General features: G+C 38.3%; 2 protein-coding genes across 4 annotated transcripts in view; both read right to left on the bottom strand.

Moving 5' to 3' along the window:
* Positions 1–5,425, bottom strand: part of LOC149827547 (uncharacterized) — a 9,672-nt gene extending 4,247 nt beyond the window's left edge. The window contains exons 1-4 of one of the 3 annotated variants that reach the window (XM_090019461.1): positions 4,195–5,425; positions 3,750–3,994; positions 2,722–2,825; positions 1,618–2,069 (exon numbers count right to left, since the gene is read on the bottom strand). In XM_090019461.1, coding sequence (XP_089875587.1) covers positions 2,024–2,069; positions 2,722–2,825; positions 3,750–3,994; positions 4,195–4,252 — 453 coding nt within the window. In that variant the 5' untranslated portion in view covers positions 4,253–5,425 and the 3' untranslated portion in view covers positions 1,618–2,023. Of the gene's footprint in view, positions 1–1,617; positions 2,070–2,721; positions 3,077–3,749; positions 3,999–4,194 lie in introns of all 3 variants that reach the window. The other 2 variants (XM_090019459.1, XM_090019460.1) reach the window with 2 other exon arrangements.
* An 8,821-nt stretch (positions 5,426–14,246) lies between these two features.
* LOC149827548 (vacuolar cation/proton exchanger 3-like) lies at positions 14,247–91,597 on the bottom strand. Its single transcript, XM_090019462.1, has 13 exons — positions 91,290–91,597; positions 90,404–90,518; positions 90,019–90,267; positions 83,736–83,803; positions 83,562–83,590; positions 53,216–53,412; positions 52,921–53,133; positions 32,995–33,132; positions 31,812–31,928; positions 31,690–31,743; positions 15,511–15,627; positions 14,950–15,043; positions 14,247–14,498 (listed from the first exon to the last, which is right to left on the bottom strand). Exons 2-13 carry the CDS (start codon positions 90,458–90,460, stop codon positions 14,485–14,487), a joined length of 1,347 nt encoding a protein of 448 aa, XP_089875588.1. The 5' UTR covers positions 90,461–90,518; positions 91,290–91,597; the 3' UTR covers positions 14,247–14,484.
* Positions 91,598–144,179: the final 52,582 nt, after the last annotated feature.

Genomic DNA, 144,179 nt, shown 5'->3' on the forward strand with positions numbered 1-144,179 from the left:
TAATATCTAAACATAAGATAAACTATTTAACATTATCGAGATATGCACGTTGTGACATGACTTGCTTGTTTAGTTCAATATTCTACTCGTTGAATTATGCACGCTTATTGTAGCGTTATACTAATTCCTTATTAGTAATAATTGGTTGTTCGTGCTAGTTAAATGCTTATGATAATAGCATTATGCTAGTTACAATATGACACCTGTGTCATGCTTTACTACTTGGTCGAACTATCATGGCTTGTCAATGTGCTTACAGCTCGTAATCCACGAACTGTTTATAACTAGAGTTAATGGAGTTGCATGTCTTATTAGTTGCTTACAACTTGTGATTAGTATAACTATTGTTGTATGATGGATTACCACGTGCAACTTCTAAACTGCTGGTTGTGCAATTGTTTGCACCTTATGAGTTAGGTAGTTACTTGCCATAAAATTTTGCAAACCTTCATTTGTTTACATATTCAAATGTTCATATTAGAAATGCTTACTTATTTGCATAGTCTATTGCACATGCTAAATGCAACTCATAACTTGTTTTAATTGCTTATTTCAGTTCTATATTGACTCTCTTGTGTACCTACCAGTTTTTCGTGAAACTGACCCATTCATGGGCAAGTGGTGTACAGGTGATACAGCTTGCGATGACACGATGACGTGATTAGATCAAGATGAAGCTCTTTCCCTGACGTTTCACTCCTGAGGACATGTTGGTAAATTTGGTATAAAGTGTCTTTCAAAAATTCTCTTTTAATTAAACCTTGAGTTACTAATGCTGTTATACTAAACTTCTTTTTGGTTTCAATAAATATAATGAGTTGCAAATCTGATGTACAAATTCTCAATTATTGAAACTGCATTATGAAACCATTTGATTTCAATGGTTATGCGAAATTCGACAAAAGAAAGTTTACGCTGTAATGCGCTCAAGGTCCATTGACTTGTTTTAAAAAATATCATTTTCCGCTGAATTACTATTTAAACTCTGATAATCATATGATTTCAAAAGCTTTCTAAATTATTTTAAAAGTTACAAGTCTTGGATTTTTGGGGCGTTACAGGCACCACGCCTTGTCCCTTTAGATACCTGAGCAGCTGAGCCCCAAGCTGAGTTTTGAGAGCTTCAGTCACCAGCAAAACTCCAAAAGCGTTTGGATTTGTTATGTGAAATACTAGCTTACCAAAAAAACTGGTGTTTATGCCTGCCTATATTTTCCTTGCTAAATAGTAATTGGTCAAAATCGACAGCATTTGCTCATTTCATATTTTCTCAGTTTTCTCTGTGTTTTATGCATGTGCATGTGTGTGTGTGTGTGAGTTGGGAAAATAACCAAAATCCTCAGGTCAAAGTAGACAAAAAGTCTTCCAGGAGGAACAATGCATGCTTGATAGGAAAATAGCAAATAACATGATATGCTGGATTCAACAGATGGTTGTTAATGCTTTCTTGGTTCTTTTGATTCTTCATTTTTCCTCCGTGAATAGACAAATATAAACAAAATAAATGCAAGAAGCCATCCATCATCAACTCCACGCCTTTCTGTCACTTCCAAACTAGTAGCAGAATGGTCAAAACTCAAAAGTGCACAACGTGTACACAAAATACATGACTAGTACCTGTTAATTAACGAAAGTGACGGCTACCCCTTGACCGCATCTTCAGTTCTGGGAATTTCAGAGGAACCAGGAGGGTAGCAGGTGATTTTGAATTAAATTTGCACCCCAATTCCAAATAGTATTGTCTCAGAGTTGGCAATGTCATCTTCAAATCCTTTCCAATATCAGATAGATCTGTCTCAAAACTATCCACAAACAGAGTGAGAACCAGGATGTAGCTAATGAGTAGCTGATATTTTTCACTAGACCGCACATCTTTTTTTGCATCTGCAAACACTTTCATGAACTTTATAAGGATTGACGCCTGGTATCTTGGATGTCTCCTCTTTGTCCTTGTGACTACTGTTGGCTAATAGTAACTTCTTAATAGAATGACTAGGTAGATCCATAAACTTTATAAGGTAAGTTATGTATGAGAGCATGCCAGCAAGCTTTTCCCTTTTTTTCTGATCCTGTAATACATAAAAAGAATTATTTTTAAACAACAATAATCATGGATACAGTCTCAATCATTTTTACATGGAGAACTTATTTGCTACTTTGTAAAATTTACGTCCTATATGTAGTTTGATCACTCTCAACAGAGAAATGTGGTAAAAGAAACCACCAAAGACGGGCATATGACAAAAAAGGAAAAAAAGAAAATGGAAAGATAAGCCTGATTATCAATGACATATATCAACTCTATATATCACTGCATTGTTCAGAAACAAGACAAGATGTTTACAATCACAAAAATAAATATGAAAAATGCAAGTGTAGCAAAAGCTTGCAACAAAAAACGATAACCAATGACCTACTTTAGGAATGCAACTATAAGGCCATTCCAAAGCTGCAAGAACTTGGAAGTGGGCAATTTTGAGCTGAAGCATCTAAGTGAGAAGCAAGTTTTCAAACATTAAAATAGAACGTTAGCATTCAACAAGAGAGGAGCTAAACATCTTGGAATACTAGCTATGATGCTCAAAATGGAAGCAGAACTCATAACCGCCTAAACTACAATTGGCAATGTAATACTTCTTACATGCAAGCAGAGAAAGTACTGCCCAAGGAACTAAGCTGACTACTTCTAGATATGTAACCAACCCAAGTGATCCAAAGTACCTGAATCTCGTGCAATTTATGTATCCTGTTCGAACAAAAATTGGATACTCATTTCCGCCAAGAATTTTAGAAGCAGAAGAACCACCATCTCCAGCCTGCACCAGCTGCAAAATGTCATAGAGATGTTCCCATTACAATTTCAGAATGATTTTTCCAGGAGATAAACATCTTCCAGCGTCATGGCATTGAGATCATAGGGCGGAATGTTTCGGACGATGGATGTGTTCGTATTGTCCATTACTTTTCGCTGAGTTATTATATTTCCTTGCTTATTGGCATCGTTAATTAGCCTGTCAGCTGTCTGGTTAGAAGGAAGATTTTCTTCCTTTAGGTGTCTTGACTCCAGCTTGGTAACCTGTGGTAATCATCATAACCATGTAGCAAGGAACACATCAGCTTCAGCTTTAGCTTCAAAAAGATCAAAATTAGGATCCCTCTTAAAGTACATTAGTCTCATGAAATATATGGATGTGAGTAGGGGTAGCTGCCTACCCAGATCAGTGCCTACCGGGCTTCTAAAGGGTTCTTTTCATGTTCTACGTGCTTGATTTATAGGAATGGACTCTTGGATAGTGCGATTCCGACATGTGGGTAGGTTTTTATAAGTTTTGAAAATCTATTTTGTACAATTTTCATAAATATTCAAGCAAAAAAATTTACATTTTTCATAAAAGAACAGATCCAAGTTTTGTTGCTGAAGGCATCTGCGGGGTCAGATTTGCAACGTAGGCTCAAAAAACTTTGGTAGGCACCTACTCCCCACTCTGGATGTTTTTAAGAAGAGCATATAAAGTGAAACATGTCAATCTAGTGAAAATGTTAGCGGTTTCGACCACCAAATTCAACACCAAAAAAAAACCTTAGCCATGCTAGAAACGGATGAAGACAGAAGTAAAAACCGCGACCTCATAGCTTCAATTACAATACCAAGAAATTGTATACAAACAAGTATGAAAAGAACCAAAAGCACACGAATAACCGCGAAACTAATCAATGAAAAAGGAAGGAGTGAACGAATGTAGACGAACCTCGATCTTGGACCGTCGAGTTCCGAAAGACGCCGTAAGAGCTCTCGATTTGTCCAACCTGCTCTTGTTGGTGAGCTGCTTCTGGTCGTCCTTCGTCGGTGTGACGACGAGCTGGAGGCGGGCCCTGTCGGCGTTCCTGAAGGCCCTGACCCGAATGTGGTTGTCGCCGGAGGACGAGGAGGGGTCGAAGTTATTGGTCATACTAGACCTCCGTGGCCATGTTTTACGGAGGGTCTCATCCATCACTGTCTCTAGTGAAAACGCCACGAATAAGCGTAAGAAGTATTGCCAATTTTATCTCAGAGAAAATCGGCAAGTCTTACGCTATCTCAGAGAAAATAGACAAGTCTTACGCTGAGTTATCAGCTACCCAGGAGGGTGTAAATCTCCAACAACTTTATCTCCCTTTACAAAGGGAGATGGCTTACTAAGGACTAGAACGAACCTGTAAAAGCAAATTCCCTTCTAAAGAAGGCTGTATTTATCCTTATCTGATTTTTCATCTGTATGCACAACGATCTCGCTCATTCAGTGGTATCAGAGCCGAGGTTGATGGTGTGTGCAATGCCATCTTCGGATCGCCGTTTGACACTCGAAGCCATGAGTCATCGATCAACCATTACCGAAAAAACGGAAATCAACAAAAAAAAAGTCAGTGTTCTCTATTGATTAGGCATATCAGACAAGTCGCCGGATTCTAGCGACCCCTGTCTCTGTTTAAGAAAAAACATAATAAAAGGGAAACAATGCAGTGAAATCGGGTTTGCCCGATGATTTTTTTTATCTCATCATTTTTTTTTCATTCGAAAAAATCCCTTGCAAGTTTTAAAAAAAAAACTCACCCGATTTTCTTTTAAGATTTTTAATATAAGGATTCAGATCCCATTTGAGATCTGCGATAGATATCAGAGGGTCAAACAAACAAAAAAAAGGAAAAATCAAACAAAAAAGGAGAAGTAGAACAAAGACCCCAAATCGAGGCCTGCATAAGATACCATAGGGTCATCGAAAAAAAAAACAAAAAAAAAATCTTTTCTCTCCTGGCTCAAACAAGTTTTTTTTAGAGGGTTGCGAGTAACCGACGTCCTCTCTTCACCGGATTTTTTTTTTGCAACAGGTCACTGGCATCAGACGAACTCGATAAATAAAAAAAATAAGAAAGAAGAGGAAAACTCCCCTCTAAAAAGAAAAAAAAGGCACAGACCGCGGATCGGGGTCTGCATCCTGTCTCTAAAGAGTCACCTGCAAAGGGAAAACTTTTTTTTCTCTCTGTTTTTTTTTTATCACCTAATAATAATAAAAAAAAAAACAGAATAAAACCCATTTAAAAAAAAACAAAACAAAAGCGAAAAGCACGGTTTTCGTCGACACCTGGTTTCTGAAAAAAAAAAAAAAAGAGTTCAGAAGAGGTAGATTACCCTTTTTTTCGTTCGCTGATCGCCCACCACTGTGTCGCATTCGCAGAAGGGGGAACCCGAAAAAAAAAATCATAGTAGAAAAACGTAGATCTGAGGAAGAAAGTTCCCTTTCTTCTTTTCTCTTTCATTCCTCCACTGCTGAAAAAGTGAGCAAGGTCGCTCCAGCGACCTCTGGGCAGCACCAAAGCCCCTCCGGTAACAGGGCGCCATCAACGTTTTCTTTTTTTTGATGAACGAACCGGCACATCGATTGGCAGTTTCTCGCTGACTGGAAAAAAAAACTTGGAAGAACGCCAGAAGCTTTTTCCCAGAAAGGCTTTTAGAGGTGAAAATACGATTGCGCCCCTGATCTTTTTCAAACATTCTGGTCATATCTCTGTCAGGTAGGGGTGGCAATAGGGTCGGGTTGGCGGGTCAGCATACCTCAACCCGAACCCGACCTGTTTATTAAACGGGTCGGCTGTGGCAAACACGAACCCGACCCGTTTATTAAACGGGTAACCCGACACGACCCGTCAACCCGCTTAATAAACTGGTTGGGTCGGGTTGGCAGGTTAGCGGGTCAGGTTGGCAGGTCGGATTGGCGGACGGGTTGGTGGGTTGGCGGGTTGACCCGCCCGCATAACCCGTTTATTAAACGGGTCAGCCGGGTTGGCGGGTTGGCATACTCCTAACACGAACCCGACCCATTTAATAAACAGGTTAGGCGGGTCGACCCGTTTATTAAACAGGTTCGTTTTTGCCCAACCCGAACCCGCCTAAGAGGCGGGTTGGCGGGTCGTGTCAGGTTTTGCCACCCTTACTGTCAGGTGATATTACAATTTGCCCAAGGTCCTTTTCCCTGATTGGTTAAATTACTTTTTTGACCTTGCTTTTTATTTTATTCTCTGCTCTATCTTTTTATTATAAATTTACTTTGCTGCTCCTGCACTTTATTGCTTTTGACATCTGTATCCCTAGATTATGAAACAGGTTCTTATTTTTTTATAATTTTAGAAAGAGACTTAAACTCTGACATATTATCCAAAACAGGTTTAAGTTTCTGATTTTTGCAGAAAACCCCCTAGATTTTTTTTCAAGTCTTATTTTTTTAGGTAATATTTTTTTTGCAGTACTTTTTTTTTACTTTTTAAAATTACAAAAAAGTGCTTAGAGATTGCAGATTGATTCATTTTCTTTGAAAATCAAGAACTTGACTATAATACATTTTTTTTAGTACTTGCATGAAACAATAAGTTTGATTTCATGAATTTGCTGGTTATAAAAGTTATCATTTATGAGTTTATGACTAATATTATCTTAATTATCTACTTATTGAATGTTGGACTTATATTTATCATGTTTTGCCATCATAAAATACCTAAATTTAGAAAAATGATAAGTAGGGTTTGTGCAACCGAATTAGCCAAAACTGACAAACTTAATGATACCAATTTTCACATTTAGAAGAGGAGGATCTCTCTTGTTTTAACTTTAGAGGGCATCGCTAATGCCCTCACTACTGAAATGAGGCACTCTGGTGCTAAAGCTATCAAAGAGGTCAAATTGACTTTTATAAAATATAAAAGGGACAACATGTTGGCCAGAACCATCATGCTCACTTATATAGATGACATCACCTTATTAGGGTGTTCAAAGATTATCCTACAACTAAGTCAATGTTTGATGTTATTTCTAAGAAATATGATACTTCTTCTGAAACACACATACAATTACTACTTGAATAATATAATTTGTGTTGGATACAAGAAAATGATAATGTTGTTGATCATGTAAATAAAATGCTTGTTATGACAAAGGACCTAACGATAGTTGGGAATATAATCACTAACCGTATGTAGATATCCACCATTTTGCATAGTTTCTCATTTTCATGGAAGATAGTGCAAACTACTCTTAGACTAAATTCAAAAAATCTAACCTTAAAACGTTGATCTGATATAACTGGTCTGATTCTTGCCCGACAACATATGCAACAAGATAGGTAAAGCAAATTATACTTCGCAAAAGATGCTCCAAATCACAGTAATAGCCCTTCTAGATGTCCACATTTTAAGATTTTTTTTTAAAAGTAATGGCAAATTTGATAAGAAGAAAGGTCCAACATTCTGCAAGGCGCAGACAGCCGCCTTCCAGGTCAAGTGCTTCAAGTGTGAAAAACGTGGACACTTCAAGAAAGATTGCTAGGGTTAGACAAACAACAACAATGACAGAAACAACAAAAATGGCCAGCAAAAAGAGAGACGATATATAATTTGCGTGATATCAGAATGCTTTTATGCAAACCAGGCTATTTCTGGATGGTGAGTGAACTCTTAGACGACACATCATATAACAATAAGCAAGGAAGAAATGGTGGACATGGTCGAATATAAGCATGGTGAACATCGGGTGTACATGTGCAACAACACCTACTATGATGTTATGGGTGTTGGGACTTATCGTATTGAAACTTTTAAAAATAATGTATTATTGTTTAATGTCTTGTTTGTGTCATCATAAGAAGTAATTTAGTATTTGTCCCGACCCTGGTTGCCAAAGGTTTTGAAGTTAGATTTCTCTTAGAGAAAATTACTATAAGAAAACATGGTCGAGTCCTTTTTGATGGATTTTTTAATAAACATCATGGATTGTTTAAAATTGATGATTCTGATATGAATAAAATTTCTTCAATTTTTTCTTATATTGATACTATCTATAATATGGATGTAAATGTCTAGCATCAAAGACATGTACACATTAAATTAAAGACGATAAAGAAACTTGTTGAATTAAAACTAATATCTGACTTTAATGAATCTTCATTTCATAGATGTGAACCTTGTATTTATAAAAAAACAACAACAAAACCTTTTCCACATAATGTTATTAGAGCATCTGAATTATTGAAAATCATACACACTGACATTTGTGATCATTTCAAGACTCAAACTTATAAAGGAATGCAATCTTTATATCTTTTATTAATGATTTTTCTAGATGTAGTTATGTATATCTTATAACTTATAAGTATGAAGCATTAGAAAAATTTAAAGAATATCGTGAAGAAGTCAAAAACCAACTTGGTAGAAAGATTAAAGTTTTACGGTTTGATCGAGAATGAGAGTATATCTCAAATAAATTTTTTAAATATTGCAAGACTAATGAGATCAGACCGCAAACTACAACCCCTAGCATACCTCAATAAAATGGTGTGGCTGAAAGATTTAATAGAACTCTCCTCGATATGGTTAGATGCATGTTATCTAATGCTTCATTACCCAAATTATTTTGGGGAGAAGCAATACATATAACAACATATATTTTAAATATGGTTCCTTATAAAGCTATTGTCTCTACACCTTATGAATCATGAAAAAAAAAGAAAACCTAATTTAAGTCACCTTTGAAGATGAGGTTCAATAACTCGTATTAAAGTAATAAAGCAATCTAGAGATAAACTCGATACCAGATCTATAAGATGTATCTTTATTGGATATCCAAAAGGATCCAAATGTTATAGATTTTACCACCCAGATAAGAGTTTAATTGAAAGTAGAGATGTTATCTTCTTGGAAGATCAAAATATAGAAAAAATCATTCATAAAATAAGCAGAGACAATCATCTTGATGTGTATTATGACTCTAATGACACACAAGAACATTTAAGTAATGACGAACCCCCTGCAAACTCTTCATCTTCTTTTAATCAATTTCAGGTTAGCCACAAAAGGTCTAGAGTTCCTCCGTCTTATTTAGATGACTATTATGTCTACCTATCGAAGGAAATGTGTTATACTTTAGATATGGATGACATTGAAGATAACTTATCATATGATGAGGCAATAAACTCATGAGAGTCAACATACTGAGTAAAAGTCATGTAAGAGGAAGTTGACTCCATTGAGAAAAACTAGGTCTGAGAATTAACCGATTCACCTGAGAAAATGAAAGTCATTGGATATAAATAAAATTTTAAAAAAAAATTCAAGTCCGATGATAGTATTGATAAATTTAAAGCAAGAATAGTTGCTAAAGGTTTTTCTCAGAAATAAGGATTAGATTATGTTGACACATATTCTTCAGTTGCAAAATTTGCCTCGATTAGAATAATACTCGCTATTGTAGCCCATTTTGATCTAGATTTGCATCAAATATATGTTAAAACCACCTTTCTTAATGGTGAGCTTAAAAAAACCATATACATGAATCAACTTGAAGGTTATATAATGAAAGACAAAGAAGATAAAGTATGTAGGTTGAAAAAAATCCTATATGGACTCAAGCAATCACCACGTTAGTGGTACTTAAAGTTTTATAAGGCAATTACGTCATTAGGGTTTGTGATAAATAAATTTGACCACTGTGTTTATGTCTAAAAAAGTATGAGTAAATTTGTTATTCTTTCACTATATGTGGATGCCATTCTTTTGACTAGAAATAACAATGATATGGTTGTCAAAACCAAGTCATGGTTAAATTCTCAGTTCGAAATGAAAGACATGGAAAAAACATCCTATGTCCTTCGAATTAAAATCACTTATGATAAAAACTCCAAACTTTTAAGTTTGAGTTAAGAAAGATATCTAAATCATATACTCAAGAAATTTAAAATGAGTGATTGCAAGTTTGTTATAACACATGTGGTAAAAGGTGTCAATTTGAGTAAAAATGATAGTCCTAGTGATGGATAAGAAATGCTAAATGTCTCTTATGTATAAGTTGCTGGAAGCTTGATGTATGCTATGCTATGACCTGATATTAGCTTTGTTGTTGGTTTCATTAGTCGCTACTAAAGTAATCCTGGTTGGCCTCGATATTGGCAAGTAGTAAAAAAAATATTTCAATATTTAAAATGGACTATAAACTTGAAATTATGTTTTCAAGTTGATTCTTTAGAATTAACTGGGTATTCTGATGCTGACTTTGCAGGTAGCAGAGATGATAGTAAATCCATTTCTGGACATGTTTTTCTTCTTAGATGAGGAGCAGTTTCTTAGTCTTGTAAGAAACAAGACTGTATAGCTCAGCATACTCAGAAAGGTGAATATATTGCATGCAATGCAGCTGCTATATTTGCCATTTGGATAAGCTGCTTTATTAATGATTTGAAGCAAGCTATAGCCAACAGGCCAATCCAAATTTATTGTGATAGCCAGGCTGTCATCTCTCTTATAAAAAGTGCAGTATACAATTCTAAAAGCAAACATACAATGGTAAAATACCATTATATTCATGATATAATTAAAAGAAATGAGATCAAAGTCAGCTACTTACCTACATCTGATATGATTGTTGATCCTTCAACAAAGAGCATATCAGAAAAAATGTTCTCAAAACATGTATCGTGTATGAGATTAAAATATGTTTAATAAAGACATATAGCTGGATGAGAAACTAAAGAATATAACTCATTCCAAGAATGTTGATGCAAGTGAAATAATCCAATAGTGAAAGGTAAAATCTTGCATCATGATTAGTTTCACATGGCCAAGTGGGAGATGCTGGTTATACGTGACCTCCGTGGCCATGTTTCAAGGAGGGTCTCACACATTGAGGAGAGAGGTGGGCCCACTCTCTCTCCAACTTGTGAAACCACCCAAAATAAGGCCTTATCCAAAATGAAGCGTGCTTCATTTTAGATAAGCTCAGAGCTGTGAAATAGTTGCCAATTTTCTCTCTTTAAAAAGAAAATCGATAAGTCTCACTTTACGTTGGGTTATCGACTACACAGGAGGATGTAAATCCCCAACAACTTTAAGCTTACTTAGGAACATAATGAACCTGTGGAAGCAAATCCTCTCCTGAAGAAGGTTGTATTCATCCCTATCTGCTTCTTTATTTACATGCACATCGGTCTCGCTCCTTCAAAAGTCGGAGGGGAAGTAGCCGACGAACTACAAGACTCGACCCTCCTCCTCCAGGACAACCTCCATCCTAACTTCCATCCCCGTTTTTCGGCGCTTCTTTCGCCTGATACTGCTGCTGCCGTTGCTTCCCTCCTCCCGCTCTATTCTCTCTCTCAACACTTTAGGAGCAAGTTTGGTTAGGAAGCTAGAAATACATAGAAAAAATGGTGCAAAATGAAAAATCTGTTTCTATCCTTCAAATTTGTTGAGTTTTTATAAAAAGCACCATACCAAACATTTCACATTTATAAATGACGAGTGAAGAAATGTTTTTTGCCAAGATAAAATTTATTTTTATACTCTCCACCATCATCACATCCATCCATATCACCATCACCATCACTCTCTTCCTACTCTCATTTTTCATATTTTTTTACTTTATTTTTCTCATGAACAAGCGAAAAACTTTTTGTTGGAAAATTTCTCATATCAAAAACTCTCATAGGCAAAACTTTCTTTTCCTATGAGAGTTTATCTCTTCCAAACGTGCCCTTTAGCCAGCTGTCTGAGAGTAGTATACTATTTGACTTGAATGAATAAATATCATGGAGGTAAACCGGTCAGACTCCGGTCAGGTTGAAGCATTACTTAGTCCAACTTAATCGGATCTGACCTAATTGGGTTTGACTTTGGATTCAGAGTTGGATGGATTAATCATTCAAACTGAATCCAGACCCGACTAACTTGAAATTGACATTTAGACGTATTTGCAATTGGGTTTTAGTTGAATCTGGATCTTGATCGGATTTGAATGCAAAACACTGTTGAATCCGAATCCAATTATTAAGCGGATTGGGCTTTGTCTGCCTAAACCTACTAACTGGATTCAGATTTGAGTTGGATGTCTGGTTACATCTGACCCATTGACAACCGTAGGCCGAACCCATCCCAATCCTTGCACAGAGGACCGAGCCCTAGTTGGCTTGAAGAGAGAGAGAGAGAGAGAGAGAGAGAGAGAGAGAGAGAGAGAGAGAGAGAGAGAGAGAGGATGCCAATGGATCGGATTTCATCTGATTGAATCTGACTTCATTTAGTTGAATTTGGTAAGCCAAAATGATATCTAATTATAACCAGATGCGGATATGGTTTCAATTTTTGGCTACCGAATCCAACAGATATCAGGATTTGATGGATATTCCAATCTGTTTACGTCTAAACAACTGGTTATGTTATGAGCTGTTTACCATCCGACTCTGAACTTCGAATTCCATTTAGCCAACATCAGATTAGTCAGATCTAATATTGACCACATCCGATCTAAATCTGAACCATTTATGTCCCAGAGAGAGAGAGAGAGAGAGAGAGAGAGAGAGTCACACCTTTGTAGATGAGCTTTCATACTTGAACCTCTTAATATCTACGGTAAAACATAACCTCACGAACCCCACTCTCTCTTCCAACGTAGTGGTCGACAGTTGACAATTTTGATTGTGTGTTCCCTAAAAAAAACTCTTCTCAAAACAGAAAGTGCTTGAACAGAATAAGGATTGAGACATGGGTTGACCTAGATGTGCCAGACCTATATGACCAAGCTGTACCCACGTCCATATCCTACTTAGATGGACATGAGCGTGGGCCTGAATTTTGATCGGGTTATGAGCCCTAGACTTCAATGATCTGGTTAACACAATTTGCTGGGAAGGTGGATTCCAGACTGAAAATGTAAGGCGTTTTTTTTTTTTTGAATTTATAACCTAAAGAAACTGCACCCGGTACAAAGATCTGGTCGCCGTGGCTCAGCGTGTCATACCTACCGTGATCACAGCATAAAACTCAGAGGTTAGAACCCGTGTCCGAGGCTTATACTACGCATTGGCTTGCACAAAGGGGTGATGCCCATGAGAATCGAACCTTGACTGCCCGTCTAGCAGCCAAGGCCACCATCCCACCAAGCCAACTCCCCTTGGCGCAAATGTTAGGCGTTTGAAGTTGTCACATGGACGTGCTGTTCTTGAGCAGTTTCCTATCAAAATACTCACAGGACAGAAAGACACTGTGTTTCTCTTGAAACAAATCTAGAGAAACACAATTATTTATTTTATCTAGCAAGAATCCAATGCACATAGTGCAACCCCCTTTAGCTTGGCCTGATCTACAGTCTGCAACCATCATTGATAGGCAGGCAGGCTTCACCTTCCCAAAGAAAAGCAAATATTTGTAGGCTGGATAAGTGAAATTGAATGATGATGACCACGGTTGCTCATTCCAATCATCAGTAGGGATGTCAAGGGGTCGGATGTAACTCGAATAGGAATTCAATTAATCGGGTTAGGTAACTAAACCTGGATCCTACTAATAATCGGATTCGGGTTCACTATTAAGTTTTGCATTCAAATTCGAACCTGAATCTGACTAAAAACCCAAACTGATTAAATGTAAATATTGGGTTTTAAGCTAGTGGTATGTTTTTATCTTTATTCATTTGACTGAGACAAACCCAATTAGGTCAGACTCGGTAATGCCTAGATCCAACCAGATCCCAAATCATCAAGGACAAAGGACAAATAGAAAAGGTGGCATCTTCTGACAAGGAAAAGGTAGGCCGGTACCAGAAAATTACCTTTTTTATGACATTGGATCATGTCAGAGGAACCTCTGATGGACTTGATGCCATTCATCCATGCGATGGATGACAACCCAAACACCATGTTTGGATAGCTTATTTCACAAATGGGTTCCACAAAATTTTCCAGACCCGTTCATGAGCGGCTGAAAAACAAGCAAAAATGAGGGTGTTTGGGTTGGATGAACAGCATCCCCTTTTTTCCTCACTTTCAAATCCTCTATTCCGGCAGACCCCCTTGAGGGCATTGAAGTATTTTTTGCATTCTGAATAGTTCAAATGATGACCATTTTTTTTTTTTACAGAAACACCTGCTAGTGACCAACGAGGGCTCCGCTCATCTGGTAGTAGCAGTTAGTGCACTTCAACATGTGATGGGATGCAACTAGTTCGAAACCCACTGGTATGTAACCGATTGAATAACCGTTGTAAAAGGAAAAAAAAAAACATCACTAGGGTTTTGGAGTTTGGACTAAATGGTACACATTCAATTTTGCCAGGTCGAGAACGTAATTTGTTGGGTCACTGTTGGTAGAATCTGATTATTTCAAGGCACTCTTCGCCAGCACCATGAATGATGTATTAGAGTAGATTAGTACGGGCGAAGAAAAATTACGTTAGTATTAAATTAAATGAATACACTTGGCTTCATTGACCAGCCAACTAACTGGAGAGAACGGAGAGTATACCCCAGTACATTACATTACCAAAGAAACGTTCCCCTCAATCTCTCGCCATTTTTTTTCAAAAAAATATTCACAGGCCAACTCTTCAAGTACCATTGAGCTTATTATATATACAGTGTAAAGATCCCTGCAACCTCGCTTTGATTAAGTACAAACTCATTGTCACGGTGCACACTGCCGCTAACCATCATCATCTGCAACAATCCATGAAAAAGATTAGAAATAATAAGTTTTACTGTATTTTTCTTGCAAAAGAATAATTAGAATTTTTTTGTAAAATATAAAAGCAAAAAAAAAAAAATGGAAAACATATAATTAAAATACATAAAAAATAATTTTTCTGAAAATCTCAGAAAATGTTGTGATAATATCCTGATATTTTGAAAATATCACAATAATATCGGTTGGCCTTGAAATTCCAATAAATACGCCGAGATCGGTGACTATGAAGGCGACTGTCATCGTAGCTTCATAGACAAGGAATGGAAAAACAAGACTCGTGAAGCCGATAAGATATAATTGGGATAAGGCTTGATGATGATGATACGTGAAACATGATTACCTACTCAGCTAGCTTCTGTGAAAAGAGCCATAACGAATTTCGATCAGTGACTTTAGGTACAAACTATAATTTGATGTACTTACTCATTTTAGGATCAACGTGCACAAAGAAACTTGCAGCAACAATAAGATAACAGAGAATTAGCATCAGCCCTTTGAAGTAGTTTGAAGTACCTTCCTGCAGCACATATAAATGACATAAAACATCCACATTATACAACTCAAACCATTGCATTTCAGCATCAAATAACAGAAACTATTCTGAAAGAAATGCTAGAATCGAGCCAAACATGATCATCCAATCAACTGTTTGATTTTTGGTAGCAACATTCAAATTTTCCTAGGAAGAGAGCTACTTTATGAACTCTTTACTAGGAAAAGGAAAAAGATATATTTTTTTCATGCTTGAACCTCAGAACCTAATGTATCACATTCATACACAGGTTCACACAAGTTTCACAATGTGGGACTTCAAAGGTAACATTCAACTAAAAAACCAGAGAGATCTTTCCATAATTCTGCACCAACGTTGGATGAAAAGCAGCATCAAGTGAAGCAAATGGACACCTAGTTTTTGGTTCCCCATATCTGTAGATGTGGACCAGACATGAATTACTAAACTGTGAAGTGAGTTTTGATACGAACCTGCAGCATAAATGTGACTACTAGAACGGTTATGAAAAGTGTTGCTGTCTCAAATAGTTGAAAATTCAGGTCCATTGGCTTTCCCATCACCCAACCAATAACGACGCAAAAAGGAATCTGTAGTTACACAAAGCATCATATGTAAGAAGCTACAGAAAATCAGTCTGTCACACAGAATTGCATTTGTAGAATTCAAGCAGGCTGAATTTGACCTACAAAGAAGCCATATAAATTTGAATAATCTAACACAGGCATCTCACAAACCTAATAACAAGCCATTTCACAGTACAAATTGTATAAATTTATGATAATTTTATAGCCAGTAAAAGATCTTAAAATTTTACATCAGTTGATCACACGATAGGAAAATAAGCATAACACAAATTAATCACTTGTAATCTACTAAGCATGATTACTGCTAGAACTACCAACACAAATTTCAAAAATCGACTGTCTAAAGTTCTAAACCCTGGACTTGAAAATGCATTGACTAAATCTTTTCTATAGGAGACAAGAGAAGATACAGGCATGACTTAGCTTTCACATAAACATTGGAGTACCTGGTAATGTAGCACATTATTGTGAAAATCTCTATAAAAAGAGATTTTGTGTATGATCACAACACTAAAAACACGAAGTATGCACAAAGGAAAACTCTAACAAGTGCACTAAGGCACGGATACAAATGCATAAGGGCATAAAAAATAACAACTTCAATATATTGGGTTCCAAGAGGGGCTTTACAAAAGCATGAAGAAAAGAGAAGGGAAGCACCTCCATTTATACAATGTTGGAGGAGTGTGTGTGTGTGTGTGTGTGGTGGTGGTGGTGGTGGTGGTGGTGGGGGGGGGGGGGGGGGGGCTCCAACATATACGTTGGAGCCCCTCCAACGGTTATAAATATAACAGTTAGAGGGGGCACCAACGTCTATGTTGAGGGGCCCCCCATGTGACACAAACTACAAAAAAGAAAAACTAAAAAGAAAGCAAAATACAGTCATATTCTCAAATGAGAATATGCACAAAATAAGAAAAGACTAAAATACCCTTTATCGGGTTTTGAAGATATATTAATATATATATATATATATATATATATATATATATATATATATAAAAGGATCATTACATTTTAACACCCCCCCTCAAACTTAGGGTGACATAACCGAAAGTTTGCCAATAAGAAAGTTAAATCTTGGTGAGCACAACGCTTTGGTAAAGAAGTCTGTCAGCTGGTATTCTGATGTAACATATGGGAGGTCTATGGTTCTTCTCAAGTATTTCTCACGAACATAGTAGCAGTCCATATCAGGGTTATCGAAAGCGCTTAAGTAAAAGGGGAAGCACGCTTCCCCGAAGCGCGAAACGTCGCGCTTCCGAAGCGTGCAGAGAAGCACAACTTTTAAATGGGAAGCGCTCTTCCCCTCACTTCCCCCATTTTTTTTTCAATTTTTTTTTGTATTTTTTTATTTTTTATTTTTATTTTTTTCGCTTCCCCCTCGCTTCCTAGGTCGCTTCCGGTTCGCTTCTTAGGTCGCTTCCGAGATGATTTTCGAATCGCTCCTAAGTGGTCCCACGCTTCCCGCTTCCTAAAATTTTGAAAGTGCCTCGCTTCCCGCTCCCGCTTCCTCAACTGACAACCATGGTCCATATCAATATGCTTCGTGCGTTCATGAAATGTGTGATTTTTGGCAATATAGATTGCACTTTTATTATTACAACACAATTTTGTGGGCCCTTGAACTTGAACATTCATATCCTCCAGCAAGCTGCGAATCCAAACGATCTCCATGGTAGTAGATGCCATGGCTCTAAATTCGACTTGTGTGGATGAAAGTGAAACCTTTTGTTATTTCTTGCATCTCCAAAAAATTAAAGATTCCCCTAAAAAGATGCAAAAAACAGTAGTGGAGTGATGATTATTCGGGCCACCTTTCCAATTAGAGTCAGTATAAGCAATTAAATTCAATTCAGAAGAAGAAGATAGAAATACCCTCTTGTTTACAGTACCCTTTATGTATCTGATGATGCGGAGAATGACGCTCATATGAACTGTAGTAGGAGCATGTTGAAAATGACTAGCAACATGTATAGCATGAGAGATATCAAGCATCGTAATGTTGAGATACGCCAAAGATCTAACCAGTTGCCTGTAAGGGGTGAGATCTTTTAGGAGAATCCCATCATCAATCTTCATCTTCGAACCTACTATTTCAGGAGTTTCACAGACTTTATCATCTGTCAAGAATCTCACAAGCAAGCTTAGTTTGAGACAGAAAATAACCTCTGTGATAGTAGGCAACCTCAATTCCCCAAAAATATGTCAGAAATCCCAAGTCTGACATTTCGAATTTGGAAGTCAAGATAGATTTAATACTCTCTTAATTCCTTTGGTATCATCACCTATTATTAACATATCATCAACATATAACAGTAATATAACAATTTCTGTATCAGATTTCTTAACAAACAATGCAGTGTCAGTATAGCATGAATTGAAATCATTTTCAGTCGTTACATTGTTAAACCTATCATGCTAAGCTTTGAGAGCTTGTTTAAAACCATAAAGAGCTTTACGAAGATGAAAAACTTTATTTTTAGGGATTTTCATACCAGGTGAAGCATCCATGTAGACTTCTTCATTAAAATCACCATTTAAGAAGGCATTTTTGATATCCATTTGGTAAATATTCTATTTTTTAATGGAATCAATGGTTATGAGATATCTGACAGTAATCATACGAGCTACTGGAGCAAATGTCTCTTCATAGTCAATTCTGTATTCTTGACAGTACCCTTTAGCTACTAGATGAGCTTTATACCTCTCAAGATATCCATTACTCTTGGTTTTGACTTTAAACACCTATCGACATCCTATAGATTTCTTTCCATTGGGAAGCGTTTGAAATTCCCAAGTGTTGGCTTTCCTAAGCGTTTTTAGTTCACTTTTCATGGCTTCTCTCCATTCAATACAACGTTTAGCATCTTCAAAAATTTTTGGGTTCAAAATATGAGTAATTTAGGGGAAAAAGATTCAAAGGAGACGAATCTAGAGGGAGTTTTTCTAGTTCTTTCGGTTCTCCTAAGATTTGAATCATGTGTGAAGATAGATTCGTTAGGTTCACTATATCGTTCAATAGCACTTCTAAAGGTGCGTCTATCTCTATGAGTATAAGTGATAGGGTCTTTAGATATATTTTCTTCTTGAGAGGTAGTAGGGTTAAAATTATTGTTGATTTCAACTACTTCATTGTCACTATTATATGTTGATTCATCATCACTAGAGATATCATCATCTTTAGATAATAGATCAAAGAGAAAGGAATAGTCGGCATTTTCTAAATGAGGTTTATTCTTTTCAAAACCACTATCATTTTTCAAGAATGTAACATTCCTTGAGACATATAACTTATCATTCTTAACATCATAACATCGAAACCCTTTTTGGGTTTCGGAATAGCCAAGAAAAGCACAAGGAATGACTTTTGGGGAGAGTTTATCATTTTTATCTGTAAGGACAAAGCACTTACAATCAAACATTCTTAATCTATTATAATCGGGTTCTTTTTCATATAGAGCCTTAAACGAAGAAATTTTATCTAAGTTTTTGGATGGAAGGCAATTAATAAGATAAACGAAAGCAAGAGCTGCCTCGGCCCAATTTTTTTTTGGAATACTGTGGGAAATAAGAAGGGTTCTAGTGGTTTTAATGATATGCCTATGTTTCCTTTCGGCCAAACCATTTTGTTGTGGGGTCTATCATTGACGGACAATACCATAGTCTTCAAGATATTTTTTAAATTCGTTAGAGAGATTCTCCTCTGGAATCAGTCTTAAATATCTTTAAATTACTATTAAATTAATTTTTGATCATTATATGAAAAGATTTAAAACATGAAAAAACTTCATGCTTATGTTTGAGAAAATAAATCCAACAATATCGTGAAAAATCATCCACAAAAATCACATAATAGACAAAACCTCTCTTTGATATAACGGGTGCCGGTCCCCAAACATCCGAATGAACAACTTCAAAAGGCTTAGTGGTAAACATAGATCTTTGTTCAAAAGGCATACTTCTCATTTTTCCAAGAATACAATCATTACAAGAGAAAGTATTTTTACAAATATTTTTAGTAAAGTCCAAATAGGACAACTTGGTGATATTGGGATGACCAAGTCTTTTGTGCCAAACATTTATGTCTTTATGTTGGGCCACGTTACAAAAAGGGTTGTTGGGAATTTGAAGAGAATCCACATAGCATAAGTCTCCCTTCCTAAAGCCTTCCCCAATCAACCTCTCAGACCGGTGATCCTGTATTAAACATTTATTAGATAAGAATTGAATGTCACACCCAAGGTTCGAGAGTTGAGAGACGGAAAGTAAGTTCAAATTCAATTTTGGTATAAACTTAATTTTTGGAATAAAAAAGTTGAGTTTGAAAATTTCTAATTCCCTTAATTTCAAGAAAATTGTCGTCCGCGGTTGAAACAAAAGATGGTGACGAACTTTCAACATACTCGGAAACAGAGGAAATGTTTGGAGACATATGAAATGAAGCACCATAATCTAACAGCCAAGAAGTTTTACCTGGAGGAGACGGAGTAGACACAGCGACACCGAAAATGGCCCCCTTAAGAAGAGGTTGAAGAGCTCCCACAATTTGATTTAGAGATAGAGCTCCATTTGTAGATTCCTCTTTTTGTGGTTGAGAAGTGGTGGTCATTGCTAGTAATTTCTTCTACTTAGGACAAACCAGTTTGATATGACTCGGTTCTTTGCAAAAGTGACATACAACTTTGCTATAGTCCCTTCTTTCGCCTTGACCACCTTGATTTTGGCTTTTAAAATGAGGAGGTTTATATGTCCTTAAGTTGTTCCCGGGCCTAGAAACGGCATTCGCTCCATCACACTCATCTTGATTTATAGGCATTGCAAGAACACTTGGATTTTGCTTGCTAATGCCCATACAAGTTTCCTCTCCACTTAATTTAGTAATGACGTCTTCAAGTGTAATAACAGGAAAAAAATTGAATTGATTCAGGCCGGATCTGGACCCGACCCGAGGCCACCGCCTCTCGCTGTCATTAAAAGACAATGAGGCAGACAGGAGGAGGGTTACAAAACCCCCCTCACTGCCTCTCGCTCTCTTGTTCTCTCTCCCCGACAGACTCTCTTCCCTTCTCCCTCCCAACTCTCTCGCCGGTGACGCCTCCGTACCCAACCCCCATACCCTCGTGTCTCTTCGGTTTCGCAGAGGAGCCCTCAACGTCGGAGCTCCCTCTACTCACTGGAGACCCCTGTCAACCTGCTGCCACCTGCGACTTCCCTCTGAAGCTGCCGCCGTCGACGATCTCCAGGTATGCTCCTCTTCTTCTTTCGTCTTTCTTCTTCTTCGTTTCCCCTTCTCCCCTTCTCCTTTTCCTTTCTTTTTGTCGGCAGGAGGCTCCGCCCCCCTGTCGCTTGTTGTGTCGAAAGGGGGCTCCACTCCCCCTGTCCCTCTTGTTTTGCCGGCAGGGAGCGGAGCTCCCTGTGTCGGTCCACTTTTCTGGCAGGGGCTTCCGCCCCCTGCCTCTTCGTGGTTCTTCTGGCAGGGGACAAAACCCCCTGCCTCTTGTGGTTTTCCGGCAGGGGGCGAGGCCCCCCTGCCATTGTTTTGTCTTCGGCAGGGGGGCTTCGCCTCCCCTGCCTTCTTATGTTTCTCGGCAGGGGGCGAGGCCCCCTTGCCTTCATTTCGTTTTTCGGCATGGGGCTTCTGTAATGAAATAAGCGGAAGAAACCAAGAATGCTAAAGCATTCACTATGTCCCACACGGACAAATGCAACAAGCACAAGAGAGAAAATCCACTAAGGGATATACAAAGGGCCTTATAAAAAGGCTACACACATGAAAAATAATATCACTATTATTGAAGAGGAGCTCTCTAGAGCAATACAACATACATGGGGGGTTCCCCCTATTTATAAGAAGAGGAGACCAAAGGGGCTCCCAATAGAGTCGTTGGGAGCCCCCAACGGTCACATATGTGACCGTTGGGGGCCCCAACGACTCCATTGTGGGGCCCCTTTTCGGTATCCAAAAAATACAAAAATAAAAATAAAAATAAAAATAAAAAATAGTGAAATACGAGAAACAAAATAAGTACCCCTATGGGGTACTTTGTGAAATGACCATAATACCCCTATCAGGTATTATGGTATTATTACATATGTTTTAACACCCCCCCTCAAACTTTACGGGGGAATGACCGAAAGTTTGCCAAGGAGGAACAAGAAGCGAGGAGCAGGCAGGGCTTTGGTGAAGAAATCAGCAAGTTGATATTCTGAAGTGACATATGGCAGTGTTACTGTCCCACGAAGATATTCATCACGTACATAATGACAATCCATTTCAATATGTTTCGTCCTCTCATGGAAAGTGTGGTTGCTGGCAATGTAGATAGCACTTTTGTTGTCGCAACAAAGCTTCGAAGCCCCGGTAATTTAGACTCCCATATCTTGAAGAAGACTTCGAAGCCACACCAGCTCCATTGTAGTGGTTGCCATAGCCCTGTATTCTGCTTCAGTAGAAGACAATGAGACTTTCTGCTGTTTCTTGCACCTCCAAGCAATTAGCGAATCTCCTAGGAATACACAAAAGCCAGTAGTTGAGATTCGATCATTTGGGTTTCCTCCCCAGTCAGCATCAGTATAAGCTAGTAAATCTAAGGAAGAGATTGAGGATAGGAATAGCCCTTTAGTCAAAGTATTTTTAATATATCGAATGATCCGGAGCACAGCACTCATATGCACAGATGTAGGAGCATGCTGAAATTGGCTTGCAGAGTGCACAGCATGAGCAATATCGGGCCTGGTGATAGTCAGATAGGTGAGGGAGCCTATGAGTTGCCTGTAGGGCGTAGGATCGTCCAGCAGAACTCCATCCTCCAGTCGTAGTTTAGCATTGATAACCTCGGGAGTCTCCACCTTTTTATCATCTGAAATCCCAGATTTGGAGCATATGTCTGCAACAAGCTTCATCTGTGACAGTATATACCCTCGAGGAGAGTATGCAACTTCTATGCCAAGAAAGTACCTGAGAAAACCCAGATCAGACATATCAAAATTATGTTTTAACATATTTTTAACTTTAAGAATACCGCTTTCATCAACATAATGCAGAAGGATGATGATACTATTACCTGCATTTTTAACAAAAAGAGCAGTGTCAGTATAACATGAGCGAAATCCCAATTGTAACATGATAGCACTAAATCTATCATACCAAGCCTTAGGGGCTTGTTTAAGACCATATAAGGCTTTTAATAACCGAAGGGTTTGACCTTGGTTAACACTGATTCCCGGCGGAGGATCCATATATACTTCTTCATTCAACTGACCATTAAGAAAGGCATTTTTAACATCTAATTGGAATATAGGCCATTTCTTAGATGATGCTACCGCAATTAAAGTTCTAACGCTTGTCATGCGAGCCACGGGAGCAAAAGTCTCCTCATAATCGATGCCATATTCTTGTGAGTATCCCTTAGCAACTAATCTAGCTTTATAGCGCTCTAGGGAACCATCACTTTTTGTTTTGACTTTGTAGACCCATCGACATCCTATAGCTTTCTTATTTGGAGGAAGGTGAACTATTTCCCAAGTTTTAGCTTTATTTAAAGCATCTAGTTCAACTTTCATTGCTTCAACCCAATGAGGTATACTTTTTGCTTGATTATAATGGGAGGGTTCATAGTAAGAATGCAAGGCTATTAGACAAGCTCTATATTTAGGTGAAAGAGTTTCATATGAGACAAACCTATTAGGTGGAATTGATTCTCTAGAAGAACGCCTAAGGGAGGTTTCTTCTAGGGGTTCATTAAGCCGCAAGAATTTTTCTAAAGCACTAATAGGTTGAGCTTCCTCACGCCGAGTGTATACTTGGAGATTGTCACCATTAGTTGGTGATACATCATCATCATGAGAATCATGAGTATTTTCTAAAATTTCCGGATGACTCAAAGAGTCATCATTTGAATCTTCTAAAAGATCATTGATAAACATATAATCAATTTCATTTGATTTTTCCAATATGTCAAATCCATTTTCATCTTCTAAAAAGGTTACATCTTTGGAGACAAATAACTTATTGTTTTTATGATCAAAGCATCTATAGCCTTTTTGATTTTCACCATATCCTAAAAATACACATTCTATTGCTTTAGGTGACAATTTATCTCTTTTATGTAAAAGAACAAAGCATTTACACCAAAAAATCCGAAGACGATTGTAGTCGGGTGTCATATTAAAAAGTTTTTCATAAGGAGAGATATTATTCAATTTTGAAGATGGCATCCTATTGATTAAATAGGTGGAGGTTAACACGGCTTCGGCCCAAAAATTTTTAGGAATATTTTTAGAAATGAGTAAGGATCTAGTGGTTTCCAAAATATGCCTATGTTTTCTTTCCGCTAGACCGTTTTGTTGAGGAGTTCTTGGGCAAGATTTTTGATGACAAATGCCATGTTGTTTTAGATATGCTTGAAAATCATTTGATAAGTATTCTCCACCCGAATCGGATCTAAGAATGGATATTTGACTTTGAAATTGATTTTGAATTTTTGCATGGAATTCTTTAAAGAAGTTAAAAACTTCCGATTTAAAGTTAAGAAAATAAATCCATACATATCTAGTATAATCATCAATAAAAGTAACATAATATGAATAACCACCTTTAGATAGAACCGGAGATGGCCCCCAAACATCGGAATGCACCAATTCAAAAGGTCTTGTTGTCACAAAGGATCTAATAGGAAAAGGAGTAGACTTCATTTTGCCAAAAATGCAATCTTTGCAATTGATATCTTTTTCTTTACAAAACTTGTGTCCAAAAGGAAAAAGATACATTTTAGAGTAACTTGGATGTCCAAGCCTTTTATGCCAAGTTTCAATATTTTTGTCTTGGACATAAGTACAAAATGAGGTATTTGGAAGCATTAAATTATCCATAAAATAAAGGTCTCCCTTCCTATGGCCTTGCCCAATCCGCTTCCCGGACCGGAGATCCTGCACAAAGCACCCTTGGGATGAGAAAGATATTTCACATCCATGGTCGGCTATTTGAGAAACGGAAAAGAGGTTAAGATTTAATTTTGGAACTATTCTAACTTTTGGAACAAGGAAATTTTGAACATTTTTAGAATCAAGAGTTCCAACACCATTTATTTTGAGAAAAGTTCCATCGGCCGTAGAGACACAAGACATTTTTGAATTGGTGTGCACATTGGTTAATGCATTTTCATGAGGGGTCATGTGAAAAGAAGCTCCGAAATCTAAAATCCAAGAGTACGTACCGGGAGGTGATGATGAGGCAATGGCGGCACCGGAGGTGGAAGAAGTGACCTTTAAGATTTGTTGAAGAGCCAAGGAGATTTGTCCAAGAGTGTCTTTGAGATCCCCGTTCTTGCCGTCATCTTCTTTGGTGGTAGATTCTTCAACGGAAGCCACCTTTGGCTTGAATGCCCCATTTAGCTTTGGGCAAACGGGTTTAATATGTCCCGGCTCATAACAATGGTGACATATAATCATTTTTCTTCCACCACTCCCTTGCTTACCAAAATGAGGTGGTTTGTATGTTTTAACATGATTGCCGGGTTTAGATACGGCAAGAACTTCCTCTATGCTTTTACCCATGCTATGCCTAGTCTCTTCTTGAGTAATCTCGGCAATAGCTTCTTCTAAGGGAGGAAACGTGGATCTATGGAGAAGTGAGGATCTCACTTGTTCAAATTCGGGACGAAGCCCAAATAAAAATTGAAACAATCTATCTTGTTCCATTTGTTTTTGTCTTAGAACCACATCCTCCATAGATACCCATTTAGGCTCTAAAAGAGCCAATTCATCCCACAAAGGATTTAGAGCACTATAGTAATCTTGTATGCTCATGTCGCCTTGTTTTGTGGTTCTTACTTTTTCTTGCAAGAAATAAGCTCTTGCAAGATCCTTTTGGGTAAACATACCCTTCATAAAAAACCAAGCTTCATTTGCCCGGCGGAATTTTGCAATATTTGCACATACCTTAAGTTCGACATTATTCATAAACCATGCAAGGATTTTTGCATGGTTGCTCTCCCAATCTTCCATTTGATGATTATAATCTTCAATGGCCTTGAGACGAGCATCGCCTTCAAGTGCTTTCTCTTGATCTCCTTCCATCTTTGTGAGCTTAAGTTGGGGTTCCGGAACGGTTCCCATTACATAACCCCAAAGCTTCTTGCCTTTGAGATTATTCTCCATTACGGATGCCCACATCATGTAATTTTTTCCATTGAGTTTGAATGATAGATCGATCTTGACTTCCATTGCTACACAAGGAAGATGTGAGAAAGAAAGGAAGTAGAGAGAGACAAGATTTTACCTTTAGAAGATCTTATGGCTCTGATACCATGTAATGAAATAAGCGGAAGAAACCAAGAATGCTAAAGCATTCACTATGTCCCACACGGACAAATGCAACAAGCACAAGAGAGAAAATCCACTAAGGGATATACAAAGGGCCTTATAAAAAGGCTACACACATGAAAAATAATATCACTATTATTGAAGAGGAGCTCTCTAGAGCAATACAACATACATGGGGGGTTCCCCCTATTTATAAGAAGAGGAGACCAAAGGGGCTCCCAATAGAGTCGTTGGGAGCCCCCAACGGTCACATATGTGACCGTTGGGGGCCCCAACGACTCCATTGTGGGGCCCCTTTTCGGTATCCAAAAAATACAAAAATAAAAATAAAAAGAAAAATAAAAAATAGTGAAATACGAGAAACAAAATAAGTACCCCTATGGGGTACTTTGTGAAATGACCATAATACCCCTATCGGGTATTATGGTATTATTACATATGTTTTAACAGCTTTGCCCCCCTGCCTTCTTAAGCTCCCCGGCAGGGGCGAAACCCCCTGCCTTCTTCTTGATTCTGGGCAGGGGGCGAAGCCCCCTACATCTCCTTTGTTTTCAGGCAGGGGGCTTCGCCCCCTTGCCTTGATCTAGTGGTCGTTAGGGGCAGCTATCTCGTTTCCAGCAGGGGGCTGCGCCCCTTGTCCTGTTTCCGGTTGAGGCAGGTTCGGCAGGGAGCCTCTGCTGCCTCCCCTGCCTTTTCTATCCTAGCAGGCAGGGAGCATGAGCCCCCTGCCTCTGTGGCTTTTTGTCAGCAAGGGTGAGGCTCTTGCCTCCTTGCAGGCAGGGTGCAATGCCTCTGTATCTCTGGCGTCTGGGAGCGGGTGTCCCTGCCTTTGGCACCCTAGTCAGCAGAGTGCAGAGTTCTTGCCTCTGCAGCCCACAGGCAGGAAGCCTTGTTGCCTTTGTTGCTCTTCTGCATTCTGCAGGGAGTTGAGCTCCCTGCCTACCCTCGTATCGGGGTCTGGTACTGCTGCAGGTCTTATCGGACCCACTTCTCATTTGTATTTTGGCATGCTAACCTTTTTAGCATCACAGGTTGAATGGTGGATCCTGCTCGCCCTTCGTGGCTTGAGCTTGTGCTTACCTACGCCGTTGGCAAACGAGAACCGCAACCCCTCAAGGTAGGGGAAGATTGCACAGAGGACTTGGACAATTGAATTGAGTCTAATTAACTAAAAAGGACAATTAAATAAATATATATGCATATTTATATCATATATATTTATACGAGTACGCATTTAACTCAAGGACGCGGTTTCGCGATCCTTATCCTTTACTTTGTCGTTGCGCATTGCGCAAAGGTTTTGCGTTGCACTCCTGCTTACAGTCCTTTACTTTGTCGTCGCGCATCGCGCAAAGGTTTTGCGCTGCACTCCTGCTTACAGTTCTTTACTTTGCCGTCCCGCATCGCGCAAAGGTTTTGCATTGTACTCCTGCTTACAGTCCTTTACTTTGCCGTCGTGCTTTGCGCCCAGGCTCTTGCTTTTACATGTGTTGTTACTGCCTTGCTATTGCAGATGACGCTCAGGTTCTAACTCATTGCATACACTTTTGAGGCATCTTCGTGGAGGATGCAAGAGACATCTATCACTCTCCCTCTTGCGACAAGAGTTCAGTCGGGAGCGAGCGATACATCCTCGTCTAAGGAGAGGGATACCTCACAAGGATCTTGGCTCTTTGTGTGCGCAGTCCTGGAGAGTCGACTTGAGATTTTAGGGAGCTGCGCAAAAGCATTAAAGACTGCCCCAAATCAAAGCATTTGGAAGGAGGTGATTGGCTGGTTATGTTGAGAAACCCGTATCCCGTCTATCGAGGTCGGTATAGAGTCATGCGAGGCATGTAGATACCCCGATAGCGGATGAGATTCGAGATAATCACTTGCCAAATGTTGGCACAAGCTGCTGGCTGTTTCAAAAGATAAATAATGTCAAAAGTAAAGCTTGAGAAACATTATATCTTTGTGAAACACTCCTGTTGAGGTTCCTATTGAGGAACTATACCCCTTTCATTCTAGAGTACTTGTAGTCGTGCACTACACGCTAGTACTGCGATGATCGGATGAAAGGGTTGTGCGACCTCGAACAGTACTAAATGCACAATGATGTAATCACATAAATGGCCTCACATTCGCCTTCACAGGCAAGATGCTCGAGTGATTTAAAGACCACAACATAAGATGGGTCGTTAGTTAAGCAACCCCTAACGCACTCATTCGCTTCTTGTTGTTCTGTCAAGGGAGAGGACAGAGCGGTACAAAACTCCAATGGACAGGTTGTTAACAACCACCCCACGGGCAATGATCTGGCCTCCCCAGTCATTGAAGTTAGGAGAAAGGGGCTGCAATAGTTAGCTCAACACTTCTGCAGAAGTTGGATGCATCTGTGACACTGTTTATCAGCCTTTGGAGAATCCTCTCTCGGCTAAAGCTGTCCCTTTAGGAGCGGACTCAACTAGCTATTCGGGTTATTGAAAATACATAGAATAATAGACGCCCGAACTAGTCTCAGTTGTTTCTACGTTTTGTCTGCGCATACTCGCAGGCCAGTAATATTGAAACATAAAGTTTGTTCACACTGGTTGATTGCTCGCTTGCTTGATAGTTCAGTATGCGACTCGTTGAGCTATGCACGCCTATCAAGGCATTACTCTATTTGGTTAAACTGCTTACGCAGTTCTTTGCTGAGTAATAACTAGCTTCTCATACTAGTTAAGTGCTTATAATAATAGCATTATGTCAGTTGCTACATATTAGCATGTGACTTGCTTTACCCCTTGGTCGAACTGCTTGGTGCTTGTTATAACGTAGCACTTGCTGGCTTGTGTCTCTTATGATTGATGTGATTGCATACAGCTCGTAATCTACGAACTGATGGCAACTAAGATTGATGTGGGCGTTTGTCTTATAAGTTGCTTACATATTGTGATATAACTGTTGCCGTATGGTTGCTTATGAATGACTTGTAATGCAATGGTTTATGCCTTACGATTAATTTAATTACTTGTTGATGAACTGAGCCATTTGATGGTAATTATATGTATCGTGAGCATTGTTATGAGTGACTGTCTTATTTAGTTGTTTTGTTTGGCTGTCGGATAAAGTTAGTTACTATTCGCCTATAGAATCAGCTGTATTGCCATATCTGCGTGTTCTCATGTGTCGTTTATGCATGCTTTGAGGTCCTATTTGAGAATTGCAATGTTCCTTGTGGCAATAACACGATGAGTAGTATTATATGTTTTTGTGTGATGTGATTGATATACCACGTGATAAGAAATGTTGGAAGTATGCGATAATATGTTCATGGTTCATGGAACCTTATTGGAGGAATGGGTGATCTTGTGTTTTGTTTTACCATGTGAAGTGATACGATGCATATTGCTGATTTATATGCTTGTGCCCATATTGTGGCTACTGACCCCAAGAGCGGTCGATGGTTCGGAGCAGTCGATTGTATTGATGCATATATCACTGAGTAGGGTGTCTGTTGAGGACCTGATCTCCAAAGGATTATCTGCGAGGGCGTGTATGATCAAGACCAGGTATACCATCTAGGGCGGAATTCCTTGTGAGGTAATACATTTCCCAGACCAGGTGATCCGGCGTTGATCTTATTGATTGTAATAGTGGTTATCGACCCTGAGAGCGGTCATTTGCGTTGATGCGTGTAGCGCAATGATTTTCATTGGATATGAAATTTGTTGGAGCCCTCAACATAGACGTTGGAGCCCCCTCCAATAGTTATATTTATAACCGTTGGAGGGGCTCCAACGTATATGTTGGAGCCACCCCACTCCTCCATTTGGGATGAGCTTGCTATGCTCGAACCTAAGTGGAGGAGTGGGGGGGCTCCAACATGAGCCCCTCCAACGGTTATAAATATAATCGTTAGAGGGGGCTCCAATGTCTATGTTGAGGGCCCCCCCATGTGACACAAACTACAAAAAATAAAAAGAAAAAAGAAAAACTCAAAAGAATAAAAAGAAAGCAAAATCCAGTCATATTCTCAAATGAGAATATGTGCAAAATAAGAAAAGACTAAAATACCCTTTATCGGGTTTTGAAGATATATATATATATATATATATATATATATATATATATATATAAAAGGATCATTACATTTTAACAATTATATGCATGACAACATTGAATTTTGGCACTGGAAAGTGAATTAAAAGCCAGAAGTGATAACAGTGCTACTCATTTAGAAGTGTACTTTCTTTTCCTTTATTCTTTATGGGCAGCAGTAGGCATGTCAACCGAATATTTTTACAGTGGCTTTGCTTCCCTACTCATTTCTGGTCTTATTTGTCAGTTCCAAATACAATGTGCAAAAAAATATCCTGCACTTTAGTTTACATTATCAAGATAGTCCAATTTTTCTATGAAATTTGGTCGTACCAGCAAACAGTAGCTGTACCTCTGCAACATGCTAGTTGGGATGAAAGCAAGTTGGATCTAGTCAAACTTTTGATCCAAGTCATCCCACCTACGATCCAACCAATTGGGAGACCCTTCTTTCTGGAAACAGACTGTTGGTTGGGCCACAAGTGGAAAAAATCAAACAATTGGGTTCATTTCCATATTCAGGCCAGACTCATCCATATGGTCGGATCTTATCATATATTATTCTCATTTGCATTGTTAAGAATGATTTAGACCCAAACTGTGAGGATCAAACCATTTTGCATATCAATACGGCATTGTTTCAAGCTCAGTTCTTCAAGAACTGTACACTCTTTGTACATGATACTTGGCAGGGAAATTGGACCTGGATCCCCTGCACTAAGAGTTAGATCTGGGCCTGTATAGGCCATGGCCTCGTCTGGATCCCATGGAGGAAGAGGAAAATGCGACATAAGCATTTTTTACATGATTTAAGCAAACTAGTACACATGAAATTTCCAATGTTCAAGCTCAAAAAAGCTGATGGTTAAGAAAAGACAACTATATGGCCTAAATTAGATGGCAAATGGCCATCATAGATTAGACAAGTTTTTTCACGAAAAAGAAAGGAAAAAGATCATATAAGATGCATCTCCTCCATTAACTTAACTGGAGGAAAATTTTAACCTAGAACTTTGGATAACTGGTAAATAACCAAACAAGTGGTAACTGGGCTAGGTATGGCTTGGTGATGAGTTTGTTTGGGCTTGTGAAATAGGTTTGCCAGCTCAACAAGCCCATGTTACAAGCTTATTATGTAACAAGCAGAGCTTCAGCCAGGGCCGCGTGCTCAGCTTACAATGATAAAATATATAACCTTTACAGGACATGTATCACATGATAATGTGTGAATGAATTGGTTGCTAGTTATGAATTTGGCTGGGAACTCATTTGTTCACTTTATCATTGCTTTGACGAACAAACAAGGAGTTCAATTCTCTCTTCCCCTTTCTTTATTATTAGGGTTTTTAAACCCAAGCTTGGGTTGGCTTGAGCTCATGCTATAGACAGTTTTTGAGTTTGGCTCAAGTTTGAGACAAAGTGAGCTTAGGATATTGAATCAAAACAAGCCAAGCTTAGCTTTTTCAGTTTGTTACAAGCCTTAACTTTGGACATAGAAAGAGAGCTCAGCAAAAGTGCGGCAAACTATGCACAATGTACATGAATACTTCTGGCCCTTAGTATCATGCCCCGTGATTAACTTGAACCAACACTTTGAGAAACACAACAAAAGACACCAGAGTGACCAAGAACAACAACATTCAAGACTGATTGCAGATCTCATTTGAAACATACCACAAACATTGATATCTGCGTAGATGACCCTATTGCAACTCCCAAGGAGATGTCCTGCAGAAGGAAATTGGTTAAAACATGTTTGAGAGGCTCTAGCAGATAATGGATGGGACTATACTCACAAGTTTATCTTTCATTGCAAACATGATTGCACTGGCATGCTCTGCAGCATTTCCTACAATAGGAAGAAGGATGACACTAATGAAAGCTACAGGCATATTCAATGAATCAGATGCTCCCTGTAATAAATCACAAAGAGAAAAGAAAAAATCAGCATGCAAAGAATCCCATTCAGCAGCAAAGACTAGAAAAAACAAGCAGGGACATTATTTAGGAGTTCACTAGAAAAAACAAGTTACTGGAACTGGCATCCTAAGTATAAATAACTCTAAACAAATTTAAGAATGCTACTGGAAAGTACATAACAAAAAAAGTTATCATACAACATTTTCTTGGGGATGATACATCTTGAAGAAAAAGGCAAGATAAGTATAAAACAACTAATAAAAAGAAACGATCACATCAGTTCTCTTAGAGAATTATAAATGACCGGACATCCACAATAACAAAGATAACATTCACTTAAGACCATTTTCAAATTACTAAGTTTATGGATGCCAATATTCAAAGATTTTTATGTTTGATAGTCAATATAGGAAATAGCCCCCCATGGGGTTCAAACACGAGACCCCTCTATTATAGTGTGAACTGACCATTCAGCCATCTCATTCAATCGCGAAATTCACGGATTATACATCCCAAGACTAGCACTCTAAGTTCATAGACTTCAAGATTAAATGATGAATGGAAGTTACCTGGATATAGACAAACAAAAAAAAGCCGAAGAGAAAACAGTATCCAAACTTCTAGTAACTCCATGTATCACAAGTTAAAAACATAGAAAATATCAAATAAAGCAAGAAATATGTAAGAACTAGAAGACTCCAACTCAGAAACCCGAGAGTTCTGCACTCAAATGCCTACAGCTTAAAGCTTCAATCTATACAAGAAAATAGAAGCCTTCTCACATTTGAAGTCACAAGTTACAAACAAAAGCACTAACAGGTGATTCAGACTTGAACTGCTAGACTGCACAGGTAATCCAACCTTGAACAGCTACACTACATATATGTCCATTAAAGATTTATCATCGGAACATTAAATTATTGTGGACAGGAAGTATACCCACTACAGATTAAAGTATAAGCATGCCAAGAAAATGACATCACATCAATGACAACATGATATTGAAGAATGTAATGCATGTGTAAAGACGAGTAAAGGCAAAAGAATAGTATGTATTACCTCTATGGCATCAACAAGGTATCCAGAAAGAATGGAGATCCATGCCGTCAAAATGGAAAGCCAACAAATAGCTTCCCACTGATTTATCTCAGCAACCTCTTCCTCCTCGCACAGGGAGGCTTCATTATTTGCTATGTCCTACAGGAATTTTCTTCAAATTTGAATTTTAAGAAGGAAAGTCCTTTTCACCTTTACATTTTTAATAGGTAAACAGGAAGCAGGTGAACATGTAATTTTAATAAATAAACAGAAAGGAGAAGAACATGAAGTATGAAAAAAAATCAATAATAACTATTTTAAAACAGGTATCGACATCTTTGCTGTCTTCCCTTTTCAATAACAGGTGCAGTGATGATGAATAAGAAGAAAGAAAGAAATGAGAAAGAGAAGCGAGATGGAAAGAGAAGAGAGAGATGAAAAAAGGAAGAGAGGCTTTCAATCCATCGACCCCCCTCCCCCCAACCACTTTTATTTCTCCTTCTTTTAGGATACAGCAAAAATGAAAAAAATACCCTCAATAAGTCTTATACAGAAAATATAAAGTCAAAACACAAACTAAGGATGTGGACAATTAAGCCTAAGCCTTGACCATAGTTCTTGATCAGATTGCAAGACAAAAGAAAATTTGGACAATCAAATGCTCAAGATCAACACTTTATTCTAGTAACATTTAATCATGTATGTTATGTGTATCTAGCATAGTCATAGATATCCATGGTATTTAAAATATAGCGATATTATTGCTGTATTTTCAGCAAACAATATTATAGTTAAAATATCGCCATATTATCAATTATTGATATCTTCTACATCTTAAATATGTTTTACTTCTTGATTTTGCATTTTTTCTTATTTCTTTTATTATATTGTTAATATATATATACTTTTGTGTATTTCCTTTTGTAATGCCCACTAGGGGCAATTTAGTCTTTTTGTTAAGATGTAAATAGGCATGTACACTAGGGACATTTTTGTAATCTTTTATTTTTTTGTTTTTATTGATTAGTTTAAGGGGTAATAAAGGGGCCTCCCAAAAGAGCTGTTGGGACCCTCCCCAACGGTCACAAAAGTAACCATTGGGGAGTTCCCAACGTCTCTTTTGGGAGCTCCCTTTGGTCCCCAAAAGTGTGTATAAATAGGGGACTTCTCCCCTACTTTTCTTAATGCTTTTTCAAGCATTTTATCAATAAATCTGTTTTTATTTTAAGCTCTTTCTCTCTTCTCCTTTGTAAGTGTGTTTGGTGGTGTTTGCCCTTTGTGGCATATTGTATCTTGTTCATCAGAGACAACTTGCTTATGTGTTTTGTGCCTTCTTGTAGTCACTTTGTGACATTATTCTTGGCACTTTATTTCATTTCATATATATGTATTCTATTATCTAAACATGATATTTTCTTATTTTTGTTATAAATAAATATTTATTTATTTATTTATTTTTATTTTTTAAGCCCTGAGATTTTTCCGAGATTTATCACCAAACCTATAATATCGCAAGAAATAGCCTTGCCGAGATATAGCCAATACCGATATTTGTGACTATGGTAATTAGCCTTCTCCTTCAATGTTTATGAGCAATTCTTGAATGCTTATTATAAATTACCTGCAAATTGTTAAATATATATATCTTAAGTTGTATGGTTTATATGTATGTTTTAATATTAATATATATACATGATGTCCTGAGCTGATCTTTCGGAATGGGGCATGTGCAGTGTGTAGCTCTACTGAGTGAAAAATGCATCGTGTAGGAACGCGCAGTATGTGTTCGCTTGATCGGTGACATACGGTGGTAGCACGACATGCGATAGGCATCGGTATTGTTGTTAGTGCATCGTTGTGTGGCAACACAGATGTGGAGCGTTGTTCGGTTAAGTAGTGTCAGCAGATCAGAGGGTGTTGCCTTTAGAGATTTGGTTAAGGACCTCTCAGCTTGTAAGAATGTCCCACGCGTAGCGGTTGGATGCATGGGGGTGCGTGTGGGTTAGGACTAATTCCCTCATAAATCACCTTAGGTGATTCCGACCGAGTATGGTGACTTGGGGCTAGGCGAGTGAATGCCTAGGCACCAGCAAATGAGACTGGGTGGTGCTCTTCGCTATAGTGTTCAATCATCAACTGGTCTTCAGACTGGGGGCCACAAAGACTTGTTCTTTTAGTGGCGAGATTTTGCTATATTGTGCGCATGGAGCTGCAATACGCTTCATGGCACGCAAGGCTAAGGCAAAGTTTGTGCCTCTTTCGGAAGTGATAGTTGGTATGAGACGGCTATGCACTAAGCGACATGGACTACATGGAATGTGTATTTGGAAATGCGTTTGATCAGCTTCCGCTAGGCAGCTGTGCACGAGGTGGTGCACAGGGCCAATGAAAATGATTCAGTACATGAGAACGTGTTACGCGGCCTTTGGCCGTTAGGCTGGGCAGCTTGGTGCGTTGCGGGTTTGTGAAGTATTTTATGCCCGTGACAGAGCGATAGAAAGGCTTACGGCGGTAAGGAAGGACCGTCGCGCTACACTGGCTTATTAAAAAAAGTAAGCCCGTAACAAATTGGTATCATAGCAGAAAGATTCATGGAGGCCTTGTTCTTCATTGTGTGCGACATTGAAGAGGACAACGATGGTTTATCTTGGTTACTCAAATTTGCACAACTGAAGTGTGGTTAATCGAGCACAAAAGCAAGATGTTGGCAGGATGATATGAAACATATTGTCGATGACAAGCAGAAATGTAAGATTGTTGTTCAGTTGGCTAAAGGAACGTAGATAAGCTAAAGATTCCTACCAGTTATGCGTTAGGATCACAAGTGGAGCCTGACGTTTGCCTTGTGCATGTTGGATTCGGCTGAATGGATTTGCACCTTTGGGTATGGAAGACTCAATTAAACTTCTAGATGCTCTTCCAAGATTGTAGGTTAGCGAAGTGCCTACGTTGAGCAGAATGCTCGTTGTTTTAGTCCCTTGAGTTGGCAGATCTTCAATGGATTGCGCGTGTAAAAAAAGTTGTTTGTGGCTCGTTGGTTCTTGCGAAAATATTTTGCTGACTCTGAGAGAGAGTACAATGTGCTGACTTCGGGAGGGGAGTAGAGCATTGGAGCAAAGTGCCCTTGTGAGGACGAGTGCTCAGGAAGACACTTTGGAGGACCGTATTGGGGTGATACATAAGAAGGCATCCCCCATTTGAGGACTAGTTTGGACCATTGAAAAACCTCAAGTTGGTGCTTAAGGGAGTTGATATCCCTGCGGCACACATTGATGGTCGTCTTTCTCTGTGAGGACCACGAAGGACTTGGACTTTGCCCTTGCTAGGGTTGGAAGGCACTCCAACCATGAGCATCAAGATGACAAGTTTGTCGTGCGGGCGAGGATGACCCATTTGTATTTGATACTGCACTGAGGTCTCACGAGCAGAGAATGCTCGAAGTTAATAAAGCAGAAGACCGAAGTCTAAGTGATCGGAGATGCGTTAAAGGTATGGAACTTGGCATGTTAAAGGTTGCGGCGACGGTGGATGCAAACCAAAATAAGTTGAGTAGGTTGAAGAAAAAGAGAAAACCAAAGTTAAGTACAAAGGGAAACAAACATATCAGTAAAGACTGTATTCTTACCTATACCAGCATTATCGAGAACGACAATGGTTTTGGGTGGGAGAGAATGTCCCAAGCTGATCTTTCGGAATGAGGCATGTGCAGTGCGAAGCTCTACTGAGTGAAAAATGCATCGAGTGTAGGAACGCGAGGTATGAGTTCGCTTGATCGGTGACGTGCGGTGGTAGCATGACATGCGATAGGCATCGATATCGTCGTTAGTGCATCGTTGTGTGGCGGCACAGACGTGGAGCGTTGTTCGATTAAGCAGTGTTAGCATATCAGAGGACGTTTCCTTTGGAGATTTGGTTAAGGACCTCTCGGTTTATAAGAATGTCCCACGCGTAGCGATTGGACGCACGGGGGTACGTGTAGGTTAGGGCTAATTCTCCCAGGAATCACCTTAGGTGATTCCAACCGAGTATGGTGACTTGGGGCTAGGCGAGTGAATGCCTAGGCGCCTGTGAATGAATCTGGGTGGTGCTCTTCGCTATGGCGTTCAATTATCAACTGGTCTTCGGAATGGGGGCCACAAGGTCTTGTTCCTTCTATGGTGAGGTTTTGCTATGTTGTGCGCATGGAGCTGCAATACGCTTCATGACACGCAAGGCTAAGGCAAAGTGTGTGCCTCTTTCGGAAGTGATAGTTGGTATGAGACGACTATGCACTAAGTGGCACGTACTACATGGAATGCGCATTTAGAAATGTGTTTGATCAGCTTCCGCTAGGCAGCTGCGCACGAGGTGGTGCGCAGGGCCAATGAAAATGATTCAGCACATGGAAACGTGTTACGCGGCCTTTGGCCATTAGGCTGGCCAACTTGGTGCGTTGCAGGTTTGCGAAGCATTCTATGCCCGTGATAGAGCAATAGAAAGGCTTGCGGCGGTAAGGAAGGACCGTCGCGCCGCATTGGCTTATTGAAAAAAGTAAGCCCGTGACACAAGATGTTATATGTATTAATATATATATATATATATATATATGTATTTTTATTCACTGTAATATTCATGTAATAGGTCATGGCCTCTAGAGGCATTTTTGTCTTTTTACAATGTGTAATAGGCTTTGCCCATTAGGGGCATTTTTGTATTTTTTTTTGTCTTTTTTTATTTTTCTAATCATTGGGACTAGCCCAATGGCTAGTCAAACTAGACGTTGGACTAGCCCTATTGCCTCTCCTTTGTTGTATATAAATGGGATCTCACCCATATTGAAAACATGCTTTTCTTAAACATTTTCTAAGTGAATAAAATATTATTACCTTTGTGGCTTTGTGCTTGTGCCCTACGTTGTGTGCTCTTAAGAGAATTGTGATCGTTCTTTTATTTGGGCTTTCATTACATGGTATCAAAGCCTATAGGCTCTTGACTCTTGGACCCGTGCTTCGGTGATCGGAAGAAAATCATGGTTGGTGGTGGTCAAGTTCTCATCAACATCTTCCTTCTTTTGACCTTCATTCTAGTGGTGATTGTGGGTCGTGGTGATCGAGTGTTTGTTGCCGCATCTCCTTCAACATTCTCACTTATACTTTCTTTCTTCTTTCCCTTTCTCTTCATCATGGCCGAACAAGAGGCGAAAATTGAACTCGTTCAAATTAAATGGATCAAACTACTTGATGTGGGTGGTCACTATGAAGAACCACCTCAAAGGAAAAAAACTTTGGTGTTATGTGTGTGGCACCGTTCCTGAGTGACAACTCAAGCTCACCAAGGAGGGATATCAAGACAAGGCTCTTGTTAGAGAAGAAAGAGAAAAAACTATTCAAGATTATTAAGCCAAGATGGAGGATTGGCCGATTGGCAAAGCGAACAGGACAATATTTTAGCATGGTTTATGAACAATGTGGAGTGATTTGTGCCAATCTTGCAAAATTCAAGAAGGCTAATGACACGTGAACCTTCATGAAAAAAGACTTTGCTAGACAATATTTTTTGCAAGAAAAAGTGAGATCTGCAAAGCAAGGAGATATGAGTGTGCACTATGTTCGGGAAGAGTTTCTCAGGGGCACTATTGAACTTCCTTATGTGGCATCCGAATACTAAATTGCGGAAATCTTCACCAAGGCTTTGGCGGTGCCTCGCTTTTCTTTCACCCTTAGCAAACTTTTAGTTATTTCACCATTAGTTTGGGGGATGTTATATATATATATATATATATATATTGGCTACTAATGAAGGTAAGGAACTCATGAGTAGAAATCACTCTTCAAAAATTTATAATTTTTTGTAGATCAAATGTTACGGATGTGATCTACATGGTTTGTTTAGTAGGGAACTTGTTTTGAATCATGTGATTATGACAAGTAATTAGGTTTTTAAAGGGGTCCAAAAACCAAAGGCCCATAATATGCCAAAATTTCATAACTCAAAAGATCACATTTTTACATCAGAAAAGTGAGATTCAAGGCTTGATCCTTAGCAAATAAACCATGTTGAACACACCTATGTGGTTAGATTGAGTTGATATAATTTACATTTATGATTTCTAGCTCATTAGTTACTTACCTTCATTAGTAGCAAATATTTTTCATATATATATATATATATATATATATATTCACTGTAATATTGATGTAATAGGTCATGCCCTCTAGGGGCATTTTTGCCTTTTTACAATGTGTAATAGGACTGCCCATTAGGGGCAGTTTTGTATTTTTTGTTTTTCTTTTTGTCCACTGGACTAGCCCTGTTGCCTCTCCTTTGTTGTATATAAATGGCATCTCTCCCATATTGAAAACATGCTTCTCTTAAGCATTTTCTAAGTGAATAAAATATTATTTTTTATTTTTTAGCGCTCTCTTGTAGACTTTTGTGAGCTATTGTGAAGTGTGCCCTTGTGGCCCTCTATTTTCCCATTAGAGGCTTGTGTATTACTGGAATATCTCACAAATTTTGCTTAATTATAAAATTTAATAAATATCATTTTTATTAAATAAATATATTTTTATTATTTAAATCGGTATACTATATATGTGTGGCTGATGTTAAATAGATCCTAATATGGATCTTGGTCCCTTTGGGCCAAGATCCAAGATCCATGTGACATTAAATGGATCCAAATATAGATCTTGGACCCTTTGGGCCGAGATCCAAGATCCATGAGTAGTTGGATAGATAAGATTTTAAATATATATGTTATAACTATAATAATAATCTCTAAATATATTAGATATATATATATATATATATATTTAGAGATAGATTAGGAGTTTCTATTTCCTTGGGGAAATAGAACTCTTTCTATTTCTAGGACGTTCCTTCAAAAGGGGAAGAGTCTTATTAGTAATATAAATAGGGGCGTGAGCCTCCCTCTCAACAATGACTTTGAGAGAGAGGGGAGGTTGAACCGAGTATAGAGAGAGAGAGAGAGAGAGGAAACCTGCAGTGTTTTCCTCTTATTCATCGCCTCCTTTCTTCAAGGTTCAGCCACAACAAGAGAAAAAAAAAGGTGCGGGTTCTTCTCTTATTCCAATGGTCAAGGGACTGAGCATGAATCGGGTCACGTATGGTTTTAAGAGATATCAAATCTGTGTTTCCATGCACAGATTTTTCGATTTTTCAAATTTTGTTTCCTTGACTATTCCATATACCGATCTAGATTAGGATTTAGAAGGGCCTGAATAGTTAAATCTATGGAAGTTTTAATGCTAATTAGGTTGCTGCAATTGTTTGTGATGGGATTGATTTATTTGACTCATTATTAACCTACAACTTCCATTGATTTGAATGCACGATGGGTTCTTGAACCTATTAAAATTCTGGTTTCTGAATCTACAGTTGTTTGGGGTTTGATCAGTGATCTAAAATGGGTTTGAGTATAATTTTCGTTGGGTCGTGCATCTCTGTACAGATTTCTTGTGCTCTCATGTTTTTTTTACAATTGTTTTGGGTGTTGGACTGATTTTCTATTGGGTTTCTGATTTAACCCAAGAGGCTGTCCCAAACTAGATTTCTGATGGGTTTGGGTTAATGAAATAAAAGAAGAGATCCGAGTCTGGTCTGTATGCTACTTGGGTGGTCGAGCAGTACATAGGTGTATATATACATGCCTGTATATATACATATACATAGCTGATCAACCCAATACATTGACTGCAGCATATATATATATATATATATATATATATATATATATATATATATATATATATATATATATATATATATATATAATGTGCTGCAGGAACTGCAGAACCGTATACTGATCTGATTCCAAATATTAATCTGGTGCAATTTTGTTTATCAGTTCCAACTAACCAGATTTATATTCAGTTATATATGAGATCCATCGACATCCCTACTCACTAGGATATCGACTATAACTTGTTTGTGTTCATGATCAGATTCCGTTATACAGACAAAATCAAAGCATAATTTGAAATTTAAAACTGTGTATCTTGAAAATCATGTTACCTATTGTTTGGACTGTACTGAATGAGAATCATAATTTTTACAACTCTTACTGTCACGTTTTAGTCTCTTATTCGAGCATGATGGAGTAGCAGTGTTTAATCTGAAAAATTTTCTGTGCTTGGGCTTTTATCAGCATGAATCAACTTGCTTAACTAAACCAGTGACAATGATATATATATATATATATATATATATATATATATATATATATATATATATATATATATATATATATATATATATATATATATATATATATGTCACACGGACTCGGCTCCAAGGTCACCAACACGGGTGCGGCTCGGACTCGGTCAACCCGACCCTGGGTTCGGTCAACGCACCCAGGGTCATTTTGGTCCATTTTTTGGATATTTAAAAAAAAAATCTGGGCTACAGAATTTAAAAAAAGAAATTCTTGGGGGGGGGGGGGCTGCCCCCCTATAACCCCCCACCAGGGGCGCCCCCCCCCGCCCGCTGACCGTGCAGGGGAACAAGTTTGACCGAGTCTTATATATATATATATATATATATATATGTATATAAAAACCCTGAATCAAGCTTCACAACTCATCACCTGTCCCCTAATGGGAACAAGTTTGACCGAGTCTTATATATATATATATATATATATATATATATATATATATATATATATATATATATATATATAGCCGAGTCCCCGTGTCCAAAATTTTTGAAATTGCGCCGCACCCGTGTCGCACCCGCACCCATGTGACATAGATATATATGTATTAAGTGTTGTAGTCAATACATTTTGGGAAATCTTTTGATATCTGATTTTTATCCAATGATTTGGTTATGCATACCATGTATAATTTCCTGTTTTAGTCTAGGATGCATGAACAAATTCAATTATGTGCTTACTATATTTTAAATCTGAATTCAGTGTTTTGTCTGTCATGCCTTTAGAAATCTGATTACCGTAGTTGTGGCTTTGCATACATGAGGTTGGTTTTATGTATAGGATTTGCTTCCTTAAATTTGAGTAAATTGTTTTGTTAAATGGATTAGAAATCAGATTTGAAAAGGTGTTTGGAAAACTAAAATTTTCCTTATGTTCCAAAAATCTGCTTTCTTTTGGAACTATGAAATCTGGTTGGTCATGGTTATTAAATTGAATCTGAACCTAATGAGTGCTGAAATTTGTCGGTCTCAAAAAGTTTGGATTCTAGACCAATATGATATATCTGATGTACTTGATAAAGTTTGCATTTGTTCACTAGCGATGAATATGCTTTTGTGTCATGTCTTGTGAACTGTGAATACTAAGTTGTATTCGTCTATGAATGATTGTTGTTACCGTAAGATTTGCAATGCTATTTAATTTATATTAAATTATGTAGTGGTTATGTGAGGACCACTGTTGGACCTTTGGAGGCCAGGAGCATGTGTTGTTCATGCAGTAGTAAATTGTAAATGCATTGCAAAACTATTTTGGTGTTTCTTTTAAATTAATTACACAGTTGAATTTGATAGGGCAAGAGTCTGAATCTATTATTTCATGATGTGCATGATGATTTGCATAATTGTTCTTGTGTAAAGAACTCTTAATTGATTAAAAATGGTAAAAGAAACCAAACAATGTTATAATTTTTTTTTGTTGGTGACCCTCGAAAAAGGTGAGAACCTTGGATGATAGTCATGAGGGACCGTGAAAATACTAAACAATGTGTGCATTATTTTTTTTCAAGAACTCGATATGTGGTTTGTGTTCCTGAGTCCTGACCACGATTGTAGAGAAGTCTCGCCACTTTGCCTGGGGGTGGTGTTGTTAGACCCAGCTACATTTATTGATATACCGAGAAAGTAGCGCCAATGGATGTTGATTTCTTTGTCGTCTCGGCATTAAGTAATGATTTCTAACGTTCTGATTGATGGTGATGATTTCTGACGTTGATTGAAAGACGTGTACAACTCAGTAAATAAAATACAAATTGTGTGTTAATAAATTACTGAGAGCTGCTTTGAACTTCAGAAATTTGACCCATTTTGAGTACCCAGGGGTTTTAAGTGAGAATTAAATTGTGTGCGTTAAGTACGAACATGCATGCAAAAGTAATACTGATAACTGAACTTAAAAAGTTATTCATGCATGTTGGATTGATTCATGCATCCCTAAATGTTTAATTCAGCATGAAATTATTGATTGTTTGATTTTAACAGCTTATATTTAAAGTTTGTTTTAAATGTGTGATGGTTGTCGAGTTCTCTTAAACTTATGTTTGATTTGATTTATACTATTTTTTTTACTGTTGGATTTCAAGAGGATCTCGTACGAGAACTTCGATTCTTACCTTGTTTTTAAAAATCTTTTTTAGGTACCGAGGCATAATGACAGATGAACCAACTTGCTGGAGGGAGCGAGGGTTATGATGTGGTGACCCGGGTTCTGATTGTGTTGGGAAAATTTTGTTCTTAGAAAACATGTCAACCCTAAAAGGAAAATTATTTATTAAATTCAATTCAATACAAATTCATGATTTGATTTGTTCTATGTTTAGAATGATGGTTGAGTTTGTTAGATTTACAAACTGCAGGTCGTTCCACGCTAGAGAGTTGTGAAACAGAGAGAGAGAGAGAAAGGGAGAGAGAGATTGGGAAAAAACCGATACCCTGTTGTGTATGGGTCGGCTGCTGTGTAGCTCCTTTATATTAACCTGCTATTACAAAATTAGGGTACTGAAATACCCTCATTACAATAGAATATATTACACAATGCCATTAATGAAAGGTGTATGTCACGGGTCTGGATCTGGAGATCCATGACCCGTAAAACACTTCTTTTCACCCTCCCTCAAGTTGTGCATGATCTTGAACCATGAACAACTTGCCTTTTAATATCCAAAATTTGTCTTTTGTCAATCCTTTTGTAAATATATCCGCCACTTGATCTGTAGTTCGAACAAATTCAGGCTCAATCTCTTTCTCTTCTACCTTCTGTCTCACAAAATGCTGGTCTATCTCAATATGTTTGGCACGACTGTGATGGATTGGATTAAAGGACATACTGATGGCACTCTGGCTGTCACACAAAAGAAGTGATCGAGAGATCGATTCTCCGACTTCTGTCAGTAGATGTCTAATCCAAGTAGCCTCAGCAGTGGCGGCTGCCATTGACCTGTATTCAGCCTCTGTACTGGATCTGGCAACAACCTTTTATTTCTTACTACTCCAAGAAACCAAATTCATCCCAACAAATACACAATAGCCGGATACTGATATGCGTTCATCTGGATCTCCCGCCCAGTCCGCATCAGAATAAATAGTGATCTCATGTGTATTTTGCCCATTTGTCTTTCGCTTATATATGAGACCATCCCCAACCGTTCCCTTCAGATACCGTAGTATTCGTTTAACTGCTTCCATATGTCCTTCACATGGTGCATGCATAAACTGAGAAACTTGATTCACCGAGTAGACTATATCAGGGCGAGTAAAAGTGAGGTATTGTAACATACCCACTATGCTACGGTACTGTGTGGGATTATCAAATGGATCTCCGTCTTGAGAGCTAAGCCTTTGATGAAGAACACTAGGAGTGCTCAAGGGCTTACAGTCTTTCATACCCGCTTTACTGAGAACATCAATGGTATACTTATGTTGAGTGAGAGTCATCTCTTCAGAAGTACTGTCGACTTCAACTCCAAGAAAGTATCGTAGTTTGCCAAGGTCCTTCATTTTGAACCTCTGATTCAAGAGATGTTTGACTTCTTCAATGTGCTCATTGGAATTACCAGTGATGATGATATCATCCACATATATCAACAACAGAGTAATTGTGTCTTGGTTCTTAAATATAAATAAGGAGTGGTCAAGAAGAGATTTCTTAAAACCATATTTTTGTATTTCAAGAGAAAAGCTGTCGAAACAAAGATCGAGATGCCTGCTTCAATCCGTATATCGCCCTTTTTAGTCTGCAGACATATTTTGGAGGATTACCTTCTGCGTAACCAGTGGGTTGTTCCATGTATACTTCTTCTCTCAAATCTCCATGAAGAAAAGCATTCTTCACATCAAGTTGGCTAATAGCCCATTGATGTTCAATAGCTAAAGAAAGTATGACTCTGATTGTCCCCATCCGCACCACTGGACTAAAAGTTTCATCATAATCATGTCCTTGCTCCTGTGTAAAACCTTTGGCTACAAGTCTCGCCTTATATCGCTCTATAGTCCCATTTGGTTTATACTTTATTTTGTACACCCATTTCGAACCAACAATGTTTCTGTCAGGTGGTCTTGGCACGACATCCCACGTACCACATTCATGTAGCGCTTCCATCTCCTCATTCATTGCTTCAATCCATCTTCTGGAATTTGACGTTTGAGAGAACGTTGTGGGTTCATCTTCTTTATTCAAGGCTGTTAGAAAAAGTTGAAAATCTAATGAGAAATTTTCATAACTGACCCACCTTTCAATTGGATGGCGAGAACGTGTAGATCTTCTAGTATCAACGATGTTGGATGTAGAGGATGCATCCACATCCGAATTAACTATAGTGGAAGGCTCTCTTTCTCGTCGAGTGTAGACGAGGCCTTTATACCTTTCTGGATTCAAAGTTGGGTCTGTATTTTCATGGGCAATCATTTCATCAGTAGACACAAATCTCTTATCCTTTTGAGTGCAGTTTGAGCAAACGTTACTAGCACCTGAGAGAAGTTCATAATTCAACCAAGGATAATAAGCCTCAACTTTAGGTTTTGATTCTGAAGAACTAGTATATCGCCAATCAAAATTCAATTCATCGAAGATGACATTTCTTGATATTTTGATGCGCTTGCTCACCGGATCATAGCACCTGTACCCTTTATAGTCATCAGCATAACCCACAAACCTGCACTTCAGGGCCTTATCCTGAAACTTATGCCTCATTGAACTGTCAACATGAACATAGCATAAACAACCAAACACATGCAATTCATAATAGTTGGGATGTACACCAAAAAGAGATAAGTAAGGAGACTTGTTTTCCAAGACAGTCATGGGCAATCGATTTATCACATGAACTGCAGAATGAAAAGCCTTTGCCCATAAAGTGATCGGAAGACTACTGTCATGCATCATGCTCATCGCACTCTTAACAATATGGCGATGCTTCCTTTCAGCAATCCCATTCTGCTGAGGTGTGTGTGGGCAAGACACCTTTTTCCTTATCCCGTTACTTTGAAGAAAGTTAGTAAAGTCAATGGAAGAGAATTCGCCTCCTCCGTCACATTGGAAACTTAGGATGTTTTCAGAAATTTGGTTTTTGACAAATGAATGGAAGTTACAGAACAACTTGAAAGTCTCAGATTTATGTTTCATGAAAAATATCCAAGAATAGCGAGAATAACTGTCAACAAATAAAAGATAATATCTAGTTCCAGATATGGAAGCAACTGGAGCAGGCCCCCAAACATCAGAACAGATAGTCTCAAAAGGTCTTGAAGCTCTTTTATTGATAGAATGAAATGGTAAAACATGACTCTTACATAAGAGACAACTAGAACATTTGTTGTCATTGACATTTATTCCTAAACTTGACTTGGGAATGAGGTTATTTGAAACAAGCTTTTCAATGAAACTACTACTGCAGTGACCTAGACGACCATGCCAAAGGTTTGGCTTATTGACTTCAGAGACACTGAAAACACAGGTGGGATTTTCAGAAGGTAACGATGATTGGGGCTTCAAGTTTGTGTCTGCAGAGCGAATATGTGTTGAAGGATCTTCTTGAAAAACATACATATTGCATTGCCGTTTTCCTCTAGTAAACGTCTCATTCGTGCAGAGGTCCTTGACAAGAACAGAAGAGGGAGTAAATTCAGCTGAGGCTTGGATATCATCAACAAGTTTAGAAACTGAAACAATGTTTTTCTTGATATTAGGAGCATAAAGTGTAACGCCCCAATATTTCGACTTGTGATTTCGAAAACCTCATCGAAAAACCTTTCAAAAATTTAAAGTTTTAACTTTTTAAAAACGACAGCGGAAGACATTTAGAAAGGAACACAAGTCAATAATCTTGGGTACGTTAGCTGAGAAACCATCATTCACATGTGCAACAAATTAAAGGAATTTAAGAAATAAGGCAATAGATTAAAATCTGCAGTTTATTTCAAAATGAGCATTTTGTTCCATAGTTCAATAAATCTAAGAAAACTCCAAAAAAGTCTCAGAGCCAAGCCGCCAGCAGAAAGAAGACAAATCTTGATCCATGTTGCATCACGCCATCGACTGCCAGTAAAGTCCTACTCCTCACCTGCCCATGAAATGGGTCAGTTTTATAACAAACCAGTAGGTGCACGAAACAGATAAGTAGAATAAAACAAAACAGGGCATTCATGAGATAAACAGTTATGATATTTAAGCAATTAAAACAATTATAGTCTATTCTAACAAATGTAATAAGTGCAAAGAGATGTTAGTTGAAGCAGTGTAAGTCTTAGCCATCTACAACCATTCTTGAATATATTCTTTGAGTTCTGATATTAACTGGCCTGTGGGTACGCACAGACGCGAAACGTAGAAACAGTCGAGACTGATCCGGGGGTTTATTATGTCAGGTGTTTTTCATTAACCCGGATGGCTGACTGAGTCCGCTCCTAAGGGGACGGTCAGTGACCAAGAGAGTAAATCCCCAAAGGCATTCGTGGCCCATGGATGCATCCAACTTCTGCAGAAGTGTCTGGGAGTTACCACCTAGGATAATTTATGGTAATCCCAATTCCCCCTAACTCCGATGACTGGGAAAAACCGAGTCTTTTGCTCGTGGGGTGGTTGTTAACAACCTGTCCATCGGAGTCTTTGTACCATCCATCCTCTCCCTTGATGAACCGTGAAGATCAGATGGGTACGACGGGGGTTTCTTAACCGCCGCCCCATCCTATATGCTCTGGTCCATTAGACCCACTCGAGCATCTTGCCTGTGAAGGCGAAATAGTCACCATTTTATGTGATCTCAGCATTTTGCTAATTAAACTCATCGAGGTTGCCACAACCTCATCATCCCACCATCGTAACCCACATGGGACGTACTTGTCCAAAAGTACGATCGTACCTTCCTAGAGGTACAATTACGATGAGAGGCAACATAATGGTTTATGACTCTTTTGTTTCCTACATGACATGTTTTGCTTTTCTGAGCAATTTGGCCCGTGGAGGCCGATATTATCACATCAAAACCAATAAAGTGTAAATTTCATACTTCAATACACTCCATGATCTTACATAAAATTCATATCGTACATGCCTTAAGGTTCAATTACAATAGCAATTGTAGTGCATTCTGAGTCTATTCACAAAGTCTACCTTAAGTATGCAGTCTCAAAGGAGTAATCATGCAAAATAGACAATTATCAGTTAAGTAATCTTACACGTAAACAGGCATGCCAATTAAACTACTTGATGAGTCTACCCAAAGAATTTACATTATGCAATTTCAAAAGAATCACAAAGAGTAAACTTTGACCGGTCAATATTTCTTCAGATACACAAGTATGCAAAATAACTATTCTATCTCAGAAGTCTTATTTTATTTTGTTCATACATACTATTCGTGCGACTTTCCCCTACCTTGGGATGTCGTGCAACTGCGTGCGTCTACGTGTGTAGATGATACGAGGCTCGGGCCGCGGAGCCAGAGCGGGGGTCCGATGCGAGGTCTGCAACAGTGCTATGTTAATAATAATGCGGAGAAAAAGAAAGACAGACCTGCCTATAGGAAAAGAGAGGCAGCAGGGGTGTGCCCCTGCTGGCCGAAAACAGACAAGCGGCGGGGGACAAGCCCCTGCCTAAACATAGCGTAGCGGCAGGGGGCCAACCCCTACCGACAGCCACCAAGTGGCAGGGGCTGAGCCCCTGCCGACAGCAATGGATGGCAGGGGGCCAGCCCCTGCCGGAAGCATAAGGATGGCAGGGGGCCAACCCCTGCCAGAAGCACATGGATGGCAGGAGGCCAGCCCCTGCCGAAAGCACAGGTCGGCAGGGGCCAACCCCTGCCGTCAGCACGAAGTGGCAGGGGCTGAGCCCTTGCCGACAACACAGGTCGGCAAGGGCCACCCCTGCCGACAGCACCAGACGACAGGGGGGCCCAGCCCCTGCCGAAAGCACAGGTCTGCAAGGGCCACCCCTGCCGACAACACAGGTCGGCAAGGGGCCACCCCTGCCGACAGCACCAGACGGCAGGGGGGCCCAGCCCCTGCCGAAAGCACAGGTCGGCAGGGACCAACCCCTGCCGCCAGCACGAAGTGGCAGGGGCTGAGCCCCTGCCGACAACACAGGTCGGCAAGGGCCACCCCTGCCGAAAGCACAGGTCGGCAGGGGCCAACCCCTGCCGACAGCACGATGTGGCAGGGGCTGAGCCCCTGCCGACAACACAGGTCGGCAAGGGGCCACCCCTGCCGACAGCACCAGACGGCAGGGGGCCAGCCCCTGCCGAAAGCCACAAGGTGTCAGCAAAAAGGGGTGCCGCAGGGGCCACTGGTCCCCTGCCGGCACTCCGGCGAATCGCAGAGGGAGACGTAGACGACAGGGGCCGCGTAGGCCACCTGTCGGGGCCCTGGCGACACAGGGAGGCGGTGGGAGGCCGCGACAATGGCTGTGAGCCGCCTGCCGGCCTCCCGGCGAGGTGACAGGGAGGGGGGTGAGGAGGAGAAGAGGGAGGAGAAGAGAAGAGTACTAACCTGGGAGGCGGTGGCCGGCGTCGGCGACGTGCGCAGCAGGGAGGAGACCGGCGTGGAAGGGGGGCAAGGGCTGCGAGAGGGAGGAGAAGAGAAGAGGGAGGCGTGATCCCCCCCTCGCCCTCCATCCTTTTTCTTAAAGGCGCAGGGGGCACCCGAAAGGGGAAACCCTCGATGGGTTTCCTTATCCAGCCCAGAACGAAGGGGGAGAAGGGGGGGTTTGCGGCGCCCGACTGCTCGGGTTTTTACTTTTGAAAACCCTAAAATAAAAAGGGGGCCCGGGTCGGGTCCGGACCCGACCCGGCCCGGGTCCAAACAGATTTTTTTTTTATATGGGGTTTTACATAAAGAACCTTTGAAAGGTTAATGGAAGATTCAGGCAAAGGTATAATGGAGTTTCCAATATGCGAGACAGGGTGGTGTGATCCATCTCCAGTAACTATACTACTTCTACCAATGTAAGGAACAAGTTTGAGGAGCTTACCTGCATCACCAGTAACGTGAGTCGCTGCGCCAGAGTCCACATACCAAGTACCTTGCTCATTTTGTTTCAGATTCAATTCTGCTAATGCTGACAACAATAACTTCTTTACTTCTCCGTTGATCCTTGTACTGTTTGTGCCTCTTTTTGCTTCAGTTTGTGTTGACTTTCCTTTATTTAGGGGATTGAACCAGCAGTTAGCTTTGATATGCCCCTTTTTATTGCACAGAAAGCAGGTAAGAATTGGCCTCTGTATTTGTGAATTGGTATATGTGTTGGGTGTAGGCAATAATCCACGACCTCCTTGACCACTTCTCCCTTGTGCTCCCTTTCCCTTGATATCATAGCTCCCTCTTCCTCGTGCATAAGTAACCCCTGTAGCAAGAACTTCTTGTGCCCCAATATGCATAGATGATTCTTCAGAAAATCCCTTTAAATTCATCTCATATTGCAACAATTTTGCACGCAGATCTTCAAAGTTGGGCAGCTCAGGTAAACATAATAGGGAAGTGACGATCATATGGTAGTCGTGTCCCAATCCACTAAGAGTTTGTTGTACCAAATCTTTATCAGTAACTGTACTTCCAACAACTGCTAGTTGATCTGTGATAACCTTAATTTTGTTCAAATATTCCATGATGGTCATGGAATCCTTCCTTAACATTTGAAATTCTCTTTTAAGAAACATAATCCTGGCCTGAGAAACCTGTGAGTATGTCTGAACAAGTCTGTTCCAAAGTTGCATGGCGGTGCAGTCATCTGGAATGGCTACAAGTACCTCTTGTGATAGTGTAGATGTAATATAAGCAACTAGCGCTTGATCTCTTTTCATCCAAGCCACAAATTCAGGATTTCTAACATATACTGTAATAGATTCCCCTTTGTTGTCCCTTTCTTCTCGTGATATGAACTCAGAAGGAACTGGAATAGATCCATCCAGATGTCCAGAAAGATCCTGACTCCTAATGAAAGGTATGATTTGCCTCTTCCAAGTCAAGAAGTTACCATTATTTAATTTTTCAGACACGAGTTGGCTGAGGAAACTTGAAGAAAGAACCGACTAGCTAGGAAGTGAATCCATGTATCACAGTATTAAGAGTGGGTTCAGCACAATCTGCCTACAGTTTCTGTAACTATTTTTTTTTTTTGTAGAAACTAAATCAGATCAATGGCTATCAGATTGCTTATTTGAAACAGAAATTTAATATCTATCAGATTTCTGATATGTATAGGGGTGGAATATTGGGTATGAAAATAACAAAAAAAAAACATAAATATGGATTCCCACTTGATATTGACACAATGCTTCCAAGCTAAAAGAGGGAAAATAGAAGAAATGAGGGTGGATCGGCTTGATCAGATCTGATGAAGGATGCAGCTGAATCAAATTAGGGCCTGATTGCGTGATTAGCTCACGCTGTGATCAAGAAAGATGAACAGGGTATATTAATGATAGGAAGAGATATTTTCAACAAAGATTTGGGTTGAGTCACTCAGATTAACAAGTTCAAGAAACAAAAATGAAACTGTAGGGAGAAAAAGGAAAGAATGAGACTGGCTGGGTCAGTCGTGAACCCAAAAAAAATGAGAAACAGACGTACCTTTTTGGATCTTCAGACTTTAGAAGAGGAAATCAAGAAGAAATCGAGAAACAGACGTACTAGGAAAAAGGAAAGAATGAGACTGGCTGGGTCAGTCGTAAACCCAAAAAAAAATGAGAAACATACGTACCTTTTTGGATCTTCAGACTTTAGAAGAGGAAATCAAGGAGGAATAGATCTTCAGACGTACCTTTTTGGATCGATTCCAGTTTCAACTGAAGCGTGGCTCTGATACCATGTTAGATTTACAAACTGCAGGTCGTTCCACGCTAGAGAGCTGCGAAACAGAGAGAGAGAGAGAGAAAGGGAGAGAGGGATTGGGAAAAAACCGATACCCTGTTGTGTATGGGTCGGCTGTTGTGTAGCTCCTTTATATTAACCTGCTATTACAAAATTAGGGTACTGAAATACCCTCATTACAATAGAATATATTACACAATGCCATTAATGAAAGGTGTATGTCACGGGTCTGGATCTGGAGATCCATGACCCGTAAAACACTTCTTTTCAGAGTTGTGTATATTAAATCTGTAATGTGCCCCGAGTCCCTGAGATATTTTCCATAATGTTTTAAAATTTATTTATTTATAAAAAAAAAATCACATTTTTTTAGGGTCAGTTTGAGGTCGTTACAATTGCCTTTGTGTCTTTATGCTTGTGCCCTACATTGTGTGATCTTAAGAGCATTGTGATTGTTCTTGTATTTGGGCTTTCATTACACAACTATCTCCATTTGCAACTATCATATGACCAATAGTTGTTTCACACTTGATAAAAAATTTGCTACCTAAGCTTGAGATCTTGCAATCAAAATGAAAGATGTTCTTTCCATTGGCAGGAAAAAATATATGATTCCCCCTCCATGGCATTATCTGAAAATACTTGAATAAACGGATGGAATCATGAGTAGACAGGCACACTTCAAGCTTATCCATTACGTTTTCTTTTTAGAATGTCCATTTACTACTCCTATGTGCCTGTCTCAACCAAGAATCAGAAGTTGGCATCATATTGTCTGTGGATATAGTATATTATATGTTGGAAACTCTTTATCATGTAAAGTTAATTATAACTAAAACATATCCTAAGACACAACAGGCAATTAATATAAAAATATGCACAATAAAGCCACTAACACCATCATCATTATCTGTATTTGGGAGGACCAACCTCATTAATAGGATTGTAAAGAGTTGGGCGACTCTTCAACTGAAATACTAGATAACTGGCATATGCCAGCAGCATGATACAGCTACTAAACCTCGAAAGTGCCAACTCTGACTTCCCAAAGTGCACCTCCGTGTGCGTAAAGTGAAGAACAGCTGGAAAAAGGATGCCCATAACAGCCATCAGCAGTAGGCTTGAGTTGACCACAGCAGCTTCCTGAATACAGTGATGATATCATTTACTCTTTTCATGATGGTGAATGATAAATAATGTCGAAAGTATACATATTTATCAATACCTTGCTGAATCGCTGATCCTTTTTACAGTATTTAATTCCACCACTGAAAAAAGCACAACCAAGAACTAATAGCATATTTGATAAAATAGAGCCAAGTAGTGACTGCTGGACAACACGTATCATCCCACTTTTCAAAGCATATATGGAAATAATCATTTCAGTTGCATTGCCGAATGTGGCATTTAAGAGTCCTCCAACTGTAATTAAAAATATCAGTCTCAGCAATTAATGGCTACAAAAAAATCAAGGATACAGAAATTTCAAAAGGCATGAATTGATGCAAAATTTCTACCTTGATCAGTCTACATTGAGTAACAACATAATAAATTTACAAGCACCAAGACAAGGGCCTGGATACATTGAATTTTGTATGGAAATGAGTTCACAATAGAGCACCATAACTGAGCCTTCAAGAAATCAATTAAGCGAATACAATTCACTTGTCAGGATGTGCCTCAGCATCAGTAAGGGTGCTGACTTTAGGGATTTTATGCAGGTACTTGCAACATTAAACTTTTGAATGTTAGCCTAGAAACACACCACAATGACAATGAATAGGCATTAGACAGTCTTGAATCTTGATCATTCTTATATAGATTAACCGTGAGGGGTGATCCCGAAAGGAAGTAATTTTTGTTAATGAGTCAGTCAAATCACAGGCTGGGAGTCTTTTCTATTCATCTACCTACATCAGTTTCTTCCTCAACCCATTCTGTTGGAAGCTAGTTCCCTTACTCCTAACACAGCTTAATGATAAGGCATCAGATTATGCATGAATTGATTAACCAAGCTAACTATACAAGCCATATCAGGTATATTAATAGTTAAACACACAGCTTAATGATAAGGCATCAGATTATGCATGAATTGATTAACCAAGCTAACTATACAAGCCATATCAGGTATATTAATAGTTAAACAGGTTCTCAGTTAATCTCTAGCATATGTGAATGTCTTAAGTGCATCATCATCTTTTGCTTCAAATCTAGCGTTGCACTCTATTACAGTTGTTAAAAATAATGTATAGTAACTAGGTTTTTAGTTTAACTTTTTTATTTATTTTTAGTTTGGTTTATATTGAACCAGTCAAAGCATTGACTAGTCAATACAAAAGAGAGTCGTTGGACTCCCAACAGCTCTATTTAGAGCCGTTGGGAGCCCAACGACTCTCTCTTCCCACCTTTCTTTTTGTGTATAAATATGGGGCATTGCCCCCACTCTTTGTATTAGTTTTGTGTGGATTACAATCAATAAGATTATTATTTTCCTCTTGTTCTTGAAACCCTTCTTGTAGTTTTTTTGAGTGTTCATTTTGATATTTTTAGTGAAACTCTTTGAGTGTCCATTGTTGGTGATTTAGTGAACATCCTTGAAGGAGCTTGTGTTCTTACATGGTATCAAAGCTCCGTGATCAAGCTGAAAATTGTGTTCGGAACATTGGGAAGCATGCCACTCCAAATTTGAAAGTGTTGGAGCTCTCTTATATTTTCTATTCGAAGTGTTCGTGATTGGTGGCATTTGCGTGGTGGTAAAGTGCTCGTGACTTCCATTGTTACTCTTATTTTTTTCTCTTCTCCTTCTCTATTCTTCTCTTTTTTCTAAACCTTCTAAAAATGGATGACAATGATAATGTCACCGTAAAACCCATTAAGCTCAACGACTCTAACTATGTAACATGGGCTTCAATTATCAAGCATATTATATGGAAAAAATGGTTGTGGGGATTAGTGGATAAGATCGATCCAGAACCTAAACTAATCCTTACCAAAGTAGAATGTGAGCAAGAGATACCTCTTACGGAGGTTGAGAAAAATAAGGCAATAACCACTTATGAGAAAAAGTGGAAGGAATAGAGAATGAGACATGCCAACATTATATCTTGGCTCATTAGTAGCGTCGACATCAAGAAGTGTTTAAGTCTTGCAAAATTTGAACATGCAAATGATGCATGAGATTATCTTAAGAGAATGTACTCTCTTAAAGATATTGCACATGTGTGCAACTTACAAGATAAGATACAAAATATGGTTTAAGGGGAGAACAACATTAGAGAATACTATAATATTTTGTCCAAATTATGGGAAGAGTTGGTTCTTCTTGAACCAAAGTGGCATTGTCCGGAAGACATAGAATTCCTCCAAAATCAAATAGATACAGAGCATTTTTTTCAATTTATTAATGGATTGAGATCGGAGTTTGAATCCACAAAATCCGCTCTTCTTCATTGAGGAAAAGTCCCTTCGATAGAAGATACAATAGAAGAATTAAGTATGGAGGAAAATAGGCTTAAAAAGATAATCTCAAAATGTGATGATGATTCGATTTTAACCATACCTAGACCGAGAAACTATGTTTGTACCGAGAAACTTCAACACTATGGAAGGACAAATGATGAGAAGCAAGGCAATGATTATAAAAGAAAGAAAGTTATTTGCTACTATTGCCGTGAACTAAGACATGTAAAAACATAGTCCTAAATTGAAGAAACCCTTGGAGAAGAAGGTTGCCTACGTTGGACCTCCACAGGAATCAAGTGAACCATCAATTGAAAACATGTCCTTAATACAATTAGTGGAGGCAATTCAACCTCTACTCAAAGGAGCATCTTCATCCACTGGAGTCGCGGTCTCTTCCTTTGACGTCTCCGATCCCGATAAATCTTTTTTCGCTTCTTGACTCAGATGCCTATTTTCATATGACACCAAATAGTGATATGTTATCTGAATGTCATAATTCAAGTAGGTCAAATGTTTTCACCGCCGATGGAACATCTCTTGAGATAAAAGGAATAAATTTTTTGAAAATATCTCTCAAAACTCAAAAGGATTTTGTATTCTACAAATTAGATATATTCCTAAACTTAACTTAAATCTTTTATCTATTTCTCAATTATCTGACCATGGATGTAATGTTTCCTTCTCCTCTCGTGGTTGTCAAGTGCAGGATCACTAGTTAGGGAAGCTGATTGGGGAAGGCCAAAGAGAAGAAGACTTATACTATATGGATTTTTTGAAAATAAAGAATACATTTTGTTGCAATGTTCAGAAAGTAGATTTGGATCTATGGCATAAGAGACTTAGTCATCCTAGTGTATCCAAGATCAAGTTTTTTCCAAGATTTTTTTTTGTAATTTTGAAAATTTTACATGTGAAAATTATATTCTTGGTAAAATGAAGAGATTACCTTTTCAAAAAAGAACCTTTGTTTCTTCTCGACCACTTGAGTTAATACATTTGGATGTGTGGGGACCTCCACTTGTTATATCAAAAGGTGACTTTATGTATTATGTAATTTTTATAGATGATTTTATGACACACTTGGATTTATTTTCTTAAATATAAGTCTGAAGTTTTCTCACACTTTCAGATATTTCATAATCTAGTCAAAAATCAATTTAAGAATGATATTTTCATCTTTCGCAATGATTCAGGGGAAGAGTTTTTATCAAAAGAATTTAAAGATTACCTAAATCTATACGGTATCACACATCAAAAATCATGTCTTTATACCCTTCAACAAAATGGTTTAGCTGAAATGAAGCATAAGCATATTATAGAAACAAGGACTTTACTTATTACAAATCATATTAACAGAATGTCATCTTCTTCCTTAAAAAATGTATCTTCTATTGAAAAACTTTTCAGACAAATCCCATATTATTTTAGGTTAAGGGTTTTTGGATGCAAGTGTTTCGTTTTTACTAACAAAAATGACAAACCCACCTCTTGTGTTATTCCTTGTGTTTTTCTAGGATATGCAAATTATCAAAAAGGTTATAGATGTTTTGACTTGAAAACTAAAAGGTTATATGTGTTAAGGAATGCATCTTTTTTGGAAAAGAAAAGTTTTTTTGAAACTGAGAAAACTAAAGAAATAAATGAGTATTCTTTTTTGTTGGATTTAGTTCCAAAGATTGATGAGTATAATATTGATGAAAACCAAGAAGTTAAAAATGATATGATAAGTGAAGAATCATCCCATGATGATCAAGATTGTATTCAATATTCTAGGCGTGGTAATTTAGAACATCCATGTGCTCTTGAAAAATATACCAGTAATAAAAAACAAGAAGAGATACAAACAAAGTCATCTAGAGTGTCTCCCTGAAAATTTTGTGTCTTGTGAGTCTTTTTCACCTAAGTATCAAGCCTACATTGCATTAATAGATTCCTACATAGAACCTTCCAACTATACTGAAGCAAAGAAACATCCTGAGTGGGTGGAAGCTATGAGAGCGGAATTAAATGCCTTAGAAAAGGCGAATACTTGGAATATTCAAGACATTCCACCAGGAAAAAAAGCCTATAGGTTGTCGATGGGTATATAAAGTTAAAACCAAGAGTGACGAAACTCTTGAAAGGTATAAAGTCAGATTAGTTGTCAAGGGATATTCCCAAGAGTATGGAATAAACTATGACAAAACTTTTGCTCCAATTGCTAGAATGACCACAGTTAGGACCTTAGTAGCTTTTGCCTCTGTAAAGAAATGGCTTATATATTAAATGGATGTTAAAAATGTGTTTCTCAATGGAAGCTTGGCTGAAAAAGTTTATATGAAACCGCCACCTGGCATAGTTATTCCTAAAGGAAAAGCTATTTGTTTAGATAAAGCCATGTATGGTCTTAAACAATCACCAAAGGCTTGGTATGACAAGTTTAGTCAAGTTATTTTTTAATTTGGTTTTCAATCTTGTTTGACTGACACAACTTTGTTTGCTAAGATTTTTAATGCAGGAATTATTAGCATTCTCCTCTACGTGGAAGATATAATTATCACTGGAAGTGATAAACAAGAAGTTGAAAACATTAAAAGGTTTCTCAAAACACATTTTGAAATAACTGATTTGGGTTTTTTTTAAAAAAATCTTGGTACAGAAGTTGCTTATTCTTCTAAAGGTTATTTGCTGACTCAATCTAAGTTTGCACTAGATATTTGCTGACTCAATCAAATGACTTATTCTTCATGGTTATCGGCAGAGGCTGCCTCCCCTGCCACATCGATGCTGCCGACAGGGGCTGGTCCCCTGCCGTCTCGTGTTGTCGGCAGGGGCTGGACCCCCTGTCGCTTCGTGGCTGTCGGCAGGGGCTCAGCCCCTGCTGTTTCGTTGCGGTCGGCAGGGGCTCAGCCCCTGCCGCCTCGTTGTTGTCGGCAGGGGCTGGCCCCCCTGCTGCCTCGCTGTTTTTCGACAGGGGCTCATCCCCTATCGCCCCGCTGTTGTCGGCAGGCAGGGGCTCGCTCCCCTGTCACTTGTCTGTTTTCGGCCAGCAGAGGCACACCCCTGCTGCCTCTCTCTCTTCTAATCGACAGGCTTGTTTTTTTATTTCTCCGCATGATAAATAGAGTAGCGCTGAATTCTCATACTTTTGCAGACATCCTATCGAACCCCGCTCTGGCTCCGCGGCCTGAGCCTCGTATCATCTACACGCGTAGATGCACGCAGCTGCACGACATCCCGAGGTAGGGGAAAGTCGCACGAAGAGTTTGTATGAATAAAATAAAATAAGACTTCTGAGACAGAATAATTATTTTACATACCTGCTTATCTGAAGAAGTATTGGCTGGTCAGAGTTTTACTCATTTTGATTCTTTTGAAATTGCATGCTTAATGTAAATTCTTTGGGTAGACTCATTCTAGAAAGAATCAAGTAGTTTAATTGGCATACCTGTTTACCTGTAGGATTAAAAACTCGTGATTATCTGTTCTGCATGCTTATTCTTTTGAAACTGCATACTTAAGATTGACTTTGTGAATAGACTCACTTCTGGAGTAGAAAACCACTGCAATTGCTATTATAACTGAACCTTAAAGCAGGTACGGTATGAATTTTATGTGAGGTCATAGAGTATCTTGAAGTGGGAAATCAACACCTTATTGATTTTGATGTGATAATATCGGCCTCCACAGGCCAATTTGCTCAAAAGAGCAATACATGTCATGTATGAACCAAAAGAATCATAAAACATTATATGTTGCACTCTCATCGTAGTCGTACCTCTAGGGAGGTACAATCGTACTTTTTGGACAAGTACGTCCCATGTGGGTTACGATGGTTGGAGGATGAGGTTGTAGCAACCTCGATGCGTGCAATTAGCACAATGCTGAGATCACATAAATGGTGACCACTCGCCTTCACAAGCAAGATGCTCGAGGGGGTCTAATAGACCAAAGCATGTAGGATGGGGCGGCGGTTAAGAAACCCCTGTCATACCATTCGACATTCACGGTTCATCAAGGGAGAGAATGGATGGTACAAAAACTCCGATGGATAGGTTGTTAACAACCACCCAACGGGCAAAAGACTCGGCTTCCCCAGTCATCGGAGTTAGGGGAATTGGGATTACCATAAATTATCCTAGGTGGTAACTCTCAGGTACTTCTGCAGAAGTTGGATGCATCCATGGGCCACGAATGCCTTTGAGGATTTACTCTCTTGGTCATTGACCGTCCCCTTAGGAGCGGAATCAGTCAGTCATCTGGGTTAATGAAAACACCTGACATAATAAACCCCCGGATCGGTCTCGGCTGTTTCTATGTTTCGCGTCTGTGCGTACCCACAGGCCAGTTAATATCAGAACTTAAAGAATATCTTCTTGAATAGTTGTAGATGATTGAGACTTACACTGCTTGAAATGCTTCAACTAACAGCTCTTTGCACATATTACACTTGTTAGAATAGATTACAATTGTATTGATTGTTTAAATATTATAATTGCTTATCTCATAAATGTCCTGCTTTATTTTCATTCTACTTATCTGTTCGTGCACCTACTGGTTTGTTATGAAACTGACCCATTTCATGGGCAGGTGAGGAATAGGACTTCACAGGCGGCCGATGGCGTGGTGCAATATGGATCAAGATTTATCTTCTTTCTGCTGGCGGCTTGGCTCTGAGTCTTTTTGAGTTTTCTTTAGATTATTGAACTTTGGAACAAAATGCTCATTTTGTAATAAACTGTTGATTTTTAATCTATTGCCTTATTTCATCAATTCCTTTAAGTTGTTGTTCATGTGAATGATGGTTTTCAGCTAACGTACCTAGAATTGTTGACTTGTGCTCCATTCTAAATATCTTCCGATGTCGTTTTTAAAAGTTAAAACTTTAAATATTTGAAAGGTTTTTTGATAAAGTTTTCGAAATCACAAGTCGAAATTTTGGGGCGTTACAAGTCTAGAGTTGGGGCTAATGCTAAGTTAGAATTATGGAGACAGACATTGGAAGCAAGAGGTTTTAAGTTGAGTAAGAGTAAGACAGAATCCATGAAATGTCGATTTAGTAAGCAACGAAGTAGTGATGGGAGTGTAGTGAAGCTTGGTGAGCAAGAAATACCGATGGATGATTCTTTCAAATATTTGGGATCTATCATTCAAAAGTACAGAGAAATTGATGGAGATGTAAATCATAGGATAAAAGTTGGGTGGATGAAATGGAAGAGTGCAATTGGAGTGTTGTGCGATCATAGAATGCCATTGCGGTTGAAGGAAAAGTTTTATAGGATGACTATTAGGCCCGCTTTACTATATGGTACGGAATGTTGGGCTGTCAAGAGACATCATATTCAAAAAATGAGTGTAGTTGAGATGCGTATGCTGAGATGGATGTGTGGAAATACAATAAAAGATAAGATTCGGAACGAGGAGATACGTAAGAAGGTAGGCATTGCACCCATTGAAAATAAGCTGAGAGAGAATCGTTTACGGTGGGTTGGACATATTCGACGAAGGCCTAATGATGCTCCAGTTAGAAGGATGGAGAAATGGAAAAATATATTAGTTAAAAGAGGTCGGGGTAGGCCTAGGAAGACATGGATGGAGGTGATAGGAAAGGATATGAATGCTTTGAACCTCATCGAGGACATGGCATTGGATAGAAATGAATAGAGGAGAAGGATTCATGTGGAAGACCCAGAATGATTTTCTTTGTTGGTTCATATAGCTGACCCCAATTGTTTTGGGATGAAGGCGTAGTTGTAGTTGTAGTTGTTGTTGTTAGATTAGGCTTTTATTTTATTTTATTAATTCAATTTGGGTTTATAATAAGGCACTTATTATTTTTTATTTGTTTAAGCCCTCTGTAGGGGCGAACTCTTAGTAATTAATTTTCTTTTCAAGACAATAAAGAGTAACTTAGTTATTTGTGGAATACAAAGTATTTTCCCGTTCTCTGAGATCGACCCAGACTCCACCACTCGTGCGAGCCAGTTTTTATATAATTTGGTGTCTGGCTTTCACACCTGTTTTTTTACTTAAAATATCTTTTTAAAAATCGTTTTCCAAAACTCACACCAAATTTTTGGCGCCGGTGCCGGGGAACGGTAATTAAAATACAAGTACTCACTTTATTGCCATTGTGTGTTCGCGTTTACTTATGTTGCTAATTTTCTTTTTGTTCTTTGCTTAGAATTGCTAGTTTCTTTTACTGCAAATTATTTAGAATTGTTTAGTTTCTTTTTTTCAGCATTTAGATTTAGAACCACATGTTTGCACACCCTATATATCAATTTACTTTTCTTGCACGACCCACCTACTAGACTACCCTTAGAAGGTGATTGTGCACGATTGGTACTGTGCTCATAGCTTATCTTTCGCAAAATATTTATGGGTGCAAGTGTGTGGTGCTTGTTTATTTCCTGCTTTCTAATTATTTTTCTTTTACCTGTTTTGTGGTTTGTTGTGGTTTGACCGCACTGCACATTAGGTAGGTAAAAAACCAGTGTCTTAGGACGGTTGTTGCACCGGTCTACCCTCGTATGCATGCAAGGGCAACACTCGCTTGACCCCGAGCTTACAGAGATAATCGAGGACCCAGAGTCCCTTATTAGAAGAGCCTGTCGATCTGGCCCCATGGCCCAAGATCAGCAGTTGACCTGTCCTCTGAGGGAGTACTTCACTCTCAATGCTTACACTCGCGCCTCCTGCATCACTAGACCTGATGTAGGAGTCAATCATTTTGAAATAAAGGCCAGCATAATCCAAATGCTTTCATATTTTTATGGCCTGAACAACGAAGACCCTTATTGTCATCTCGAGTTTCTCGAGATCTGTTTCACTGTGCGGATCAATAATTTTGGGGATGACGCATTGAGGTTGACGTTGTTCCTCTTCTCTCTCAAGGACAAAAATAAGCAGAACACATGCAAAGAGAGTTCCTTAAGAAATATTTTCTGATTGGTAAGACGAACCAATATCGAAAAATCATCACCAACTTTTCACAGATTGAGGGAGAAATGTTTCATGAGACGTGAGAGGGGATGAAAGTTCTTCAAAAGTGTCCCTACCACCAGGTGCCCCGTTGGCAACTGGTGCAATATTTTTATGACGGGTTGACTGAGAAGAACCGTCAAATGGTTGATGCTGCCTATGGATGCACTTTCATGCTTAAGAGTGAGGATGAAGCATGGGCTCTTTTTGAGACACTGAGTGAAAACTCGATGCACCGTGCTTCTACCTCACGTTCTGAGAGGGTCACACCTACGCAGGATGACGCGAAGAAGGCTGGCATATTCGAGATAGGGACGCACCTTGAGTTGCAAAACAAGGTCGATCAGCTATCCCAAAAATTGGATCAACTGTTGTTGAATCCCTCTCCAGCCCTGCAGGTGTGTGTTGTGTGCTAGCCTTGCACATCATGTTATTGACTGCTCCGTGGTGCCACAGTACCCTGACTTTGTCCAAGAGCAATCTCAGATGGTGCAAGATTTCGCTAGGCTCGTACCAAACTCATATTCCAACACTTATAACCCGGGTTGGTGGAACCATCCCAATTTCTCGTGGAGAAATCCACAACACCCACTCTCATCCCAACAACCACCTAAGCAAAGCGATTATGCGCCTGGTTTTCAGAGATCCAGTTTTCCCTCTTTCCAGTTGTCCTATAGTCAACCTCCATCCGAGGAGCCTGCATCCAGCCAGCCCTTTGAGGACAAGATGTTGCAGGCCTTCTCGGACAATAAGGCAAACCTGAGTTCTCACACTCAGTCGATTTTCAAGTTAGAGACGCAGATGGGACAACTCGCTGAAGCGCTTAGCAGGCGAAGCGAGGGGACACTACCTAGTCATTCGGTGGTGAATCCTAAAGGTAAGGAGCAGATGCATGCCTTGCATAGAACAGATAGCCATCAGGAGCAGGCTCAAGCGGTTGTCGCCCTTAGGAGTGGGAAGCACGGAGGCTGCAGAAGAAAGCGAGAGACTAGTTGAGCAGTCGGTCCCTATCGATCAACATCAGGACAGCGAGAAGGCTCCTTGATCTGAGCCTTTCATATCATATATACCTAAATCTCCCTTTCCTAAGGCGTTAGCGAAGCCAAAGTCGTTTGGCAAGTAGGGAGTGAGGATGCAGGAGATGCTTGAGATTTTCAAGCATGTACAGATTAACCCCCCCCCCCCCCTTTCTTGACGCCATTCAGTAGGTCACGCAAAGTTCCTCAAGGAGCTTTGTACGCAGAAACGGAAGTTGATGTCCAATTGTAAAACCCAAGATTTTTCTTTGATAATTAAAATGAATAAATGATGAATTATTGGTGTATTCATGACTATAATCATAAATTCTTGATTTTCTCGATATTCTTGATTTTCATAATTTTCTTGGTATTCTTGATTTTCTTAATTTTCTTGGTTTCGATTAATTATGAACCTTTGTCTCAAGTTATGAAAATTAATTCAAGAATAATTAAAAAGCTAAAATATGTGGACTAAACAAGAAAATAAATGATTTTAGATTATGGATTTTGGATTTAGATCTAATCTCATTGGATTGGACCAATAGTATCATGTCATTATTGTTTTGACAGAAATTTCGGCCAATCAGTGGCTCATCTATTAAATTGGAGTTGACCTTGATGTTCCTCATTTCGAGGGCATCAAAATCGACTATCTATATGCCCAAATTGGTGTTGATTTGAGCATTTTATCATTGACCGAAATTCGTGCATAATTATAAGTCGAAAATTAATGTTTTTAGATATTGACTAAATTTTATTACCAATCTACATGCGCACGATTAAATCTAAAGACCACAACGACGATCTACATTTCAAGGGATATCAAATTGACTATTTAAATGTCTAATTCTGATGAGTCTTTAGGTATGTATGCCGGAAGGTTACCATGTCACTAGAGCCCAAGCTAGGGTAAGAAATTCTCATTTTTCTTTTATACAACAACAACAACTACGCCTTCATCCCAAAACAATTGGGGTCAGCGATATGAACCAAAAAAGAAATTCATTTTGGGTCTTCCACATGAATCCTTTTCCTCCAATCATTTCTATCCAACGCCATGTCCTCGGTGAGGTTCAAAGCATTCATATCCTTTCCTATCATCTCCATCCAAGTCTTCCTAGGCCTACCCCGACCTCTTTTAACTAATATATTTTCCCATTTCTCCAACCTTCTAACTGGAGCATCATTAGGCCTTCGCCGAATATGTCCAAACCACCGTAAACGATTCTCTCGCATCTTATTTTCAATGGGTGCAACACCTACCTTCTTACGTATCTCTTCGTTCCGAATCTTATCTTTTATTGTATTTCCACACATCCATCTAAGCATCCGCATCTCAGCTACACTCATTTTTTGAATATGATGTCTCTTGGCAGCCCAACATTCCGTACCATATAGTAAAGCGGGTCTAATAGTCGTCCTATAAAACTTTCCCTTCAACCGCAATGGCATTCTACGATCGCACAGCACTCCAGTAGCACTTTTCCATTTCATCCACCCAACCTTTATCCTATGATTTACATCTCCATCAATTTCTCCATACTTTTGAATGATGGATCCCAAATATTTGAAATAATCATTCACCGGTATATCTTGCTCACCAAGCTTCACTACACTCCCATCACTACTTCGTTGCTTACTAAACCGACATTCCATATATTCAGTCTTACTCTTACTCAACTTAAAACCTCTAGCTTCCAATGTCTGTCTCCATAATTCTAACTTAGCATTAACCCCAGCTCTAGACTCATCAATCAAAACAATATCATCAGCAAACAACATACACCACGGTACATTTTCTTGAATTGATCTCGTAAGCTCATCCATCACTATCGCAAATAGGAAAGGGCTTAAAGCAGATCCTTGATGTAACCCAACCGTTATCGGAAAATTGGTTGTCACCCCTCCACAAGTGCGGACATTGGTTACTACTCCTTCATACATATCTTTAATTATACTAATGTACTTGAGAGAAACACCTTTCTTCATCATTGTCCACCAGAGAACGTCCCTAGGTACTCTATCGTATGCTTTCTCTAAATCAATAAAAACCATATGCAAATCTTTGTTCCTCTCTCTATATCTTTCAATAAGTTGTCTAAGAAGATGTATAGCTTCCATAGTTGATCTTCCAGGCATAAAACCAAATTGATTCTCCGATATCATGACAACCTTCCTCAACCTAGACTCAATCACCCTCTCCCAAAGTTTCATAGTATGACTCATGAGTTTTATACCACGATAGTTTGTGCAATCTTGTATATCACCCTTATTCTTATATAAAGGCACCAAAGTACTCTTCCTCCACTCATTAGGCATCTTATTTGTTCGCCAAATCAAGTTAAAAAGATTTGTCAACCATTCTAAACCTTTCTCTCCCAAGCATTTCCAAGCCTCGATAGGTATACCATCTGGGCCAACTGGCCTTCTTGATTTCATTTTCTTCAAAGCCTCTGCAATTTCTTTCTTTTGAATCTTGCGCATGAAGTTACGATTTATCTCATGAAAAGGAATGGAGAAGTCTCCAAGATCTTGAGCATGACTATCATTAAATAGCTTATCAAAATAATCTTTTCATCTCTCCTTAATCTCCTCATCTTTGACTAAAACCCTTTGCGTTTCATCTTTGATACATCTAACCATACCCAAATCCTTCGATTTCCTATCTCTCATCTTTGCAAGCCTATAAATATCCTTCTCGCCTTCTTTGGTATCCAACTTGTCATAAACCTCCTTATATACCTTAGCCCTCGCGTTTCGAACAACTTTTTTAGCTTCCTTCTTTGCTATCATATACTTCTCCAAATTCTCATTATCACGACTCTTACTTAGATTTCTATAACACTCTCTTTTAACCTTAATAGCTAATTTGACATCCTCGTTCCACCATGATGTATCCTTACCTAGTGGTGCACCGCCTTTAGACTCACCCAATACCTCCTTAGCTACTTTTCTCATACCACCCGCTATCTTATTCCACATTGATTCTGAATCCTCCTCGAGACACCAATCAACTTCCTTAACTACCTGCTCTACAAACATTCCTTGTTTAGCTCCTTTCAGTGCCCACCACTTAATTCTAGGATCTATCCTATGTCTATCCCTTTTGCGGCATTGTCTAATTCTAAGATCTAAAATTAAGACTCTATGTTGTGTAGCTACACTTTCTCCTGGTATAACCTTACAATCGATGCAACAACCCCTATCTCTCTTTCTAAGTAGGAAAAAATCTATCTGACTCGTATTAACCCCACTTTTAAATGTTACTAGGTGAGACTCCCTCTTCCTAAACCAAGTGTTTGCTAAGATCATATCATAGGACAAACAAAAATCTAAAATCCTTTCTCCACTTTCATTTCTTTCTCCTATACCATAGCCTCCATGGATATTCTCAAATCCATCCCTACTAATGCCTACATGTCCATTAAGGTCACCGCCGATGAAAAGCTTTTCTCCATAAGATGTCTCTTGTACTACTCCATCTAAATCTTCCCAAAATTGATGCTTAATGGAATCATCTAAACCTACTTGAGGTGCATAAACACTAATAATATTAATAATATCCGTACCTAATACTAATTTAATAAGTAAAATTCTATCACCCTTCCTACGGACCTCAACTACATTATCTATAAACTGACGACTCATAACAATCCCTACTCCATTCCTATTCCTATTTATTCCTGTATACCAAATCTTATATCCCCAAGGTTCTATCACTTTAGCTTTCTCACCTACCCATTTGGTCTCTTGAAGACATAAAATATCAATCTTTCTCCTACACATAACATCTACTAACTCTACCAACTTACCAGTTAAAGACCCTATGTTCCAAGTGGCTAACCTAATTTTATGGTCTTGGACTAACTTCTTTACCCCCACCCGTCCAACAAAGTGAGGGAACCCTTGCCTATTTGACACCACACCCGGGCGCCGGTGTGACGCGTCGCTTCTGGGCGACGACCTAGCAACCCTTGCACATTTATCACTGCCTCCAGGCCTAGAGAGTACAGCGCGTCGCTCAGTAGGGAACGCCCCAACGAAATTCTCATATTGGTTCATTTTCATAGGATATGACAAAGTTTTTATGTTGGCTGTCACAGGCCTACCGCAACCCTCCTCCTTTATCCGGGCTTGGGACCGCAACCCTCCCATTTTTCTTTTATAGCTCAAGTAATTTCGAAATTTATTTAATTAGGTCTTATAATTCATTATCTTATTTTATTAATAAAATAAATTAATAAATATTAACTTCTTATATTAGAAATGAGACTCTTGTCTAAGTCCATCTATAAATAGAGACCCTCATGAGAAGGATTAATAAGGTTAGTTTTCGATTCTTTCTTCCTCTCTTTCCCATGCCCCTTAGGGCTTTTCTTTCTTTTTTCTTGGGTTCAAGAAAGGCCTTCACGTGATTTTAGAGGGTGTCTAAGGTCCTTCTCTAGCTGGTGGAAGGTGTGGATCAGGCAGATCATGCAAAAAGAACCATCGGATCCTACGAAAAACGTTTTTGCGACAAGAGGTAGGTGATTTATGCTTTTTTTGCAAGAATGGAATTCTTGGCATGAATTCCAATGACTTTTCATGAGTTTAGACCATGATCAGACCCTTTTAACCATAGGTTTGACTCAGATCTAAAGATCCATGAAAAAAAATGTTTTTCTCAAAAGAAAACCCTCTTTGAAATCGGGTTTTTCATAAAACCCGATTTCTCAGAAAAGAAATCTGTAAAATTTGTAAATACTTGAATTATGCTATGATTTTCTTGCAAGTATCGATTTGTATTGCTAGGATATGTTATTGTAAACCTTCTATAAAATTTTTGTGAATTTCTATGGTCGAAATCTTGAGATATTGCTGTTTTGGCAATATCAGGTTTTTTAGAAAAAAAATCGGTAAATTTAGAAAGAATGTGGATTTCGTGGTTAGATTCATGCAATATTTGATGATTTTTGATAGATTATGATTACGTAGATATTTTATGATTTTTGTAGATTTTTTTGAATTTTTATTTCTTGTATATTACATGTTTTAGTTAACTTATTGTGTATTTTGCCAAAATTATTTTTGAAAAAATAAAGCATATGCGAGATGGCCATATTTTTCTAGCCAAAAGGCTGAGAAAAAATATAATTTATCTCAGATAGAAATGTCAGATCTACCTGTGTAATGCTCCAAAATTTCAACTTGTAAATTTTGAAAACATTTAGAAAAAACCTTTCAATTTCAGGGTTTGGTTTTAAAGACGTTAGCGGAAGCAATTTCTTTTTAGAAAGGAAAACAAGTTGACAATTCTGGGCATGTTAGCTTACAAACCAACCTCATCCACCAAGAATAGTCAGGACGCCAGCAGAAAAAGGGTGATCTCGAGTCATGTTGCATCGCGCCATCGACCGTCTGTAAAGTCCTATTTGTCACATGCCTATGAAATAGATCAGTTTCATAACAAACTGGCAAGTGCACAAATAGACAATGTAGAATAAATAAAGTAGGACATCACAAGATAAACAATTTATTTCATTGAAAACAGTAGTAGCTTTTGTAATTGCGAGAAATTAAATCTGAGCAATATATGCAAACATCTAAACTGAAGGAAAGAGACAACACAAGATGTAAGCAATACTATGTGCAGTTAACTAGCACGGTTAGCTAATTAATACAAGTAAAGAACTACATAAATAGTTTAACTAACAAGTGTAATACCACAACAGGCATGAAAAATTCAATTAGCAATGAGAATGGGTTAATTTATGTTTCGATATTAGTTGGCCTTGCGACTACGCACAAGGCACGAAACGTAAAAACAACTGAGACTAGTTTGGGGGTCTATTGTGTCATGTATTTTCAATACCCCGAATAGTTAGTTGAGTCTGCTCCTAAGGGGATGATCAGCGGTCGAGAGAATTCCCCAAAGGCCACTTGTTCCAATGGATGCATCCAACTCCTGCATAAGTACCTGAAAGCTATCTTTTGTAGCCCATTTCCCCCAACTCCAATGACTGGAAAAGCCAAGTCTTTTACCCGTAACTGTCATTAATGACATGTCCATCGAAGTTTTTTACCTTTCCGTTCACTCTTTTGACGGGAGTCAGCAGTTCGAATGGGTACGTGAGGTGTTAGTTAACTGAAGACCCATTCTGCAAGATCTGGTCTTTCAACCAACTCGAACATCTTGCATGTGAAGGCGAATCATCACCATTTATGTGATCTCAACATTGAGTTATTTGCACGCATCGAGGTTGTCACAACCTCATCATCCCAAGCATCGTAACACCAGTATGATGTACTTGCCTAAAAATATGATTGTACCTTTCTGAAAGTAAGACTACGACGAAAGGAGAACATTCAATATGTTGCAATTTATTTGGTTCAATCTTGACATGCATAACACTTTGAGCATTTGGCATGTGGAGGCGAACGTCATTATCTTTATTTATTTCAACAGAGTGTTTATTGCACAGCTCGAGGTGCTCAACGACCTCTCATACTACTTATTGTAGTGAACATACTGTACTTGTCAAAAAGGGTCCAGCGATAACAGTAGGTCATGGGTTTCTCAAAGGATAACCCTACACAGTGTTTCGTATGAATTAAAAGCAGTAATATACTTGGCATGCTCAATCACTACGAAACAAGAAATCTCAAACAAGTTTTGGGATCGTCATGGATCCAATCGTTCCTTCCGAGTAACCGACTCAAGGTATAATTAGTTGTATCTAGCAACGCAGAGATGGAACACAAGCTTTATAAACAGGATTTTGTGCTCGAGATGTTAGGCCTTGCACAAGAAAGATCCTCTTCTCGAGCTTGTAGCACTTGTACACAATTTTGCACCTTTCCGAAAGGCGTGAAATATGGTACACGCACCTGCACACACTGCGAAGCTTGCCTGAGGGTGGCAACTAGAACAGAAATGCAATAGCAAATCTAATCACATGCAGTGCAATGACAACAAGAATCAAGTGAAGGAAATTAACGACAGGAACTAACTACGGAACTAAATAAGCATGCAAAATATGTCGGTTACAGGAAGCATATAATTTCAAGGATATAAAGACAAGCAAGGAACAATAAATCATGAGTCATATAAGTATCATCTGTCGTTATCTCAATTTCCTAAATCTTTATTTAATTCATCCAAAGTCCTCGTGCAACTTTCCCCTACCTCGGGAGGTTGGGTCGCTGTGAGCGCCTAAGAGCGTAGGTGATGTAGGGCTCAGGCCGCGGAGCACAAACAGGATCTGTCGCGTGAATTGAAAAAGGTAAGTGTAATAACTGCAATTTTTAGGCATTTAGTTAGAAATATTATAAACAAATTTCATAATATTGTGATTTGGGCCTGGGATCCAAGTTTCAGATCCAGGACCCATAAAGGAATCTTTACGTATATATTTATCTCGTATAAACTTATATGTATATATAAGTGCAATAATTTTAATTAATTAAATTATTCTAGTGATAACTATTTAAAATAGTGCATAGATGGGTCTGGGATCCACCTTCTGGATCCATATATCCATATATATATATATATATATATATATATATATATATATATATATATATATATATATATTGTAAAATATATAAAATCATAATAAATAAATAAAGAAATAAAGAATTTTTTTTTTTGGGTTTAATCCACAGTTGGACCCAATTGGATCCAACTCGTGGATCCACCGTTATTTGCGTGACCGGATCCACATTCCTTTAGCCCGAATCCAAATCCCGAGTTGGATCCCGAGTTGCCGGGTTCGGACCCGGGCTGTGCTTTATAAAACAAAGAAAACAAGAATCGTGCCTAGGGCACGATTCTTGCAAAGATCGAAAGGGGAGGGGGGGATACAGAAGGTGTAACCAACCCCGTTTTTCTCGGAGAGAGGGGAGGGGGTTCGGTTCAATAAAAGGGGAATGGAGAGGGTCTCGCCCTCTTCACTCTGCTCTCTTTTTCTCCCTCAATGTCGTGCTCTTTTCCCCTCATCTTTCATCTCCCTCTCATTTTCATGCACAACGTCAGAGCCACCGTCGCTGGCGACTTCCTACCCGCGGCAGGCATTACGCCACTCTCATCGAGTGAAGCTCCCTTTTCCTCCTCCTCGCTATTTCTCCCTCGACCCGAGCTCAACAGCGGAGAGATCGACCTCAGTCGACCCTTCTCTCGTGACGGCAGTCTCCGATCGTCGAAAAAGCATCGAAAGAGGTACGGTGCTCCTCTTGAATCTAGATGAGGGATCGAATATCGGTTCGATTCCGTGTAGTGTTTGGAGATGAGAATCCATGGGGAAAAAACCCTATATGGTTGTGTGCCCCTAAGAGACATGGAGGGCGAACCGTGGGTCGCTCTCCATGGCTCGATTGATTGCTTTCCATCTACTTTCCCCTTTCCTTTTAAGAAAAAAAAATTGTATATCTTAGTGAATCTAAAAGAATCGATTTCCTTTTTGTTGAGATCTTAGTTTTTTTTGTTTAAATTAATGTCATTATTTCAACTTGGGCATCGTGTCCTTGGATTGGATCTGTGTTCTTGAACCGGATTTACGTCAGGCCATAAAATCTACAGTTGTGGGGGTTCACGCTGAGTTTGTTCCACCAAGTAATGGGTGAACGCGAACCTAAGTTGGACTGTCATTACATAGTCCAACTCATTTTTTGTTTAGGATTTAAACTGGGTATACCTGTCATGTGGAGCTGCGTGTTTTCTTTTCTTTTTTTTCTTGAACTGAGATCATGCTGAGCTGATACATTATAATATGTGCCTCTCCTGAATAACGATTCACGCTAAATGAAGCTTGATTCGAGTGGATCGACAATTCCGATCATAAAGCAAGATTATTTTTACACATTTAGAAGAGACACCATGGTTGGGATTAGACCTGTGCAATCGGCTGGGTATGGAATGGAATAGAAAAGAAAAAAAAAAGAATAATATAAGTATTTTTTTTCACATATACATGGTATGCATATATGTTGATTCAAAATTTTGTCACAGGTTCTCTTAACTTATATATGTAAAATTTTCTCCTGTGTAGGTATGTAATTGTGTTCGTAATGGTTGATTCTATGTTAATCTTGTTCATCCATGATAGGTTGATAGTGGTGCTCATGCATGAAAGTTATCAGGTGTGTCCCTGTATTACATACATAATGGAGTTTGATAGACAGATTTATCATAGGATTTATGTATAAGTACCATGTGAATGTTTCCTGAAACCCTGAGCTCTGGATAATGATCTGATCATGTTAGTCGATCCTTGTGTGCATTAAGATAATTGTGTATTTTTTTTAAGGTACATGCAGTTTCAGCATAATCGGTTGATCTGTTGGAGGGTCAACTCCAGCTGATCCAATCGGCTGGACTAGTTGACAGGCCCAATCGGTTGGATTGAATTGACTAGTTAGTTGGTAGGTTGCCCGGTTCAGGATTGATAAACCCGACCAACTACTCTAGCATATGTGAAAAATTTCACTTTTGACATATAGAGATGCAAAATTTTAGTATTTGCACTGTCCTGGTTATGCAATCATGAATGTGATCATGTGTTGTTTATTGATATTTTGTGAGCATGCATGCTCAATGATAATGTGTAATTTTTGTGCACACTCACACACTCAAAGGAGGTATGCATTGGTGAATACAGGTAGTGTTATGAATAAAATACAACTTTGGTTTTGTAATGTGATGCATTGATGGCCCAAATGGACCATCACTGGCCTGGAGAGCCGTGGGTGTGATTTTTGTTCATATATATTTTGATTTGCATCACTTAAACCACACACGAAGGATTCATGTGGAAGACCCAGAATGATTTTCTTTTTTGGTTCATATCGCTGACCCCAATTGTTTTGGGATGAAGGTGTAGTTGTTGTTGTATCACTTAAACCACACAAATTGGTATGGCACACTACTACACTGTTCTAGTTGTCCTCACGAGCTGGAGTCCCGTAAGAGTCCTCGCAAGGAAGGATGTGGGTTTTCACCTTTACTTTTGCATATGGTGTTGCAAACTTAAAGAATTGACTTTCAATAAAAAGATAATAAAAAAACAGTGTAATATAAGTTCTAGAATCTCCCATCTTGAGAATGAGAATCTTAGAGATCCGGTCTTGGGAAGACTTTGAGGATACAAAAACTCTGTGTGCTTTATTTTATTCCCTCAACCTGATATTGAGGTTCCTTCTCCTGGACACGGTTTTAAGGAGAGTCTGTCACTTTACCTAGGGGTGGTGTGTTTGACACAGCTGTTTTTTTTGTACCAAGAAAGTAGCACTTGTGGGCGTGGGGTGTTCCTTGTGTCCCCAACATTAGATGTGGAGGTCTAATGTTCCGAAGGTGATTCGGTTGAGAGCTAAGTTCAAAACACAATAATAAATTACAAATTGTGTGCTAAGCTACCCTGGGAACCTAACTTGACCTCGGGGATTGTATCCGTTTGGTGTATCCGCGGGCAACGGTAATTAAAAAGAGGAAACTTAAAGTTGCATGCATTTAATAGGGCATGCATATGGAAAAGAAAAACTTAAATGAAAGATAACAAAAGATTCATGCATTGCACATAGATCATGCATTTTCCTGCGATGTATTAGAACATGCACATTTTACTTATTCTCTCAATCATTACATGATGATGAGTGTATGTTAATTACTTTCTAATGCATGCCGAAAGTTTTGACAACTTAGTTCTTGCTATATGTTAATGTTTTACTGTTTCTTCCTGCTTAGCATATGTAACATGTTGCATGTATGATTACTTAAATGCTACAAATTGTTATATCTGCACTCACTCAAACTATTACATGAAATCTTATCTATATTCCTTGTCTCACCTGGTTTCACTAGAAGTAATTGTGCTCAGAATTTCGGTTCTTGCACCCTACTTTATTTGTTATCACAGGAACAGGTAATCAGTGAGGTTTAGCTAGCTACTGGGGGAAGACACGAGAGTCACACTTGGTTCTTTACAGCTTCACGAGTGCACAGAGTGGCTCTTTCTTTTGTCTTTCAGTTTTACTTTTCTTTTCAGTTCTTTTGTTTCAGTTAGTGACTACTTCCCTTCCGTTGAGTAGAACACTGTCTTTAGAGTTGGATTTTGATTCATAAATAAAGAGGTTTGCTCTGGTTCTTGTGGATGCTAAATGTAAGTCCCTTTGTGGTGTTGGGCTATCTAATTGGAATTGAAACTGTGATGACCCCGAGTCACTGGAAAGTTTTCGCACTATAAAAAAAATCTGCATTTTTCAAAGGGTATGAGTTGGGGTCGTTACAAAGAGTGCTTAGCATGATATAGCCGTAATAATGTTCGAAAAGGGAAAGGGGTACAACCCCTGCATGCCACTCTGATGGCAACTGAAAAGGAAAGGAGGCAAGGGCGATGCCCCTGCCCGCTGTCCAGACCGTAACAAAGGCAGGGGCAGGGCCAGCGTGCCCCTGCCAACCTCAGGACAGCAAAGAGAAGGCGACAGGCGATAAGACAAACAAAGGCAGGGGTTACAGCCCTGCCTTCAGAAAACATGACAGAGGCAGGGGATTGCGCCCCTGCCTTCTGAAAGTTGAGTGTCGGTAGGGGCCTCGCCCCTGCCTACTGGGAACACATGGCAGCAGGGACGTCCCCTGCCTGTCGAGAGACCAAAGGCAACAAGGGCGATACCCCTGCTTGAAGGGAAGATCTGCGGCAACATGGGCGTACCCCTGCCTGCCAGGAAGACCCATGACAACAAGGGCATACCCCTGCCTGCCGAGAAGAGCCATGGCAGCAGGGGCGTACCCCTGCCTGCTGAGAAGCAAACGGTAGCAGGGGCGACTGCCCCTACCGAGACAGTGGGAGGGCACGTCAGGGGGCCTCCGGCCTCCTGTCAGCCCTCCGGCAACAGAGGGAAAAGGAGGGGTGAAAAGAAGACAGGGGGAGAAAGAGAAGGGGGAGGCGTGGCAGGGGGCCACCGGCCTCCTTCCAGCCTTCCGGCAAACACAGAGAGCGAGGGGGAGGCGCGACAGTGGCCGACGACCTCCTGTCGGCCTTCCGACAAATAGAAGAAGCATAAGAAGAAGAGAAGAAGGGAAGAAGAAAAAGAAAAATACCTAAAAGAGGGGGCACCGTCGTCAGTCGGTGTCGCCCGCAGGGAGCGAGAGAGAGGAGGAGGCGATGTGAGTCCTCTCTCCCCTTTGCGTTGCTCTTAAAGAGCTCAGGGGGGGGGGAGATTCGAAAAACCCTCAAAGGGTTTCCCTTTTCAGTCGAGGGGGCGAAAGGGAAAAGCGGCACGGGGGGGCGGGGCGAAGGAAGAGGGTTTTTTAAAAAAAACCTCCCCCCTGCGTCGTGTTATAACCTTAATGGGTTATCGGATCCAGACCTGACCTGGGTCTGATTTTTTTTTTTTACTCATGGGTTTTACATCATACCTCTCTTAAAAGAATTTCGTCTGCAAAATTTCATTTAAAGATTATCCGCAAAGATCATGTTCTTAGCTAATCAGTGTTAATGGGAATGCACCTATGTCACACAGACTCACTGCACCCGCGTCGCACCCGCACCTATGTGATAGGGATGTACCGTATGTGTGAGTGATCCCAAACATATATGTTCATTTAAAATGATTAAGACAACTCATAATAAGTTTCTAAGAAGAGTTCTAGGCTAATAATTCGATTGATCAAATTCATACGTGATTTTATTGATAACTTTTGCTTAACAAAATTCGCACTGAAGCACAAAAAGCCTTAACCTAAGTCACACAGACTCGACTAGGGAGGCGCCGCACCCGAGTCGACACGCCCCAACATGGGTGCGGACACAGGTGCAGCTTAGGACACGGTCCGGACTCGGTCAACGACGAGTCGAACTCGGTCAACGAATTGAGGCCGAGTTTGTCCTCATTTTGGACTCGGTCAACGTTGACTGAGGCTATATTCGTTCATTTTTAACATGAAAAAACTTAAAAAATGATTTTTTATATATTTTTTTAAATATATATATATAAAGAGACTATGTTGTGCACAATGACTGTGTTGTGCACAGTCACAGTGCATACTGTGTTGTGTGCACAGTCGCAGACTGTGCACTTTTTTTTAAATATATATATATATATATATATATATATATATATATATATATATATATATATATATATATATATATATATAGCCGAGTCTCCGTGTCCAAAATTTTTAAAATTGCGCTGCACCCGTGTCGCACCCGCACCCTCACCCATGTGACAAAGGTCTTAACCTAAGACTATCTGAGTTTCTAATCGCCATCCTCTATTTGTTCAATCATGGTGGCATAGACATGGCCAGACCCTTCTTTTTGCGGTTGTTGCTGCCAACCTTCAACTTCAGTTTGCCGCTGCCAATCTGTTGCCTTCTTACAACAATTTCGAGCATAATGTCCCATCTTACCGCAATATAGAAAACCTCCAATGTCTTGAGGGCACGGTCGTCCAGGATGAACATAATTGCACTTTGGACAAATCTGATTTGGTGGTTGTTGCGGCTCAATTCCTCTATCATCATTTTGCTTCTTGAATGGAGGCATCTTCGTTTTGCTGTCAATACGTTGCCGTTTGTGGTTTCCACCATTCCCATCAGACTTTTTATCGTGTTCACCCTTAACTCGCTCCCAATAATTACTTAATAGGGTGGTTGTTACAACTGCTGCAGAAAAAGTTGAGGGCATACTGGTCAAGACTCGATGACAGAGTCCTTCCTTCAGCCCTCGAATGAATTTTTCGACCCGTTCACCATCATCCCCGAACAGATTAGGACAGTAGCGTTCTAACCGCTGAAATTTGGCAATGTACTCCCCCAAACTCAAGCTACCCTGAGACAGCTCAAGGAATTTCACCTTCTTCTTTCCCCTCGCATAAGGAGGAAAGTAGTTGTAACGCCCCAAAATCCAGGACTTGAAACTTTTTATTAAAAGTTTGAAAGCTTTGAAATCGGTCATCAGTCAGAGTTTGAAACAGCGAAAAATGATATTTGAAATAGCAGGTCCAGGTACCTTGGGCGCATTACAGCGCAAACTTTCCTTTTCGAATTTCGTACAACTATTGAAAGCAAATGGTTTCAAAATGCAATTTGAGAATTTGTATAACAGATTTGCAACTCATTATATTTATTGAAACAAAAATAAAAGGGGTTTTATAATACAGTTTAATCAAAAAGAGACTTTCAAAGATATTCTTATACCAATTTTACCAAAATGTTCTCAGGAGCAAAACGTCAGAGAAAGATCTTGATCATCACATCATCGTGCCATCACCAGTTGTATTTAATTGTACATCACCTGCCCATGAAATGGGTCAGTTTCGCGAAAATCAGTAGGGGTGCAAAAGACAAGAAGGAACAAAGACTGGAATAAGCAAGATAATTACTAAACTAAACACGAAAAGCAAAACTAGCAGAGCTAACCATACATGTTGTCGAGTATTGCAAGCAAAACTCAAATAAAGCAAGTAGTTAAATCTGAAAGCAGTGAAGAACAATGTGCTAAGACAAGCAAAATAAGCAATTACAGCAATCCAATTGATTCTCACGGTAAAGGGTAACTAACTCAACTATGCAGTCAAGCAGAGTAACAGAGTAAGATAAAGCATTCACAGTAGATCTCACAATACATGCAATTACCAATAAATTCTTTATTTCCACAGGCAAGTTACTGAAAACATAAAATGGTCAAGTACAATAACAGTCAAACCATCAAAAGTGTACAACTAACTGAAGTGTGAGCAAGTTATTTGTAGTTTTGATCATTAGTTGGTCATGTAGGTACGCGCATGACACGAAACGTAGAAACAGCCGAGACCATCCTAAGGGTTTGTTATGCTATGTGTTTTATAATACCCTGGGTGACTAACTGAGTCCGCTCCTAAGGGGACGGTCATTGGCCAAGAGAGTAAATCCCCAAAGGCGTGTGAGTGACCCATGGATGAATCCAACTGTAGGCTACCTTTTATAGCCCGTTTCCCCTAACTCCGATGACTGGGAAAGCCGAGTTTTTTTGTTGATTTTCAAGCTTCGATCTTGTTTAGTTTTTCTTCATTCTGCTGCAGTTTGTTTTTTATTTTTGTAGGGAAGCGTTAAGACGTGCGGTGAGACCCTTTTCATACCCCTGAAGAGCCCTCTGAGGTCCCTAAAAGGTCCCCTCAAAAGGCCCTTCAGGCCCTCAGGGAGCCCTTCACAAAACCAAGCAACCCTCCAAAGAAAGGAAGGATTATAGTAACAACAAGAAGGGAGCACAATCAAAGAAGGGACCAAAGACTCGAAGCACTGAAGACTTTTTTCCTTTATTTTTAGATTAGACTTTTATTTTATTTTATTAATTCAATTTGGGTTTATAATAAGGCACTTATTATTTTTTATTTGTTTAAGCCTTCTGCAGGGGAGCGCACTCTTACTCAGTAATTAATTTTCTTTTCAAGGCAATAAAGAGTAGCTTAGTTATTTGTAGAATACAAAGTATTTTTCGATTTCCTGAGATCGACCCGGACTCCACTACTCGTGCGAGCCGGTTTTTATATATTTTGGTGTCTTGCTTTCACACTTGTTTTTTTACTTAAAATATCTTTTTAAAAATCGTTTTCCAAAACTCACACCAGTAATCACAACGAAGGTGAACAAAGAAAGCTCAACGCATTTGCATTCATTCACTGTTTTGCACGAGAGCATCTTACAGTTCAGATCTACGGGCTAACCCTTCAAGGTATTGATCAACCTTAACGGAGGTACAAGGGTGGCTCGGAGAAAGTTACAAGCAAGGTTTTAAAACTCGCCGAGTCAACTCGGTGACTCGGCTCGGCTCGGCCCTCCAGCGATCAACCCGGCAAGCTAAACTCGGTCTGCGAAGACTCGGCTGTGACTCGGCTTGACTCAGCCTGACTCGGCTTGACTCAGGCGAGTTCTGGAATGTTTAAAATTTGATTTTTTGAGTATTTCAGAATAAAAAAAATTGTAATATTATTGAGAATATTGTTGTTACTTTCTTAATGTCTTCAATATGTAAAGAAGACAATATGTGACTATGATCTAAGGTAAATGTTATTGGATATGAATCTATTTCTAGAAGCATCAGGCAGGACAATCTTCAAATTCAACAGATCAAGTAGATTGCTGCTTTTATTATGTTCTACACAATTATATTTTTTGCAGTTTCTTTGCATAAATGCATTTAATATTTTGCTTTAAACTTTACTAACATGACTATATAACAAGGAAGAATTTGGTTTTCTCCTCACACCTTTCCTCTTTGCCCCATCTTTATGAAGGCATAATAGACAAGAAACTGGAACGAAGTCATACATAACTTTGGCCTTAATATCCATAGAGTTCCAACATCTACTTGGTGCTTCTTTCTTGTCCTTTCAGACTTCATATTTTCTTTGTATCTCATATAGGCTATACCCCTTTAATCAGAACCAATTGTCCTCACCTTGCCTTATCACATCCAACAAAAATTTCTCTTTTCTTTATAGGCATGTGCATTTTTAATGCATAAAGGCATCTATGTAACTGGAATAAATTGTGCTCTTTCATTCCACATTTCCAACTTATTGCTCATTAATGAACAATTTATCCACATGCTACGATCTCCTTATTTCAGTTCAACCCAAGATTCTGCATGGAGCCAAAAAACATCTCTTGTTTACTGAAAAACATGGTTTGAGACAAATTATATATTGTTTTTCTTTTAAAATCAAAAGTTAACAAAACCCGGTCCGAGTCACCGAGTTGACCTGCCGAGTCACGAGTCAATAAAGAACGAGTCGAGTCCCGAGTCACTGGGTTTTAAAACCTTGGTTACAAGTGACTCAACACTTACATCATGACTCAACCAAAGCAAAATAGACTCTAGACACAACTGTACAAAGTAGGTCACAAGGGAACAACCCCTACTCTTTGTATTAGTTTTGTGTGGATTACAATCAATAAAATTATTATTTTCCTCTTGTTCTTGAAACCCATTTAGTGGGTATTTGTGTACGAACCCTTCTTGTGGTTCTTTTGAGTGTTCATTTCGGTATTTTTAGTGGAACTCTTTGAGTGTCCATGGAGCTCGCGTTCTTACAACAGTGTCCACCATCTTGCTTCTTAAAATAAATTCCAGTTAACCATAAAATAAAAATAAAAAATACTTTCCTTTCGGATATGAATCTTATTCTTCACTTTCAAACTTTTACACAGAAGAGGTTGTGAAGTTCCCCAAATATTTATTGCACACATGGTTTAGATATTTCACCAACTCGTGATTTTTTAACAGCACTGGCATAGACAGTTACAGGAGTACCTTTTTAATGTAGGTCCTAATGAGGAAAATGATCCTTTATACTAATTTTAAAAACGGGCTGTCTTGCAACATATAAATATCCATGTCATATAAACATGGATACTGACACAGGACATAAAATGGACATGCATGGTATGACAAGGGAGTTTTGTAAAACTAGCACTTGGGGCAAGATAATTCCATTCTAGAGAGGGAGTTTTGCCGGCAAGTGGAAGTAGGTTTAACCAGCGGAATGATCCAGGGTTGGCTGGGCTAATGAGTTCTACTCTCACAGGCTATAGGTTTTGTCCAGTCCTTGTTCGTCCAATGAGATCAAATCTCAATGTCTTGCACTAGGTTCAATACAATTCTAATAGGTCCAGTGAGCTTGACTCGTTCAGCCATTCTGGGCTCAAACCAAGGTTGCCAAACTAGGAAGCGGAAGCAGGAAACGACACGGGAAGCGGAAGCGAAAAGCGAAGCATTTTAAAATTTATAGGAAGCGGGAAGCGAAGTATCAATTTAAAAGCAAAATATTAAAAAAAAAATGAAGCAATATGGTAATTGAATAGGAATCGAACAAGAAACAAATAAAAACTAAAATAAAATTGATCATTCTTATATTTCGTGATTTTTCAGTAAAAGAGTTAAATTTTTGTTAAAATCATGGTTACTAATTTAAAGAAAGTACATGGAAAGTGAGTGAAAGCGTGATAGAAAATACATAAAAAATATGAAAAGAAAAGTGAGAAAAGCATATAGGAAGCATAGACCATGTGTGTGGGAAGCATAGAAGAAGCGTGGGGGAATCGAGATTCCCATGGAGTTTCGGAAGCGAGAAGTATCGCGCTTCTGAAGCGAGTTTCTGGGAAGCAAGCTTCCCACCTACCTAAGAAGCTTCCGGTAACTCTGGTTCAAACCTAAGTTTTAACAGATCTAGAAAGTTTGCAATTTGCTTTGGGCATATTTTAGGCTTAACCAGATATATATGTATAATTCCTTTCACATAGGAAATTATTTCAGAGTTTCACGCTATCCCAGAACAAGAATAGAAGGTGAAAAATGGTTCAAGTCATGGCCTACTGGGAACTCTATGATATGATCTACAACACACAATTCATAACCCATGACACATTGTTCCAGGCATACAAATGTCCTTTTACTTTCAAATGATCACACCCCACATTCAGGGAAGTTGGACCTTACAAACACCATCATGCTTTTGGCGGTTTGAGTCCAATCCAATGTGTATGTTGGGCTTTATCCTATATATAATGTTTAAGTGATCCATTTTCATATTCAAGTGGAGTGCAGGCATCAACAATCATAAGAAGAGTAACTACAAATCATGCGTCAAAGAAACTTCTCTGTTTTCTTAATCATTCAGATCTTCGTGATCATAAAAAAACTAGAATTACATCTCATATAGCCAAGACCCAATATGTTCATTCTTTTCTTCTTTAGGTATCATTTGGATGACAACCCAAACCAGGTTTTTAGCCACAAAACGTAGCTTGGGGAAAAACTGGGGTCTCAACCCTGGTTTATAGGGCCTGCTTCCCACCCCATTCCCACTTTTTTTTCCCTTCCACCATTGTTGACCCCTCCCACCCTTATAGTGAGTCTAGCCATTTTGATGTCCAGAAATCAAGTTTTCTTTTTTACATTTTCCCCGTTTTGATGGTCGGCCAGACATTTTTGGCCAGCTACCAGCCAAGAAATGGTCAGAGTGGTGCTACCTAACATGGGCGTTACTACTCTGGCCATTTCCCGCTGGTAGCTGGCCAGCAAATGGCTGGCTGGCCATTCTTTTTATTTTTTTAATGATTTTTATAGTTTTGGGGCTGGTTAGCCTATTTTTGACCAGCCATCGGCTAGGAAACGACCAGCCAACCATTCCTATTTTTTACGTGTTTCCTTTTAATGGTCAGCAGACCATTTTTCAGCCAGCCACCGGCCCTGGCACTCATTTTTTTCAGGTTTTTGGTGATCAAAAACCTGTTTTGGTTTTGGCCATCCAAACAGGTATAAAACCTGGTTTTTGGCCAGGTCTACCAAAAACCAGGTTTTACCCGTCATTTGAACAGGCCCTTAATCTATATCCTCTTGAACTTATATAAATCCAGTTTTTTCTTAGATTAGATTAGGCTATTAAGTCCTCCAAACTTTTATCTGCAAACAATACATGGAATTATTATTCAAGTTGACTTATTCAACACACACATGTTGCTCCATTAAACTAATTATAACAAGTCTATAGTAGCATCCCACTAGTTGATCTTTCAGGAAATCACCATTCATGTTTTCTATTGATAGATATGTATGCATGATATAGTAGTAAATTTTTGTACCGGCAAGATCCACACCTCACAAGCTGTAGTGAAACTTGAAAGAGTAATAGATTTATTTAATAAATTTCCCTATGTATGCATGTATTCACACACACACACACACACACACACACACACACACACACAGAGAGACCCTGGTGGTGTCTAGTATCGATTGGCATTAGTATGAGTACTGTACGAAGTTTACAAAAAAATACATATTGCCTCTTTCCTTTTCTTTTGTTATATGCAAGCTAGGGGATAGTGCCCAGCAGGATTAGAACATAAACCCCTTGGGTTAGATGGCATTAGTTTGTACAAAAAGCACCTACAGCATTCAACCTAGTAATTTGATCTTAAACATGAAGAGTTACCCAAAATATCAAGAACCACATAAGCAACATAATAGCAAGACCGGATCATAAAGCATGCCATGCATGCTGCTCCACTGAAACCAGGAAATCCATGGTGTACATTTCACTTCACTTTCATTTGCACATTCAGAAATTTTGAAGGAAAATGAAAAGCTTATTAAGTGGTAAAAATACCTGTAGGCCCAGTATAGAAGGAAAGTTGCCTGCATTAAACATGAAATAGGACACATCAACATCTACAAATGCATAACATATACCAAGACATGCCTGTCCACGTGTGGGCATGCACACCAACAAATAGAAAGTATCTTACACCAGAAGATGCATTATCCAAAAAAATAAACTTACTCTGTAGCATACCCCAAACGTTCAGCTAATGGTGTTATGCCCACCAAACTTAAGAAGAAAATCCATCCCTGCAATAAAGAGAAGGGAATGAGGAGATCAGACACACAGAACTTCGAAAGGGAGAGAGGTGGTTGGGGGTGCATTTGGAGATTCACAAACCAGAAAAGAAATTAGAACATATGACAAACAAGTTTCTTATTTATGCCATTAAATTATAAACCATAATGATAATTAGGTTAAGATAGAGTGGCTCCAGAATAGCTGTTGGAGTTGTTCAATATTTAGGTGCATGAGAAGAAAATAAACATATAGAACTTTGAAAGGGAGGGGGTGGTTGGGGGTGCATTTGAGATTCACAAAGAATGGGCGAAAGAGGAAGAAGAAGAGGCAAATGAAAACAGAGAGATAGAGAGAGAAAGTTTAGGGGTACTTCACCTTCCTTTATAAAAAGTAAAAATAAACAAAAATTAAAAAACCCTAATATGCCCTCACCGACTAGGCCAAGGCATATTAGTTGCCAACTAATCGGAAAAAGTGGTGCCTCTTAGGTCCAACACGTTGAAACGCCCTGGACTAGGTGTTGGCCCTGCACCTTATACGATGGGCACAAGGGGCTGGTAGAAATACCCATATCACAAAGTTCAAGATACATAAAAATATAAAACATTTCATAACTTTAAACACCAAAAAACTATACCACTACCCACATTTTGGAAAGAAAAATTTTAACATTTCATTCTTAGTTTTCTTCATTGCTTTTTCACAAGCTCGAAAGCTTTCTCAAACTTATAGAAATTGTGTAAATGATAATCGGTGGCTCATCAAAGTTTCGTCTTCACAATCCAGGATGACCTCTAGCAATAGCTATGCAGGTTTTGCCTCTGGCAATAGAGTGTGCCCTTCCATCTACTCCTAAACTAGCAATAATCTTTGCACAAGCATTGTATAGAATATAAGGAGAGCAACATTGTTTTACGATGATACCTCAACCTATAACATGGCATTCGGAATTATAGAGTCCACCCCAAATCACCATACTACAAAACCGACACTTTAGTTGTTAATGTATATAGGGGTATTTTAGTCATTTATAAATATAAGGGTATTGTAATCATTATACACATTGTATATATTTTTTTTCTTATTTTTATTCTTTATTTTATTTTGTATTTTTGTAAATCCTAGAATAGGATTGGGCTTAATGGTCTTTTGACCATAGAGCCCCCAACGACTCCCTCTTGGTTCCCATGTATATATAAAGGGGTTCAAACCCCATATCTTGTAAGGCTTTTAGCTAAAAGATTTTGGTGAATATAAATCATATTTTTATGTTTGTTGTGTGCCATTAAGTGGGTGATTTGTGTGGATTCGTGATTGTGTAATGAACCCATTAGTGGTCATTGTGATTGTGTGTGTCCATAAGAGACATTTTTGTCGTTCATTACATGGTATCAGAGCCTTGGTGCTCTTTTGATTGTCTTTGAGGTACTCAAGGAACTCGTGGGAGATCAAGAAAATCGGACAAAGCCTCGGGAAGCATGCCCATAGCCTCGCTTGAAGGTTGATGCCCGTGGTTGATTTTTAAAGAGTAGAAGAGTTCATCATATCAAATTTGTGAAGCATTTCCAAACCAAGTGCCTTCTACTCTTCTTGGTTCTATATACTTTGTTTTTTGTTTCTCTTCTCTCTTAAATGGACGACAAAGAAGTGGTGCCGGTGGTCCCTATTAAGTTTGATAAAAATAACTACAACCTATATGTCACTGCCATCAAAAGAATCCTAATCGGAAAAGGCTTGTGGGAATATGTTGATAATTCCTCAATGAAACCACAACCTATTCTCACAAAGACTCTTAGCGAAAAGGATGGGTCTACTAAAGAAGAGGTCCTTAAAGGAGAAGAGAGAAAAAAAACTCTTTTAAATTATAAGAAAGCCATAAAAGAATGAGAGATTGGACAAGCAAAGGCCCTTTCCTTGTTTATGGGAAGCATGAGTGAGGATACATGTGAGACCATATTAGAATTTGAAAGAGTCGACGAAGCTTGGCTCTTTATTAAACAAACCTATACTCTAAGTGATGTCGCGTATAAATGGGAGTTGCAAGACAAAATTCATACTTGCAAGCAATGAGAAAAGAATATAAGAGAGTACTATAGGACTCTCAAAAGGTTGTGGGATCAAATGGCAAAAATGGAACCTATTTGGGAAACCCCAAAAGATGCCCAATAAAAGGAAGAAAAAATTGTGAATGAACAATTTTGTCAATTTATGAGGTGTCTACAACCCGAATTTGAACAAATGAGGAGTAACAACCTCCATAGAAAGCAAGAAAAACTTCCACCTATTCATGAAGTGTTGGCTCAAGTTTGCATGGAAGAAATGAGGTTAAAATCTCAAACGGAATCAAAGGAGTCCAATGATAGTGTTCTAGCCGTTTCAAGACCGGGTGCTAATTTTCATACATATAAACCTCCACACTTCTACAAAAATAAAAATTTTGGAAAACCTCAGTCTTATGAAGGAAAAAAAAATGAGAAAAAGAAACTTATTTGTTACAATTGTGGAGAACCAGGACATATCAAACCATATTGTCCAGAATTTAAAGCTAAAGAGGAAAAGGAAATTACTTTGGTTGGTACTTCTCAAGTTGACAAGGAAAGTTCAAGCAAATCCATAGGGAATATGTCACTATCACAATTAATGGAAGCATTGCAACCTCTCCTCAAAGGTTTCTCCACAACTGGTGTAGCCGTCTCCATGTCATCACCACCCAGTATGACTCACTGGCTTTTAGATTCTGGTGCTTCATTTTATATGACTTATAATAGTTCTATACTTACCGACCATAGTATCGATTCAAGTAGGAAGAATGTTTTTACTGCGGATGGAACCTCTCTTGATGTTAAAGGAATTTGAAATTTTGAAAAATCTTTAAATTTTTGTATTCAAAAAATAAGAATTATTCCAAAACTTAATTTAAACTTACGTTCAGTTTCTCAAATCATTGATCAAAGTTGTAGTGTCTCATTCACATTTGACCAATGTTTAATGCAGGATCTCCAGTCAGGAAGGCAGATTGGGAAAGACTATAGAGAAGGAGATCTCTATTACATGGATCAGTTAATTATTCAAAAGAAACCATTTTGTCTCAATGTACAAAAATTGGATTTAATTTTGTGGCACCAAAGACTAGGACATCCTAGTATTACTAAACTGTCAAACATATCTCATTTGAGAAATTTTTGTAATGAGAAAATTCAATGTACTGATTGTATACTTGCAAAGATAAAATTCATTCCTTATCAAGAAAGGACCTTTTTTGCTACTAAATCACTTGAATTAATGCATCCCGATGTTTGGGGCCCGCTCCAGTAAAATTTAAAGGTGGATACATATATTATGTCATCTTTGTGGATGACTATTCTCGTTATACATGGAGTTACTTTCTTAGGCACAAAAATAAAGTATTTGAAAACTTTAAAAAAATTTACACATTAGTTACAAATTTGTTCAAAACAAACATATCTATATTTTGTTTTGATTCAGGAGGAGAATTCATGTCAAGCGATTTCAAAAGTTTTAGAATCCAATGGAATCATGCATCAAAGGTCTTGTGCAAACATACCTCAACAAAATAGATTCGTCGAACGAAAACATAGGAATATAATAGAAACTACAAGGACTATGCTCATCTCCAAAGGTGTTCCAAAACATTTTTGGGTCGAGGCAACTCTTACTGTAGTGTACCTTATAAATCGGCTTCCATCATCAAAACTTCAAATATGATTTTTTTTTTTAATTTCTCCTGATTATTTTAGACTACGAACCTTTGGATATAAGTGTTTTGTGTTGACAAATAAAAATTACAAGTTATCTCCAAGATCCATCCCCTGTGTATTTCTTGGGTATGGTGAGAGTCAAAAGTGATTTTGATGCTATGATCTGGAACATGATAAATTATATGTTTCAAGAAATGTAACTTTTTAGAAAAGAAAAGTTTTTTTGATAAAAATGTGCCTAAGAGAGAAGATGAATATATATTCTTAGAATTGGTTTCTAAGAATGATAGCGAGTTGATATCAGAAGGGAATCAAATTGATGATGATCAAATACATACTCAGTGTGGTGGACATCAGGGTCATTCTCAAATTATTTAATATAAAAGAAGACAAAAAAACTATGATCCTAATGCTTTAGAAAAATATTCCAACTTAGAAGCCCAAGAAACTAGAAATATTAGGCATTCCGAAAGACAACATAAATAACCTGATAGATTCGTAACATATGAATCCTTTGCCCCTCAATACAGAGTCTATCTAGCAATAATTTTCTCCTACTTCGAACCAATCTCATACAATCAAGCTAAGGACTATCCAGAATGGCACAATGTCATGTGTGAAGAAATAAGAGCATTGAAAAATCTAAAACTTGAGAATTGACTATCTTACCACATGGGAAGAAATCAATAAGATGTAGATGGGTCTTTATGATTAAAACTAAAAGTGATACAACATTAGAAAGATATAAAGACAGACTAGTAATCAAAGGATACTCACAAGAATATGGGATAGATTATGATGAGTATAATAACTCACAATTTTTCCTTTCTTTTTAATTTAATAAATATAATTTTTATTTAAATAATTATATTTTTGATGTCTGAAATTAATATAATATATATGATACATATATAAATATATATATATATTGGTTGACGTTAAAGTGGATCCTAATATGGATCTTGGACCCGTTGCCAAGATTCTTGATCTTGTTATGATAAGGTAATTTAATTTTCTTTTTAAAACTAAATTATATTAGTGATAAGATAATAGCAAAGTGATATATATATAAGAGTCTTGGTTTAAAAAGACTTCTATTTTCATAAGAAAATAGAAGACTTTCTATTTCAAAGAAAGCATGAGATGTCCCCTCAATTGGAGTCCCTCTTGTTCTATAAAAAAAAAGATATGAGCCCTCTCTCTCAATAGCGATTTTGAGATAGAGAGAGGGGGCTGAACTGAGAAAAAAGGAAGAGGGGGTAGAATCAAGAGAGAGAGAGAGAGCATCGACCTTCCTCTTTAACATCTATTTTTTTCGCAAATCTGCAAGCAAGGTACGGGTTTCTCTTAAGATCTCATAGGTGAGGGGTTATGCACGGATTGAATTAGGCATAGGTTTAAGGCAACCCAAGATAGGTTAAATCCCTGCGTGTTTGTTTGTTTGTTTTTTTGCTTTTTGTTTTTGTTTTTTTTTTGTTTTTTTTTTGGGGGGGGGGGGTGTTTAATTAGCAGAAGTGGAAATCTGTGAATCTGCGTACAGATTTCCGATTCAGATCAGCATGGGGATGAGAACACAGTGGAAATCTGTGAATCTGAGTATAGATTTACAGATTTCCGATTCTTTTCACCATGGTTGTCTCCGCTGGTCTGGGTATCATGGTTTGAACCTAGTAGAATGAAATCTTTTGTCCTATCGTGTGATCGGGCCTCTCTTAAGTTCAAATTCAACGTGTGTTTTTTTTTACCCGTATAGTTTATCATTTGTGCAGAAGTCTGATTTAGCGTGTGTCCGTGTTGATAAATTAATGAATATGGATTTTTTTTCAACATGTTGAACACACAGTTGATGTTTTTTTCCTGATTGGTTCATGCCACTAGGTGCGAACCTGGTTACCTTGATTCCTTGACAGTCTTAATCCTCTATCTTGATTAGCTGTGATGAGTCTAAAAAGCTTTAATTTCTATTGCTGTGATTAACATTAATCTGAATTCATGATAGGTATATTACCTTGAAACCCTGTACCTGACGTCCCAGCAGGGACAAATATGCCTATTGCTTGGGTCAGAATTTTGGTACTGTCACGTGTTTACCCTCTTATGCAAGCACGATCGGATCATAGTATACAATCTGAAATTTTCTTGTGTTTGGGTTTTTACCAGCATGAATCAATTTGCTTAACCAAATCAGTTTGACATTGATCTGATCATAAACAGATTGCTTAGATTAACATATATACTTTGATTTATTACATATTTTGAACCTTTTACAGGAAACTCAATTTAGCAAGTGTTTTGATTTAAAAATCAAAAAATGCAAATGTTTAGGAATTTTGTTCTACAATCTAGCAACCAAATACATGGATGATATGATATGGACTTTGGTAAAGCCCTTCATTTTTAAAAAAATAGCAAAATAAATCAAGTAATAAAAGGCATTGTAACATTTTCCAAGTCCGTTACATGTGCAAAAACGTGCCAGAATACCCAGAATCTATGGGACTTACATGCTTCCTGGTTAGATAATGGAGCAGGATTGCAAGTGGTCCAAAAGGTAATAGCACATTGATTTTGGCTTTAATCAAAACTGTGTAAATGTTATAGAGCATCCTGCTCCTTATTCTCTTGGGAGACCATCGATGTGTGACATCTGAAAATTCACAGTCAGGTGATCCATGGGACTTTCTGATTGTTGAAGATGAGATAATCAGGTCTCCTTCTTCTTCGCAGCTGGTTCGCTCCTCTAATGGGCCCATCTGAATAAGAAACATTCCCACAAACAATGCATAATCAATTCAACCAACAGGAACTGAAGTCTGAACAACAACTGACGACAATTCTGTCTAACGCAGGATCGCAGTAGAACAACACCCATATATAAATGGTACTCACTTCAACAGATGGATGCACAATCATCATCTTATGAGCCCTGCCTCCACTTTCAGTCATCTCTCAACAAACAAAAAAACAGGTGACGCATCTTTGTAGATGACAATAAGATCACTACCTGAAAGTCCTTCCCAAACGTTAGAATGAATGTCACATGGGGCATCAAAGTATCAATTCACATCAATTTGTCTAACAATCTATATATCTATGCCTGTTTCCAATCATGTAGAACACCTACAAATTGCCAAGATTAAAGGGCAAGCTAAATTTCTCGAACTAAAAGAAGATGCGAGAATTCACACGTTAAAATTCACAAAAAATATCTACTCTGCCGACCTTGAATACCATCAACGAAAATTCTTTATTCTTTCCAACCAACGACCAGCAATCAGAAAATTGAGACCGGAGACCAGGAGGGGGTGAAGGCTTCCGTTGGGTAACAGCAATTAGGAATTGCGAAAAGGAAGAGGGAGGAAAAAAACTAATCAAAAGGGAAATTCCGAAAGAGCAAGAGAGGACTGTTGAAATCCATAGCAGAACGCACGAAAAGCGTAACCCAACCAAAACCAACGTCGATTCGATCAAGCTTATTGCATTATTATTCAAGACAATATTGTAGAAATAGTAATGGCACCAATCTCAGCAGGCAATTTGCAGAGGAACACACATAAACGAGAGATCTAAGCTCGGAACCTTCTCAAAGCATTTAGCACAATAGTAAATTCAGAGATTTTAAGGATACAAACGCAGAGAGCAGCAGGAAGGATTCAAACCCTTTTTCCACGAGAGACAACAAATCAATAAATGAAGAAAAGGAAAAGGTGGGGAAAGAAAAGGAGTCCGACCATCATTCTTTTTCAGATAAACAAGTACAGTGCAACGAGTTTACCTATTGAGATCTCTCCCTTCGCGTGTATTTCGTGAGAATACAGTAAGACCAACGCCACCCCGAGAGAGAGAGAGAGAGATGATGGTTGTGTTGTGGAAGCCAAGGCTGGGGAAGAGAAATAGGTAACAAATGGACAACACAATTAAGGAAGAGAGAAGGAGAAGAGAAAGAAAGGTATGAAAGCGGCCGCTGGGGTCCTGGTTGTCAATGATTCGATGACACGACGAAGCTTCCCAGAAGGAGCGCCCTTTGAAACAACAAAGGCTTCTCTCTCTCTCTCTCTCTCTCTCTCTCTCTGCCTCGCCCCTTGCAGCCGCACCCATCGCGCGTCGCTCCGGCGTTACGTTACATAGAGAGCCCCACCAAAGAGGTGAAGAGATCAGGTGTAACATGATTGCACAAATATTTGTGCATTACAGATCTGATCACCCTCCATCTTAAGGACAAGGCTGTCAGGTGTGGGGCCCAAAAACTGATGGATGGCGAATGGGTGCTTGATGCACAATTTTTGTGCAATCACATTGCACCCGATAACCTAATAAATAGTTGAAACAGAGTCTCAGCTACCAAGAGCACACCAGTCAACGAAATGTCTCCGTTATCCGTTCACCGATATATTTTGGTCTAGCCCAAGAAAAAATCTCTCCTTACCGCAGCACACTGCGGTCCTCCTGTCCGCCAAAAAGTATACCCATTTTGAATCTTACGGCAACGATATTTATGGGTTTAACACTCATGATGTCCCCTTCATCAAAACTTACCCCTACCAAAGATTTAACCTGATTGAACCAATGGGGGCTCCGCTTGCCTGGTAGGAGCAGCTAGTTCACGTCACCTTGTGTTGGGACATTGCAGGTTCAAACCCAATGGTATAGTTGTATAACTGGTAGGGGTCTGCCTAACCCAGCTTGACTTTAAAAAAAAAAAAGATTTAACCTGGTTGCAGTTTATGACAGGAGTTGATTGAAAGTTTCTTAAAAACTCCAAACACTTTTGGCTCAGTAATCGATGGATTCAAAGTGTAATGACCAGCCTAACCAAATGTTTTGAAGTAATCGAGGAATTCGAAAAGGGGACCTTGTATCCCTTTATTATTATTATTATTATTATTATTATTATTATTATTATTATTGTTGTTGTTGTTGTGATGGAAAGGCTCACTCAAAGACTTCTTCTTGCAAATACTTCTTGCAAAGAGAAATGAAAAGTGATTCCAGCCTCTATTAATTCTTTTACTTGGACTCATAGCTCCTCTGTTGATGATGCATTGTTATTTCACTGAGGATGGTAAGAAATCTCTTACAAATTTATGCAGCATTATGAAAGAATTTCAAAATGTGTCTAGCCTTCTCATAAGCAAAGAAAAATCAAGTTTCATACCATTCAACTTTTCATTGTTTGTTTGGTAGGAGCTGTTAGTGCTGGTCACCATGTGCTGGGGCTCTGCTTGTTGGGAAACTGTTTATACGACAAGAAAGGATGGTGAACTTGGTTTAAAAGGACTTGGAAAGCAAATCAAGCAATGTTAACGAAACTTAGTTGGATGGCAGCTAGGTGCATAGTAGTCCTTGAGTTCAAATGGTTTTAATTAAATATGAAAAAATGGAGCCCCAAGGGGGGTGGCGTAGTGGGGTTGGGCCTTGGCTATCAACAGGGATGGCAATGGACCATAGCGGGTGTGGGGGACAAGATCTCCACCCCCGCCCCGTATCAAAATTTTGCCCTCCATCCCCGGTCCATTCTTGTGGCAGGTTTTGATTTTCACCTTCATCTCAAGTCCATTCCCCGTTTTATATCTTTCATTCCCGTTTCAAACAGACGGGTTTGGACAGATCCATATTTCCTTCGGTATAAAATTTAAATGGTCCTTCTTTAGAGACGTTAGAGGAAGGAGAGAAGAGAGAAATGGGACATGCTTTTAGGGTTAGAAAGTAGGAACTTAGACATAGAAATATATATATATATAGGATTTAAATATTGTTTTATAATATAATAATAGTATATTAGTAATTTCATTAACAAGAATTGAGGATGGGACGAGGGCAAGAGTAAGTCCATCTCCGCACAAGTTTTGATTTTCACCTCCATTCCCGGTCAATTCCCCATTTCATGTCCTTCATCTCCGCTCCAAATGGGTCGGGTTCTGTAACGACCCCAAACTAACCATTAAAAAATGCAAATTTCTTTTTTTTAAACAATAGCGAAAAATCTCTCAAGGACTATGGGCGCATTACAGATTTAATATTGTCATATCATCAACCATAGAGTTAATTTAAAATAATGAAATGAACTTCATTTATTTAATCAAATAAATCAGAAGAGTTCAAAAATTCAAAAACCAACTCTATTTCATCCCATGCACATCAGAACCTGGGCTACCAAATCATAAACCTCGAGTCCTCTTGCCAACCACTCCCTCTCATCACTGAGCCTCCGTGCCTGAAAAATATCTTTTAGAAAATGGATAAAAACCAAAGTTCACGTACGAATTCCTCTAATAAAATCTAATAGTACGTAGATAGCACAAATTTAAGAGAAAATCATAGGGAATAAATCGTCAAAACTAACTTACCATCTAAGCAATTCAAACAAGCATTCAACAATTTCATACTAAATTAAATATTCAGGAATATATGAACTAATGCTTAAATATTTAAGAATGCATAAATGAATGCAACATGCATGAATAACTTTTTAAGTTAATTATCAAAATCTTTTTTGCATACATGTCCTTATTTAATGTATACAAAGTTAATTTTTACTTTCCTTATAAACTTGCAGATACTCAAAATGAGTAAAGTTTTTTAGGTTCAGGCAGTTCTCAATTATAGCTTAACACACAATTTATATTTTAATTTCTGGGTCTCACACTTGTTCTTCAACTAATGTTTGACATCAGCACCATCAATCATAACATTAGACATCAACACCTAATGTTGAGACATCAAGAACATCAACATCCATTGATGTCACTTTCTTGGTATACCAATAACTACATTTGAGTCAACAACAACACCCCATGGCAAAGTGGCTGAAAGTTTTCTATAATTATGGTCGGCAACATGAACCTCACATAGGGTTCTTGGGAACAACAATTGCACACGGTGTTTTAGTATTCTCACAGTCCCCCATGACCATCATTCAAGATTTTTACACTGTCAAAGAGACATCAAGAAAGAACATTATTACACTGTTTGGTCTCTTTTACCATCTCAATCAATTAAAAATTCTTTACACAAGAACAATTATGCAAATCAACATGCAATAACAAATTTGGGTTCTTACCCTATCAATTCAACAATATAATTAATTTAAGAAAACCATTTTTTTAGAAATCATTTTTTTGCAATGCATAAACAGTTTCAGTATCATATGAGCAACAGATACTCCTGACCTCTATAAGCCCATCAGTGGTTTACACACAATCGATATTCAATTTTATAAATAATTCATGTCATTGCAAAATTTTAGTGAACATAAATCACACACAGATATACAACTTATGTTTACAATGCATAATTATTAATGCATATTCATATCAAATGAATTAATGCAATCTTATCAAATTCATCACATTAGCCAAAATCCAAACCTTTAAAATCAACTAGTTTCAGCATCTATTCATCTCAGATTTAAATGAATATCCAAACCGATCAGATTTCAGAATTTCAACAGAAATCATATTTTCAAATGCATTGATTGTAGTACCAATGCACATTCATAACATAAAGACGAATATAGCAATATATATATAAATATAAATATATATATATATGTGTGTGTGTGTGTGTGCAGCAATACACCGTACCTATTATTGTTGCATACATATATGTAGTAATAAACATATTGTATCCTTGTTATCGTTGCACACGTGTAGACAACGACATGCTAATAGTGTGTTCGTTGTCACTGCACAAGTGTGGACAATAACAGGCTAACGGCGTGTTCACTGTCACTGCACAAGCATGAACAACATGTATGAATAGCAACATGGATGACTAACAACATGTATGAACAACCACATGTATGGAAAACAACATGTATGAACAATCTCATTTATGCTATATGTCGTCGCTGCATATATGCAACAATAATATCATATCGCAAACTGTTGTCGCTACACACATGTGGACAACAATATGCTGACAGCATGCTTGTTGTCACAGTACTAGCATGAACAGCAACATGCCGATAGCATATTTGTTGTCATAACACAAACATGATCAACATAATGGCAACGCCACTGTGCTGGCATATATATACATATAATTGTAGCAATATGACATATGTCTCTGTTGTTGCATATGTATATGTGTGTGTGTGTATATATATATACATATGAGCAATTTCATGGCAGTTATCTGAAAAATATCATGATTCATTCACATACCTCGTAAAAAAAGAAAAATGTATGGTTCATTCACATGATCAGTAGATGAAATGAAGCATATAATCACATATGAATTTAAATCTAATCATGCAAGCAGCGGTGCAAGAAAATTTTAAAACAACTGTTCATTTAATTTTTCTGTGCCATGGATCCAGTAATAAGAAACGCAAATTAGAAACTATAATCCATGTGTGACATCAAACTCAAAAACATGCAGCCTTTTTAAAAAAAATCGTGTCTATCAGAAAAATCGATGGTTGGAATTAAAGATAAATATTATATATATATATATATATATGTGTGTGTGTGTGTGTGTGTGTGTGTGTGTGTGTGTGAAGGAAAATCGTCCCAGCCAAAAATAAATTCTAGATTTGTAAAGATTCATAAATTTGTATAAAAAATACATATTTGATTTTCCTTCAAATCCATACTTGATTTAATCCATGCTACTCTTCCTACTCATCGGAATAGAAAGAAAAACTCGTACCTTGATTTGAAGATTCGTAAAAATCTTAAAGGAAGAAGGAGGAGACGTTGGAAGAGCTTCATCTTCTTCTTTCTTTCTTTCTCTCTCTCTCTCTATCCCTCTTGACATTTTCTTCTTCTCTTTTTTCCTCACTTTCCTCTCTCTTTCTAAGGGATGATTTTAGAGCGAGTCTTTGTTTTTTCTTTTTAAAATAGAGAGGTTCTCTAGAGGAGGGTGATGCCCCCTTCTAGATGGATAGGGGTACAGTTCTACTTAGATTTATCATTATCTTATATTTTATTATTATTATTATTATTTTTCTACGTCTTATCATGTGGAATATTCCACATAAGGGGGATGCCCCCTTCTAGATGAGTCACATGTAGGGTAAAGTTCTACTTAATATCACCTTTTTAAATATACATATTTCACTTGTATGTTTTTAAAGTTTAACTTCACTTTTATTTTAAAAAAGGTATGGATGGATTATATATCTGGGTTAGACCCATGATCCAAATCCATATCCAATTCCAATTGGATATGAGCCCATACCGTGTACTAGTCAATATGAATCTTGGACTAGGTCCAGATAAATAATAACATCAATTCAATTATAACTGAAGCAGGCCGAGTCCGACCCAAATAAAAAAAGACCAAAAAATAGAGGTCAGTCAAATCAGAAAAATGTATTTTTTGAACCAACCGATATATGAATTCGATAAAACAAATCTCCTACAAGATTTGCATTCCGAAACAGATCTAACTTTGGTCCTAAATGAATTTTATCTGAATTTAACTTGATTTTAACCGAAAAATTTGCTTAAATTTAAAGGTAAAAATAAATAAATTTCACATGTTTTACATATCAGTTTTTAATATCTTCAATGGGCCCTGGACCGGGTCCAAACTTCTATTGGCGTTAGCCATAATTAATAATTTTTAAGAAATTTTGATATTTTAAATATAAATATTTAATTAAAATTATATTTTTGAGCTTAAAAATATGGGAACAATTATGAGATATTACATTCCTATCCCCTTAAAAGAATTTTGTCTACACAATTATAACATACCGAATAAGTGCGGGTAGTGTTCATGCATATCGATCTCAGGCTCCCAAGTGTACTCGTCCAGCCTGTGATGTTGTCAGCGTACTTTCACAAACAGAATTGTCCTACTCCGAAGTATATTCTCCTCGCAATCTATAATCTTTGTGGATCTCTCCTCCATCATCATATCGGGTTGTACTTCAACCGCCTCATACTGAATAACATATGAGGGGTCTGGTACATACTTCCTTAACATTGAGATATGAAAAACGTTGTGGATCTGAAAAAACTGAGGCAGAAATGCCACTTGGTATGCTGATTTGCCAACTCGCTTGAGGATCTCAAAAGGTCCAACATATCAATGACTAAGTTTTCCTTCCTTCCCAAACTTGGAAACACTCTTTGTAGGCGATATCTGAATAAACATGTGATCGCCCACTGCAAAGGTAAGCTCCTTATGTTGTTGGTCGGCGTAGCTCCTTTGTCGACTTTGCGCAGCAACTAATCGCTGACAAATCTTCTGCATCTGGTCTGAATAGTGTTGGATCACCTTTGGAAACTCTATTGCTCTAACTCCAACCTCATCCTAGCACACTGAGGATCTACATGGTCTACCATATAGAGCTTCATACGGTGCCATACTGATACATGCATGGTAACTATTGTTGTATGAAAACTTAGCAAGCTTTGCATGTCTGTCCCAATCTCCTGCCCAATCCAGCACGCATGCTCTAAGCATGTCATCGCAAGTCTGGATCATACGCTTTGTTTACCCATCGATATGTGGGTGAAAAGCCATACTGAACTTCAACTTGGTACCCAAGGCCTTCTACAGTTGGCGCTACAAATGAGACGTAAAACGAGGATCTCGATCTGGAACAATCGAAAGTGGTACCCCTTAAAGTCAAACAATATTGTCAATATATAAGTCTATCAGGCTTTCCAAACTCTAACTCACCCTGATCGACAGAAAATGGACACTCTTCATTAATCTAACTACTGTAACCCAGATGGCATAATGTTGATGATGGGTCATCGATAAACCTACGAAAAAGTCCATCGATATATCATCCCACTTCTACTTAGGGATGCCCAATGACTGCAGTAGTCCACCAGGTCTCTGGTGCTCGATCTTAACTTGTTGACAAGTAAGACATCGAGACACAAACTCTACAACATCCTGTTTCATCCCATTCCACCAATATGTTCTTATATCTTGGTGCCACCAGGATATAAAATACTTTGACTTGTGGGCCTCATTCATCAGCTCCTCCCGAAGAGCCTTTAAAACCTACCATCTGTCTCCGAACATGATAGTCATGTCCTCTTGATGATGAAACTGTGTATTCGGCTTATGGACACTCTCGTATAACTTCTCAAAGTTCGGATCAACTGACTAAAGCTCCTTAATGCGATAAATGATCTCATGTCATGCCCTCATCTCTGCACAATGAATATGTCTGGCTTCGTCTGTAAATAGTTGTCACTTGACAAACCCTTAAAGCAAGTCCCAACTCTGACCTATTAAGCTGGTTGTCATAATTGATGTCTTTCTACTCAACACATCTACCACTACATTCACTTTACCTGGGTGGTAAGAGATGGTAAACTGCTAATCTTTGAGAAACTCTAACTACTTGCATTGCCTCAAGTTCAGATCCTTCCGCGTGAAAATATACTTGAGACTCTTGTGGTCACACAAAACCTCAAATTGCTCCCCGAATAGGTAGTAGCACTTATAGGATAGTTCTTCTCGTGCACCTTCAGCTATCGAGAAACATAAGTGATGACCATCTTATGTTGTATCAAGACACAACCCAAGCTGGTCCTCGAGGCATCACTATATACCACAAACCCTCTTGATCCATAAGACAAGGTTAAAACTGGAGCTAAGGTCAACCTCTTCTTCAGCTCTTAAAAGCTCCTCGTATTGAGGTGACCAAACAAGCTTCACCCCTTTATGCAATAGCGTTGTCATCAAAGCAGCTATATGAGAGAAGTTATGGATAAATCAGCGATAATACCCCGCCAACCCTAAGAAGCTTCTGATATCTGAAACTGTCTTTGGTTGCTCTCATAACAACGTTGCCTCCGCCTTTATTGGATTTACCTAAATACCTCTTTTTGATATAACATGTCTGAGAAACATCACTATGTCGAGCCAAAACTTACACTTAAAGAATTTACATAAAGCTTATATTTTCTGAGTGTCTATAACATAATCTTCAAATATTTTTTGTGCTCCTCCACACTCTCAGAATATATCAGGATATCATCAATGAATATAATGACAAATTGATCCAGCCACAATCAGAAGACTCGATTCATCAAGTCCATAAATATTGCTGGGGCATTTATGAGTCCAAAAGACATCACCAAGAACTCATAATGCCCATATTTGGATCTGAATGTCGCCTTTGGCATGTCCTCTACCCTAATTTGCAAATGATGATACCCTAAATGAAGGTCAATCTTCGAGAACACCTTCGTTGTGCACAACTAGTCAGACAGGTCGTCAATCCTAGGCAAATGATATTTATTCTTCACGATGACCTGATTTAGCATGCAATAGTCAATGCAAAGTCTCATAGATCCATTAATTTTCTTGACAAATAATCTAGTGCACCTCAAGGTGACACACTCGGCCTGATAAATCCCTTGTCAAGAAGTTCTTGCAGTTGCTTCTTCAACTCAACAAGCTTAGCAAGTGCCATGTGATATGGTGCTTGAGACACTAGTATTGTATCAGGCACTATCTCGATCGAAGACTCGATCTCCCTGTGAGGTGATAAACCCAATAAGTCCTCTGGAAAGACATCGAGAAACTCTAGAACCATGTCCAACTGCTCCAAAGGCATCTCTTGGTTGTCCGTAGCAGAGACACTGGCCAAGAACACATCATAACCTTGCTTGTAGTACTTAGCGATCTTCATCGTGAACACAATCTTTACCTCACCCACTGGCCTAGTTGCCAGAAACACCAATGTTGACAGATCGGGTCACTCCAAGCAGACCTTCTTACCCTAATACTACAGAGTCGCATTATGTCGTGATAGTCAATCTATACCCAGAATGACATCATAAAATGACATATCGAGTATGATAAGATCGGCAGACAACTCGTGTCTCTCAATAACTACTCGAACTGCAGGAAGGTACTTCTCACATCGAGTGGACATGCCCATCAGAGACATAACATATAGTGCATTGTCTAAGCTAGATGGTGCAATATCGAGTAATCTAGCTAAAGAAGAGGATATAAAAGAGTGGGTTGCCTCCATATCAAACATGACACGAGCAAGATGGTCAACGACTATGATAGTACCTTCGATCAGGTCAATCTGATTATTGTGCTCTATGGCTATAGCAATATACACCCACACATTCATCTTTCTTTGCACCTGCTACTGCTGAGGTTGTTGTTGTTGTTGTGGCTGCCCTGAGCTATAAGCTTGTTTGGGCAGTACCGAGCAATGTATCCGGGCTGCTTGCACTGGTAGAAGAGTCCCTTAAAGAGAGAATAAAAACCATTTGCATGACCCTTGTTACATCCTTTGCATACTTGTTGTGCCTTCCCCAGTTGCTGCATCTGTTGAGGATGACTTTAGTGGTTTTTCTGCTGAGTCTTATGCTTCTTGCTCTGCAGTACCTATGTCTTGCCACTCGCAGGTGGGTTCTTCTGAGCTCCACCATTATCATTACTAACCTTCTTAAACTGTTGACCCTTGAATCGCTCCCACTCCTCATTCAGGATGGAAGCTGACTCAATGACGTTGCTAAATGTTGTAGGATGACTAGTCATAACCACCAAACTCATGTTCTCCTGTGTCAGCTCGAGGAACTGTTGCTATATCCTTTCATTAGCGAAAGAGAGAAAATATGCCTCCAAAATCTCTTCTCGAAAGGTCTCCTAGGGGATGGTCTCCACGGTGATGTACTTCACTCTGCGCAGAGTGTCCTACCACTTCTTTGTATCACCCTTCAGACGATATGTGACCGAATCTGTTTGTTTGTCCTCTGGCATAGGTAGAACACAGAATGCATGCTCAGTCTTCTCAACCCAGCTCTCAGCAGTTTCAGGGTTGGTCTTTTTAAAGAAAGTTGATAGATCCAACTTCAAAAACTTCTCGTATGTCACTGCACCAATGTTCGTTGTCACTGCTGATGCAGGGTGTACACAGGTCATGGGCTGTGCAGTCTGCACTTGGACGTGAGTCATCACAATCTCAAACAGATTGTTGAGGGCATTCGTCAAGAAGTCCCTATGCTCTTGCCAATTTGCGAGAGTGCTAGTACGACCATAAATATACATATATAAAAAATTCAACTAGAATTTATCAGTAAACTTTACACCTCTGGATCAAGCCTATCCCCTTAAGATTGATCCCATTACAACAATACAATCATATCAAGTACACAATTTAAATCATCACACATTGATTTAAATATAACCATCCATGCAGTCAAAAATAAAAATTTCTAAAATTTTAAGATAGTAAGGAAACAAATTTTGCAAGATAGCTCTTACCAGTAATGTAGAGGCTGCTTTTGGAGTACAAGTTTATGATCTTTGTGGTGGTGATTCTGACTAGCTCTAATACTAACTCTATAACGACCCCAAACTGACCCTCAAAAAATATATATTTTTTTAAACAATTGTGAAAAACTTCCCAAGAACCAAGGGCACATTACAAATTTAATATTCTCATACCATCAACCATAGAGTCAATTTAAAACAATGAATTGAACTTTATTTAATCAAATAAGTTAAGAGAGTTCAAAAATTAAAAAACAACTCTATTCCATCCTATGCACATCAGAACCCGGACCACAAAATCATAAACCTCGAGTCCTCCAGTCAGCTAGTCTCTCTCATCACTAAGCCTCCGTGCCTGAAAAACATTTTTTAGAAAATGAGTAAGAACTGAAGTTCTCATACAAATTTCTTTATAAAAAACCAACACTAAGTAGATAATACAAATTAAATTATACACAAATTTAAGTGGAAATCGTAGGCAACAAATCATTAGAACTAACTTACTATCTAAGCAGTTCAAACACACATTCAACAATTTCATGCTAAATCAAATATTCTGAAATGCATAAACTAATGCTTAAACATTTAATAATTCATGAATCAATGCAACATGCATGAATATCCTTTTAAGTTAACTATTAAAGTTGCTTTTGCATGTATGTCCTTATTTAATGCACACAAATTTAATTTTCACTTTCCTTACAAACTCATGGATACTCAAAATGGGTAAAGTTTATAAGGTTCAGGGCAGTTCCCAATCATAGCTTAACATACAATTTGTATTTTAATTACTGAGTTTCACACTTGTTCCCTGACTGATATCTGACATCAACACCATTAATCAGAATATTATGCATCAACACCTAATGTTGGGACATCAAGGATACCAACATCCATTGATGCTACTTTTTTTGTATACAAATAACTCACTACAAGAAAAATGTTAATTAGCGACGAAAATTGGCGACGAATTATTTTTGTTGCAAAGTTGTGATGACTTAGTGAGAAAAAAGTAGTCGTCACTAAAATTGAAATTTACTATGGATTTAGTGATGAAAACATTCTATCTCATACTCTATCGCTAATTAGCGACAAAAAAGTTTTATGTCAAACTTCGTCACAGCGTAGCGATGGAATAGCGACATAAGTTTTTCGTCACTAAGGAAGTCGCTACTTAGCGACAAATTTTGTGACAATGTTTTCGTCCCTAATCCGTCGCTATTTTTCGATATAAGCCCGTCTAAGTTGTGACATTCTTTCTCTGGTTTCCCCCAAATCGAATCCTAACCCTTTTGTCTACGTCGATCCTCCTATCCGACCACCATCGCCCCTTTTTTGGTAGCTCCATTGGTGCCTCCTCGTCAGGCGACCGACCCCGTCCGGTCACCTCACCCCTCCCTCTTAGTTTCTCTCCCTCTCGAGCCTCCTCAGTCGTCGGAGCTCCCCGTCTGTGCTCCCTCTCATCACTGTCCGCGCTCCCTCTCCCTCAGATGATCCCTCTCTCTCCCTGCATTGTCTCTTTCTTATTCTTTTTTTTTCATCTTCGTCCGGCCGTAAGGGCCTTTGGTCCCTGCACCCCCACCCCTTTTTTGTCTTGGTCTGACAAGGGCCATCCCCCCCCCCCTCCCCTTCGTCTTGGTCCGGCAGGGGCCTTCGGCCCCTACCTTCTCCTTTTTAAGAGGCGTAGGGGCCTTTGGCGCCTACGCCCCCCACTCCTTTTTTTTTTGTCTTGGTCCGGCAGGGGCCATCGGCCCCAATCTCCTCCTTTCAAGGACCGCAGGGGCCTCCCCCCCTCCCTTTTTTTGTCTTGGTCTGGCAGGGGCCATCAGCCCCTGTCTCCTCCTTTTTAAGAGCCGCAAGGGCCTTTTGGCCCCTATCCCCCCCCCTCCCTCCCTTTTTTTGTCATATATAACTGTGCTTTGTAGGTGCGTAACTAAGCTAATTGTGTGATGCTTAGTACTAAGCATCGCATGCGGCTAAAAATGAAATGCAAAAATAAATAAAAAAATGCAAAGGCAATAACATGCAAACCGGGTAAATACCTATGGTAAGTAAGTGATGCAAGCACATCATAGATTATTTAATTTCTTGGATGCAACAATTTTCTGTTTGCACACTCACTTTGTTGTGGATATCTAGGACTGCTTTGATGGAATTCGAAGATCATGCTGAGCATGATTTTAATGTATGAAAATAGAAGTGCTCTTATTTTTTAAGTTCGGATTCTATGCTAGTCATGATATTAGTTAGCAGAATATTGGAGTGTGTTTGCTGCAGGTACATGTTTGACATTGTTTTGATATGATTGATTTGAATGTATTGCAATGTTTGATGTAACTGTATCCATGCTTGCATGCAGTTATTTTCAATTTGATTATGCCTTCCATGTGAAATTATATCATAAAAATATGCTTCAAATAAATGTATCATGTTATGAATGAGTTTGCACATAAAAATGAATGATAAGTTATCAATGCTTCAAACATGCTTCAAACAAATGGTTTTGCACATGAAAATATTAAGTTATCAATGCATGCATCATTGTTCTTGTGATTGAATGACATTATATATATATATATATATATATATTATGTGTGTGTGTGATATATATATCAAATCATTATATCTACCATGAATGCATGATAAATTTGATATTTTCTTCATCATAGCATTCTTATGATTCTCTTTTAAGTGGTTAGGATAATATTCATAACATCATAGGACAAAATGACTACAAATCATGAATGAATATACCGTAGGATAGTTGACAATGAGGTATCGCTTGAATATATGGATAGTGTTAACAATTTTATTGAATTTGCAATGGCAAGTGTCAGTACAGTGGATCCCACAGGTTGGATCAGGTTCTCCTGCACGATATTAAGAACAATCAATTTACAAAACCTCATGGCATTAGACATCATCTATACAAGAAGGGTTTTATGAGTGATTATCAGAATTGGACGCTTCATGGTGAAGAATTTTGGAATAATTTTGACACACTGGTGAATGTGGTGCACGATAATCCATATGTGAATTTGATATTTGATGTCATAGGACCAGAACTGGGTTCTGCTATGGGTCCTAGTGATGTATCAACTGAGGTAGAGGAAGAAACAACAAACGATGCAGCTAGTAGATTTTATGATTTACTTAGAGATGCAGATGAACCACTTTGAAATAGTTGTGAGAGTCATACTATCTTGTTTGCAGTTCTTCAACTAATGAATTTAAAGTCTGAGTATAATTTAAGTCAATCATGTTTTGGCCGTCTGTGCTCTATTGTGAAGAGTATGTTGCCCAAAGATGAGAAATTGCCACAAAATTTCTATCGTGCAAAGGTTATAGTCAACGCTTTAGGTATGCGGTATCAAAAGATAGATGCTTGTCCAAATCACTGCATGTTGTATTTCAAAGATCAAGAAAATAGCAGATCATGTCCGTCATGTGGGCATCCTCGGTTCAAGCCAAAGACAATGGGCAATAGTAGCACAAGGTCAAAAGAAGTGTCATGCAAGTCACTCCGCTACTTTCCTCTCACCCCTAGATTACAACGTTTGTATATGTCTTCAAGGATATCTACACACATGATACGACATGCAAATAAAGTTCGACATGATGAAAACAAGATCACGCATCCTATTGACGCGGAAGATTGGAAGCACTTTGATCGTACTTATTAGACCTTCGCAATGAAAGCGAGAAATGTTAGGCTCAATTTATGTACAAATAGATTTAATCCATTTGGGGGTAGATCAACCCCATACTCGTGTTGGTCAGTATTTGTCACCCTCATACAACCTTCCTCAAGTCTTGTGTATAAAGCATCAAAATCTTTTCTTGTCTCTATTGATCCCTGGCCCGATGTCTCCGGGCAAAAATCTTGATGTATATTTAAGGCCATTGATTGATGAACTAAAAATACTGTGGGATGACAGCGTTCTCATGTATGATGCCCACAAAAATTAAAACTTCAATATAAAGGTTGTTGTTCTATGGATAATTAGTGACTTCTCTGCATATGGTATGTTATCTGGTTGAAGCACACATGGAAGGTAGGTATGTCCGTACTGCATGAAGGATATAAAATCTTTTAGATTGACGCATGGAAGGAAGCCGCGTTGGTTTGATTGTCACCGTCGATTTCTACCCAGCGACCATCCATCCTGACGACAAAGGAATGCATTCAAAGCAGGCACAACTGAAATAGAAGGTCTACCTATATAGTTGTCCGTAGTGCAAGGCCCTTTATTGGATTTGGGAAGGATCATAATTGGACAAAGAAATCTATATTTTGGTAACTACTATATTGACCGACCTTATTGATACGACATAATTTGGATGTGATGCATATGGAGAAAAATGTGTTTGATAATGTGTTCAATACGGTAATGAATGTCAAAGAAAAAACTAAGGATAATTCAAAGGCCCGTATGGATTTAAAAGTAATATGTAAAACACCATAATTGGAACTCAAAGATTATAATAACAAAGTATTGAAACCAAAGGCAAGGTACGTGCTTTGACCAGATCAAGTAAAGCAGATATGGCAGTGGTTGAGATAGTTAAGATTTCCAGATGGACACGTCTCTAACATTGCTCGGGCTGTGAAGATAGACGAAGGACAATTATATGGGTTGAAGAGCTATGATTGTCATGTTATCATGCAACATTTAATTCCCCTAGAATTCCATGATATGTTAGACAAACCTATATGGGAGGTATTATCCGAGTTGAGTCGATGTTTTAGAACATTGTGTGCATCGAAAGTTGTAATAACTTAAGTAAATAATCTAGAGGATTCTGTCGTCACTACTATTTGTCAGCTACAGAAGATATTTCCTTCAACATTTTTCGATATTATGAAACATGTGATCATACACTTGCCATATGAACTTAGGGTTGATGGTCCTGTGCAATATTGGTGGATGTACCCATTTAAAAGGTATTTTTTTTTATATTTTTCTCTCTAATGCTATTAGAAATTTATTGTATTACAAGATGTATATTGTTGACAGATGCATATTTGAACTAAAAAAAAGGTTCAGAATAAAGCAAGAGTGAAGGGTTTAATTTGTGACGCATACACTTTAGAAGAGATTTTAAATTTCTCATCTATGTACTTTGAGCCTCACATTCCAACACATTACACTTGCCCACCTCATAATGATAATGGAGAACAAGTTATTGTAGCTGACAAACTATCATTATTTAAATCACTTAGGAATGTCTTTGGCAGTTGCCGATCAAGACTCTTGGAAAATCAAGAGCAAGATGCAAAACAAATTTATATCCTTTTTAATTGCTCAGAGATTGCCCCCTACATCGAGTAAGTATACATAATATGTTACACTAAGTTTTCTACGTACATAGTTCGATAATATAATTATTTGCTAAGTGTAGACGATTTGATCTGGAGTTGTGAAAAAAACTTCCTCATCTCACTGATTCAGAATTACAAAAAGAACATGAAAATAAGTTTGTGGCATGGTTGAAAGAGTTAGTAAGGACAATGACATGCATTCTTTCCGTGTAAACAACAATATGTTACTTAATTGGTCGTGTTTACAGTTATTGTTTATGCTTGTAGGTCCGTCATGGTGATGTTAATGACCAAGGAATATGTGATTTACAAAGTGGTCCGACCAAAGTTGTGCAATGTTACAACGGATACATCATAAATGGTTATCGATTCCATACGAAAGACTATGGTGTAAACAAATCAATGATGAATAGTAGCATGAGTGTCAAGGGTAGCAGTTATGGTGAAAATGAACTTGACTACTACGGTGTTATAGAAGAAATAATGGAGTTGACTTACTTAGGCATAAATAACAGGGTAATTTTATTCAAGTGTCATTGGTTTGATCCCACAGCAACAAGAGTCGACAAAGCCTCAAGCATTATGAAGGTGAATCATAAATCAATGTTTGAAACATATGAACCATTCATATTAGCATCGCAAGCTCAACAAGTTTACTATACTTCATATCCGAATACAAGGAAGTCAGATAGAAATGAATGGTGGGCGGTTTGCAAGGTGAAGTCTAAAATATACCCCGAGTATGATCAGTTACAAGAAGACAAGATTGTTGAAGCGGGTGATTACTATCAATCAGATGATATGTATGCTTCTCTTATGGTCACGATGTCACACATGGTCTGCATGTCACATCTCCATTGTCCAATGGCACACATATGAAAGAATGTGATCCAAATGATATACTAAGTGGATGGGTGCCCAATGAAGAAGAAGAGGACGAAGAGAGGGAGGAGGAAAAAGTAGAATATGAAAGTCAAACAAGTGATGAGGAAGCATACTCAAGCTAGTGAAATATATTTTGTAATACATACCTTATGTTTGATGTGAATGATTTAAATGATTTGAATGTATTGAAATGTATTGCAATATTTGATGTGAATGATTTGAATGTATTATAATGTTTGATGTGAATGATTTGCAATGATTTGAATATACTACAATGTATTGCAATGATATGAATGTATTCCAATGTTTGAATATATTGCATGAAGTTATTTTCGATTTGATTATATATCCATGAAGATATAGAGTTGTGTAACTGATCCAAATAAAATTTTTATTTGTTAGAATATGGTTCGTGGAGGTCGTAGTGGTCGAGCACCCAGTGTTAGCCAATCTTAGCCTTCATCTTCACAAGCTGCTTCGATAGGTATATCATTTAACTAATTGTATACTTGATTAGTTTAAATGTGCATTGTGTAAATTTCTAACTCAATTTTCTATAGGTGATGTTTTGCCTGCACATGACCCACCTACACCATCTATTCATACACGTTATGAGACAACGCCGAATGCAGGGTCTTCTCAGTTTGACACATGATGACTCATTAAAATAGTGTATATCGATAGTCGATCATAAATATTTCATTGTCACTTGTCCAATATTTATCTTATAAATAGTGTATATCGATAATCAATTATTAATGTGTATCAATTCATGTGTAGCGCGATGTTTGAGCTACAAAAAGTAGTACAAGAAATTAGGAAGTCACTACTGCAACATCTTCTAGGACCGATCACTCAATGGAAAAAGTACCCGAAGGAGGTATTGGATAGATTATTGTCCTCATTTATAGTATGTAATCATTTATCATAACTAATGTGTTTCACATTTAATTTTTTGTTATAGTCATGTGTGTTAATTTTCTGAAAGTATTTGTAGGCTTCGCATCGCTTCGCGGCTGCAAACGAGGAGAAGGATGCGAGAATAGTGTGGCAGAAGGTGATTGTCAATCGATTTGTCGACATGTTGCATAATATGAAGATTGCAACAATAAAAGCAGCTGGTGGGATAGATGATCCACTGCAATGGAAGGGCCATGACTCTTCTACTATCAGGAGAGATTATTGAGAGGAAATGTGTGACATGTGGAGGAGTAATGAATTTTGAAATCGCTCAGCAAAGGCTGCACAAAACCGAGCAAAGATGCCCGATGCCCATCTACACACAGGTGGATCTAGGACTTTTGGGAGACACCAGAAGAAAATGGTTACTCATCAATATATATATTGTCAAATTTATAAGTATTTTTGCATACTTTTTAATTAACTTTTTTATCATTTAACCTTATAGGAAGCAGAAAAAAAGAGGCATTATGCCTTACAAGAATATGTTTGTTGAAACAAATAAACATAAGAGCATGGGAGAGTTTGTATTAGAGAAGGCGAGAGCGACATCAATATGTATTTATTGTATTAATAAATATTATAATATACAAGTTACTATGAATTACATTATCATAAATATTGTAATTCTTAATTATTAATTCATATTGTAATGATTACTTTGTAGGAGTCATACGAGCAACAGATGGTAGAGCGATAGGGAGATGACTCTACTCAACATCCGTCTTTTGATCCTGGAGCATGAGTGACTACAACCGGTGAACCCCAAAAAGGTCGTGTGTTCGGGTTTGGGAGTAACATGAACACCACACCAGTCATTGGCTCCTGCAGTCAGGGCTCTCATAGTTCTCCCGCTAGCATCAACTCCCACCGTCCGATTGACCCTGTTATGTCTTGGGATGGTGTCTATCAGCGTCTTGAGAATAAAATATGTGACTTTTTACATGAAGTCATTCTCAACCATATCCATAATGAGTTGTGCAACTTTTTTCGGGACAGGGAAACTTTGTCTGAATTCAACATAAGCTCCGGTGTTTGTCAGGTATAAAGATTTATGTAATTTGTTTCATGTCGTTAGATTTCAAGCTAGTATATGCATGATTGAATACATATAAACATGATTTCATCATTATAATTTTTTTTGACTGCCTTATAACACATATATGCATGATTGAATCACTATGAAAGTTTTTTGACAACCTTAGAACGCATATAAGCATTCTTTCATCACTATGACAACTTTAGAACACATATGAGCATGATATTAACATATATGAAAGTTTTTTGACAGCCTTATAACACATATATGCATGATTGAATCAATATGAAAGTTTTTTGACAACCTTAAACCACATATATGCATGATTGAATAACTATGAAAGTTTTTTGACAACCTTAGAACACATATGAGCATGATATTAACATATATGAAAGTTTTTTGACTGCCTTATAACACATATATGCATGATTGAATCAATATGAAAGTTTTTTGACAACCTTAGAACACATATATGCATGATTGAATCACTATGAAAGTTTTTTGACAACCTTAGAGCACATATAAGCATGATTTCATCACTATAAAACTGTTTTACTGCCTTAGAATACATATATGCATGATTGAATCACTATAATTTTTTTTACTTCCTTAGAACACATATATGCATGATTGAATCACTATGAAAGTTTTTTGATAACCTTAGAACACATATAAGCATGGTTTCATCCCTATGAAAGTTTTTTAACTGCCTTATAACACATATATGCATGATTGTGATACATAACATATTTATTTGTCAGCCTTATAAACATTACATGCATGCATGAATCACTGTGACATTTTTTTGACAACCTTAGAACACATATCTGCATGATTGAATCACTATAATTTTTTTGTCAGTCTTAGAACACATATCTGAATTTTGTTATTGTCCTTCACTTTATTGCTAGTCTATATGTCATTCAACCATTTACTTTGATTGCATTAAACTAGGTGCATTGCATATAATTTATTTCATTATATTTTGTTTATCAATACTAATATTTCAGTTCTCTTGTAGGATGCTGGAGATGATCAACGTAGAGAAGCTGATGGAGACATGGATGGAGGGGCAGACCGAGACAATGAAGAGGATGATGCCTCGAATCATGGCGACAATTAGATTTATCTGTTTAATTTGTTTCACGTACTTATAACTAATTAGAACTTAGCAAGGACTGTGTACTGTAACTTATAACTTGTGTTAAATTTGTTTCACCTACTTTGTATATGTATTTTTTATGTGTACTTTATTTTTTATACATAAGTTATATAAATTGTATAACAAGAATTTTTTCTCGATATTCATATTTTATTTTATTTTTATTTTTTAAATTTGCAACGGATATTATCCATCGCCAATTTAAATTAGTCAATATTTTACGACAAAATTTAATCTCTCGCTAATCCCTCACTCAATTGGCGATGGACATTAGCAACAGATACATATTCATTGTTAAATTTTAGCGACGAATTAGTGATGGAATACATTCTTTCGCAAAATCACATCAGTCCTTATTTAGCGATAGACATTATCCAATGCTAATCTGTCGCTACTTAGCGATGTATTGACGACAGATAAATTCTGTCACATTTTAGCGACCAGGATTATGCGACGGTCTATTTCTATCATTAATCTGTCGCTAATCCATTGCTAAACACGTTAGCTATGGATTAACGACAGAAATCAGTCATCGCTAATCCGTATTTTTCTTGTAGTGACTATAGCTGAGTCAACAACACTACCCCTAGGAAAAGTGGCTAAAAGTTTTATACAACTATGGCCTGGAATATGAACCTCACATCGGGTTCTTAAAGACAATAATTACATACAATGTTTTAGTATCCTCATGGTTGCCCACAACCACCATTCAAGATTCCCACATTGTCAAAGGAACATCATGAAAAAACACTATTTGATCTCTTTTACCATTTCAATCAATTAAATTTTTTTTATACAAAAACAATTATGCAAATCAACATGCAATAACAAATTCGGGCACTTGCTCTATCAATTCAACAATGTAATTAATTTAGTAAAACCAATATTTCAGAAATCATTTTTTTGCAATGCATAAACAATTTCAGTAAGACATGAACAATACATGCTCCTGACCTCTATAGGCCCATAAGTGGTTCACACACAACCACTATTCAATTCTATAAATAATTCATGACATTGCAAAATTTTAGTGAACATAAATCACACACAGATATACAACTTATGTTCACAATGCATAATCATCAATACATATTCATGACAAATGAATGAATGAAATCTTATCAAATTCATCACATTAGCCTAAACCCAAACCTTTAAAATCGATCAGTTTTAACATCTATTCATCTCATATTTAAATGAATATCCAAACCGATCAGATTTCACAATTTCAACAGAAATCATATTTTCAAATGCATTGACTGTAGCACCAATGCACATTCATAGCACAAAGACGAATGCAGCAATATGCATATATATATATATATATATATATATATATATATATATATATATATATATATATATATATATATATATATATATATATGGTTGCGCTGGAGGCGACGGCGGCTACCGCCTCACCTTCTAGTTCATCTTCTTTATGTTTTTTCATTTCGTAAAATGGGGAAACCCTAAGGGCCTCCCCTTTTACTAGAGTAGGTAAAAAAATAAAATAAATAAAAAAATCGTAAAAAAATTTCGCGTTAAGTTTTTTTTAAGGGACGAGTTAGATAAAAAAAACACACTATTGTGAGAATATGATTTTTCTAATACAGGTCTGTTGTAATAGGTTATTTGTTTCAGACAAATTTTCCATTTTACCTTGCTAAATTCATAACTCCCTCATTTAGAATTCGATAAATGCAAGGTTTGGGCCAAATATTCATCTACTTGATTAGAATGCCCCCATAAAATTTGAGATTTTTCTTATAGTCAGATTTGGAGAAATCTATTTTAAAAAAATACTGCTCAGAACAAAAATCACATGTAACAACATATGATTCCAAAAAATACATCTTGAATTCAATATACATTAACATTTACCATAAAAAACCTCCAAAAATGACTTTGAACTATTAAAATATCATCTAATCATGCTTAAATACATCTTAACATACTACACATATAGATCTATAAATCTAATCATGATTTCGTATACGAAACACATCAAGAAATCATAAGAAACATGAGTTTTCCAAAACTGATCTTTCGAAAACCTATTTTGGCTTTTAAAAACATGAAAATACTTTAGATCTCATCAAATCTCATATTGTACTTAGATCTGGACCATTATTCGGCCGTAGGATGCATAGAAAACTAGTCCCCATGCATGAATCATGTACCCTAGCTCGTACACGCATCCAAGGATAGTGAAACCCTACCTCGATTAAGTCGGGTCTTTGTATCCTTCATCGCCAAAAGGTATAGATCATCTTCGCTACCCAACGAATGAAAGTTCAGCCCCAACTACGAACAATCAATAGAGGATCACTGCCTAGGGCTTTACCTCTGCTTCAATCTCCATCATCTATCTCTGAGAAAATCTCTAATCTAATGCCACATCATAAGTAGGTATATTAACTAATAAATAAAATAATTAATTTTGGGAGGTGTGCCACAAGGCATCCCTACATTGAGTCCTACACCCAAATATGGGTCCCTTCTCCAAAACCATGTGGAGGGCTTGGACTCTTATATCCAAACTCCTTTTGATAAGTCCACAATAATCCAACTACCTAACTATTTATCAAATTTAACATTTTTAAAATAGGGGGAATGCCACTTGGCATCCCTATATTGTTTTACCAAGTGGTTGGGACTCTGCTTCTCCAAAATCATGAAACTTTCCAACTAGGCTTCTTAATCACATTAGGTTAGTTTTAATTTATTTAACCAATAAGCTAACCAATAAAAAAACTTGCTAATCACCTTGCTTGGTAATTAAGAAACTAATTATCACACATGAGAAAGAGAGTAGTGGGGGATGTCTCACCCTACTTAAATTAATATTATTTAATTTACTTAATGCCAGGTAGGCATTTGGATCTAAGTGGGTCCCAATAGAGGGGCATCCTACCCTATGGACTCTAAATCTCAATTGAATACATTCAATGTCCAATTTTAGATCTAAATCTGACTAAATTGGGTACTAATTAAATTCTAACTAACTCAAGTTAAATTCGCTTTGAAATTCAAATTATAATTGGAGTACACATTCACAATCAAATCGAACTTCACTTTCACTTTAAATTTGACTTAGATATAAATTTAACCTAAAATTAAACATTAAATTAAACAAGATTATTAGATTAACTTCAATATTAAATCAAGATTAATTAAGAACTAAGTTCAAGCCATAAATGCATATAAAATTTATATTTATTTTATTTATAATTGTCAAAAATCCATGGTATTACATGACAGGAGGACAATTTATGTTGATGACAAAAATACCTATTCTTTTAGATTTCATGGCAAAAACATCATCCTTTAACCCTTAGAGGAAGCCAATTTTTTTAAAGTTGGGAAACCTATCAATTCTTATAGAATAACCGACCTTTCTTGTAAGGAGTTTTTAGGAGCTTTTGCATTGTGGTGAGAGATATCATTGTTAGCATCAAACCTCTTCTGGATGAGTTTCGAGACACTGTCCTCGATAACCCACTTGATGGATTGCTTCTCACGAGAACAATCCAACATGCCATTGATTTCATTTCGAGGGCTAGTCTTCCTAACATGCCTATGTTATAAAGGTAAGTTAATGAGTTATTGGGCAAAGGCTTTATTCACGAGAGTGCGAGCCCTTGTGCAGTTCATGCCCTACCCACTCCAAAAAAATTGATGGGTCCAAAAGGATGTGCAATGATAGTCGGGCAACCAGTAAAATCATCTTGAAATATCGTCCTCCTATTTCTAATTTGATGATATGTGGGACCCACTAGCTGGTTCACGAGTTGTTTTTAAAGGTCGATTTGAAGTACAACTATCATCAAATTCACATTCATGAAGGAGATTTGTGGAAAACTGCCTTCAAGACTCAAGATAGACTCTATGAATGACTAGTGATGTTTTTCAGTGTGCCAAGCATGTTGATGAATGTGACGACACAAGTAGTTCATCCATTTATAGAAAAAATCATTATTGTCTATTTTTGATGATATTATAGTCTATAGCCTCTCAGAAATGCACGTATAGCACACTTGAGACAAATCCTATCAATATTATCACAAGAAAAGTTATTTATCAATGCCACAAAATGTTCTGTCTTGACTTATAGACTTGCCTGGCCCTAAATCCATTGGGGATGCTTGTAGTTTCCCTGCTTTGCCAACCTTCTATCATAGGTTTATTTGAAACTTCAGTACTCTTATGACTCCGATCACAAGGTGCCTTAAAGTTACTATATTTCGATGGATGCGTGTGGTTGAGAAGGCCTTCTATAATATTTAAGGTGGAGTGTGATGCTTCTCATGTTGGGATTGGTGCAGACCAGTCATGGTTCCCCTCATTGTCACCTTGCATTTAAGTTTGGTTCAGTCAAGCTGGGTTCTCACTCTCTTTTTTCTTCATTAAAAAAAGCTCAACAAAACTGTTCTTCCATATAGATCATCATGCCACAAACTAATTTCTGCATTTTCCCATTGTGGTCTGAAATCCTGTTTTGGTGGGCTTCCTCCAAGGTAATATCAAAGGTCTACCTTCTTTCGTGTGTCTCTCACCTCCTCCGCGAGGTTGATCCATTCGATTCATTGCAACACCGCGAACAATTGGGCGTCTGCCTAACCATCATCTTTGTCTTGCTTTTCTAAGCTTACATGCACCATGGTTGGAATTGGAAACTATACCAATAGTAACTTTAGCGAAAAGTTGACTCAAGTCAAATACCAATACTTTATGTATGATTTAAAATTCTATGCAGATCACTGGAGCCATTATCTTATATTTAAAGAATTTGTCTTGTACATTGACCATGAAGCACTCAAGTAATTTAATAAAAGGTTACTGCTAAACATGCAAAGTGGATTAGTTATTTACAAGAGTATAATTTCACAATTTGTCACCAATCCGGCACTCTTAACAAAGTGGTTGATGCACTTAGTTGCAAAACTAGTCGCCTTACAACCATTTCTGCTAAAGTTGCTGGCTTTGAATAATGTAAGGAGGTTTATCCATCGGATCCAAATCTTAAGAATATTTGGGAAAGTTGTATTGCGAACATGTACCCTAATGATCTACAATTTAGTATTCATGCTGGGTATTTTATTCTGTGGGAACAAACTGTGCATTCCTGACTTTTCCCTTAGATTACAGGACAAAACATTTACACTTCTGAATTAAAATATCATTGGCCTACGTTGAGGCATAATGTCAATAAATTTGTCCACGGGTGCCAAGTGTGTCAAGTTGCCAAGGGGCATAAACAAAATACAGGTTTGTACACCCATCTTACTATATATATATATACATACATATACATACATGATCGGCCATGAGAGCATATCTCGATGGATTTTGTTTTAGGGATCCCTAAGACCGTGAGTGGGTTTGATTATATTCTTGCCGTTGTCAATCATTTTTCTAAAATGGCTGCATTTATTTAGGATGGATAGACTGAGGTTGTTAATCATACTTTGAGAAATGTATTGCAAAATTTAATGAGATAAAACATAAAAACTTAGGATCTTGTTATCGAAATATGCTTATAACAATCATGTGAACCTGTCTACCGGAAAATCGCCTTTCCAAATTGTTTACTAGCGATCTCCCATGCATGTCATCGATTTGGCACCTGTTCTTAGAGTAGGTGATTCTGTCTGCGGTTTATGATATTATTGAATATATGCGCCCCCCCCCCCCCCCTCCCCCCCCCACCCCCACCCCACCTCAACTATCCCCCATCTCAAAATCCGAACCTCCATCCATGCAAAAGAATGGATTTTAACCTCCACCCGCGTTTCATGTCCTCCATCACCGGTTCAAACGGGGGCGAGAAAGGGCGGAGCCCCATTTTCCCTCCATCAATTGTCATCCTTTAAAAGGATTGGGGATGAGGGCGGGGCAAGGCGGGTATCGGGACAGGGACAGGTTAGGGCGAGGGAAAGTATAAGTCCATTCCCGCACGAAAATGGATTTTAATCTTCGTCCCTGCCTCCATCCCCCTTTCATGCCCTTCATCCCCGGTCCAAACGGGGCGGAGCGGGGATCCACTGCCATCCCTAGTTGGAGACTTGGTTATGGTTTATTTATGCCTAGAATGGTTTCCCATAGAGACGTATGGGAAACCAAGACCCGATAAATATGGACCTTTCAAAATCCTTGAGAGATTGGGCAATAATGCATACTTGATAGAGCTTCCTACGGATTGACAATCAATCTGTATGATCTCTACCTTTATCGTGCTCCAACAAATTCGTCAGAGCCAAATTCTCTTCAGTTAGGAGAGAATGATGCAGGGAGGACCCAAGATATCCGTGATTTGGATTTTGGGATCCATGATGACGATTTAATGTAGGATAGTTATGGTGATCCAAATTCAGAAGTGGATCCCAGTATAGATCCAGAGCTTAGACAAGAAGAGCCTACTGTGCAAGGTCATTGAGGTGGACAAAAGGACAAAAGTGGCGGGCGTACAGTCCATCTCCCTAGTCAGAGCCCTACCTGATCCAAAGCTTGAACGGGTTGTGCATCAATTTTCATATGCAAGATCCAGATTCCCGATCCGACCTGTTATATATAAATAGGTCGTAGGAGCAAGAGAGGGCCAGCTTTTGAGATAGAAAACCTTGATTTCCCCTTTAGTGTTATTATTTCCTTTGTTTGCGTTCGTTCATAGACTTGTTTCCTTTGTTTTTATTTTAAGCTTATAGATTCAGTTGAGTTTCTTTGTAGGGATGGCAGTGGACCGGGGAAACTGTGCCCTGCCCTGCCTCGCCCCATTTGGACTGGGGATGGAGGACATGAAACAGGGATGAAGGCTAAAATTAAAACCCGTGCAGGGATGGAGGCGGGGATGGACTTACGCTTTCTCTCGCTCCACCCGTCCCCATCCCCGATCCTCGCCTTGCCCCGCCCCGCCCCGCCTCGCCCCATCCCCGATCCCTTTTTAGACATGGCAGTGGACCGAGGAGAAACAGGGCCCCACCCCGCCTCACCCTGTTTGGATCGGGGATGGAGGACATGAAACGGAGATGGAGGCGGAGATAAAGGTTAAAATCAAAACCCTTGCGAGGATGGAGGGTAGGTTTTTGAGATGGGGCGGGGGTGGAGACCTTGTCCCCCACCCCTGCCCCGGTCCGCTGCCATTCCTAGTGCTTGGGTATCAATCTGGAGGGTTTTAGAAACAATCTTCCTGATTCTCTACATCGGGTTTGGATCAATGTTGTCCTATTCGTATTGTATCAGCCAAAAATTGATATGAAACCAAGCAGATTTGACTTATTTATAATTTTTTTAAAATACAGTTTAAATTATTTTAATACTATTTTAATGTTGTTGTAACGTGTATTTTTGGTTAAAAATTGACAGATTCAGTTAGATTTGGTTTAGAATCGGAATCAACAGATTCCCTGAATCATTTTGAAAATGGATTCAGGGTCCGATACAACTCTGACAGCATTGGTTTGGATCACCAAACAAACGCATGAGCTTGATCAAGAACGGGAAGCATGTGTGAATATCTTTCTTGAAAATCTCGTGAGAAATTACCTGAAAGTTAAAAATGACAATTTCTAGTGATTTTTTTGCCAGAAATATAAATATCACATTTTAAACACGATATTTACGTTTTTATCGGCCATTTATCTTAGAAAATCATGTGTTTTTTATTTTTATTTATTTATAAAAATATATTTTTTTATTGCCGAGATTTTGCCCAAAAAATGCGAGATTTACATTTTTTTTTGTTTGTCACGAGTTTTATAACCCTAGATAAAGCATGTTTAAATTGTATTTTTCATAACAAAATAAATAAATAAAGGCATTAAATAAAGCACACCAGATACACATTATCTAGAGCATAAAAAAGTAACATCCTTTCATGGTTCTAGAATGTAATTAATTGGAGCATGGATAGATAACTCATTCATCATATAAGCAAGCAGAGAACACTAAAAAACCAGACAAATTGATAGCTATATATGTGATTTACATATATCAAAACAAATACTTTAAACAATTTAAACAATAGAACATAATCTGTAAATTGAAGTGTACCCATCACAAAATTCATTGAAATTCACATATAGAAGCATGAAAGAATGAAATATGAGCTTACCTAATTGTGGAAGATGATTGAAGAGAGATAGATGATGATGTGGTCCTACCCAAGTGAGTCAGATCCGAAGCTCCTGGATCACTAGGGTCTCGGCTTGCATAGGTCTTATCCGGATCCACACCCACAAAAATAGGTCTGAATCAATTTCTACAGGGTTATGGTCCAACGATATATGGACCGTATTGGGCAGGGGTATTTGGTGTTTGGTAATAGGACTACGGTCCAAATAGGGATGAATTAGGAAGCATGGGACAAGGAAAGTACTCTAGACTCCCAGCTACAGTGGAAACAGCAAAGGAAATGGGCTAGGATCTAGGACAGTTTGAGTAAGGGTGTTTTGGATCTGGGTAAGGAGAACCAGATAGTGGCTAGATGTAGTCGGATATGACTGACTGGGTCAGTCTTGGGTTGGCTACATGTTAGTTCAGGATAGACTTGAGCTGGATTGGGTTGGATCATGGTATAAGCAGCATAACCGCATGGTAAGGGTCAGAAGTACTAGATGGCTTTAGGCGGATCTAAGAAGGTTAGGCCTAGCTTGGTTCGGATCAACATGACCCAGCTAGGTCTTAGGCTGATCCAAGTGGGAATTGACTCGACTATAGGGTCAAACTAGGGGTTGGAATACAGTGGGTCATAGTTGGGTCAAGTCTAGATTAGGGTCGACGGGTTATAGTATCAATTCTGGGTTGGATAGATAAACGGGTACACGGATCGATGGTGAAGGCTAGGTCTAGTTTGGGTAGGATGAACACTAATTAGAAACGGGTTTGGTCCTAGGTAGGGATTTAGGTGTATGAAAAAATTCGGTCTGGCACTACAAGAAATGAGTGAAATAGCGACGGCTAATGAACGTCGCGACTGGTTGTTACGATTCTGTGACGGTCATGCCCGTCGCTACTTATCCTAGAAAAAAAATTGTGTCCGAGCCAAATCAAAGTGAGACGACAGATAAGACGAGACGACTCGTTGGGCATCGTAGCGCCCGCGCCAAACCAAAACTAGAACCCATCGACTCTGTTTGCTCGTCGTCGTCCTCAATCTCACCATTGCTTTAATACCAGCACAGCGTACCATCGGTGAGTGTCACTGGCTCTCTCTCTCTCTCAAAAATTTGTCACTGTGCAGCAATCATTCATATGCTTTCTGTGGGGTGAAGATCATCCTTCTCCAAGAATCTAGAAATTGGGTTTTACAGGGGGAAGAAATAGCAACGATTTGTGATTCTCACCAACTGCTGCTTCTTCAACATGGTTTATTGATCTTCTCGCTCTCTGTGTCAAATTTCTAAGATTATTACAAAGATGAGAGTAAATTAAAAGGGGAAAACTCTTTGATCGATTGCAAGGAGCAGAAGTGAGAGAGGTAACCAGAGACAAAAGCGACGAATCAATTTGATTATCTTTTGGAGAATGCAGTTTCCTTGATCATTTTCGTTTGACATTTGTTCTATTCAGAGAATGCAGATCTCTTGATCAACGACGCATTCTTTCCAAAATCTATCTTAGGTATTGCCTTTTATGGTTTTGCCATTAGATGCATGATTTTATAGGGATTTTGATGGTGTTTGGGTGTCTTAGGGGTAAATTTTTAAAGGTTTTGTATCTTTCTTGAATTAGGGGTGAATTTTAAGGGGCTTGTGTCTATATTCGAGGTTTATTTGAGAATTATCATTTTTAGACTAGTTTATTGTTTTCTTGCCTCCGTGTTTTGTTTCATGGATCTTGTGTTATTTTGGCAGATTATTTTTTTATCTGAAGTAGGCACCTATACAAAATATTTTATTTTCCTCCTGTAATTTTATATTGATGCATGCTACGTTTTTGGTGTTCTAATCATCATATCTTAGGTAATCTCTGTACTTGGTACAAGAATTGAGGTAGGATTGCTTAAAAATTTGGATTATTGATTTTTTCTCCTCCCATTTTTAGTATTTGGTGACCTTTTATATTTAAATTTCTTAAGCTATTCAAGCAACGATTTTCATTCTATTTTTATTTTTTGGTATTTTCCCCCAAAAATCCTGTTTTTGATATTTTTCTAATTAGTTAGCTTAATATTCTTCTCCTATTTTGTTTTCTAATCTAGGTTCCAAGTTTGCCCCATTTTTTATATTTCTGTTTTATAATGTGTGGTTGTATTTTAAGTTTATTTTATTTATTTCTTAAATTCGACTCTCAATGTCTGGTTTTTTGTATTTAACCTTTTTCCAGTTTAATACGCTTCTTACCTAGATTTTTCCTCATTTCTGAACTTTTAATAGATACTTGCATTTTGTCTAGCTAGCTTACATATATTTCTTCCACAGTGCCTTTTTACCTAGTTTCTAAGTTTGTAGTTTTAGCTACTGTGTTTTTTTGGGTGTTTAATTACGTTTTTCGGTTGTGCATCAAATTAGGTACAAAATGTTTATTTTCTTTTTAAATCTATTGCGGTTGATAAAAGCAAGGTTTCTATGCCCCACCATCAAGAAACATGTCTATTGCATCGACTTTGCTAACATCAGCAGAAATTACTAAAGCTGGGATATCGATGCTCATAACGAGAGGGCCTGATGCCCAGAAGAAGGTTGGAATTTGGTTCTTTGGTTGTGCTGCTTGGGTGTTTAACATGGTGGTGCTTGGTGGTGTGATGTGAGGCTTATGCGTTCTGGCTTCTCAATGACTGACTGGAAATTCACAGGCAGGCTTCCTCCTCTGTCACAGGAAAAATGAGAGGTTGAATTTGAGAAGTACAAACAGTTTCGTGATTACAATAGGTTAGTGCAATCCAAATCATGCTTGTTTGTGAAGCAGCATTCCATGCTTTCTCTGAAATTTATTATCCATTTTGGTTTCATGATGAATATCCATTCTTTTTGTAAATGTAAAATTTGATTCATGGAAAATTTATCTTGATCAGCAGCATCCGTATTGCCCAAAGAAACAGAGAAATGACATGGTTAACTTAACCAATACCTAGTAGTACACTGCCCTTGGTTTTCATTTTCATCTTTCACATAGTTTGCTAATGATATACAATTGTGAATTCAATTGAATGGGCTTTTTCAGTTCCCACAAATCGAACATGCTATTCCTTGTTCTTGGAGGATGTATGTGAGTATGTCCCTATGCACTCAAAAGTACTAGTGGCACGTAGGTGCCAGTCCATGGTCACCAGGTGCACTGGTGGCTGGTTGCGGGTTACCAAGGCCCAAAGACTCCGTTATGCTGGCTTATGTTCATTTGAATGGAATGGAACTTGTTATTCTTGGAATGCTTCATTGAGGTTTGTGGTTTTCTGCCCAAAGTAGAGAATCTACTAATTGTGTACCACCCCCCTTGGTATTTCTTAAAAATCCCAAACAATATTGTTTAAATAATAAATTAAAACTTTAAATAATATGAAAAGGTCTAGAAATTTATTTACATGTCATTATATTTTTGTAACAATATGTAGAAAACTTTTCACAATTTCTTGTAAGTTACTATCCTAAGAGGTTGCATAGGCCCCATCCTTCAGCAAGCTATCTACGAACTGGGCTGGGCTAGCACCTATGTTGCCATGGTGTCAACTAGGCATCTGATTAACTAGATAGGTATGACTAGGGTTACGAAGAACATCGCCTACATTTGGAAAATATGTTTTTTAATAAATCATTTCTAATACCTAAAACCCAACATTTCTGAAATGCATATGAAATATGTATACAATATATTAGTTATATACTGCATTATTGATATATTGTATATAATGTATGTTATAATACATATATGTATACAAAGTGGTTTTTATTATTTGCTTATTATATATTATTTATATGTCTATGTATCCTTTTATATATAATATGTATAATATCTCCTATATTATATATAATTATGCATAGAATATAATATTTATATGTATATGTATCACTATCACCGATATTGGTGATATTTTAAAAATATTGTGAGAAATACCGATATTTTAAGGTAACCGATATTAAAAGTAATATCTCGCAATATTTTTAAAATATCGCCAGAAGACAAAATATCATGATATTTTTGGGAAAAACTCTTTTTTTTTAATTTAAGTTTGCATTTCCTATTATTTTGTTTATTTTATAATTTACAACCTTTAAAACATGTTTCTTTATATTTTTGGAAGAAAAATAATGCAAAACTTATTAATTTCTTAGCTTTTTTGTTGTTATTTATATTTTTTCAAACTCCTAACATTTATCAAGTTTTGAAAATCTCTCCGACAAATACCCTCACCGAGAAATTACCTTTAACGATACAGGTGACTATGATATGTATAAATGAATATATATCGGATATATGCAGCACTTGCTGGTCAATCTATACCTTGGCTCAGTCATGCCAAAGCTTTTCTGACTCAATCGAGTTTGCCCTGACTCAGCCGAGTTTTATAAGGTTCCATGTCATTCACTGGGTTAACCCAGTAAGAGGCTGTGTCAACCGAATCACTAGGTTGACTCTGTGAGTTCTCAAGCGCTAGTCTCTTGTGGGTATACAATGTGTGACCATCCCAAAGTTTGAATAAAACTTCATAACACAACCAATGCTATAGGAAGAAATATAAGGGAGGCGTAGTGAAATTTCACAATCAAATTCTAGTTGTTATTATGATGTTGTTAGGGAACATTAATATCTTGTTTCAGTTTCTAGAACCTACATGGCTAACCATTTTAGTCGTGTGGATTTTCTTGAAGATTTTTAATAGATACATGTAAAGATGTACATGTTATGAACGTGGTATTATTTTGCAATTGAGTGAAAAATATACCTACTGTCACTGTTTACCTTTATTGTTGGGTTGGGTACCGGGTCCGCCCATGATGGGCGAGATCCGGACCCGACCCACCATTTGAGGAGGGGACGGACGGTTTTGGAAACCACCCACTCCCCATTTACTGAGGCTCTCTCATTTGGGCAAAAAAACAGAGATGAAAGAAAAAATACAGGAAGACAGAAAGGCTGTTTTTTTTTCTTTTGGAGTGTGCTTAAGGGAAAGAGAAAGCACTGTGTACGCTGGTACACAGTGGGTTACAGTGCATTGTGTCTTTGAGAGAGAGAAATCTCAATAGCGAGATTTGTGCACAGAGAAAAGAAATAGTAAGAAGAAGATAGTGCGTTTTGTGGTTAATCAACGTGATTACAATTTGGACTCGTGAAATCATCGTTCTCTCCAAGAGAGAGAACGCATCCGTTGAGCAAAAGCGAGCATCATCGATCCGCTATTTTTCCGCTTCCGCAACAACGTGAAAGGTATGTTTTCGTTCTCTTCATTGGTATCAGAGCAACGAGTTTTAGATGCCGTTTTTGCTTGCAGAAATTTTTTTTTGCTGTTTCATGGCCGGATGTTTGAAAAAGGGCGTCATATGAGATCGTCCGGTATTAATGTCCGGGCCAGATCATTTTTTTGCCGACCCAACTGTAGCCAGACCGCAGGCCTAGTCGGTGGGCTTGTTTTTGCCGTCGGCCCTGCGGCTAGGACGTTGGTCTGGCCTCCGGCCAGGCGGTCTGCTACAACCGCAGGTTCTGCGACTAGGTCGCAGACCTGGGCTGCAGCAAACCCTGTTACAGGGCAGGCCCAACCATGGGCCAGACCCTGCGGCACAGGCCGCAGGCCTGCCCAGGTCCTGCGGCGGCACTGCACGCAAAATTTTTTTTGCTCCCACCCTGTGGCATAAGCTGCAGGCTCAATCTGGCCTGACCCTGCCCTGCGGCACAGGCCGCAGGCCTAGCCCGGCCTGACAGGCCTTGCGGCATAGGACGCATGCCGAGTTCCTGGAACTGCGACAGAGGCTGGATTTTTTTTTTTTGGCTGAACCCTGGCAGGGCCAGGGTCCATGTGGGTCGAGGCATATTGACTAGTAATTGGAGCTATATTTTTGTTTAAGCCACGGATAAGGCAGGGATTCATGAATTCATTTTATTATATATTTTATTCATGTATGTGAATGAATATGATATAATCATATTGATTATACGATGATTTTTAAGTACTTTGGAAGTACTTATTCTATGAATTAATATCTTATTCAAAACAGTCATAATACAATTTAGATGAATATAATTATTTTAGGGAAAGTGGGAGATGATTGTGAATGTAGTGATCTTTCGATTCCACGCCCTATGAATAATTATATGTTATCTAATCGTGTGATTATAACTGCATATAGATGTGCTAATGATTAGATCATAACATGCTTGAATAACATTATTTTTTGCGCATTTCTTTACTCTTATCTAATAGGACATGGCTGCACCAAGTAAATCAATAATGGACTTGACACGAATTGAAAAACTGAATGGTGATAACTATGATATATGGCATAGAAAGATTCAGTTTACACTGAAGGAGGCTAAGACCTTGGAGGTTCTCAACCATACTGTGGAACGACCTGAAATTGGTATTGGGGCATAATCTCGTAAGGACATGGAAACCTATGAGAAATGAAAGCGCATGAATACTGTTGCGCGTGTCACCATGCTATGTTTTATGTAGGATGACATCATGTGCCAATTTGAGCATTATAAGACTGCTCAACAGATGTGGATGGCCCTTAAAGATAAGTTTGGGGGAACATCAGCCAAAAAACTAAGGAGGTTGACCATCAGGTTCGATTCATACAGAAAGTCCCCTCAGCACACCATGAGCCAGCATCTCAGGGAGATGACAAACATGATTAGAGAGCTCAATAGTGCAGGGCATACCCTTACAGATGAACAACAGGTCCAGGTTGTGATTCGTTCTTTGCCACATAGTTGGGAACATATGAAAATTAATATGACTCATAACGAAAGTATGAAGACTTTCGATGATATCGCCCATCATGTAGAGCTGGAAAATGATCGCCTTAAGGCGACTCAATCATCTAGCATGAGGGTATATGTAGCAGAAAACTCTAAAAGGCCAAATTCTTTTAAGAAGAAATTCTATGGACCAAGGAGGTTCAAGAAGGGTAACAAGAAGGGTAACAAGAAGGGACAAGACAAAGAGAAAGAAAATAAGCCTTATCAGCGCTCTAGGAAGCGTGAAAGCAAGAAAAATAAGGCAAATGCAAAATGCTTTAAGTGTGGCAATTTGGGTCACTATGCTCGTGAATGTCATGAGCAGGAGAAGGTACATTTTCTTATGACTCCTGTTTTTTGTGCAAATGTTTGTACTTGTGCACTAATTATTGAATCTAATCCTATGTGGATTGTAGACTCAGGAGCCACTGACCATGTGACCAAAGACCGCACAAACTTCGTCGAATATAGGAAGATGCCATCTGGTTCGAAGTGGTTGTTCCTGGGGAATAACACTAGAGCAGAAGTCAAAGGAATCGGGACTTGCAAATTGGATTTGCGAGGAAGACGATCTTTATTATTATATGATGTTCTGCATGTTTCAGAGATTCGACGAAATTTGATTTCAGTTTCTGTTTTGTCTATGTTAAACTATAAACTTGTGTTTGGGGATGTCAATGTTGACATCATTTGTGGACAAACTTTAGTTGCTTCTGGTTTCTTGATGAATGATTTATATGTGTTGGACACAGAACTTATTAATTTGAATGTTAATGATGAATGTTTTTCACTTGTTTCAACTGCTAATAATATGGATGTGGATGTATCTGTATGACATGCTCGGCTTGGACATATAGGGCAAAAGAGAATGAATAGGCTCGCACGAGAGGGTCTTTTGGGATCCCATGTGAAGATTGAAATGCCTATATGTGAGCATTGCCTTGCTGGAAAGGCATCTCGATTACCTTTTGGAAAGACAATTAGACCAACCTATCCTCTTCAATTAATTCATTCAGATATATGTGGGCCAATGAATGTATCAATGAGGCATGGAGCTTCATATTTCATCACTTTTATTGATGATTATACACGATTTAGCCATGTGTATTTAATTACGCATAAATCTGAAGCATTGGATTGCTTTAGATCTTTTATGAACATGGTGGAGAATCAACTTGATCGTAGGATCAAGGCTTTGAGAACAGATCATGGACGTGAATATCTATCCGAATAATTCAAGGAATTGTGTGATGATAAAGGGATAGATAAACAATTAACTACTCCTCGAAGTCCGCAACAAAATGGTGTTGCAGAAAGGAGGAATAGAACCCTCTTAGAGATGGTCAGGTCCATGATGGCGCAGAAAAATTTACCTATTTCCTTTTGGGGTGATTGCTTATTAACTGCCGCTCATGTATTAAATCGTGTACCATCTAAATCTATTTCTTCAACTCCCTATGAATTGTGGAAAGGCAAAAAGTCAGATTTGGCTTATCTCAGACCCTGGGGGTCTGCTGCATATGTCCATAATCTTTTCCATCAATATGGAAAATTGGGTCCTAGGAGAAAGAAGTGTATCTTTATAAGATACTGTGAACATTCAAAAGGATATGTATTCTTAGGAGAGAATACTGATGGGAGTGTTTCTGAAATAGATTCTAGAGATGCCATATTTATTGAAAGTGACTTTCCTAAAAGGGGAGAGATAGAGCGTCACTTCCAGTTCTATGAATTGGATGATGAAGATCAATCTAAAGAGATTGATCATCATGTTTTAGAGACACAAGAGGATGTGTTTATACCACTATTGGATAGTGGGAGTAACACTCAAGTGGATATTGATTTTGATGAAGATCTGACAACTCGAAAGAGTCAGAGAAAGAGAATTCCTCGTCGGAGATTCCAAATCGAAGGGGAAGCCTTTGTGGTTTTGACCCAAGATGATAATATACCTAAGAGTGTTAGAGATGCTCTATCTTGTCCTAAAAGGAATGAATGGCACAATACGATGGAAGAGGAAATGAAATCCATGGCATCCAACGAGGTCTGGGATCTTGTTAATCTTCCAAAAGGAAGAAAACCTATTGGGAGCAAATGAGTTCTCAATATTAAAAGGAATGTTGATGGATCTATCGAGCGATATAAAACTCGTTTGGTTGCTAAAGGATACACATAGATGGTAGGGATATACTATGATGAAACATTCTCACATGTGGTAAAATTGACCTCTATTCGCCTTTTGTTAGCCATAGTGTCACATATGGATTTAGAATTACATCAGATGGACGTTAAAACTACATTCCTTAATGGAAAACTAGATGAAGAAATATATATGGAACAACTCGAGAGGTTTGTTACTGCTGGTTTTGAGCGCAAAGTGTGCAAGCTCAAACGATCCATTTATGGATTAAAGCAGTCATCCAGATAGTGGTGTTTAAGATTTCATGAGACCATCATGAGCAATAATTTTGCTATGATTGATGAGGACCACTGTGTTTATCTTAAGCGTCAAGATCAAAAATTTGTAATTCTAACTCTATATATGGATGATATTTTATTGGTTAGTAATCATTTAGAGTTTCTAAAAACCATTAAAGAATGGTTATCTATTCATTTTGAAATGAAAGACATGGGTGAAGCATGCTTTATGCTAGGCATAGAGATAAAAAGAGATCGTTCAAAAAGACTTCTTTCTCTTTCACAAGAGTCATATATAAGGAAGGTCTTAGAATAATTTCATATGCAAGATAGTAAACCCATAGATACTCCTATTGCAAAAGGGAATGATTTAAGTCTTAAGATGTGTCCAAAGGAATCTAAAGAAATAGAAGCTATGTCCAAAGTCCCTTACTCCAGTGCAGTAGGCAACCTTATGTACCTTATGATGTGCACCCGACCTGACATATCTTATGCAGTAGGGTTGGTGAGTAGATATCAAGTTAATCCAGGACAAGCCCATTGGAAGGCTGTCAAGAGGATTATGAGATATCTTAAAGGCACATCAGATTCAGTTCTTTGTTACCATGGTGGTAACATGAGTGTGGTAGGCTATACTGACGCAGATTGGGGCGAGGACCCTGATGAGCGTAAGTCTACGTCTGGCTATATGTTCTTGATGAACAATGGTGCTATATCTTGGTGTAGCAAGAAGCAAACATGTGTAGCCTTATCCACAATAGAAGCTGAATTTGTTGCAGGCTCGTTCACAGTACAGGAATGTGTTTGGTTAAGGAGATTCATCAAACATTTGGGACTCTCTTCTGAAGCAAAACTGCTAGTGACTTTATTCTGTGATAATCAAGCGGCAATTGCGTTTGGTAAGGATCCCAAGTTTCACAATAGAACCAAACATATTGATACGAGATGCAAGTATATGCGCAATATTGTATCTAAAGGCAAGGTTGCTTTGGCATATGTTAATACCCAAGATATGGTGGCAGATCCCTTTACTAAGCCAATCAATAAGGATTCTTATGTTAAACATGTAAAATCTATGGGTGTTTGTAAGATTTGATATGCTAATGTTATTCATATTTTCTTTCTATGATCATTGTATAGCACGTTGCACATCTATATGAGTATGCTAACAGGTTTGAGATAAATCTTCTCACACGAATTTATCGCCTCAGACACTGCTTGTGGGCGGGCTGAGATGAGAAATAACAAAATCCAGGATTGCTGAATTAAGAAACATGTTGGATTTTGGGGATATCATGTGATAATAACTCAAAAGAGTGGGAGTACAATGAGTTATGATATCTGCCATATATACGTATATGGGATACATCGCCCTAACCGGCTTAGGATGAGGTCTTGTGTATATTTAACTATATGGAGAGACCGACCTTGATATCTAAATGTCAAGAGTAACTTGGTTGACCAGATCTGAGGACTTGGATAGACATTGCATGGGAATGTGCATCCTGAAAGACTCAAGTTAGTTTCTCGGAGAGAAACTGAACTAATAAAGATCTGTACGACAAAGAATTTATGGTGTATGCATACACTCACTGGAGTGAGAAAGTCTTGCCGTAATACGTGAGTCATACCACGTATGTCGCACCATGACTATAAGTCGACCACAAAAGGAAATGAAGAAAGATCCCTGCTTCTTCATTGTGTGAGTCCTTAATATATATATATAGATATATATGTATATATATATTGATGTCCTTATTGACTTTTAACCTTATTTGAAGAAGAAAGATGAGTGTTGTTACTTTAGCATGTTGCTTAAGACCATGTATGATTCGGTCTAAAAAGAACATGTCTGGGAAAACAACTTATCTTGATTCAAAGAATAAGAGTTGGAAATGAAGATCATTTGACATTTTCAGATTATGCACATGTTAAAAGCTAGCTTATTTTACTGCATCCTGGAGATGTTTGGGTTTATGATGAAACATGTGGCATAATGAAAGGCCTTGTCTAGCATAGCTTAGCACTATAATATGTGCAGAGGGATTTAGTATGCTAGAATATGAAAAATGTATTTGATCTAGGACACAGTGAGCTTCTTACTTGACTTGTGCAGATATACCTTGTGTTATCTTATTGTTTGCAGGTTTAGGCTATTATGTTACACTAACCGGTACATAATATGTCTCCACTCCCTAAGCTCATGGGTCGCACGGTCCATTTGCCAGTATGAATACACGATGTTATTCACCATATGAGCACGTTGGGTGTTCCTTCTTCTAAGATCTCTTTCCATCATGTGCGAGTGAGAGAATGTTGGGTTGGGTACCGGGTCCGCCCATGATGGGCGAGATCTGGACCCGGCCCACCATTTGAGGAGGGGATGGACGGTTTTAGAAACCACCCACTCCCCATTTACTGAGGCTCTCTCATTTGGGCAAAAAAACAGAGATGAAAGAAAAAATACAAGAAGACAAAAAGGCTGTTTGTTTTATTCTTTTGAAGTGTGCTTAAGGGAAAGAGAAAGCACTGTGTACGCTGGTACACAGTAGGTTACAGTGCATTGTGTCTTTGAGAGAGAGAAATATCAATAGAGAGATTTGTGCACAGAGAAAAGAAACAGTAAGAAGAAGATAGTGCGTTTTGTGGTTAATCAACATGATTAGCATTTGGACTCGTGGAATCATTGTTCTCTCCAAGAGAGAGCACGCATCCGTTGAGCAAAAGCGAGCATCATCGATCCGCTGTTTTTCCGCTTCCGCAACAACGTGAAAGGTATGTTTTCGTTCTCTTCATTTATTGATGGCATGATTGGTCAAGTGAAACACTTACATGAATGCTCTCTCTCTCACACACACAATGCACATATCCACATAGATGACATGATTGGTAAGATTACTTTTGTTGGTTCAGAGACCTGTTTTCTCATGTAGTTTATTTGGATCCTCTAGTTGTAAAATTCAAGTTGTCCATGTGGGAATATTGGCATAGTTATTAGAATATCTTGGCTTCTAAAGACAAAAGGTTATTGAAATAACTCTACCTTAGTAATTTAACTTGGAGACTGATGGAGACATTTCTTTACTGGTAGTTTATCTGTGTGTTGTACTCATTAAATTTTTAGTTTGTTGCTTAAAAATAGGATCTCTTAGTCCAGATTTCTGTGATGTCAACAATAATGGCTATAATGAAAGGTACGTCAATATAAAAAATACATAGGAACATGACAACTGCAATATATTCAATTGTTACTTTTAGTCTTACCGAAAAAATTTGTCATATTGTGATTTGATCACGATCTTCTATTTTTTAGATACACAAGCTGGGGGATAACCCATGTAAGGTTCTAACCTCAGACTTCTGGGTTATGATAGTGTGATCTGACCATCCAGCTATCTCATTTGACCCCATTTGAACATATGATCCTATTCAGATAAATTGTAACATGATTTTGTTCTGATAAAGTCATTGGAATTTTTGTGACTATATATAAGCTAACATTTTATATATTTATTAGCATATATCTATTAGTGACGGATTAAGCTGTCACTAATGATCTTTATTTTTTCTTAATGAAACAGCTTTAGTGACGGTCTAAGCCATCACTATTGAAAAAGGGATCTTGTGATGGTTAAAGCTGTCGCTAAAGGTGACAGCTAATAACAACGGAAAGTACCATCACTAAAGCTGTACAATAATGACAGCCAATTACTGTCGATGGATGTTTTAGTGATGAAAGCTTTAGCGACGGTCGTTAGAGCTACAATGACGGATTTTGTGGGTTTTAGTGATAGTGTGGGTCAGGTTGGTTGTAGAACAGATCCAGGTTAGGAGTTGGGTCTAGTTGACTATGGCTAAGGCAATTGGTGGGTTGAGGGTTTAAGTGGGGGCCAGGAAAGAATAGGTGAGGTAGGTGACTGGTCGCTCCACCTGAAATGAATCAGGTACCTTGACTTGGTCACCCCACCCCACTGGGATAGATAGATCAATGGGCTTCCCACATGGTCTGTTACATGCATAAACGGGACTATAAGGAAAGAGAAAATGGAACTTGCTTGAGCCTCCAACACTCGGCTCACTCGATCTCCCGGTCTTTACCCACACTCCAAGCTAAAGCACTCAAGCCACCATTTTTTTTGGTGACGAGAAAGCTTCATACGAACATGGTTCACTTAATGGACCGGCTTCCCTACGAAATTAACCTTCATCAACCTCCAGTAAATAAGGATGGTAATTCTTTTTTTTTTTTTTTAGATAATCCAAGTGGACCCCCCTCCAACAGTCACTGACCGCACACTCGCTGGCCTCCAGTTGGTCAAACCCTTGAGGTCTCCCCTACCCACCGGGGAGTACACCCAGCTTCAACCATGCAGCAAAGGACTGTGGGTTTCGAACTTGTAACATTCCATCAACTTGGTGACATTCACCAAGTCACCCCTACCAAATGAGCTGAGCCCTCGTAGGCAAGGATCGTAAATCCTGCTATTGACCAACTCTCATTTTATGTTATATATATATATATATATATATATATATATATATATATATATATAAAGAGAGAGAGAGAGAGAGAGTGGTAGCTGCGCAATCCTTAGGTGCACAGCTACCGAAGGAATGCCTGTGGCCGTCCATCACAGGGCATGATGGACAGTAAAAAAAAAATGCAAAAAGGGCCCTTTAGCGGCAGTAAAAAAACCATGTTTTAGCATTTTTTGCACTGGCCGTCCATCAAGCCCTGCAATGGACAGCCAGTGCAATTGTGCAGGTATATATTCTTTCTCTCATTTGATATGAACAAAGCGATATCACCAAACAAACAAGAATGAGAAGTTTGAGATAATCCAAGGAAACCCCTATCACGGATTGCACATTGGCTGGCCTTTGGTTGGTAAAACCCTTGACGCCTCCCCTACCCACCAGGGAGTACACACAGCTTCGACCTTGTGGCAAGAGATACCACCCGTGAGTTTTGAACTTGTGATGTCCAGTTATCTTGGTGACATTTTCAAGTCACCCCTCTACCAGATGAGGGAAGCCCTTGTGGGCCATCAAAGAGAATTTTGTAGCATGAACACTTGAAAGAATTGAAGGTGCTGCCAAACAATTCTAATTCTTTCCAAATCCATCACCCACTCTCTCTCTAACTCAATTCCATCAAATTCGATCAGTTACCATGTTCTCAGTTGAAGATTAAATCAACCTACTATTCCCATCACATGTGCATAATCATGCATGCCATGGCCATGCATGTCATATACTCATTAATAGGTCATGGGAGGGTGGTGTGTGTTCTCCCCGAAACACAAATTTGTGTATTCCTGTGTGTACGAAGGAATATCTTGGGACCCGCAATAATTCATATGCCAATGTTGCCCATGATGACTTTATAATAAAATAACATATAAAAAAGGTAGATATGCTTTTAACGAAAATATCCTCCCGTAAAATAGATATGCGTTGGATGAAAATGTCCTCCCACTCTCCGTAAATAGATTTGCACGTTTCGCCTTTATTTTTAACTTGTGTTACAACACATGGCCGCCTTCTCGTTCCTGCCTGATGAGTTGTGGAGCCTGATTCATAGTGTTTTTGCCCTTGTAGGAAGGGGGGTTCATGGGCTCCCCCCGGCGTGGGTCGTGGGGGGGAGTGCCCCCTAGAAGAATTTTTTTTTGAGCTTATGTTTGAGACTCAGTTTCTTATGGATCAGACCCAACTTGTTTAGGTTTAGGGTTGTCGCCTTTGCCTTGTATAAATTATTTGTTTTCTTTCTTTCTTGTAACGGTTAAAAAGAACAATAAGATTTCTCTTTGAGCGATCGTGGTTTTTTTTATTCTCTCTCTATTGAAAAGAGCGATTTACAGTAGAAATCAGATAAGAAAGTAGCGATTTACAGTAAAAATCAAATCAAAGAGCAACGATTTATAGTAAACATCAAATCAGAGAGTAACAATTTACATTAGAAATAAGATAAGAGAGTAGCGATTTACAGTATAAATCAAATCAGATAGTAGCGATTTATAGTAGAAATCAAATCGGAGAATAACGATTTACAGTAAAAATCAAATTTTTACTGTAAATCACTACTCTCTTATTTAATTTCTACTGTAAATCACTACTCTCTTATCTGATTTGTACTATAAATCGTTATTCTCTGATATGATTTCTACTGTAAATCGCTACTCTCTTATCTGATTTGTATTGTAAATCGCTATTCTCTGATTTGATTTCTACTGTAAATCGCTACTCTCTTATCTGATTTCTACTGTAAATCGCTACTCTCTGATTTGGTTTATACTGTAAATCGCTACTCTCTTATTTGATTTCTACTGTAAATCGCTACTCTCTTATTTGATTTATACTGTAAATTGCTACTCTTTTATCTGATTTCTATTATAAATCGCTACTCTCTTATCTGATTTCTACTGTAAATCGCTATTTTTTTATTTGATTTTTACTGTAAATCGCTACTTTTTGATTTGATTTCTACTGTAAATCGGTATTCTCTGATATGATTTTTACTGTAAATCGTTACTCTTTGATTTTTATTGCAAATCGCTACTCTCTGATTTGCTTTCCATTGTAAATCGCTAGCTACTCTTTGATCTGATTGTTACTGTAAATCACTACTCTCTGATTTGGTTTCTACTATAAATCGCTACTTTCTGATTTAATTTATACTATGAATCGCTAGTCTCTTATCTGATTTCTATTGTAAATCGCTACTCTATGATTTTATTTCTACTGTAAATCACTACTTTCTTATCTGATTTCTATTGTAAATCGTCACTCTACTCAGTTTGACGTTGCCATCATTATCTTTGTTGTAAATTGTTATTATTTGTCTACTCAATTCGATATTTGCACCATCGTATAATGATGAACAATAGACAAAATGCTGATTTTTCTGGTAGTTCAACTATTTCTCACGAACAGACGACGACAAAGGGTGCTTTGACGATAATAGACGGCGACAACGACAAAGGGTGCTTTGACGGCAATAGACGACGATAAAAGGGTGCTCCGATGACAGCAGACAACAACAAAGGGTGCTCCGACGGCAGCAGACGACGACAAAGGGCGCGTCGTCAATCGAAGCTCCTGTTACAGCAGATGGTGCATCACCAAAGGGTGATCTAGAACGTTTAGGGTGACATATTGCGAGGAGCTCCTGTTAAAGCAGAGAAGTTTACTCCTTAAGGCAAAAACGATGATGATTTTAACCCTTTATGACGAGAGAATATTTTGTCCTTTACGCGAAACATCATTTTATGACGCTAATGGCAAGAAAGGGTACTTAAGTCTTTGTAAATGCACCAGACTCCGATGCTGACACACACGGGAAAATGAGCCCCACGTGCTTACATACATGACACTCATTCAGACCCGAGAACATGTACCTGCGTGTTTCGGGGGGGAACATATAACCTGCTTCGATAGGTCATAGTCTTATGCATTTTTCTTTCCAATAGAAGGCGCTCCATTTGATGACATCTAGTGACTCTGGGCTGGTTATATCCGAAACTCATTATCTGATCCAAATGACTTATTGGGTTGGGTATGGATAACACATTTTTGTCAAACAAATCCAACTCATTCATAAATATAGATATGTTCTTGGGATCTATGTCGGACTGCCCACTTCCTACTAACAAAATATCCTACTCTATTGCTATGCTAACTCTATACTAGCCGAATACCTTACTTTTACAAATCTGGATCCCAATATCCATTTAACACGCATACAAAATCTTAGCCCAATACAATGAAGATCTCCCTGAACCCAAGTCTAATGAATCTTCTTTGCGTCTTTATGGTCAAAAATCAGTTTCAAATCTACACATCTTGTGCGGGTTAGCGCAGTCCAGGTTGATCTGATCCAATGTCTCTTAGGGCTGTATCACATGACATGATAAACTGGGGTGGATCTTAAACTAAGGACAGTTGAAGGTAAATTCATAAATAACTTAAATAGTTAGGCAATTAAAATGAAAATGAAAAAATATAAGAAAAGTCATTATCTAAAATAGTAACATAATAGTTAAGGTAGTCATCACCACGGCAGGGGTCGCCCATGTGACAGCAGGGTGGTTGTGGTTGTGAAGGTGCAGGATCAAACCCTGCTGGCCACAGGTGTGTCCATAGGCTTTCAGAGGTGGGCTATGTAAGGTAGGGTGGTCATGGGGCCTCACCTGGGGTTTTTCTTGCTTCAGTAAGGGTTTCTCGTCATAAAAAAAAGTTAAGGTAGTCAGGGTAAAGATGAGATGCAGAATCCTAAATAACATAGGTAAAATAATTATATGGTAACTCTCCTAAGATTAGGGGTGGCAAAACCTGACACGACCTGCCAACCCGCCTCTTAGGCGGGTTCGGGTTGGGCTTAAGCCAACCCGTTTAATAAATGGGTCAGCCCGCTTAACCCGTTTATTAAACCGGTCGGGTTCGGGGTATGCCAACCCGGCTGACCCGTTTAATAAACGGGTTAGGTGGGCGGGTCAACCCGCCAACCCGACCCGCCAACCTACCCGTCAACCCGACCCGCGAACCTAAGAACCCGTTTACCCGACCCAACCCATTTATTAAATGGGTTGGCGGGTCGTGTCGGGTTACCCGTTTATTAAACGGGCCGGGTTCGTGTTTGCCACAACCGACCCGTTTAATAAACGGGTCGGGTTCGGGTTGAGGTATGCTGACCCGCCAACCCGACAAGATTGCCACCCCTACCTAAGATGACTATTGAGAGAGAGAGAGAGAGAGAGAGAGAGTATCTAAAGGAGGCAGAATACGACTAGGTTTCTGATCTTGGTGGTGATTTTGCTGTGTAATAAATCGAAAACACCCTGCCTTACGTGGGGCCTACCTCTGAAAGCTACAGACACACCCGTGCATTAGTGGGGTTTGATCCGGGGTCTTCAACTCAACACTTTCACAACCCCCCACTGGCTATGCGGGCAACAAATTTATATAGGGGTATCAATGGGTCAGGTTTACGAGGACCCGACCCGAACCAAACCATATAGGGTCTGGGTATGGTGATAAATCAGAAGACCCAGGTCCGGACCAGAAAGTTTGATTAATACATGATCTGGGTATAGTTTGTGAAATTTTATACCAGACCCGGGCCGGACCTGAGTTCCTATTAAGACTCACAAATTTTCAATGTAAAAATGATAAAAAATATGGTTTTACCGGGTCTGGTTCATTTAGTTCTTATCGGATCTGGGTATGGTTTCTCATATGGTGGGTCCAAACCAAACCCGACCGGTTGACACCCCTAAATTTATAATATCATTTGAGAAGCCATAAACAATCAAATTTTGGTGACTAACCTTGTTTTTTGCTTTTATATTATTTAGTAGAAAGCAAACATCCAAAAAATTGATTTTGATTGTTTCAGTATGCAGACCTAAAACTAAAGATCCATATCCAATTGCAATCCTTAGATCTTGGAGTTCAAAAGTGGGACCCGAATCAGCATTATGTAAGCTGGCGCAACATTTCCCACCTAGGCCCCAAGGCCAAAAATGATCCCAACACGGCTATGAATTTGAATAACTAATGTGTAACCTTTACAATTGTAAAAGTTTTACCCCAAAACTTCCTGTACATGTTATATTATATTATAAAACCCAAGATTCCATTAATTTTGCACGACGCGAGTAAGGATGGCAGTGGACCGGGGGAAAGCGGGGCCCGCCCCGCCCCGTTTGGACCGGGGATGAAGGGTATGAAACGGGGATGGAGGCGGGGGTGGAGGATAAAATCCATCCCCGCCGCGGAGGCGGGGCGGGGGTGGACGTGCACTTTTCCCCGCCCCGCCCCGTTTGGACCGGGGATGAAGGGTATGAAACGGGGATGGAGGCGGGGGTGGAGGATAAAATCCATCCCCGCCGCGGAGGCGGGGCGGGGGTGGACGTGCACTTTTCCCCGATCCCCGCCTAATCCCCGCCCCAACCCCGCCCCGACCACTTTTCCCCGCAATATCCCCGCCCCGCCTCATCCCCGTTTGGACCGGGGATGAAGGATATGAAACAGGGATGGAGGCGGGGGTGGAGGATAAAATCCATCCCCGCCGCGGAGGCGGGGCAGGGGTGGAGGATAAAATTTTGAGGCGGGGCAGGGGTGGAAACCTTGTCCCCCGCCCCGCCCCGCCCCACTGCCATCCCTAGACACGAGCATCACATATGGAACCCATAACTTTTTGGGTTTTGTTCTAGCTCATCCTTACATAGACACACTTATTGAATTGGTGTAAATCCAATTTCTTGAAGCTTTTGTAAAATGTTCCGAGTCCCACCGAGTGTGAAAAAAACACTGTAGGTGCAAAATTTGCTTCAAAATAGGATTTAAAAAGATAAACAAGAATTTTAAAAATAAAAGACTTCAAATTGTCTTTCATCCCCAAATAGCGAAAGATCGTCTCCAACAGGATCTTGGCTTCTTTGATTTGCTTCTCTGCATATCCGGTGCTCCATATCTCCTTTTAAACTTCTGAAATAAAAAAAATGAACAAAAAAAAAAGGGGGCAAAATAGGACATGAAAAACAAAATTATATTGCAGACAAAAGAAATAAAATAAAACTATAAATAAGAAAAGATAAGGAGAAAGGGTGCTCACCACGAGCTTAGGTGGCCCTCTTATGATGACTGACAAGTGCTATTATGGTAGAGTCTCTACAGGGCTAGGGTTTAGGGAGACTCGGGTATGACAGAATGGACCTACTCAGCTAAGAAGCTGGATATAGAATTGGTTAGATAAGTTAAGTGGCTCGGCAGAGTATAAGCACCTTGCTAGTGTAGGTTATTAACGCACCAGGATTTTTAGGATTCCTCTATGTTCTAGATAGATTCCTATTTATAGATTCCTACATGGACTTTAGATCTAATTTTATTGGGTTTAGACCAATTATTCAGATCCACTCCTACATAACTGGCAGCATCTGATTTGTCAGATGGCCTGTATGATTTTCTATCATTGGATTTGGCTACAAGATTACATCGTATTGGCTGGAGTTACCTTCTTTAAAGACTAAAAACCTAAAAATTGATCAGAATCAATGAATTTAGAATGGAAGTTATCCTTAACAGAGTAGGTTTATTGAATATGTACTTGAATAACATTTCATTGGATTTTGGATAAAGTTAAATGATCCGGACAAAACCTGGATATTAATCAGTTCCTATGATCCGAATGATAATTGAATTTGGATCGGATTTAAAGTTTCAAAAGATAATTAGATCTGGATCAGGTTCAAAGATCATTCGCATCATATCTGGACTGGATCAAACCTGTTTTGACATAAAAAACTGTTTTAGCCATAACTTGTGATCTGGGTGCCTATTTGACATAATTTTTGGCTTATTGGAAAGCTTATAACTTCTACTTTAATTCTTATTTTGAGTGCAAAGCTTGAGAACACCATTTTCTAAGCAAAAAATGTACATGAATTAGTTATCTTGGATATGAAACATCATTGTTTTTAAAAAAAAAAATTTATCTGGACAAAATCCATGAAACTAAGATTGGTCAAATTTGGGGTGTCTATACACACCAAGTCTCAGGACCTTTTGACTTTGTCTTTTCTATTATTTGGGGGACAGTGCCAGTGCCCTCTACCAGAGGTCACATATATTACTTACAATTTGTTGATGTGTTTTCACAGTTCACATGGATTTTTATTATCTCATGCAAATATGAAGTGCTTGAAGTATTTCCAACATTTTAAACAGCTGGTTGAAAACTTGTTTGGGTGACAAATTAAATATTTACAAACAGACCAAGGAGGTGTTTCAACAAAATGGGTTGGTTTTAATTTAAAACCAACAGGGCTCGGCTTCTCTGGTAGGACCAGCTAGTGTATGTTACCTTGTGTTGGAATGTTGCAAGTTTAATCCCAATGGTATCGTTGTATAAACTACAACTGGTCCTTTGCTTGCCTTTTAAAAAAAGCAAACAAACACATCATTAAAATCTAACCAGCTTTCATAACATAATTTGGTCTTCCCACTATGTGTTATAACTATGCTTTCACCACTCTTATCTACTTGATCAATATATAGGTTGCTCTCAACGATCACAAAAATGAGGTCACCATATCAAATTTTGTTTAAGTCACAACCTGACTATATATTTTTTGAAAGTCTTTGGGTGTGCTTGTTATGCGTGCACTAGGCCATACAATTCCCACAAATTAGATTTTCGCGGTTCAAAACATGTCTTTCTTGGGTATAGTAACTAACATAAATGTTGCTTTTGTTTGGAAATGAAAAGTGAGAAAATCATTGTATTGCGAATGTGGTATTTGATGAACAAGTTTTTCTTATAAAGCAGAACCATAAAGTATCAAACCTTTCCCATTCTTCTCCCATTGTCCCTATATCTATTCTGCACCCATGGGTCATTCCTACCTTTCCCAACCCAAGTGATGCAAAAAATAGTGTCACCGGCCATAGCTTGACTCCTCAAGCTAGCCCAACTTCCTTGGCTCTCGATGCCCCATCTACACACCTCATTCACCTGTTGGACCCACTCAAGAAGACCCTACTATCCCAGATTCCAATCCAATACCTCCTAGTGAGCCTACTCAGACCCATCATATGGACACTCGCTTCCAGACAAGGTCTTTTAAGCCCAAGACTTTACCTATCTGCTAGGTATCCCCTACATATGGCTCACGATCCAGAACCCAATTGCTTTACGCAAGCTCAAAAATAGGGATGGCAGTGGACCGGGGGAAAGCGGGGCCCCGCCCCGCCTCGCCCCGTTTGGACCGGGGATGAAGGGTATGAAACGGGGATGGAGGCGGGGATGAAGGTTAAAATCCATCCGACGTGCACTTTTCCCCGGCACGATCCCCACCCCGACCACTTTTCCCCGCAATATCCCCGCCCTGCCCCGCCTCATCCCCGTTTGAACCGGGGATGGAGGACATGAAACGGGGATGGAGGATAAAATCCATTCCTCGCCGGGGATGGAGGCGGGGGTGGAGGATAAAATCTTGAGGCGGGGCGGGGGTGGAGACCTTGTCCCCCGCCCCGCCCCGCCCCACTGCCATCCCTACTCAAAAACACCCTTATTTGCATAAAGCTATGATGGATGAATTTAATGCCTTGCTCCAAAATAGAACCCAGTCCTTAGTCCGTGCGTTCTCAAACCGATAAATAGATTTTCAAGGTAAAGAGAAAATCAAATGAGTCTCCAGCACGATAAGGCTCATTTTTATCGTAAAGGGTTTTACACAAGCATAGATTATTTCAAAACATTCAGTTCCACTGTCAAGCCCATAATAATTCAGGTTGTGCTTACCTTAATAGATTGTCATGGACAGCTTGTGCATCCATTTGATGTTCATAATGCCTTTTGCATATGAATATCTTTCATAAGAAGCATACATGAGTCCGCCTTATGGTTTTATGGATCCCCGATATCCAAATCATGTGTGCAAATTTCACAAGGCCTTTATATGTCCTAAAATAAACACTTTGTGCTTGGTATCAATGTCGAAGGCTGAGTTTGGATGACACCCAAAACCAAGTTTAAAACTTGGTTTTATGTGTATACCTGGTTTTCACATGAAAACCAAATTTGGAGTTTGTTTGAAAGGCACGAAGCCTGGTTTCCATGAAAACCATGTTTTAAAAAAACTGGGTACAATTTTTCTGGGTCTTAACCCGGTTTATCGGGCTTCACCCTCCCACCCCCTTTGGGTGTTGTAAAGAGTACACACCGGCCAGTTTTGGTCGCCAGCTAGCAAAAAATAGGCCGACCTAGTATCGCCTATTGAGGGTGGTATTTTTCGGCCATTTTTATGGCTTATGACTGGCCAAAAATTATCAAATAATGATTTCTAATTTTATTTTTGCTTTTATAATGGTTGTCCACCATTTTTCGACTAGCCACCCGTGACCCAACAAGGAAAGCACCACCCTAACCATTTCACTGCCAGTGACTAGCCAAAAGATGGCCAGCCATTTTCTTCTTTTTTCTTTTATTTTTCTTTGGCCAACAATTTTTTGACCAACCACTATCTAGCTGACAGGAATCAACCTAGCCATTCTCAGGCCAGTGGCTAGCTGAAAAATGGCTACCTATTTTTTTATGCCATTTTTTGCTGCCTTGGCTAAGAGCATAGTGACAAAAGTTTAAAACAACAATTTCTCAAGAGAATTTCAACTTTCTGAATATTTCTTGAGGTTTTTTTGACAAAATCTTGAGAAAATAAAAAAATAAAAAAATTTTCAAAAAGTTTAAAAAATTCAAATAAAAATAAATAATAATTTTACATAAAAATATCAAATATATTTAAAATTCCACTAACTATATTTAAAAAGTATCAAACATTAAATATTTAAAAAGTATCAACAAAACCATCAAACATCTATCAATTAAACCAAATAAACACCAAATACGTAACTATCACCTAAACCAACAAACATCAAATATGCAAGAAATATCAACTAAACCATCAAACATCAAATATGTAAGAAGCATAAACTAAATCATCAAACATTAAGTATCAATAATCAAGTCTAAAAAAAAAAGATTACAAATTCATAAGAAAACAAACATCATAAAGATTCAAATTTATACAAAAAGACCATTCACTTTCTATTAGCTAAAAAATCAAAAGTGGAATCATCAATTCCTTGGCCTTCAATGTTTTCATCCTCCTCATTATCTTCTATTCCCTCTTTTTTATTTCTTTCTTAAATTGAGCCATACTGCAAATGTATCAATGTATACATATACAATAGAACAAGAATCTTTTTATTCTTTTCCAACTGAAGTCTTTTTTATGTGCATATTCATACACACATACACTAAATTAGTAAGAGTTGCTGGCTCAAGGCAGTTTTTCTTTTTAGTATATGCCGCTTCAAATGCACTCAATTTTTTTTCACATGCAGATGCACTGTATGATTTACTAAGTATTTTAACAACTAAATTTTGCAAAATGAAAACATTTGCTCTATTCATTTTTCACCATATCCCTAATGAAAACAAAAGCAAGTAATGAGAAATTGATAATATATTCTAAAGTTAAAAAAAAATCAAAATTGAAACTTATATAGATTTGTAGTATGAAGAAGAGATATTGTAATCTCGAATATTCAGAATGATAATAAGTCAATTATAAAGCAAGATCATTCTTTTCTTCTTCTTTATCAACCATATTTTTCTCCAGTCTTCAATCCTTCCATGATTTCGTTGTTCATCTTCATAAGATCATTATAAAAAAGTTATAGATTTAAATATCCAGCAACAACATATAAGTCACTTTTCAAGTTGACCTCCCATCTATAATCAATGATATCCCATATTCATAGATACTTATCCACTTGGGCTTTATAAAAACTTTTGATTGTTTCTTTAGTACAATCTAGGCCTTTATATAAGTAACTTATGGTAAAACCTTCCCTACCTACTATCCTTTAAAGTTTTATAAGTAGTTCTATTATTGATATTATTTATCATTTATTTTTCCAAAACTCCTCTCTTTATATAACACCAATCATGTCTTTTTCTTTTTTTAAATTTTTTTATTCTGAAGAAGCAACAAAAAACTCCAACTTATCTTTCATTTTCAATATAAATTATAAACATAACAAATTAGTAGCAACACGAGTAGCTCCATGCCTTTGTATCTCTCTATCATTTGTATAACTTCTCATAAGCTACAAAATTGATTATGATTTGTACGCAAATTTGTAATCGCTTTTGCATCTAATAATGCACAAGAGAAATCAAGCAATCTATCACAATCTTTAAGCA

Source organism: Nuphar pumila, chromosome 10 (assembly GCF_984573655.1).
Source record: "Nuphar pumila chromosome 10, dmNupPumi1.hap1.1, whole genome shotgun sequence".
NCBI classification, from domain to species: Eukaryota; Viridiplantae; Streptophyta; class Magnoliopsida; order Nymphaeales; family Nymphaeaceae; genus Nuphar; species Nuphar pumila.

Bases quoted from the DNA above. Each gene is read 5' to 3' on its own strand.
- LOC149827548 (XM_090019462.1), bottom strand. From the start codon at position 90,460: ATGACTGAAAGTGGAGGCAGGGCTCATAAGATGATGATTGTGCATCCA. The intron at 33,133-52,920 runs GTTGGTCCTCCC...AAATTCCTGTAG, and splicing joins TTTACAATCCTATTAATGAG to GACATAGCAAATAATGAAGC. The intron at 15,628-31,689 runs GTATGTTTCAAA...GTGTAACTACAG, and splicing joins CGCAGATATCAATGTTTGTG to ATTCCTTTTTGCGTCGTTAT.